This window comes from Balaenoptera musculus, chromosome 8 (assembly GCF_009873245.2).
Source record: "Balaenoptera musculus isolate JJ_BM4_2016_0621 chromosome 8, mBalMus1.pri.v3, whole genome shotgun sequence".
NCBI classification, from domain to species: Eukaryota; Metazoa; Chordata; class Mammalia; order Artiodactyla; family Balaenopteridae; genus Balaenoptera; species Balaenoptera musculus.
In genome coordinates, this window is record NC_045792.1 from 43,748,023 (window position 1) to 43,892,201 (window position 144,179).

The following is a 144,179-nucleotide window of genomic DNA, read 5'->3' on the forward strand; positions in this document are numbered from 1 at the left end:
CTTCAATTTCCTAAACGATTGCTTAGTCGTTTATCTGATTTGATTTTTACAGCCAGGGAGGGTGATAATATTCATCAGATTTTACTGCTAAAGTATCTGAGGCTCAGAGAGATCCAATGATAGCTCAAGGTCACACTCCAAGTGAGTTATAGAGCTGAGACTAGACCCAGTAATTTGTCTTTTTCAGTGGAATTTGAAGAAACATGAATGCAAAGTTGAGAGTTACCACTGGCCTCCCAACTTAGTATGCCCCAGGGATCTGTTATATATGTTTCCTTCTCTCAGCCGAAATGACCATTACTTTCCTTGCTGGGACCCATAAATATAACCTTTTTAATAATGCTTGTCAGCCCAGTGTTCCAAATCTTGTTTTTCCTGGTTCTGATAACTTCTCTGTATAATAAATGCCAGGCAGCACTAGCTAATTAGCAAACAGCAGACAATGCACATTGATACATAACTCTTATTCTTCCAAGGCCCCTATTTACTGCTAGTGACTTGTGACCTCACTGTGAACCCAGATGCCATAAAGCTACCACTGTGATTGGGGTTAGAATACATGTAATCTTCTTAGCCTTAGTTGAAACTGTGAAAATCCCTTTCATCTTCAATTATTTATTTGGCCCATTACTCTAGAGGGCAAGGGGCTGTCTAATCCCCCAGGCTGAGCCTCAGGAGTCGGTTTTAGTAGGAAAGAATGCCAGCCTTGCATACCAGGAGCTTGGAAGACTGGGCCATGGAGCAGAGAGGCCATGACCCCGATGGGCCTGGAGATGGGGAAGCTTCAGGACCTTTATTGTCTGATGGATACTTTCCAAGGGAGCTCCTTTAAAAATGACTCAAGAAAAGTTCCTGGCAATGTAAAATTTTCCTAAATGGAAGAGAATTAACAAACTGTAAAACCTTTTGTTAAAATAACAATGATACATAAACTGAGGTGCTAAGAGTGACCAAGGAGTCGCTGGTTCAGGGGATTCAGCTGATTGGAAATACTTCCTTCCCAAAGGATCTCAAGTTGGCAAAGCCAAGGTGTGCTCATTGAAGATGCACAGACTCTATCCCGGAACAGCTGAGAATGTTGGAAGATGTGTTTAGCAAGACCATATGCCCAGATTGAATTACCTGGGAGGAACTCAGCTTTAATGAGTCAGTGGTAAAGGCTTGGCTGAAGTACTGTTTCATCAAATGGAGGAAGCAGCAGCAAAAAACCCAACGCTTGTCCTATGGGGCCTGGAGTTTTAGAGGTGTGTGGCCCTGATCTTCCTGAGACTTCTGGAGGTCCTCGTGCCATTTTATTTTTGGAATTTATCATGGAATTATCAGCTTCAAGAAATCTAACAGGCAAGTCTGGGGGACCTCTCATCCTCCTTGTGTCTCTGTTCTCTATAGCATAAGCCCATTTGTGCAACAGTATGCCTTACCTGGCGAAGATGATCCCACCTGTCTAGATAAGCATCTCTTCTCCAAGGCTCACTGGCTGAAGGAGGCTGGCACCAGTCAGTATGACTTCTGACTCAGGAACCCTGCTGCTGACAAAGATCTGGAATCCAAACGCTGATCAACAGAAAGATATTTCCAAACAACTTCACTGGTTAGACTTAGTCTAAACAGACCAAAGCTAAGAGTTTTTTGTTGTTGTTGTTTTTTTTTTGGTAAGAACAACAACAAAAACAAACTCCCACCTTTCGTCATTGTCACATTTTCTGTATTTTCTTTGAGTTCTTCCTAACCCAACTTTCTGAAATAAAGATGGTCATTTGATGCTTGGGGGGGGGGGGGGCGTTGGTGGGCAAGGGGTTTTTGGGGAACAGCAGAAACAAGTCACTTTTTCCTGCCTCCCAGCTTGCCCCAAGTTAAGTTTACCTCAATGAAAGGGTCTTCCAACAATAATACAATTTAAGAATTCCTGCTCCCCACAGGCCATCTATTACCTGTTTCACAAAACACCTAGGTTATTGCTGAGGCCTGGGCACGTTAGGGCTTGCATGCCTATACGCAACCTACAATTCCAGTGCTGTTTAAACACTTCCAATGTGGTGCACTGGTGGGTGGGAAGTGCTGGGTAGTAAATTTTCCAATAATTCTTAGGAAGCTGCCATGAGATTGCCATGGGAAATCAACTTAATTGATCAAACTGTATATTTATGTTTTAGGAAGCTGTCACATTTCTTAAAAAAAGTAGATAAATAGATCTAAACATCTCTTGGAAATCGACTAATAAAATACTCTCAATGGAAGACTTGGAAAAGCAAGCTGACGAAATCTTCCAGAAAGTAGAATAATGAGACAAAAAGAACAAAACAGTAATTGTAAAAAGTCTTAATAATGCTGGTCTAGAGTTAGATTAGTTTTAAAAAGGCAGAAAAAAATGTCTAAGAAATAATGTAACAATGCTTCTGGAAAATCACGTGCATGAGTATCTAGGTGTCAGAAATTACTTAGTGACTTAAACAAAGGTATATTATGTAAAATTTCAAAATGCCAAAAGTAAATAACAATAAATAGTAAATCCTAAAAGATTTCCAAAATAATTATACATTAATTTTCACCAATTTTTAAGTCAGTATATGTATATTGTAGAGAATTTAGAAAAGCATAAAGAACAAAAATCACCAATAAGTCTATCATTCATATTTTGTTAAGTTTCCTTCCAGCTATATGTATAATCATGCACATATGTTTGCAAAATAGGGATGAATATATATATGTATATATGTATATGTACATATTTGTTTCATATGTAATTTTATACTTTGCTTTTTCCAAAATAATGTTATATTCTAAACATTACATGGCTCTAAATATTCTTCATAAACATGACGTTTAATGGCTGTAAATATTAAATTTTATGGATATGACATTGTCTTTTAACCAATTTTCTATTCACTGGTACTCAGATTGCGCTAAAAATAGTGCTGCTTTAAATAGCTAGTGCATAGATCTTTGAAAGACTGATTATTTCTTTAGGATGGATTCTTACAAGCAGAGTAATTGTTTAAATGGCATTAACTATTCATTGGATAATTATGCCTATATTTAGGACTCAATGCATATGGCCAGGTTATCTTTGAGAAGGTCTGAACAATTTAGAGAAGATATTCAAAGGGGGTTGCAGGGGCGTGAGGTGAAGTGACCAGGTTGACTTGGGAGTTAGTAGCAGACTCACAAATGGAACACAGTCCTTAAAACTTCCAGTCCAGCAGACTTTGGACCCCCCGCCCCCTTCCCATTGCTTTCTGTAGAAGCTGGCAGCAATGCTCAAGTTCCTTGTAGAAAAAGACAGGCAGCATATAGCACCCAGGACTCAGAGTGTTTGGCAGTAATATAAGACATGGTTTCACATCGTTCGTATTTTCCATTGTCATTAAAACATTTACTGAGAGTCTGTGCCAGTCAGGTTGTAACCGAAAGTGGGGTCCGGCTGCTCGCTGCTCAAAAGCCAATAAAGAGGCCAGGTTGGTTGACTCCTGAGGAGGACCTTCAAGATGATGGAGGAGTAAGACATGGAGATCACCTTCCTCGCCACAAATACATCAGAAATACATCTACATGTGGAACAACTCCTACAGAACACCTACTGAACGCTGGCAGAAGACCTCAGACCTCCCAAAAGACAAGAAACTCCCCCACGTACCTGGGTAGGCAAGAGAAAAAAGAAAAAACAGAGACAAAAGAATAATGATGGGACCTGCACCTCTGGGAGGGAGCTGTGAAGGAGGAAAAGTTTCCACACACTCAGAAGCCCCTTCACTGGCGGAGACAGGGGGTTGGGGGGGGGTGGTAAGCTTCGAGCCACGGAGGAGAGTGCAGCAACAGGGCTGCGGAGGGCAAAGCGGAGAGATTCCTGCACAGAGGATCGGTGCCAACCAGCACTCACCAGCCCGAGAGGCTTGTCTGCTCACCTGCCGGGGCAGGTGAGGCTGGGAGCTGAGGCTGGGGCTTTGGAGGTCAGATCCCAGGGAGAGGACTGGGGTTGGCTGTGTGAACACAGCCTGAAGGGGGCTGGTGCGCCACAGCTAGCCGGGAGGGAGTCCGGGAAAAACTCTGGAACTGCCTAAGGGGCAAGAAACCATTATTTCGGGGTGCGTGAGGAGAGGAGATTCAGAACACGACCTAAATGAGCTTCAGAGATGAGGTGTGAGCCCCGGCTATCAGCGCGGACACCAGAAACGGGCATGAAACGCTAAGGATGCTCCTGCAGCCACCAAGAATCCTGTGTGCAAGCACAGGTCACTATCCACACCTGCTGTCCCGGGAGCCTATGCAGCCCGCCACTGCCAGGGTCCCGTGATCCAGGGACGACTTCCCCAGGAGAACACATGGTGCGCCTCAGGCTGTTGCAATGTCACGCCGGCCTCTGCTGCCACAGGCTCGCCCCGCATTCCGTAGCCCTCGCTCCCCGCAGCCTGAGTGAGCCAGAGCCCCCTAATCAGCTGCTCTTTTAACCCCCTCCTGTCTGGGCTAAGAACAGACACCAGAGGGCAACCTACATGCAGAGGTGGGGCCAAATCCAAAGCTGAACCCCGGGAGCTGTGTGAACAAAGAAGACAGAAAGGGACATTTCTCTGTGCAGCCTAAGGAGCAGCTGATTATATCTCCACAATCAACTTGAGGTACCCTGCATCAGTGGAATATGTGAATACACAGCGGATCATCCCAGAATTGAGGCTGTGGACTTTGGGAGCAATTGTAGACTTGGGGTTTGCTGAATGAGACAGACTAGTTTCTGATTTGTACGTTTATCTTTTTTTTCTTTAATGTTTTTTTTATTTATATTTTTATTTATGGCTGTGTTGGGTCTTCGTTTCTGTGCGAGGGCTTTCTCTAGTTGTGGCAAGCGGGGGCCACTCTTCATCGCAGTGCGCGTGCCTCTCACCGTCGTGGCCTCTTCCGTTGTGGAGCACAGGCTCCAGACGCGCAGGCTCAGTAATTGTGGCTCACGGGCCCAGCTGCTCCGCGGCATGTGGGATCCTCCCAGACCAGGGCCCGAACCCGTGTCCCCTGCATTGGCAGGCAGACTCTCAACCACTACGCCACCAGGGAAGCCCCCTATGTTTATCTTAGTATAGTTTTTAGTGCTTGTTATCATTGGTGGATTTGTTTATTGGTTTGGTTGCTCTCTTCTTTTTTTTAAAATTACTCTATTTTTTATTTGAATAATTTTGTTTTATTTTAATAACTATTTTATTTTATTCCTTTTTTTTCCTCCCTTTTCTTCTGAGCCATGTGGCTGACAGGCTCTTGGTGCTCTGGCTGGGTGTCAGGCCTGAGCTTCTGAGGTGGGAGGGCTGAGTTAAGGACATTGGACCACCAGAGACCTCCCAGCTCCACATAATATCAATCGGTGAGAGCTCTCCCAGAGATCTCCATCTCAATGGTAAGACCGAGCTCCACTTAATGACCAGCAAGCTCCAGTGCTGGACACCCTATGCAAAACAACTAGCAAGACAGGAACACAACCCCACCCATTAGCAGAGAGGCTGCCTAAAATCATAATAAGTTCACAGGCACCCCAAACACACCACCAGACGCAGTCCTACCCACCAAAAAGACAAGACCAGCCTCATCCAGCAGAACACAGGCACCACTCCCCTCCACCAGGAGGCCTACACAACCCACTGAACCAACCTTACCCACTTGGGGCAGACACCAGAAACAACGGAAACTACGAACCTGCAGCCCAAGAAAAGGAGACCCCAAACACAGAAAGTTAAGCAAAATGAGAAGACAGAGAAATACACAGCAGATGAAGGAGCAAAGTAAAAAACCCACCAGACCAAACAAATGAAGTGGAAATAAGCAGTCTACCTGAAAAAGAATTCAGAGTAATGATAGTAAAGATGATCCAAAATCTTGGAAATAGAATGGGGAAAATACAAGAAATGTTTAACAACAAGAAGAACTAAAGAGCAAACAAACAATGATGAACAACACAATAAATGAAACTTAAAATTCTCTAGAAGGAATCAATAGCAGAATAACTGAGGCAGAAGAAAAGATAAGTGACCTCAAAGATAAAATAGTGGAAATAACTACCGCAGAGCAGGATAAAGAAAAAAGAATGAAAACAATTGAGAACAGTCTCAGAGACCACTGAGACAACATTAAATGCACCAACATTTGAATTATAGGGGTCCCAGAAGAAGAAGAGAGAAAGAAAGGGACTGAGAAAATATTTGAAGAGATTACAGTTGAAAACTTTCCTTATATGGGAAAGGAAATAGTCAAGTCCAGGAAGCGCAGAGAGTCCCATACAGGATAATCCCAAGGAGAAACTCACCAAGACACATATTAATCAAACAATCAAAAATTAAATACAAAGAAAAAATATTAAAAGCAGCAAGGGAAAAGCAACAAATAGCATACAAGGGAATCCCCATAAGGTTAACAGCTGATCTTTCAGCAGAAACTCTGCAAGCCAGAAGGGAGTGGCAGGACATATTTAAAGTGATGAAAGGGAAAAACCTACAACCAAGATTACTCTACCCATCAAGGATCTCATTCAGATTCGATGGAGAAATTAAAATCTTTACAGATTAGCAAAAGCTAAGAGAATTCAGCAGAACCAAACCAGCTGTACAACAAATGCTAAAGGAACTTACTTAGGCAGGAAACACAAGAGAAGGAAAAGACCTACAATAACAAACCCAAAACAATTAAGAAAATGGTAATAGGAACATACATATTGATAATTACCTTAAATGTAAATGGACTAAATCCTCCAACCAAAAGACATAGACTGGCTGAATGGATACAAAAATAGCACCCGTACATATGCTGTCTACAAGAGACCCACTTCAGACCTAGGGACACATGCAGAGTGAAAGTGAGGGGATGGAAAAAGATATTCCATGCAAATGGAAATCAAAAGAAAGCTGGAGTAGCAATTCTCATATCAGACAAAATGGACTTTAAAAGAAAGACTATTACAAGAGACAAAGAGGGACACTACATAATGATCAAGGGATCAATCCAAGAAAAAGGTATAACAATTGTAAATATTTATGCACCCAACATAGGAGCACCCCAATACATAAGGCAAATGCTAACAGCCATAAAAGGGGAAATTGACAGTAACACAATCATAGTAGGGGACTTTAACACCCCATTTTCACCAATGGACAGGTCATCCAAAATGAAAATAAATAAGGAAACACAAGCTTTAAATGACACATTAGACCAGATGGATCTAATTGACATTTATAGGACTCTCCATCCAAAAACAACAGAATACACTTTCTTCTCAAGTGGTCATGGAACATTCTCCAGGATAGATCATATCTTGGGTCACAAATCAAGCCTTGGTGAATTTAAGAAAATTGAAATCATATCCAGTAACTTTTCCGACCACAATGCTATGAGACTAGATATCAATTACAGGAAAAATCTGTAAAAAATAAAAACACATGGAGGCTAAACAATACACTACTAAATAACCAAGAGATCACTGAGGAAATCAAAGAGGAAATCAAAAAATACCTAGAAACAAATGACAATGAAAACACGATGACCCAAAACCTATGGGATGCAGCAAAAGCAGTTCTAAGAGGGAAGATTATAGCAATACAATCCTACCTCAAGAAACAAGAAACATCTCAAATAAACAACCTAACCTTACACCTAAAGCAATTAGAGAAAGAAGAACAAAAACCCCCAAAGTTAGCAGAAGGAAAGAAATCATAAAAATCAGTTCAGAAATAAATGAAAAAGAAATGAAGTACCCAGTATCAAAGATCAATAAAACTAAAAGCTGGTTCTTTGAGAAGATAAACAAAATTGATAAACCATTTGTGAGACTAATCATGAGAAAAAGGGAAAAGATTCAAATCAACAGAATTAGAAATGAAAAAGAAGTAACAACTGACACTGCAGAGGTACAAAGGATCATGAGAGATTACTACAAGCAACTCTATGCCAATAAAATGGACAACCTGGAAGAAATGGACACATTTCTCAGAAAAGCACAACCTTCCGAGACTGAACCAGGAAGAAATAGAAAGTATAAACAGACCAGTCACAAGCACTGAAATTGAGATTGTGATTAAAAATCTTCCAACAAACAAAAGCCCAGGACCAGATGGCTTCACAGGCGAATTCTATTAAACATTTAGAGAAGAGCTAACACCTATCCTTCTCAAACTCTTCCAAAATATAGCAGAGGGAGGAACACTCCCCAACTCATTCTATGAGGCCACCATCACCCTGATACCAAAACCAGACAAAGATGTCACAAGAAAGAAAACTACAGGCCAATATCACTGATGAACATAGATGCAAAAATCCTCAACAAAACACTAGCAAACAGAATCCAACAGCACATTAAAAGGATCATACACCATGATCAAGTGGGGTTTATCCCAGGAATGCAAGGATTCTTCAATAGACGCAAATCAATCAATGTGATACACCATAATAACAAATTGAAGGATAAAAACCATATGATCATCTCAATAGATGCAGAAAAAGCTTTTGACAAAATTCAACACCCATTTATGATAAAAAACCCTCCAGAAAGTAGGCATAGAGGGAACTTACCTCAACATAATAAAGGCCATATATGACAAACCCACAGCCAACATCGTTCTCAATGGCGAAAAATTTGACAGTTTGTATGGAAACACAAACTACCCCGAATAGCCAAAGCAATCTTGAGAAAGAAAAATGGAGCTGGAGGAATCAGGCTCCCTGACTTCACACTATACTACAAAGCTACAGTAATCAAGACAGTATGGTACTGGCACAAAAAGAGAAATATAGATCAATGGAACAGGATAGAAAGCCCAGCAATAAACCCATGCACATATGGTCACCTTATCTTTGATAAAGGAGGCAAGAATATACAATGGAGAAAAGACAGCCTCTTCAATAATTGGTACTGGGAAAACTGGACAGCTACATGTAAAAGAATGAAATTAGAAAACTCCCTAACACCATACACAAAAATAAACTCAAAATGGATTAGAGACCTAAATGTAAGGCCATACACTATAAAACTCTTAGAGAAAAACATAGGCAGAACACTCTATGACATAAATCACAGCAAGATCCTTTTTGACCCACCTCCTAGAGAAATGGATATAAAAAAAAAAAATAAAGAAATGGGACCTAATGAAACTTAAAGCTTTTTCCTTTGCACAGCAAAGGAAACCATAAATGGGATGAAAAGGCAACACTCAGAATGGGAGAAAATATTTGCAAATGAAGCAACTGACACAGGATTAATCTCCAAAATTTATAAGCAGCTCATGCAGCCCAATGTCAAAAAATATCAAAAATGGTCTGAAGACTAAATAAAGATTTCTCCAAAGAAGATATATACAGATTGCCAACAAACACATGAATGGATTCTCAATATCACTAACCATTTGAGCAATGCAAATTAAAACTACAATGAGGTATCACCTCACACTGGTCAGAAAGGCCATCATCAAAAAATCTACAAACAATAAATGCTGGAGAGGGTATGGAGAAAAGGGAACCGTCTTGCACTGTTGGTGGGGATGTAAATTGATACAGCCACTATGGAGAACACTGTGGAGTTTCCTTAAAAAACTAAAAGTAGAATTACCATATGACCCAGCAATCCCACTACTGGGCATATACCCTGAGAAAACCATAATTCAAAAAGAGTCATGTACCACAATATTCATTGCTGCACTATTTACCATAGCCAGGACATGGAAGCAACCTAAGTGTCCATTGACAGATGAATGGATAAGGAAGATGTGGCACATATATACAATGGATTATTACTCAGCCATTAAAAGAAATGAAACTGAGTTTTTTGTAGTGAGCTCTATGGACCTAGAGTCTGTCATATGGAGTGAAGTAAGTCGGAAAGAGAAAAACAAATACCATATGCTAACACATATATATGGAATCTAACAAAAAAAAAAAGGTTCTGATGAACCTAGGGTCAGGACAGGAATAAAGACGCAGATGTAGAGACTGGACTTGAGGACATGGGGAGGGGGAAGGGTAAGCTGGGACGAAGTGAGAGAGTGGCATTGACATATATACACTACCAAATGTAAAATAGATAGCTAGTGGGAAGCAGCCGCATAGCACAGGGAGATCAGCTCGGTGCTTTGTGACCACCTAGTTTGCTTTATTTTGGATGCCAGCAACCGGCGGGGATGGTGGATGCCTGTCCAAAGGCCAACTCCCCCCAAACCCTTGACAATCAGGGGGCAAGAGCTTTTATAGACAGAGGGAGGGAGCTACATGCAGAAACAATACAGTCAGCTCTGACAGTCATCTTGAAACTGGTCGTCAGTGGTTTGACCAACGTCATCTTGATTGCTTAAGGTACAGTTAATATTCAGTTCCAGGGTCGGTTTGTTTCCATTTCCCTGAGGGCAGTTCTCGGAATTGTGGCAGCTTATGTCATGGCTACAGCCTGGTTATCATGTAGTTAACTTCTTCCACCTGGTGGGGGTTTCCGTGTCTGTGAGACAGGTCACAGGATACGGCTCAGAATATTACCTATAGCACTTAAGGAGGAGCTAAATGTCCTTGACTTTGCTTAATTACTAAACTATTTTTATTTGGTCTCCTTTGACTGTTTTCCTTCGTTTCTGCATTTTCTCACTTCTCTGATTAAACTTATTCTTTGGCTAAAGTTTTTCCACAAAAGCAGGCTGAGGACTTGGGGTGGGGGGGAAGGACCATAGGGTCCTGCTCTGTTTCAAGGACATTTAATGCAGCCTAGCCTGAATGACAGAATGTGTCTTGAGCCCACAGGTGGGGCATGGCACGGGCTGTGCCAGGTGCTGGTAAGGAATCCAATTAGCAGGATGTAGACTGGGAAGAAATCTACAAAAAGAGTGCGTATAGGACATAGACAGTGAGAGGGCATATATATAAACTGCTATTACATAGGTGTACTTGGGAGGGAGATGACCTCTTCCTGTCTGACTCAAGGAGATTTATCATTTAGGATTTGCTTTGGCTGCATAGAACAGAGAACGCAACTCACCAAAGGGTTATACCTCATTGTAGTTTTGATTTGCATTTCTCTAATAATTAGTGATGTTGAGCATTTTTTCATTTGCTTTTTGGCCATCTGTCTGTCTTCTTTGGAGAAATGTCTATTTAGGTCTTCTGCCCATTTTTTGATTGGGTGGTTTGTTTTTTGGATATTGAGCTGCATGGGCTGTTTGTATATTTTGGAGATTAATCCCTTGTCGGTCACTTTGTTTGTAAATATTTTCTCCCATTCTGTTGGTTGTCTTTTCATTTGTTTGTGGTTTCCTTTTCTGTGCAAAAGCTTTTGAGTTTAATTAGGTCCCATTTGTTTATTTTTGTTTTTATTTTCATTACTCTAGGAGGTGGGTCAAAAAAGATATTGCTGCGATTTATGTCAGAGAGTGTTCTGCTTATGTTTTCCTCTAAGAGTTTTATATCCAGCCTTACATTTAGGTCTTTAATCCACTTTGAGTTTATTTTTGTGTATGGTGTTAGGGAGTTTTCTAATTTCATTCTTTTACATGTAGCTGTCCAGTTTTCCCAGTACCACTTATTGAAGAGACTGTCTTTTCTCCATTGCATATTCTTGCCTCCTTTGTCATAGATTAGTTGACCATAGGTGTGTGGGTTTGTCTCTGGGCTTTCTATCCTGTTCCATTGATCTATTTCTGCTTTTGTGCCAGTACCATATTCAGAATGGCCATCATCAAAAAATCTACAAACAATAAATGCTGAAGAGGGTATGGAGAAAAGGGAACCCTCCTACACTGTTGGTGGGAATGTAAATTGATACAGCAACTATGGAGAACAGTATGGAGGTTCCTTAAAAAACTAAAAATAGAATTACCATGGGATCCAGGAATCCCACTCCTGGGCATATACCCTGAGCAAACCATAATTTGAAAAGATACATGGACCCCAATGTTCATTGCAGCACTATTTACAATAGCCAGGACAAGGAAGCAACTTAAATGTCCATCGACAGAGGAATGGATAAAGAAGATGTGGTACATATATATGATGTAATATTACTCAGCCATAAAAAAGAATGAAATAATGCCATTTGCAGCAACATGGATGGACCTAGAGATTATCATACTAAGTGAAGTAAGTCTGACAGAAAAGGACAAATATCATATGATATCGCTTATATGTGGAATCTAAAAAAATGGTACAAATGAACTTATTTACAAAAAGAAATAGTTACAGATGTAGAAAACAATCTTATGGTTACCAGGGGGGAAAAGGGGGAGTGGGATGAATTGGGAGATTAAGATTGACATATACACACTACTATATATAAAATAGATAACTAATAAGGACCTACTGTATAGCACAGGGAATTCTACTCAATACTCTGTAATGGCCTATATAGGAAAAGAATCTAAAAAAGAGTGGATATGTGTATATGTGTAACTGATTCACTTTGCTGTACGGCAGAAAGTAACATAATAGTGTAAATCAACTATACTCCAATAAAACTTTTAAAAAAAGAAACAAAGGGTTAAATAAGATAGAATGTATTCCTCTCACACATAAAATAAGTTCAGAGGTTGTGAGTGGAGGAGTGCCCCACTGAAGTACTTTATTTTTAATGACGATTGAGCTGGGAATGGTGACAGGCCCAAATAGGGAAAATAGAGTGAGGGAGATATACTTAGGAAACAGCTACTTGATGAGATGTCAGGAAGGACTGAAAAGAACAGGACAGGATGAATGCGAGAGATTCTGGAGGGAAGAATCAGAGAATTGGTGTCAGAGTGGAAAAGTAGGGCACAAGCAGGAAGGGGAAAAAATGACATCAAGGTTTGGGAGGGCCGCATCTTTGGGGGAAGATAAGTTTCCTTTCAGGCATAAGGACCTTGTGGGGAAGGCTTCGATCAGTTTCTTGAGAGCTAAGCCTGGGCTGCTGTGGCAGTCACTCCAGGACAGTGTAGGGACCTCGTGTGAGGTTCTGGAGTGTCAGCCTGATTATGCCGCCCGTGAAATGGTGCTTTGGTTCTCTCGGGAAGGCACACCTCTCAGCACTGATAAGGTAAGTGGAATCAGGATGAGAAAAGGTTGGCTGGAAAATTACTGAAACCTAAAACACTGACACTCTGTATCTACTGGAGAGACCTAGAAAAAAATCATTATGAGGATTGCTGGGAATCCTCCTCTAAGACCAATTCAGTGCACATTCTATTTTTTTTTTTTTTTTTTTTAGTTTTGTTTTCTTCTTTTGAAAACAATAATGTTACCTGTAAAAATAAAATGAGAAATATAGAAAGGTAGAAAAATATATAATAAATCAAAGCAGTAATTTTATCATCCAGAGATCATCTCTGATAACATATTGGTGTATGATTTTCTATATCTTTGTGTGTGTGTGTGTGTATGTTTGTATAATGGAAATTACGTATTTTATGCCACACTGGGTATGTATTTTGTAATTTTTTTTCCAATTTTAAAGTGCTGTGAAAAAACATTGTGAATATCTTTCCAGGTAACTCAATATTTTTCTTAAACATCATTTATAAAGGTTGTATAATATGCCATCACATATTTAAAACATTGTAATATTTAACCTGATACATATTTAGAAAGTGCCTGTTTTTTTCCAATGATAAGCAACATTGTAATATGCATTCATGAAGTTAAATTTTTATAAATCTCTCTCTCTCTAATGATTGATTATCATAAATTCCTACAGATAGAATTTTTAGGTCAAGGGGCACATACATTTTAAAGGTTTTTTGATACATATAACCAAATTTCTCTCTAACAGCTTTTTCTTAAATTATAATCCCACCAGGATCATGATAGTGTCCATTTCTTTGCATCCTCATCGATATTGGATATTTTTAGTATTAAAACGTATTTGTCAATTTGAAAAGTGAAAAATATCTCATTATCATTTAACTCTTCTACTTCTGTTACTGTGAAAAATATTTTTTACATTATTATTGGCTATTTGTGTGGCCATTTGTTTATTTGTATCCCTGTTCCTTTATCTATTTGGATATTTTAAAATATTTTACAAGAGCTTTTTTTTTTATATATAGTGTATTCCCTTTTTGCCTGTCTTAAATGTCAGACATTTAAGCAGACAAAAATCTTCCCCATTTTGCATTTGCTATTTGTCTTGCTTCTGGTGATTTTATATATATGTGTGTGTGTGTGTGTGTGTGTGTGTGTGTATATATATATATATATCTAAAATGCTTTTCCTTTTTATGATTTCTTCCTTTTGCATAATGCTTAAAAATCCTTTGCCCACAATAATATTGAATGGATATTCACCTCTATCTTCTAATAGTACTTTTAGGGAGTAGAAGAAATGCACTAAGGGATCTGAGATAGAATCAGAAGACTCAGGCTGCTGGGATGTGTGGCAATAAGGAGGCAGGAGTCAAGTATGACTGAGTTTCCAGGCTTGGTAGACTTTTGGAGAGGGTGGGACCGATGACTAAAACCAGGAATACAGGAAAAGGAACACGTCTGTTAGGGTAGATAATGACTTCAGCTTTGCACATGTTACATTTGAGATGTCCTCCAGAAAGCCTGGTAGAAATGCCCAAAAGGCAGCTGGAACAAGGGTGTGAAAAGCATGAGTGAGGCTGGGGTCTTAAGTACAAATATAGAAATCATCAGCAGACACTTGATAGTTGAACAGCATTTTCTTTTCAGTGCATATCCTGGGCCAAACACTATGCCGAGCACTTCACTGCATTACTTCCTTTAGGCTTCTGACAACTTGAGGAGGTAGAAATTATTATCCTCATTTTATACACGAGGGGACAGGCTTACAGAAGTCAGATTACTTTACTAAGGTATTACACCTGGTTAGTGGTGGGCCTCAAACGTGAAATCAAATAAGATGGTCTGACTGCTGAGTTTAATCTCTAGCCCGGTTTTCTCTCCTGTCACAGGAGTGGATGAACTCAAGCAGGCAAAGTCGGAGTCCCAAGGGTGGAGAATTGCCCTCTGCAGTGGTGGGCAGCAAGGAAGGGGAGAAGCCAGTGAAGGGATCTGAGAAGGAGATGGAGAGATGGAGGGCCAGGTGTGCACATGGTGACTGACACTCTAATCAGAATGCCCACAGTTTGATGACAAGGGCTTATATTTTATGTATTCCTGTAGCTAAATGAGACCCCGCTCCTGACCCTGACCCTCATAAAATCTGTCACAGTGCTTTATGCCGAAAATATTTCTTGATTGGACCCTGATGGTGTGTCAGTAACTTTCCTGAGTTATCCTCTGAGCGAGAGACCGTACCAGTCGCTGTGTCCCCACTTGTTATGAATGAGGGGCTCATTCGCAGGAGAATCTCAGTATTATTAAGCTATTGACTTCTCTGAGAGTAACAGGGGTAGACTCCTAGGTTTATACCCTCTACACATGCTGGGTAAGATCACTCCCAAGAACGAATAGCATGCCGCTTTTTACTTGTGCTGCCCTTTTGCCTGAGTTGTTGAATGAGTGTGAGATATATCCTTGTAACTTTGAATCATACATTTTTCTTTTCCTCCTTTATTAGATATTTCCTTACATACTTAGGACTTTGTAAAATATACAGTCAATCCTATTTCCTTACAGCCTGAATATTTTTAGCAGTTTAGCAGAAACAAAGCTGGAGTAGAAGTCTGGGCCTGGATTTTATCACATGCAAAAGGAATGTGTTAGAGTAGGAAAAGCATAGATTTAGGAATTAGGAGTTATAATTTTCATGCTGTCACTTTTGGGCAAATTATTTAAACTCTTTGAGCCCTATTTCCTTTATTATAAAGTGGGGATTTATACTAACAGAGTGATTGTGAGGTTTAAATAAATTAGCCAAGATAGGTGGCTTGGCACCCAATACAAGGAAATTGAAACTCTGAGTTCATATAGAATCATTTTGCTCCATGTTCTTCTCAAATGCTTGCCTTTTGCCCATTCCATAGCTCATTTCCACTCATTCATGTTAGGTGGGTTAGGAGGAAAATGAGTCCTAACTCACCGCGTCTGTCCAATGCAAATCTAATGTGTGCAGCTACGGTACATAATTTTAGTTGTTGATAAATCTATTGCTGGAAATGATTTAGGGCATAATCTGGTTTTCTTGGTTCAGACTAATGGAGGGTTCAGAAACTCACTTGCAACCATTTTCTGATGATAATCAATAAATATCCTATTACAGCTTTTCTTTCTGGTGAAAAAGTCCAACATCAAAATTCCTGTAGACTGAAATGTACTCATTTCAAGCACTTCCCATACAGAATCCATCTTGGCCTCTTTCCAAATAATCTAAAAAGTGGTGTGTACTTCCAGACAACAGCTGCACCTCTGAATCAATACTGGATGTAACTCCCATGGCAAGTTAGCACGGGTTTTAGACAAGCCTACTAGATAAAAGGGGAACTCTTTGAAGATAACAGAGAAATGAGCTTCAGCCTTAACTTGGCAGAACTATCTATTAAAATAGTGATTTAGGAGATTTTTCAAATGCCACTCTCAGTTGTAGATCTCATTTGAGAACTCTAACCCTCTGCTTCAGGTATGAACATTCTTTAGGACAGCCCTGGCTTGTTCCTGTGGTTTGGTGTAATTATTAATAGGGCCCCCTTTCACTTTCAAGAATCTTCGTTTGGATGATAAAAATTTATGGTCTCCTCTCACAGGCCTTTTCAGAGTAAAGTCCATCTTTTTGAAGACTGCATTAATCTAAGAAAAATTACCTTACCTGTCCTACCACAGAGTATTTGGCACTCTGTCTTACAGTCATTTAAGTATTTCTTCAGAACAATAATTAAGAACTACATAAGCTAATGAATAACTCCTTATGGCTCTCATTGCTGAAAGCAAATAAGGTAACTTCATAGGGGCTCACCTTACACAGCTGGTCTGGGAGGGAAACATGAGGATTTCAAGTTTATGTTTGCAAAGCCATTTCCAATGATTTAAATTAGTTTTTCCACTTAATATGTGTGAGTATATGTCCCCACACTGGACAAAAAGGAAACGGAGTCTTAGAGAAATCCGACTCTGTGCTGTCTGGAATACCATTCATCCTTGAATTCTGAGCCTTTGTCGTCTCATTCCCCCTTTAGAGACTTGGGTCACCTGCCTTCCTGTTCTTCAGGAGAGGGTGTGCTGTGGTTTAGCAATTTGAGGGTAGTAAGATTGTCAAAACATCCCCGGAGATGCTTTTTAGAGTTACTGCGGAAAACAGGTTTCCATGGTGCAGGGCGGCTGCTGGGAGGAGGAGCCACATGGCACAACCCCAGGTCCTTTCTCTCTGGAGAGAAGGAGAGCCCGCTTGTCAGGATAAAGCTGGGCATCCTTGCGGACAGTCTGAGGCAGATGGAGTCGCAGGCTGAGACAAATGGGTTCTTGTGAAGCCTCATAATCTGGGAGTAGAGGGAGGATAGGAAGACAAGGATGGTCTACCTGTTAGCTAATGCCCTTTTCATCTAAAGAAGCTCTAGCCTGAATCTAGTTTATATTCTATTCCCACCTCCCTGCCTTCCTGTTTGCAACCTAGTTCTGAGTAAAGGAAATAAGTTCAAAGCAAAGCAAGGGAGCACAGAAAGGTTTGCCCTCCAAAAAAAATGTGCTTGGAGAGCCCTTATCTTGGGGGAAAATATACAGCAGCTGAGGAGAGAAGAGAGCCATGAAACCAGAAGGGAACTATGGCATAATGTTTGCTTTGAAATGGCCCTTCCACAGCCTTTCTCCCAAATCTCCTTAAGTGGGGCTGGTGGGGGGATGGAGTGCAGTATAGAAAACTCCACCTCTCGGGTAATGGTGCCTTGGTGGAGGTGGTTAGAAGGCTGGGGTATCACTCTTGCCGGAAGATGTCTAGAAGACTCAGAATTCTGATATTTTAGAGTCAGAAGTACTCCCCAGAGATCTTGCAACCCAACTCCCTCATTTTACTCAGGGTCTTTCAGGATTTTACTGAACTGCTAGCCTGGGGTGCTCACCAAGCTGCTTTAGTCTACAATATTTAAGAATTATAAACCGAGAGTCATTTCTTCCCACTGTGAAGCACTGTCATGAGACCTAAATGAGTGACTCTGGAAACAAACTGCAGTACTTCCTGCCTAGTCAGGGAGCTCACTCACCATACTTGGAGACTGTCCCCAGAGAGGCGGTGAAGGAAAGCTGAAACTTCAGGACCCAGTCCTTAATTTTGCATTCTTTTGCTTAAAGAGTCCCCTCCCCTCAAGTGTATAAGCTTCAGGTCCCAGAAAACCTGAATTTTGGGCTGCCTGCCCCACACAGTAAATCTAAGCATCTGATGCTCCAACAGGCTCCTCATCAGAAGACGAGACCAGGTGAGTGAGGATGACTCAGCTGGACCGGCTGGGAAAACATGCTGGGGCCTGTGAAGAAGTTGGATCAGGCATAGCGTTGGGAGCTGGCTCACATGATGTCTCAAACTTCCACCCCCTCCTTGCTTCGACCATTAGCTTCTTTGCTTTCTTTCCTTCTTTCTTTCTTTCTTTCTTTTTTTTGTTAACTTGTGAAAGCTTTACTGTTTTAAATTAATTTTTAAATACAGACCCAATCTCTAATCAACGTACAATGAATGATCTAGTTTTTCCATTCTGGGGGGTCAATTTTGTTAGTTGTGTTTTTCAAGGAATTTGCCCATGTTGCTTAAATTTCCAAATTTATTCACAGAAAGCTGTTCATAATATATTTTCCTTATTGTTTTATGTCTATAAAACTGATACTGACAATTTGTGTTTTCTCAAATTAGTTCTTGATCAGTAGTACTAGGTGTTTGTCAGTTTGTTATTTTTTACAAGGAACCACCTTTTGGTTTTGATGATTTTCTTTTTTATATTTGCTTTTAATGCCATTGTTTTGTACTCTCATCTTTATTTTTTATTTTATTCTACTGTTAAAAATATTAGCTTCTTGCCCAGACCAAACTTGTCTTTCAGATCTACAGAACCAGGATTTTAGATCTGGTGGGGTCTTATTTTGCCATTACCCCAAATTTTTTGCAGGCTCTCAAAATGGCTTAGGCACCTCAGGTTCCTGATCCGCCCACCCGCCCCCATCGTGAAGCCTCAGTGTTGGCCAATGCTGTAAGTAGATAGACTACGTGGTCCACTTATTAGATATAACCTGCCTGGTGTGTCCCTGTGTGGGTAGAAATCAACTAATATATTACAAATTGTGTTTATTTTTCATTTGTCTTGTCTGTCTCTACTCACAAGAAGGTTAAGCTTTTGAGACTAGGAATCTCTGTCTGTGTTATTCCTTATCATCCCAAGCACAAATATATATCTGTTAAAAGAATAAATGGGAAAAAAAACCACAAAACTCTTTCATACTGAAAGATTTAAGTCTGAATCTGGCTTTCTCCTCAGTAGCTGTTTGACCCTAGGTACGTTACTTAAAATGTCTAGGCCTTGGTTTCCTCATTTGTAAAATGGGAAGAATAATGGTATCTATTTTTAAGACTGCTGGGTCGATTAGGTGACATATGTATAAAACCTGGCACATAGCAAGTGCTGGATAGATGCTTGCTAGTATTATTATCACGTAAAATAATCTGACTAGTTGTTTAAATTGTCTTTCAATGCTGCTCAGAGCTTTTAGGGTAGGAGAGGCGGAGGCTAAAAGCATGGATGCCCTCAGCATTTACAGCCCAATTATCCTCCTGGTTAGACGATTACTAGTTGAATAGGTGTGAAGGTTCTCAGTGTTCACACTCCCAGGCTGCTGATAGGTCAGGATTACCATTACCAGATCGCCAAGGAAGAAAGGAGGCTGGGGCAGCTCAAATGACTTGCACAAGGTCACTCACCTCGAAAACCAGGGCGTGCTGGACCCAAATCCAGCTCTTATGCCTCTTGAAATTGTATTACCTGCTGCCTTGCCTCCACGCTCTCTCTGCCATATGGGATGGTGGCGGGGCCCATGGCCTCAAGAGCCCTGCGTTCAGCTAGGCTATTTACTACCGTCTCAGCAATTCACTTAATTTTTTGACGCTCTCGCTTGCAAAACTTGGAAAATAAAAACCACACCTCTAAGCTTTGTCGCCAAGATCACAGGCGAGAAAAGCACTTCGGAAAGATCACAGGCGAGAAAAGCACTTCGGAAACTGTAAAGTGCTGTACGAATAACCTCTGCAAAAGGCATTTGCCTTGAGGCCCCCTAACTTATCGGGCCCGGGAGTCGCTCGGGTCTCCACCCCTCTCCAAGGCCGCGCGGCGCGGGGTAGGAAGGAGGATTAACCACCGGGCTTCTGTCTGGGCGTTTCTCCAGGCGGCCGCGGAGGAGTTCCGCCCCTCGCTCCGTCCAGTCCCGCCCCGCCGCCTCCGCTCTCTCTCGCCCGCACTCGCGCTCCGCTAGTCTCTCCCGCCCAAGGCCCGGCTGCGCTTCCCCGGCCCGCACTGCATAGCCAGGCGCGGCTGGCGGGCCGCCAGGATGCAGGTCCCGCACAAGGAGCACCTGTACAAGCTGCTGGTGATCGGCGACCTGGGCGTGGGCAAGACCAGCATCATCAAGCGCTACGTGCACCAGAACTTCTCCTCGCACTACCGGGCCACCATCGGCGTGGACTTCGCGCTCAAGGTGCTCCACTGGGACCCGGAGACAGTGGTTCGCCTGCAGCTCTGGGACATCGCAGGTGAGCAGCGGGGGAGGGGATCGGGGGCGGGAGCGCTTCGCAGCGGGTCTCCAGTCCCGGGGCGGCGGCTTGCGGCCAAGTGGGAGACCCAGATCTCCTGGGCGCTGCGCCGCAAGTGACTTTTCCCGGTGGGCTGGAAACTTGGTGTCAAAGAAAACAGTTTCTCTCTCGCGCGCAGAAATTTCAAGTGCATTCACTGGAGCTTTGGGGCTGTTGCTTTATCTCCCTCTCACAGCCTCCCCCGGGATCTCTCGCCCCAGCGCGGGCCTCCCGGGGGACCCAGAGAGAGACTACCGGGAGTTGCATTCAATTCTTGGGCATGGGCAGCTCATTTTCCGGGCACGGGCAGTCCCGCCGGTGACGCGGCCCTGAGTGTCCTGCCCGCCCTTCTGTGCTCGGACCATCGAGGGGAAGCCCCTAGACCGGTTCACAGCGGGAACCAGGAGAGTTCCAGGCTAGAGGAGTTTCCCAATTCCTGTTAACAATCGCTCACTGCATTCCAACTTTTGCTACCCCCCTTCTCTACCCTTCAATCAAGCAAGTTGGAGGTTCTCTGCTTTGAGAAAGCCGAGGAACTTTCTGTGTATGTATTGGGGGTAAAGTATTATTTCTCTCTCTCTTTCTTTCTGTCTCTCTCTGTCTCTCTGTCTGTCCCTCTCTCTCTCTGGCTCTCTGTCGTCTATGAAAAGGAGACTGGTATATATTTTAGGGCCATTTTTGTCTAAGGGTCTATGACATTAGCCACAGATTTCTTGATTTGTCTCTAAAGTTTTCACTGAGAGGTCTGGAAAATGAGAAGCATCTTCACAATGTTTGAAATCAGAATTTGATTCCTAGGGTTTGTACCAGAAGTTAGGCCTTCAGTCTAAGCTTGGGGTATAAAGAGTGAGTCCTTGGACGGAGGCTGTTGGCAACCTGGGCATGTCCAACCCCTCATTACGGTTACTGGCCCTGCCACTCACTCACCTGCTCAGTGGCTCCAGAGAAGTCCCTTCAGCTCAGCTGCATCCCTGTTAAGTTGGAGACTGGTTGGACAATGACAGCTCAGGAATCTTCTTCCTGCTCAGAAGTTTTAAGGTCCTCTGGGATTCCCTGTGAACCCCTTAAAATGGTCCACTTCACTTCTGCCTATTTCATAGCCTGTGGCACTAGGAACCTTTATAAGTGCTGGACCCAAACTGGCCACTTCTCTTGCAGAAAATAGGTTCATGTTAGCTGGTGCGTTTGACTGGAAACTCTTTATCATGGCCTGAAGCGAGAACAAATGTGGAAAATTTTCGAAAGGGCGTTTCTGGTTCTGGGGACTCCAGTACCTCTTTAATCATGAGCTGCCAGGTCTTATGATAAAACTCTTGGCATCTGAACAGATTCATGCCTTTGGTGTCATTTTTAGCAGCTCTAGTAGCACAGGGGTTATCAGAGACCAGAAGATGTCATTGGCCACTGTCTGATTGGGCTTTATACCTAGAAAATCCTCTATGAATCTGTGCACTTTGTTGCTGCTTGTTTTAGTGTCTGACCACTCTTCTGGCTGGCATCAAAAGTCTCTAGGACCCCAGGTTTAGAATTAGCTTACTGTTTGAAAGGAGATGGAGCTGTAATTTAGATTTTATGTGAAAAGCAAATAATGACGTGACCTCAGACCTGTTACATTATGTCTGTGGGTCTCAGTGTCCTCACCTAACAGGGACAATAGTAGGGTATAGAGATGAGAGCCTAAATCCAGAGTCAAACTGCTTCTGTCTGAATCACTGTTTTACCCATATGTCCTGGGCGATTTTAGGCAAGTTCCCTAACTTCCTGGTCTCAGTTTCCTCCTTGTCTGTAAATAGATAGATGCTTTCTCTCAACAAAGGAGCAAACAAGAGATGAACAACCAGCAAATGCTAGCTAAAACCCATTAGTACTTACTACTAGGAGAGCTGCATGCATTGTTGTTACACTAGCTAACCAATTTCTTTGCATGTGTATAATGGCTAGGCAAGAAGGACATGATATAAATGTGCTAATTAAACCCTATTAAATGATAATTCCTAGTAAATGATGAGCACATATAATCTATTCTAAACATCCAGCACTATTTTTCAGCTTATATCCATATTACAACATGCCGTCTTGAGCAATTTCACTCCCAAAGCTTAGAAATACCTCCTGAGCCATGAGTCAGTTCTGAAGTTGCCATGGAGGCTATAGTCGCAGAAGTCTGTGTAAATAAGAAATCTGAGGAGCCTTGGAAGGTCGGTCCTATAGATACAGTGGCGTGCACTGTCTCTGTAGGGAAGCTTCTTTTTCCCGGAACTCTGATGTTCAGTGCTAACCTGTCTTTGGCAGCCTCCAGCTCAAAGGCCCTGTGGGCTGAGTTAGAAGTTGGGCAGCAGGCAAAGCTGGTGGGGGGAAGTTGGGCCATTGTGGGAAAGGGGTGACTGGAGGCGTCAGTAGTGACATGTTTCAAGCTGCGTAGCTGGCCCTGTGAGGAGTGAGTTCATATGGAATCCAGCCTCAACTCACCAGCCAGACTTCAGTCAGCTAAGTGTGTCTTATAGCATCTTCAGATCAGCCTGTCTGTCTAACCTTGGGGAATGCTTTCTCTGTCTCCTTTGTGCTCACTTCTGGTGTGTGTCTGAAAAGAACAGGTCGTGAAAGCTGGGGGACTCGCTTTGAGATTGCCGGGCGTGTGGATGAGGTAGGGGGGGGACATGCCCTGTCTTGATAGGGTATCACATCCATCTGCTAGAGAGGGAATTTTTGCTCAATTAGACTTTTAATATCCATTTGGTTAAATGCCGAGTAGGGTCCTATTTGTTCAGGCTAATTCCCATGATGTGTGTCTTGTGGCCACTTAGACAGCCAGTCTGCTCCTAAAAAAAAACTCCAAAAAGTACCTTTCAGGGCTTGTGAAGTAGACCTTTTTTTTTTTTTTAACATCTTTATTGGAGTATAATTGCTTTACAATGGTGTGTTAGTTTCTGCTTTATAACAAACTGAATCAGCTGTACATATCCATATATCCCCATTTCTCCTCCCTATCCCACCCCTCTAGGTGGTCACAAAGCACCAAGCTGATCTCCCTGTGCTATTCGACTGCTCCCCACTAGCTATCTATTTTACATTTGGTAGTATATATAAGCCCATGCCAGTCTCTCACTTCGTCTCAGCTTACCCTTCCCTCTCCCTGAGGGCTTGTGAAGTAGACCTTTAAACCAGGGTGATGAATCCCACAAACCCCATAGGGGACAGCAGTTGCCCTGTATCCCAGTGATTCTACCGTAGAGGAGCAGCTGAGTTAGCTCTGGGTTCAGAAACTCTTGATAGAGTCAGAGAAGTTAAGTCACTTTGCCCAAGGCCACCCAGCTAATAAGTGGAAGAGCTGGCTTTGAAGCAGGTCTGTCTGATTTGGAATCAAGCCATGCTCTTTATAACCAAAGGCCTGTGAGCGCCTGGTGCAGAGGTGGCCCACTGGGGTGATGCTTTCTTCCTTTTTAATGGCACTGCTTCTTTAGTAGATAGATTATCCTTGCCTTCTCGCTCCTATTTCTAACATGTTTTTGGATGTTAATCAGTACCACTGTGCAGAGAGTGGAAGGAACTGGAATGAAAATCTATTTCTGAAAATTTGATTCTTGGTTATAGGGTTTTTTCACTTTATAGAATTATCAAAAAAAAAAAAAAGAAAGAAAGAAAAGTTCACACTTGAGACTCTCCTTTCCTACTTCTCTCCAAATCCTGATGCTATGATTACTCCATCAGCACTTTCAAAGAGAACTACACAATTTTGTCTAGAACTCTTGATGTGCTTTGGGAACTGGCAACTGGAATTAGGACAGTGATAGTAATAGTAGCTAACATCTTTTAGGCATTTATTCTTACAATTGTCTGTGCATCTTTAATTTTTAATTTTCCAGTAAAATAGTTGGTTAAATGGTAGTGCTGGAGTTTAAAACTTGGTCATTGAATCCAGCACCCAGGTTCCCAACAGCTTTGCTCTACTTCCCACAATTTAAAAATAGAATATTTTAAAATACTAATTAGAATACTAATAAATATATTAGTTATTTATTCTATCCATAAATATGGATATTCTAAAACTGTAATACTTGACATTGGGCAAATCATGAAACCTTGCTGGATCTGAGTTGCTCCATCTTTAAAATGGCAATTGTTTCATTTTCCTGTGATATCACATATTCATGCTGTGTTATCTCTTGCAGTCTCTGTCAGCTTTTAATATAGTCTTACTGTGCCCAGTTAGTATGTGGCAGCTTATTCCAACTTCCTTTACTTACTAGCTTTGTGACTTGTGCAAGTTACTTAACTTCTATTCCTTGGTTTCCTGTCAAAAAACTGGGGACAATAACAAACCTGTATCTTAGCGTTACAAGAATGAATGAGTTAATTCATATAAAGCTGTGCCCGACACATTTGGAACGTTAGCTATTACTCTCGTTGGTTTTAAATCGTTATTACAAACTACTATTCACATACATTTTCTCCTGCTTGATCTTCCCAACGTTGCTGAGGATATTGACAGAGCAGGTAGTGTCTAGCCTATTTTATATGAGATCAAGAATCAGAGACCCAGGGTCACAAGAGCCCGCACGTGGCGGAGGAGTATAGGAACAGCAGGTCTGTTTAACTTCATCTTTTATGCATATATATGAGAGAAATGACCAGGTCTGTTGGTCATCAGAAAACCCAATCCTAGACTTAACAAATACAGTAGAAAATAAATTAAGTTGGCAGGTAATTTAGAGAATGCTTCTTCCCCATGTGAAAGTTTCACTGCAAGACTCTCCTAAATAATAAATTCCCCTATATAGCTAAAACAAGATCCAGAAAAAATATTTCCCTGCAGGGCACATCTATACTAACTTTCCCCACCTAAGCTGTGTGACAAAGAAGCATTGGAGGACATTAATTATCCAACAGGCAGAGTGACAGCGGGGTGTAGCCCAGGTCTAGAGTCAGGAGCCTGGAGACGCTGACTGCCCACGCCAGTGGCCGTGAGACTCATCTGGGTCACACTGGTGTGTTGTTTTAGTGTTTGTAAAGTGCTTCCACATTGTGAAATTCAACTGAGGGAAGGGTTTGGACTTGAGCATCTCTTCAATATCTATTTCTAAAAGACTAATTCTCCAGGAAGTTTTAGAAGAAGGGTTTTAAATATCCACGTAATTAGATCTAAAAATGTAGAAAGAGCTAAATCTGGCAACCACTGTGTCAGGCCAAAAAGTAAAAACGCATGGCAAGTCTGGGCCACTTTCTGGTGGGCACTTTATTGCCTCGTTTCTAGCCTGGCTAATTATAGATTTTCTAAATACCGTGTGGGTTAACATGCTATGTGCTTACAAGTAAATAGTATGTACACTGAACAAAACAGTGAACTTTCAAAGTGAGGTGAGTGATGGGTGGGCAACACACCTCAGGGCTTCTTGCAGGGAGGTCATTAGAATCTCCATGTGTCACAGACACATGGGCATTAGGCCTGTGGGACAAGTCCCCTCATCTAGGCTTTAGAGGACTAGTTCCTCTAGACAAGAGGGCGCATAGCAGCCTGACCAAGGAAAGCTAAGTCATTTGAGAGAAGGAGGGAATGCAGGGAACAGCTCCTATGTGTTAGGCACTGTGCTAGGTGAGGGGAAAACAAAGAAGGCTAAAGAACTGAACAGGACTTGATTCCTGACCTCAAAAAGTTTACGGTTTAGTGGGCATGACAGCACAAAAGCAAATCGTTGTAACGGTGAGTAAAGTGTATTGATATAGGTAACTCCAAAATACTCTGGTGATGCAGACGGGGTCCTGTCCACACCACATCCATCCATTCATTGAGATTAAACCTGAGCAGGCTGAACAAAGCCTCTAGCTAGTGTGATCTTTCCTGTGTTCTTACCTAGCACCAGTGACTCCCTGTGAGGGACTTCAGGGCCACATGACCTGAGACAGAAGTTCATCCTCTGGCCCTCTTTAATTTTGTCTCCTTCTCCTGGGGAGCTCATGCATTCCCGAGGCTTTAAACTCTATGCTTATAACTCCAAATTTGTGCTTATAACCTTGCCTTCTCACAAGCTTCAGACCTACAATTTCGTCTTCCTGCCGGACATCGCCTTTATGATATCTCATATATATTGCAAGATCAATATGTCATAGCCAAGTTGCATAAAAAAAAACAAGATTGTTGGTTTTTTCTGTTAATAAAGTAATATATGCTCAATGTAGCAAAAATAGAAAGTGCAAAAGAAAACAACAGTACAACAACAAAGGAATACAAGCAGAGACTATCTACCATCACACCATCACCCCTTTTAATGAAAGTAGTAAATGATGCTATTTGTAAACCTCAACTAGACATATCTCTCCACATACTGGTCTTCCTAGTTTATGTGAACTATACTACTTTTTACCCAGTCACTAAGACTTGAAACCTCTGCCATCTTTTCTCCTTCTCCTTTGAGCCACACATGCTATCAATCTCCATGTCAGTTAGTGATTATACCTCTCCTGTCACGGCCTTAGACCAGGGACAGCACTATTATTATGTACCTGTCTTGCTGTCATAGCCACCTGGCTAGTTCTAGTCTCTTCCTCCTCCAGTTCTTATGTGTACTAAGGTCAAGTTTATCTTCCCACTTTGGTGGTTCCCCATTGCCAATAGATTATAAACATCGTGGTGAAAAGAATTAAAGTGGTTGGGATGAGGTGATTGGAGGGGTGATGACTAGAAGGAGGACAGATTCTAGGTTATAGCTATAGAGGGAGGAGTTCACGGGCTCCTAGAAAGAAGAAGTAAGTGGAGTCCTTGAGGCCTGCCCAGGTCAAAAGGAAACCCAGGATCTGTCTCATTCTGGCTTTGTCAGAACACAGGTACTCTCACTGAGGGTCAAAATGGTACTTAAATATTTTGTTCTATTTTACTGCATTTCATTTAAAAGTCATTTTACTTTTTATTTTAATTTTTTTTTAACATCTTTATTGGAGTATAATTGCTTTACAATTGTGTGTTAGTTTCTGCTTTATAACAAAGTGAATCAGCTATACGCATACATATATATCGATATCCCCTCCCTCTTGCGTCTCCCTCCCACCCTCCCTATCCCACGCCTCTAGGTGGCCACAAAGCACCGAGCTGATCTCCCTGTGCTATGCGGCTGCTTCCCACTAGCTAGCTATTTTACATTTGGTAGTGTATATATGTCCATGCTACTCTCTCACTTCGTCCCAGCTTACCCTTCCCCCTCCCCATGTCCTCAAGTCCATTCTCTACGTCTGCGTCTTTATTCCTGTTCTGCCCCTAGGTTCTTCAGAACTTTTTTTTTTTTTTAGATTCCATATATATGTGTTAGCATACGGTATTTGTTTTTCTCTTTCTGACTTACTTCACTCTGTATAACAGACTCTAGGTCCATCCACCTCACTATAAATAACTCAGTTTCGTTTATTTTATGGCTGAGTAATATTCCATTGTATATATGTGCCACATGTTCTTTATCCATTCATCTGTTGATGGACACTTAGGTTGCTTCCATGTCCTTGCTATTGTAAATAGTGCTGCAAGTGAACACTGTGGTACATGTCTCTTTTGAATTATGGTTTTCTCAGGGTGTATGCCCAGTAGTGGGATTGCTGGGTCATATGGTAATTCCTATTTTTAGTTTTTTAAGGAATCTCCATACTGTTTTCCAAAGTGGCTGTATCAATTTACATTCCCACCAACAGTGCAAGAGGGTTTCCTTTTCTCCCACCACCCCTCTCCAGCATTTATTCTTTGTAGATTTTTTGATGATGGCCATTCTGACTGGTGTGAGGTGATACCTCATTGTAGTTTTGACTTGCCTTTCTCTAATGATTAGTGATGTTGAGCATCCTTTCATGTGTTTGTTGGCAATCTGTATATCTTCTTTGGAGAAATGTTTATTTAGGTCTTCTGCCAATTTTTGGATTGGGTTGTTTGGTTTTTTGATATTGAGCTGCATGAGCTGCTTGTATAGTTTGGAGATTAATCCTTTTTGTCAGTTGGTTTGTTTTGCAAATATTTTCTCCCATTCTTAGGGTTGTCTAAAAGTCATTTTAAAACCTCAGGATTTGAGAGTTGTAAGATCTTGCCTGGGAAAATTTATTCATTCACTTGATAAGCATAGGGTTTTTAGAGGGGAATGAATGGACATTGTATGGAATCTGATATTCTGGTGGAGCATAAAGATTTTAAAGATAATCATGGAGATAAGTAATTGGCTGTTTTGATAAGTGCCCTGAAGGAGAAATGTCAGGTGCTAAAGAAGGTCAAAACATGGCATCTGCCATAGCCATGGTGTGGAGGTGAGGAGACGTGGTAAGGGCTGTGGGTAGTTCCGGCATTTGCTGGAGATTACAATGTTAAGGAGGGAGGTGGTGAGAGGGAACAGCAGTCAAATTAAGAGAGGATATATTTGCTTAGCCAATGGTTAAGAGTGATAGTTCCTTACATTTATCAATTTATCAAAGTAAACTTTGCAGCTTAAACAGCACAGTGATTCTGCCAAATGGGTCATATTATTTGCAGTTTTATAGGTGAGGAAACTGGGCCAAGGGTAAGTAGAACATGGTGCCTGGTACATTATAGTTGCTCAGTAAAAGTGGTTTGGCGTTAAATAGCCAGTGGGGTTGGACATTAGAGTCATTGCTCACCTGAAAACATTTTGAAGAGAGTTGTCTTGTGGTAGGTTTCGAGCCCGATTTCTCCCTCTTCTGAGAATTCACTTTGGGAAGCCCTGCTTTCAAACCATTGAGAACCCTTTTTATTTTTTTACTCTCTTTGATTCTGGGATGGATATTCCCAGATGGATATGGTGGCTCCTGGGGTGGAATTCGGGTTTATTCTATCAAGGGAAGATCCTCATCTTCCAGGTGGGTGTACTAGAGTAGTCTCCATCAACTTGGCAAAGTCAAGTCTGAGACTCTAGCCTGGGGTTCCAAATTATTAAGTTCCACTATTTTTTTTCAGCTGTTCAAGAGCTTCGTTGAGAAGTTATGTTATCTTAAAACTGTTTCATTGAAAATAACTCAGGTTTTAAATTTCACCATTCCCCACTCCCTTTAGTTTTCTATTCTCACATATTAATCAAATCCTGTCTTTTCTACCTTGACAAATAACTTCTCTCTTATCCCTCCTTTCAGTAGCCATGGTCTTCTTCACACTTATCTGAACTACTGTAGCATCATCCTAATGCTCATCCCTTCCTCAAGCTTTCCCACCCATCAGCTTGTAGTCTACAGAGGTGAGGCTTCTTAGCACGGCATCATTCTCCAGTTAGGTGTTCTCCAGTTTGGCATCCTCATCACTTTTCGGAATGAAAGACTAAACATTTTAGCATGAAATTCACGGCCTTCATGATCTGGCCTCTGTCACCCATTCCAGTCTCATCTCTCATATGTATGATTCTTGACCATTCTGGATACCGTATAGTGCCTTCAGTTCAACTACCTTTCCCTTTATACTGTGGCTCATACAATTGCCTCTGGCTAACTACACTTTCCCTCTTCTTTACTTAGATAGCTTCTATGGGTCCTCTGTCCCTTATCCATCTCACCTCCTTCAGGAAGTCTCTTTTGAGTCCCTGTGACTGAGGAAGATACTGTTTATCTGCTCTCATAATATACCATGCTTACTTCAGATTAGAAGTCCTCTACTACTGCATTGGAATGCTTTTTCCTTCCAGCTGTAGCCCTAGTACTTGATACTAGTGGGTGCTTAATGAGTATTTGTTCAATAAAAATTTTCAGTCAACTATTTCATCATTGCTCTAAAAATTTCTTTAATAAACAAAAGAAACTTTTTGTTTATGAACAAAATAAAAGTTTTTTCATGCTTGAAAGACTAATTTTATGAACATTTACATATGAACAATGCATACATTTTAGAATCGATAAATATGGTGATCACTTTTCTTAAGTTGGCATTCATTTTATTTTTCACCATAAAAACTGGAGAGTGTCCTTAAAGACCATTCTTAAAAACTGTGCTTCTTCATTAAATAAAATCTTCATAATTCAGAGTAAAATGTCATTCATTTGGAGGTCAAATGACCAAACTGTTTTTCTTTATGATTGTTGGATAGATTAGATGAAGTAATAAAGGTAATTTTCACAGAGTTAAAACCTTGAGGGTTCATCAAACCAAATCCTTCATTTTACAGATGAGGAAGCTATGCTCTGACAGGGGGTTCGTATTAGTTTCTCAGGCTCAGAGAGCTAGTTAGTGGTAGAACTAGAACCAGAATACAGGCTTCTCTGGTTTATTAATGATGGGATTTGAAGAATTAAAAACTTCTTTTTTAACACCAGATGTCTTGCTGTTGTCTCAAGTACTGGGGCAACAAAAAAAATGAACTAGCATTCATCCAGCTATGAGAATTCATGCCATAAAGAAGAGAGGATGGTGGTTGGAATTGGGTGAACCAAAGTCACCCACAGTTGGCTTCAAAGGACATGCCTAATATAATTTCCCCAGTGCTCCCTTATGAGGCTTCCAATGTGGCCATTTGGGACTCCTTGCTCTTATTTCAACAACCCTGTGTTTGTTTCCTCTGTGCCTTTGCTCCTGCCCTTCTTGCTAGTTCACATGCCCTTCCCTTTATTTCAACATATCCAAAACCTACTTGATGTTTAAGACCCACCTGAAAGGACAACTCCGCTACAAAGATTTCCTGAATTCTCTCCTTCCAGTGGTAGCCTCTTCCTCCCTTGAATCCGACACAACTTTACTCCCTTCTGGCACATCTCCCTTCAGCAATTCATTAGAGTTATGTTGTACTTCTCCAGATATCCTTTCTGATTTTTAGCAGAGCTTGACACAATTATTTGTTACGCAATTTAATGAAAAGACTGTGGAGTTAGCAAAGAAGTAGAAAAGGAGAAAGTACTATGGAGGAGGAGAAAAAAGCAAAAGCAGGTTTTGGATGCAAAGGGAAGAGAGTTCAGGAAGAGGATAGTCAATCATTTCAAATGTCTGGGAGAAATCAGAATTATTACTTTTTGCCCCAAGTCGCTATTTTTTGTAGTCTGTGTTATCCTGATACATGATTTAACCTTTCTTCCTCATCAGCCTTACATACATCTGCTCTCTCAGGAAGAACAATGGAAAACTTAGCTTCTTGTGTACTCCTCAGCCTATTGGAGACCAAGAAATTATCTACAGTGTGAGGGATTCAAACACATTTCAATCTAATTTGTAGGGTGAAGTTGAAAACAAATTGATTTAAATTACTTGTTGGGAGGACTGTTTTCCCCCTGCAATATAACGCGTTATTAATAGCCACCATTTATTGGGTGTTAGGCATGGTGCTGTGCATTTTTATGTATCATTTTATTTACTGCTCACAAGGAACTGATCTGTAGGTACTGTTACTAACCCTATCATAAAGAGGAGAGAGCTGTGCTTATACAGGCTAGAAAACAGATAAACGCTCAAAACTTTTCAAAAGTCACACAGAAGGTAAGAGATGGTGCTGGGATATGAACTGAGATTTGTCTAGTTACAAATTCTATTTTGTAACCACTCCACTCTACTATTTCCTATTGTGTAATATAACATTGCAATAGTTTTCACGTATCATGGATTAAGTTGCATTTTGAAGATGCACGTTATTTATTTTAAAGGAATATTTATTATTATTTTTAACCTTTCTACTTTGGACAGGGCTAAGAATTGGATGAGCTGAGTTCTTTGCACACATCATTGCTTAGACTATGTCATTGGTTTGGCTTAATAAGAACCATACTAATATACTACTTTAGACAGGAAAACCACAGTGCCTAAGGGACACAGTCTGTAGTTTGAGAATTAAAGATAAGAATGGCTATGATGCTTGATGTTATTGGAATAAAAAAAGTCTTGTACGGTGGTAGAGGGGTGTGTGTATGTGTGTGTGTGTATGTTTTAAACTTAAAGAAAACAATCCTCCAGATTAGACTTGGGTGAGGGTCTCAAACTTCCACAGTTCACAGAACCTTTGGCGTCAAAGTAATTTTTTCAAGGTGCCTCTAAGACAATAGAAATACCTAAAAGCTCTGTTTATTAAATAGTTAGCACCAAACAATTTAATAAGTATTATAGTTTAATAACTTAATAGCCCTTTGGAAAAAATGGAAAACAGAAATTAAAAGAAAATGATTTTTATTTCACTTTTAATAACTATATTTATTATTGGCATATGCATTGCTTTGGGCCATGGAATAGTATCTCAAAACTTTGAGTCATAGTGGACACCCCCACCCTCATTTCCTGTTTCTCATTGATTTTCACATGACTCTTGCTTTTTATCCCACAAACTGCAAAAACCCCAGCTTCAAAAAGATATGATCACATCAAAGGGAATGTAGTACAATCTAATGTTAAAATTTTGAACTGCCTCTAGCTAGTCGTTCCTGAGGTGTCTGATTTATCTTGAGCACCACTGTGCTTGCCTTAAAATTTAAAATTATCTTGTTGTAACCCTGTGAGTTCACTGAGGCACCCCCAAAGCACGTTGGCACACATTTGGGGAATTTTACCTCTGAAGGAATCTGGAAATTCTTTAAGAGTGAAGCCCTTAGAGTCCAGGGTCCCTTGTGAGTTATTTATAAAAGTATCTTTAAAGGTTACTTAGAGGTGATGGCTCAAATGGTAAGTAATTCAAAGATAGCTTTTTATTTAATGCATTAGAGCTTGTAATTCAGTGGACGTAGTTTTAGGTTGTTTGCTAGGTATTTGTTTAGGTTGTAATTGGTTTAATTAAAAACATGAGATGCTGATCCTTCTATCTTGATTCTTGCCAACCTCTCTTCTGTGGTGTGGTTTCATTCCCTCCCTCCATCCAATATTGGACACCGCATATACTATATGATCTTGTTTTCTTCTCTATCCAAGTGAGTTATTTCATTTAAACTGAGTAGTGTCAGACCCTAGTCAAAAATAATTCTGAAAAAAAAATCTCCTGAGGTACTGGGATACTCATTTTCACACACACACACACACACACACACAGCTTTAAATTTAAATATAAATTTAGAATTTAATGAGAATATTTCCAAAGTTTAATTTAAACATAGATCACTATAACCCAGCCACCCTTGCTATCTATAATGCTATTGCTTATGGACCCTAAGAAACCAATTGTTACTTTTTATGCCATCCTAGTCTCTTGCACACTCTAGCTAAATTCAATACTACACTGCATCTGGCTTTACCTTCTTGTTAAATAGAGACAAGACTTGCGTATAAGACGTGACAACCAGTAGTAAGATGAAATGAGAGCCACTGTTTCTAGGGGAACTAAAGAAATTGTGGAGAGGCAGTTCTGATCTGGGGACAGATTTTTTTCAGAGTGGATTTTAAGAATGAGCAGCGGGCTTCCTTGGTGGCGCAGTGGTTGAGAATCTGCCTGCCAATGCAGGGGACACGGGTTCGAGCCCTGGTCTGGGAAGATCCCACATGCCGCGGAGCAACTAGGCCCGTGAGCCACAATTACTGAGCCTGCGCGTCTGGAGCCTGTGCTCCGCAACAAGAGAGGCCGCGATAGTGAGAGGCCCGCACACCGCGTTGAAGAGTGGCCCCCGCTTGCCGCAACTGGAGAAAGCCCTCGCACAGAAACGAAGACCCAACAAAGCCAAAAATAAAATAAATAAAATAAATAAAGAATTACTCTGCCTAAAAAAAAAAAAACAAAACCCATTCACTGAGTTATAATTATAAAAAAAAAAAAAAAAGAATGAGCAGGAGTTTAGTAGGCATGGAAAGTAAATGAGTTGCATTAGAGATCTTGCTTTATTCAGTCCGCTCCTCTCCCTGCTGGGGCTCCCTCTCACAAATAAGAAATCAATATTAATTGCTACTTTATTATGTAAAGAGTACTTGTATTACCAGTTCCATTTTATTTCTCAAGACCATTGTGAGCACTGACAAAGAGGCTCTCAGAGTGCATGTGCTATGGAGAGATAGGGGACAGTTTTGGAGGAATTCAACAGTGGGCTCAAGGAGTCTACGGTGTAACCGGGGACAGGGTCTACGGAGGTTTGCAGCATGTAAAAAGCAGTACGAGGCAGGGCCTGATTGAATGGGCGAGCAAGTGATACATTCAGTCAGCACTGTGTGAGTATAGGGGAGGAAAGAATTGAGCTCGGAGCCAAGTAGTCAGAAAAAGCTACAAGAAGGTAGGGTTTGGTACAACCTTGAAGAATACGTAGGATTTAGTTAGGCAGAGAATCAGAGGTAGGGTATGTTCCAGTGAGGATGGGAGTGCCATGGAATGAGTGTGAATGAAAGCAAGAGGCAGAACTTAGCAGAGCCTAGCGAGGCATAGTTTGGGGCAGGACCCTGACCTCAGTCAGAGGATTAGCCTTTAACTTCTAGATCGAGGTGTCCAACCTTAAAAATCCCATAGGAGCCCAGAGGGTAAAATAAATGAACTCTTCTCTCTACCTGGCCAACATTTGTTTATCTTTCGAGGTCCTCTCTGAAAAATCTGTTCTCACTTCTGGACCACGCAAGCTACTGCTCCTTGTTTCCCTAGGAAATGGGCACAAAACTTCCCCTTAATCCTGACTCCCATTTTGTTTCTCCACAAAACGTCACATACAGCTAGATGGATGTATTAGGAATGAGGCCAAGTGTGTTAAAGAGTATTTTGATGCAAAGAAACAATCATGGGATCCTACATAACCATCTATAAGAGACTTAGCATAAGAAAAATGGATCAATAGCAATGATTTATTTTAAAATAAAACTATATAAATTTCATTGAATTCTAAATATTTTGTTAGAATTATTTTAATACAATGGATATAGATACATAAATTTAAATTTAGAGCAGTTTTTTGTGGTATCTAACAATGTCAAAGGAATAGTATCTCAGCCAGCTTTTTCTCTTTAACATTGAGTGTTTGGTACTGATCAGCGCAAGTGAACTTGACAACATTATTCATATAATGCAGACCCTGGATTTCTGAATATTCTGAGTTTTTAAGACATTCCAATATTTGTATTTATCTTCCAATTTATAACTGTTGGGAAATAGCTCAAATTGCTTTAAATCTTGTGTGGGTCACATAACATGTTAGCCGCCTAACCTCCAAATTTTGGCATCTGTTTTAGGCAGTAGTGGGTTTAAGTAGGCAAATGATAGGGTGAAAAGAGTGCTTTGGTTGGTGAATCTGGCAGAGGTGTACAGAAATTAAAATACAAGGTAAATCTCCGGTCCTGACCCCCCGCCCTGGAACTTCAGACTCCTATATCCAGCCGCCTATTCGACGTATCTGTGTAACGGACATCTCAAACCTAACATGTCAAAGTCCCAATCTACTTCCACAAAACCTGTGCCTCCAAAAGGCTACTCCATCTCAGCTAATGGCAACTCCATACTTTCAAAAATTCAGGTCAAAAGCTTGGGGGTCATGCTTGAATCATCTCATAATTTATAGCCCACCTGTCTTCTCTATCTCCAAATATATCCAGTAAACAACCAATCTGGACCATCTTCACCACTACCACTTTGGTCCACATCATTATCTCTTGCCTGGATTATGGTTTCCCTGCTTCCGACCTTGACTAAGTCATTCCTCAATGCAGCAGCCACAGTTATCCACTTGCTTCTGTCAGTTTACGTTTCTCACCTGCTCACAACCCTTCAGCGCTTTCTTCTTTCATCCAGAATAAAAGGCAGCGTCAGTATAATAGCCTGAAGCCGTCTACAGTCTGGATCCTGTGACCTGCCTGCCTCATCACAGGCTACTCTTCCCCTTGCTCAGCCCTCTCCAGCCAACAGTCTCCTTGCTGTTCTCCACACGCTGGCCAGACACATCTGTGCCTCTGCATCTTTGTACTTGCCGTTCCCTCTGTCTAAAGCCCTCTTCTCCTGAACATCCATATGACTTGTTCCTTTACCTCTTTTTAGTCTTTATTCAAATGATACCTTCTTAGTGAGCCATCCTTATCCATCCTGCTTAACTTTACCCTCGCCTCCAGCATACCCGTTTCTCCTTTGCCGCTTTATTTTTCTCCGTAGTACTTTTTACCAGATAATGTAGTATTATATGTATCTTACTTTTTTGTTTACTGTTGATCTCTTTTTACTAGAATGTAAGCTTCATGAGGGCAACGATTTTTAATTGTTTTTTCTTAGCTGCTGATTTTTTCTAGTTGCGTGTTTCTAGCGTCTGGAAATTAACTGGAGTTCAAAATTTTTTGTTAGATGGATGAAAGAAATGAGGTGAGATGAGACAAACTTAAAGTGATTTCACTGGGAGTGGAAAGAAAGTGATGATTGCTAGTGACATGGCAGAGGATGACTCTTAAAGACTTGTTAAGCCTGCCAGTAATCATTAGGAGGGAGTAAAGTATTAGGGGTTATAATACTTCACTCAGCAAAGAGGTCTTACTGAACACTTACTGGGCACACAGGGCAGTGTTTGTCATGGGGCTGCAGAAACTTGGTCTGGCTAGGGAGAGAGGTTGGCAGTTTTGTAGGGGGAGATTACACAAGGTTAATTCTAGAATAGAAGCCTAGATGACTTGGAAAAATGGTGATCGATTGACACTTTTCTGTCGCTGGTTTGGCGGAGCAAAGAAGTGAGGAGAGAAGATGAAAAAGTTTCAGAACCACTGCCAGAGGGTCAGATGGGCTCTTAAAAAATGGAGAAAACCTTTCTTACCAGGTGGTCGACCTGACTCTGATCCTAGTCTGTGGGTTTCCCTGAGCCTTCAAAACCAGCTTATGCCACTATAAGTTCAGTGGCCGTTTGATCATCATAGCAATTGGATAGTTTTTTTTTCCTTCAGATCTTTGTTCAAAACTCATATTTACTTTTGGTTTTATTTTCCTGCTTTTCAGACCATTACTGTCTAGAAATAAAGAGCATGCCTTGGTGGTACTTTTAGCTCTACTGATTGTGCCATGACCCCAAAAATATATGTTTAGAATAGAGTAAACTGATTCCAAGAGCTTATTTCTTAAGAGGATGAGAATGATTACAAAAACATAACATTCCAGTCTGAAACTCGTTGCAACAGATATGCACATATAACCCTGTTAGAATAATGTTAATTTTCTCCATCAGTGAACATCTATTGATTATTTGCTGAAAACAAGAGCAGAATATAAAGTGCATCAATATGTGGCATTGGCTCATGAATACAAGACAACGCTGTAATTTAGAGGAAGGAGGAATCTTAATTTCAGTTTATTTCTACTATAGTGTCGTGAGCTACACCATATCCAAAAAGTGGAGAAATAGGCCGCGGATTTACAACCTTAAAATGTGACCAGCCTGTTTTCCAGGTTTTTCCAATGCCACTTTGGAGAGAGAAGCATGAAGACACAGCATGATAAGAGTGAATGGAATAGGATAAAGAAAATGCTATGGGGTCGTGAAAAAGGGAGCCATGGTTCCAGCTGGCAGGATGTGTGAGATTTCAGGGCACAATGATAGGCTGCATAGGATTTGATTGAAGGTGAGAGGGGAGATGGGGAGGCAATTCAGGCTTTGGGAACAGAGCTGCAAAAAGGCAAGAAAAGCCAGGGAGTAATGCAGGATGTGTTTCAGGAAGGACAGGTAGTCTGGTGTGGCTTGCCTGTGGAGCACTCTGAAGGAAGGGACAGGAGAGGAGTTTGGAAGGGTGGTTGGAGCCAAAGGCTCCAAATGTGTAGTCTTCATAAAAGTGTAACGTAAGAGTCATTGGAGGGCTAAAAGGGCAGAGCATCATGGTAATATTTATATTTTGAAAGTGGATTCTGATAGAAATAGAAGTTTTAAGACTTCACCTAGGGAGGGCTTTAAAAAACAGTTTCCTGGGTCCCACACAAAACCAGTACAATAAGAATCTCTGAGGAGGATGCCCTGGGAATGGGTGGTCTGTAAATAGCTCAGATGATTTCTTTTTTTTTTTTTTTTTTAATTCAAACAGAAAGTCACAAAAATTATAATCATCCTCATCAGTTCACTCAGTCCCATGTAATTAATTTTTTTTTTCAGCTCAGATGATTTCTTTTCCCCCCCAGCTCTATTGAGATATAATTGACATATAACTTTGTGTAAGTTTAAGGTGTACAACATGATGACTTGATATATGTCTATATTGTGAAATCATTACCACAGTGAGGTTAGTTAACATCTTTATCACCTCACCTAATTAGCTTTTTGTATATGTGTCTGGTGAGAACATATAAGACTTAGTCTTTCAGCAACTTTCTATTATGTAATACAGTATTGTTGACTATAGTCACCATACTGTACATCAGATCCCCAGAATGTATTCATCTTACAGCTAGAAGTTTATACCCTTTGACCAACATCTCCCCATTTCTCCCATCCCCTAGCCTCTGGCAACCACTGTTCTACTCTGTTTTAACGAATTTTGACTGTTTATGGCTTTTTTAGATTCCTCACATGAGTGAGATTGTACAGTATTTTTCTTCCTCTGACTTATTTCCTTAACATAATGCTCTCATAGCATTTGCGCATGTTGTTGCAAAAGGCAGGATTTCCTTCTTTTTTTATGACTGAATAACATTCTGTTGTACATGTATATAGTTGGTCTTCCGTATCTGCAGATTCCACATCTGCAGATACAGAGGGTGGGTGTACTAGGTCATTTTATCAGGGACTTGAGCACCCTAGGATTTTCGTATCTTTAGTGGGTCCTGGAACCAATCCCCTGTGGATACTGAGAGACGACCGCAGCACATTTTCTTTACCCATTCATCTGTCGATGGACATTTAGGTTGTTTCTATGTCTTGGCTATTGTCACTAATGCTGCAAAGAACATAGGTGTGCAGATATCTCTTCAAGGCAGTGATTTCATTTCCTTTATAGATACCCAGCAGGTGATTTCTTATGCTGCCTGAATGGCAACTGTCTAAAAACCTGTGTTATATTTACATTTATTTTAAGGGAGAGAGGGAGTGACAAAAATTGAGATGCTGAGAGCCCCAATTAGGAGCTTTCAGCGGTCCAGATGAGGAGCAATGAGGGCCTGAAGTGCATCAGTGGCAGTGCTGATGGAGAGGAGGGGGCAAAGTCAAGAGCCCCTTTTGAAATGGAAGTGTCGATAGGATGTTGGAGACCCTTTGGATATGGGGATGAGGAAGGCGTTGGAAGATGACTTGAAGGTACCACTCTGGGTGGCAGTGTAGATGGTGATGCTGTGAACCAGCATGGGGAACACAGGAGGGGTGGGAGGTAGACAGCTGGATGCCTGCATATTGGGGAGGTTGATCAAGCGGGGTTGTCAGAGGTAGTAGTGAATTTAGTTTACGTATCCATTCCAGTTCTTTATTTTGACCAATGAGGAAATGGAGGCTCAGAATGGTGAAGTGGCTAATCTGAGGTCACAGAGCTAGTTGGTTAATAGAAAACCCTCTTGTTGTTTTTATGCCGTCTAGAAGGTACACTGCTAGGTTGTGCCCGCTGAGAGCATCTGGATAGTACTAATTACCAAGTGAAAAATATTAAATACACACTATGGCTATGTTGCTGGTGTATGTTTTTAGCTGAGTTCATGACACCAAATGGGCCACTTCATGCAGTTGGAACAGAGGACCCGATGTTGATTTAATGGTGGTATCATAGGGGTAGAAGGCATGAAAACAGAAAGGGGCTGTAGGGATCGGCCAGAATAACTTCATTTTACAGATGAGAAAACTGAGTCTCAGGGAGAGAAATATAGTTGTCTAAGACTGCACTGGTAACGAGGGATTAAAATGAAGATGCCCTGTCTTCTGACCCATCAATTTAGTGCCTTCTGTGGGAGGTTATCCAAATTATTACCACAAGCTTTGTACTAACGTTTGTGAGGCAGTTGATTGCTCTGTCGTTTAATATCCCTTGAGGCTGAGAACTGAATCACGAGCTGCATCTACATGTCTATGGAGTGTGTGCTTGGAGACTACAAGAAATGGGGACTTACATGGTGACCTGGATCATTTTTGGTCCATGCATCCAGTATAACACTTCTTAGTTTAGAAGTTCCTCAAGGACAAAAATTCTGTATCTGCAGCACAAAACACAGAACCTGGATCGTATTATTCAGTAAATGTGTGTCGAATCAGTGATTTAACTCCAATGGCATTTTTTTGAACTACAGTCTTTTTTTTTTTTAAAGTAGATCACCTATGATAGTTTCATCAGGTCTGTACTTTGTCCATATGTAGGCACTCACAAAGAGTCACATGGTTCTCATTCTTTTCTTAAGAAACAGCAGACAGGGCTGTCAGCTGACAAAGGCAGGATAAAATGAGTGCTGGAAAGGCCCTGGGCTGAATGTGACCTCTTGCTGGAATGCCAAAAATACAAACTTTCCAAGTCTTCTGGCCCAGTGACCTCAATATACAAAGGTCTTTTCTTTCTAGAAACAAACTTTTTTCTTCCTGTTTCTGATCTGACACACATACCCTCACAAACTCAAACACACACACACACAATCCCTGTGAAGGTTTAAGCCTATAGTGTGCTTTTTTGCATAGTATTAAAAATGACCTTTTGCCGTATATTTGAAATGTAAAATCTTTCTTCTTGAGGGCTGCCTTACTCTACTATGAAAACCCCTGGACAAGCAGATTATTGAATAACCCATGACTTTGCCCTTCATCTGATTAGTTCCCTGAAAGGGATCATAAGACATCCTTAAAAAGCCTAGAGGCCTTCAGAGTTCTGGATGATAACAGAGGGCCTTTTTCCCCTATCTTCCTGAAATGTCATGGCCGCCCTGATCAGTATCAAAGGAAATCACTGTATGCATAAGGAACTAAAAAAAAAACAAAAAAAGGAAAAGAATGAAATTAAGAACTCATTGGAAAAAATGAAAGTTCATCTGTGGGTTTTGTGTCATGTGAGGAGTATTATACCACTTTCTTTCATTGACTAGATGACTGTGGGAAATTTTTTTAAATGCTGGTATAACCCATGTAAGAAATATTTTCTGATGGACATGAGCTGGCCCAGACAAAGTGTTCTTCTTTCCAGTGATACATGCTTGAGCACACAGGCTCACACACTAGGATAGGAAGCCTTGACCTTCATGCATTTTCAATAAGTGCTTATGGATCAGTTCCTCTTACAATCCGCAATGCTAATGCCAGTGTGAACATGACCTACAAAAGAATTCGATAACTTGAATTAAAACTCACCGTCACAAAACCTTGAACACAAACTTAAGTGTAAAGTGTTCTTAAAGGTTTGTTGACCTATATGTTCTTAGATACATGCCAGTTTCAGCATTTTATTTTTTTAAGATAAGTTGGCTTATTCAATACACACTTAACTTTGTTTTAATTTTTAAAACTTCATAAGACTCTGAACACAAAGAAATTCCCAAATCAGAATTAAAAAACTTTGGTCATACACTTCGAGAGTTTTGGGTTCAGAAAATATAAACCCAGTCTTCAACAGCTCCTGTCTTCAGCAACTACTAGTGGATAGACTTACAAGCAATAGGATTTTGTTCATTTTGGTTGATCAGCTCAAATTCCTGTAATTTTCTTTCATAAACTCTGGTCTAGAACTCTGATTTCACTACCTTTGTCATATTGCCTTTCATAATTTTTAACATGCTGAAGAAAGGGAGGGAAAACTCAAGTACCAACGAGTTGTAAGGGACTGTGCTGGATGTTTCACATGTGTTAATTCAGTTCATCCACATAACAACCCTGTGAGGTGCATATTATTACTGCCATTTTGCAGATGAGGAAAGCTAAACTTAGTGTGTTTAAGAAATTTGCCAATATTCATTTAGAAAATTAAGAATCAGAGCAAAACTGATTCTAGCTGATTGGTCTAAGACTAATCCATTTATTTATTTCTTTGTTTGTTTATTTCTATGTCAGAGTGCTTTCCTTATCCCATAGACTGTAGACTAGTTAAGGTTATGGGCCCTCAAGTTCACTGTCGTAATCCTAGCATGTAGCTCAGAGACTGGCATTGATGCGTAAGTATGTGTTATCTGTTCAGTTGAGTTGAATGGGACACTCCTGGTATATAAACCTGGGGGAGAGATAGTATAAGACTATGGCTCAGTGGTTGAGAGTATTCAATGTTGGTAAATGACTATGGGCTCTGGATTCAAAAAGCTCAGATTTGAATTGTAACTTCTTAAGCTTACCATCTGTATAATTTGAACAAGTTACTTAGCCATACTGGTCTCAATTTTGTCACTTTAAAATGGGGCTAATAATTGTACCTTAATGATTATTTATGGGAATCATATCACTGATGGTTAGTGAACATACAATAAATGCTAGCTATTACTGTTATCCTTGATTGACGTTGACTGTGGATGCCTTTGTAACATACTAATCTATCGTCCCACTAAAATGTAAGCTCCATCATGGTAGGGATTTTCATGCTTTAATCATTGTATCCCAAGTATTTAGAACAATGTTGTCCAATAGAACATTCTATGATAATGGAAATGTTCTATCTTGGAGTGTCTAATACTGTAGCCACTAACCACATGTGGTTATTGAACACTTGAAATGTAGCTAGCTAGTGTGACTGAGGAACTGAATTTTAAATTTTATTTAGTTTTAATTAATTTAAACTGAAGTAGCCATATGTGGCTAGTGGGATACTGTATTAGCACAGTTCTGGAATGTTACATGGTACACAGACATTTCAGTAAATACTTATTAAATGAATGAATCCCCTCGGGACTCAAAGATCAAAATCAGAGCTGCCTGACTGCATATTTAGTGCATTCTTTAAAGATAAGCAATGAAGCACTTTACTGAGTGGTCTGCTCATATGAGGTCTTACCATATATGATTCAGTTTACAACTGTAATGTGTTTTTGATTTCTATTTCTTTTTGGTGATAGGTCAAGAAAGATTTGGAAACATGACGAGGGTCTATTACCGAGAAGCTATGGGTGCATTTATTGTCTTCGATGTCACCAGGCCAGCTACATTTGAAGCAGTGACAAAGTGGAAAAATGATTTGGACTCAAAGTTAAGTCTCCCTAATGGCAAACCAGTGTCAGTGGTTTTGTTGGCCAACAAATGTGACCAGGGGAAAGATGTGCTCATGAACAATGGCCTCAAGATGGACCAGTTCTGCAAGGAGCATGGTTTCGTAGGATGGTTTGAAACATCAGCAAAGGTAATGTGACCTTAAAGGATAAACTTATTGTAGGCAAGATTCACAAAGAAAATGGCATATAATCATCGTCATTATCATCATGTTAACAGTATGTGTTTAGTGATTTATAGTTCCCAAACTGCTTTAAGCTCTTTCTTATTTCAAGGGGATGAGTGGAACTATTATCCACAATTTAAGATGACTGTGGCTAAGGCAGCAAAGCAACTTATGCATGATCACATTGAAAATGTTTAATAACCATGTTCATTTATTGAGGGCTTATTTTGTGTCAGGCATGCTTTTTGTGCATTTTCTCATTTAGTCCTCACAGCAACCCTGTTAGGTGAGTGTGGTTTTAGAGTCAGTGAAAGAAATGGGCCTCACATTCAGTGTCACTGCTTCATTCAAGTGCGAATTAGTTTACCCCAGCAACACTTATTATGTTCTTCTGTATGCTGGGGATTGTGCTTGGCCCTAGAAATGAAAAGATGGCAAGAACACAGAACTAGCACACTGGGAATACCGGAAGAGTGGGGTGAGAGAGTAAATGGCAAATACCAATGTGAAGAACATGGTGTGGCTTGGTACTGCTCACTCTCCTGGGTGGTAGAGGAGTAGCAGGCAGTGGGGGCAGAGTCAGGGCTGGAAGATGCAGAATCCAGTGCGGCATGGCGAGGGGTTTTACTCTTCCCATTAGGCCCCATGCTGTTATCTGACGTGTCGGGGGCACAATTTTTGCTCTACTCCCTTTTGTCTCTGTTTATATTTTTGTATCTCAGTATCAGAGAGAAAAATAGTATCATCATAAATTTTGAAAAATTTTTTAAAAAGCATGAATTAAAAGTAAATGGTTTACTGCATCTTTCTGAGATTTTCTGTGCGCATATAAATATATATGCACATTTTACATTATTAAGATTGCATTTTGCATAGCTTTATATCACGATTTTTCCATTTTTATTTATTTGTGGAACACACATATTAGATACATGTGGGAGCGCAGGCACTGCGCTAGTTGTTTGGGATTCAGCTGTGAATAAGATAGGCATTGTCTCTGCACTTACGGAAATTCACACTTAGGCCTTGTTGTGAACCTTTGTGCGCATCACTAGAGAATGGTTGGAAAATATAGCTTGAATGGACATCATTCAAATAGGCTGTGGAGGAGCCTCTGACTGGTTTTACAGAGGGTAGAATGCTCTGATTTGCCCTGGGGACTATGGAAAGGTAGATTGGAGACAAGTAAACCTGGAGACAGAGCCACATGGTAGTTAATTGTATTCTTACGGGAAAATGACAAAGCCTTGAATTAAGGTAATGGCTTTAGAGATTACAAAGAAAAACCTGACATGAGAATATCACTAAAGTGTAAACACCAGCAGGAGTAAGCAGCCACTTGGGGTGGGAGGTGATGGAGAAGGAGGAAAAGGTGGTGGTGCCTCTTTATTTTGTCATAGTTGGGATGTTCCTTTGTTTCAGCTGTTTCATGGAGAGTCTCAGTGCCTGCCTTCCCTCAGGGCTATCTCTAAATTGGCCTTATGTTTAGAAATGTTTACTTCTCAGTTCCTTGTTTTCCTTCTTGAGGCCCCAGTGTGCTTGTATGTTTTTCCCCTTGTTTCCTTTTAAAATCCTTTGTTTCCCCTGTTCTTTTAGGATTTTTTTTCCTTTGATTCAGGACACAGTATCTGTCATTTTCTACTTCTTGGCTCTCGTTGAACCTTTTTGGTTTGTTTGAAGAATTTATTGTTGTAAAGAGAGATTGGTCAAGCAACATTCGCAGATATGATTAAATTATAGAACTTTAAGAAATATTACATTTTTTTTTTAATTTTTATGTATTTATTTATTTATTTTTGGCTGTGTTGGGTCTTCGTTTCTGTGCGAGGGCTTTCTCTAGTTGCGGCAAGTGGGGGTCACTCTTCATCGCGGTGCACGGGCCTCTCACTATCGCTGCCTCTCTTGTTGCGGAGCACAGGCTCCAGACGCGCAGGCTCAGTAATTGTGGCTCACGGGCCTAGTTGCTCCGCGGCATGTGGGATCTTCCCAGACCAGGGCTCAAACCCGTGTCCCCTGCATTGGCAGGCAGATTCTCAACCACTGCACCACCAGGGAAGCCCAAGAAATATTACATTTTTAATAGACTGATTCTTGGATGTTAGTCCAGCTTTTTAAAAAATTCCAAAATCTGGGTGAATTCATCCATTCACCTATTGCTTAGCCCCATACTTTGAAGCCTCCAGGCACAGGGGTAAAAGAGTAGAATTTTGGAGAACTCCTTTTCTTAATTGGTTATCTTACATCTGGAGGGCAGTCTATATTGAATGACTCATTTATTTTTTATTTTTTAATTTTTCTTGGAGTATAGTTGATTTACAATGTTGTATTAGTTTCTGCTGCACCGCAAAGTGAATCAGTTATACATATACATATATCCATTCTTTGTTAGATTCTATTCCCATATAGGTCATTACTGAGTACTGAGTAGAATTCTCTGTGCTATATAGTAGGTTCTTATTAGTTATCTATTTTATATATAGTATATAAATAGTATATATAGTGTGTATATGTCAATCCCAATCTCCCAATTTATCCCCTTCCTTCCCCCTTGGTAGCCATAAGTTTGTTTTCTACATCTGTGATTCTATTTCTGCTTTGTAAATAGGTTCATTTGTACCATTTTTTTTTAGATTCCGCATATAACCAGTATTGTATGACATTTGTCTTTCTCTGTCTGACTTACTTCACTCAGTATGACAATCTCTAGGTCCATCCATTGAATGACTCATATTTATATGAGGAGGGGAGTCTTCCATCATTCATTCATTCAACAAATGTTATGGAACACCTGTGATGTACCAGGCACTGGGAATAGAGAAACTTACAAAACAGACAGAATCCTGACTTTATGTATAGCAGTAACAACAAAACATAAGTAAAATCTGGGGCGGGGTGGGGGTGGCGGATGGATAGCCAGTAAGTGCTAACAGGAAAATAAAAGGAAGACACCTATACATTTGTGGGGAGGGTTGAAATTACTTGTGGGACAAAGGACGTTCTGGACATTTTCTTTCACCTCACTCTGACATTCCTTGCACCACGATTACAGTGTCAAACTCTGCTTAAGGGCATGATGTTCATTAACTTAAGGCCTGGCTGACCCGCCACGTACTTAGATACCGGATTTCTAATCCTCTAAATCCCTGCAAGTGTAAACTTTGAAGAGAAGCTTTGTATGGAGAGAGGGTGGAGGGAATTTCACAAGGCTAAAGTGCACTGAACTGCTAATATGACCAAGAGGGTACAAGGCCTCATTGTGAAAGGTAGAACCCACATTTCTCTTTCCTCCAAACATACTGCTATTGAAATTGTCCCTCTGAATGTCTTAATAATGAAAATGGCTTCCCGGTGCCAAGTTAGTATTCAAAGTTGACACCTAGACACGCAGAAACAATACTGCAGCGTTGACAAGCTGGAGTGTCAAATGGTTCAAAAAGTCTTTTTTGAAAAAAGATCTCTGATAAAGCTCTACTTACTTTCTGAGGATAGTATTTCAGCATGTACAAAACAGAGTCCCAGATCAAACCGTCTGCCTGAAGCTAAGATGGCAGCATTTGGAGACAGCTACCAATTCATTTGTTGATTACCTTTGGGATCAGGGAACATTTCCCATAAAGATCTTTCTCTTAGAAAGTGAATCTCCTAACAACGAAAGTCCTCTTGAGTGACATCATAGTCAGGCTGGTGATAAACATCTGATTTCCTTTTTTTTACGTTTCCAAAACTTCTAATGAGCCAAAGTCCAAAACGTCTGGCTTTGCCCTCATGGCCACATCCTGGAGAAATCCTGTGGGTATATCAGCTCGGCCATACCTGAAGCTGAAACTAGCAGGGTGTTGAAGGAGTTTGTCACTGAGACCAGCCTCCTTCTTGGTGCTGACCCCACTGCCAAGGGAAATTTACCCTCTTGTGCTTCAATCTTCTAAAGAAACTTTCCCCAAGAATTTTCATGCCTTGTGCTGTTGCTGGAATAATCATGGTAGCCTCTGGCTGTGAACTAAGAAAGAAAAAATAAAAAATAAATGTATGCTAGCATCTCTGGTTTTTCACATCATCTCTTCAAATATTAAAACCCAAAGGAAAGAAAGAAAAAGAGTCTCTCTAAAGTCAGATTTTCTTTAGTTTTCAACCTTTGCATTCTTTCCTTTTCTTAGCCGTGTTTAGTTGAATTCTGCCTGGGGATTCACTAGGGCCAGGAAATATATATCTGGGGTGATCCTATGTCCCATTTTATCGAACATTCCTTGTTTATGCCTGTGGTCCTAGCATAATTATTAATAACCCCCCCCATTTCTAGTCTGTAATTTAATTTACATGGTCAGCCTATAGAGCTCTGATACGTCTATCTCACTGTTCACGTCATATTTAACTCTAATGATGGCTCTTTTATGCATTCCTGTGCCCAAGCTCAGTCTTTATAATATGTTTTGGCAGATTTGTCTATTTAGAATGAGGGCCCTGGTCTGCTCTTGTTGGTGCATTCCCAAGATCGAGAATCCTGTCTTTTGGGTCCATCTCAATGGCTGATGGGGCCCCGAGACCTTTTGGCCCATTTACCTGGTGCTCTCTTGGTGCCCGTTGCCTGAATCTCCACCAGCTACTTCCTTTGGATTCACTCCATGGCCACATCCAACTACCTTTTAGAGTTGTTGTGAGATTAAGTGACAGAATGTACGTGGGGTCCCTGATGTGTTACGTCTGATCCCACCATACACACATACCACATTATTGCTGTCACATGTCCCCACAGCCCATCTACCGGTCTGGGTGTCCCCATCTGTACCTGGCTCTGGTGCACACAATACATGCACTCAGAGGAAGGGTCTGTTCCTATATCTCAGCCCTTCCCAGGCTGCTCCATCCTGTTCTTATGCTGTGGTGGTTCCCATGTGGTTGTGTTCAGAAACAGGACACCAGGAAAATGCCAGTGTAGATGGGAAGTAATGGGGCAAGTAGGATCTACCCAAGCGGTGATGAGAACAACAATCACAGAGAGAACTGCAGTGCCCTCTAGTCATGTAGCCTCCACCTCATGCCCTACTCCAGGCAGATTTCCTTGTCTGTTTCTACCCTATTTATAGTGACTTTTAGGCCCACCCTCTATCTCAGAATGTTCTAAGATCAGTGGGTGCCCTAGAAGACACTTTCTAACATTAAACTCTATTGAAGTTTCGTCTCTTCCCTGGAGCTAAAAAGAAAGATGTTGATGTGTATCCTGCTAAGGGAAGGAATATACCCACTAGTGTGCTCTGTAAGAAGTTATAGTTTTTAGAGGGAGGAGTAGGTGTTTCACAGTGTAGTGGACATTTTTCATGTGTTTTGGGTTTCCAGTAACTGTTAAACACATTTGCTATCTTTGGGGAACTTCTAGCCATGGGAGGCTCACCTCCCCAGGAAGAGTCCATAAAACTTTCTTCCTCTGCTTTATTTGCAGCTAGGGCACAGGCATATGACCTAGATTCCACAGATCATACTGATTCAGAAGTGAGCAACTAGAGGAAGAGGCTGCAATGCAGAACCCATTTTTTTTTAAATTTTTATTTATTTATTTATTTATGGCTGTGTTGGGTCTTCGTTTCTGTGCGAGGGCTTTCTCTAGTTGTGGCAAGCGGGGGCCACTCTTCATCGCGGTGCGCGGGCCTCTCACTATCGCGGCCTCTCTTGTTGCAGAGCACAGGCTCCAGACGCGCAGGCTCAGTAGTTGTGGCTCACGGGCCTAGCTGCTCTGCGGCATGTGGGATCCTCCCAGACCAGGGCTCAAACCCGTGTCCCCTGCATTAGCAGGCAGATTCTCAATCACTGCGCCACCAGGGAAGCCCCAGAACCCATTTTTTTTCTGGGAAGGGTGGTGGCAGAAAAGACCTCCATCCTTGGGAGATAGCGGAGATTGCTGAGTCCTCTGCTTGACACAGAAACAGGATCACTGCTGGCCCCAGGAACAGTTGCATTCAGGTTGAGTTCCTCGGAGATTTGCAGATTACAGGACCTAGTGCTCAGTGGTAGCTGGCAGCAGGGGCCTCGTCACGCCTGTTCTATGTAGGATCTGAGTTTCTGGAAGCTTAGGCTCGATCCGGTTTCTCTAGACTACTGTTTCTGTAGCCTACTGAGTAATTCTGCAAGCTACCCAACATCCCTTGAATCAATGATTTCATGTTTAGCCAGCATCGGCTTCTGAGTCTTGTGACTGAGAATCTGGATTAATATACACGGTGAAATGCATTTAAGAAAACCAGCTTCACTGTCCCCCTTGCTGTAGGACTTCTCAGGCCTTTGATATCCTATGTGCATTCTGAATCTCCAGTAATAAAAGTGGCTATGTTTCTTGCTGTTTGCTGTACGTTAACTTTGTGTAGAGATTTTTACGTGTATGAACTCATTCAGTCCTTAGCATGATCCTATAGAAAAGGTTATTATTATTGTTACCATTTAAAAAAAAGTTGAGACTTAGGTGATTTCCCTAAAACCATAGAGTTATTACCTTATTTCTTTGATTCTAACTTATGCTTTTTGTTCCTTCCTATGTTAACATTTCAGAATCAAGGTATGTCCTCTAGTCAGTGTGTATCTCTAAAATGATGGTGTGTCATTCATATAATAGTTTTTTTCACTACCTCCTCCAAAAGGGGACCATACCATGCAGCAGTTTGTAAATGTTTTTGGCCACGTAGAACACTTAACAAACTAATAGAACACGCTTAGGAAATACTGGCCTAGAATTATCTTTTAAAGGGAAAGTTTTCTGTCTTCCATTGTTTAGTGAGCTTTTTCCATTATTATTATTATTTTTAAATTGCTGTGAAAGCTAAAATATGCAGCAGTTAAGTAACTAGTTTTCTAGAAGCTGCTTGAAGGGTAGGATCACACATCATTTCTTCTTATAGGCTTTTAGAAAATATATATAAGCATTTATACAAACTGGAAATGCATAGATAATTGCACTTGAGTATGGGTAGACAGTTATTCTAAGTCCTTTTCTAATCATTTTTTTTAATCATTTTATTTTTAAGTTGGGTAGTAGGCCATTTCTGGTTATTCCCAATTTTTAAATGTCAATCCATGAAAAAATTCTTGATAGTCACTGGTGCATTCATTGATTCAACACAATTTGTATTGAAGGACTATTCAGGTCTGTGCTGTGAACAATGTGTATTAAGCCTTTTCTGGATTCAGAGCATACTATTAGGTGCCTGTTCCTCTTAAAATGCCAGAATTCCCTAAGGGAAGTAGATAGGCCACGTTTTAGGCATCCATCTCCAAAGACTTTAGATGGGGTTGTAGGATGTGCCTCCCCTGACTTAACTGGGACACAGCACGTTTAACCTTATTTTTTTAGCCTATCTGCTTAGAGCTAGTTGTACTTAGGAACGTAAAAGGAAGGGCCCAATCTAAAAATGCAAAATCAGAGCAAAGTTAGAAGGTATCATTAAAGGAAATGATGGCAATGGTTAATAGTCATGATCATTTCATATAATGACCACTAGTCTGTAGTACAACTGTTTGAATCATCGTTTTTGACAGATTCTTAATGCCCTGCATGAAAAATGGAATCATTTCTTGAAATTGAGCGTAGCTTAAGTACAAGAGTCTCAAATTCAAGCAACTCACCTGCTTAGGAATCAGTATAAATTAAGAATAACATTTTAATTTTTATCTTTAGCTAATTGGCTCTCCAGAGGTTTTCTAGGTCTATGCTAATAATTTGCTAGATAATATGAGATCCAATTATGACTAAGACATTGTAGGAAAATAGAAACAGACCCTCAGAGGCTAGAACCACAGCTTGGTGTGCAGGAGGCAGGAGTTGCATTTGTCATCCTCTCCTGCATGGTTCACATTTTCATTACCTACAGCGCAGGTCCTTCCTGTTTCGTGCTTAGACAACTTTAAATAGTCTCCAGACCTTGCTCGTGGTAGTCTGTACAGCATGGTGCTAAAATCTCAACCTACCCAAGGAATCACTTGATTTCATCACAGTCTAGTTCAAGAATCTTCTGTAAGCTCTACTTCTTGATTCAGATTTAGACACCTAAGAATGTAAATTGATACAGCCACTATGGAGAACAGTATGGAGGTTCCTTAAAAACTAAAAATAGAACTACCACATGACCCAGCAATCCCACTACTGGGCATATACCCTGAGAAAACCATAATTCAAAAGGAGACATGTACCACAATGTTCATCGCAGCACTATTTACAATAGCCAGGACATGGAAGCAACCTAAGTGTCCATCGACAGACGAATGGATAAAGAAGATGTGGCACATATATACAATGGAATATTACTCAGCCATAGAAAGGAACGAAATTGAATTATCTGTAGTTAGGTGGATGGACCTAGAATCTGTCATACAGAATGAAGTAAGTCAGAAAGAGAAAAACAAATACCGTATGGTGACACATATGGAATCTAAAAAAAAAAAAATGGTACTGATGAACCTAGGGGTAGGCCAGGAATAAAGACACAGATGTAGAGAATGGACTTGAGGACACGGGGAGGGGGAAGGGTAAGCTGGGACAAAGTGAGAGAGTAGCATTGACATATATACATTACGAAATGTAAAATAGGTACCTAGTGGGAAGCAGCCGCATAGCACAGGGAGATCAGCTCGGTGCTTTGTGGCCACCTAGAGGCGTGGGATAGGGAGGGTGGGAGGGAGACGCAAGAGGGAGGGGATATGGGGATATATGTATACGTATAGCTGATTCACTTTGTTATACAGCAGAAACTAACACAACGATGTAAAGCAATTATACTCCAATAAAGATGTTAAAAAAAAAAATTTAGACACCTGAAAACAGGAGTCAGCAAGCTCTTACCTGTGGGCCAAATGTGGCCTGCCCTTATTTCATAAATAAAGTGTTATCAGAACGCAACCATGCTCATTGGTGCACACGTTATCTGTGGGTGCTTTTCCATTACATCTGCAGAGTTCAGTAGTTGCAACAGAGGCCCGATGGCTTTCAAAGCCTGAACTCTTTACCATCCGATCTGGCCATCTACTCATTGAAGTTTGCCACTGATGTCTTACAATAGCATTAGCTTCTCTTTTGTGCTTGTGGCTTTACATGCAATAGCTCATCCTTGAAACAGTCTTGTAAGTACTTTTATTAGTCCTGTTTTACGGATGAGGAGATTAAAGTTTAAATTGGAGAACATAAATGACTAGCTAAAGATCTCATAGTTGGTAGGTAGTAAAGTTGGGATTTCAAGCCAGATGTGCTCAGAGTACACCCAACCACCATACTGCACTATGTATAGCCTTTTCCAATCTGGCCTAATTATACAATAACTATTTATGGAGGAACTGATACACGGTTGACCAGGGATTGGGATAGATAGATAGATAGATAAGATAAAATGTAGCCCGGTCTCTGAAAGTTTAAAGTCTAATGACAGATACAGAGACATGTAAATAGGTCTTCCAGGAAATGTAACAAAGTAGAGCAATTCACCTGGAATCATTGAAGGGACTGAATAATGAAGGGGCCTTTTCTCATATGTACATTGCCAGCCACTTGCCTTTCCCTCTGTGCTTTCTCTCTGTGCTTTTGTCCTGATATTCTCTTTGTATGGACTGTACAAGGCAGAGGCAGTTGCCATTCTTTGTTCATATTGTTTTGTCCAAACACATCCAGCTCTGGGTGTGAGACAGGAAAGGGAGAAACCCCCCCGGATTTAGCAGTAGGGAGTCTTTAGTAATTAATCATCGGTGGGCTCAAAGATAAGACACCTTACTTTCCAGATATCTTCTACCTCACAGAGATTCATGAGAACAAGCCTACTACAAGGAATCTTTGTTTTCAGACAGGATCAAGACAGAGCTCATCCCTCCTCCAGAAAAGACCAGGCCCAATAAGGCACAGGCATATTTTTGTTAAATGATTGTTTTTAGTATCATTTAATTGTGGTTCTTAACAGGGGTGATCTTGTCAATGTCTAGAACTATTTTTGGTGGTCATAACTGACCGGGGAGAGGAGGTGCTACTCACATCAAGTGGGTAGAGGCCAGGGATGCTGCTAAACATCCTACGGTGCCCAGCACACACCTCCCAACTCCCACTCCTCCAAAGAATGATTTGGCCCGAGATGTCAATAGTACTGAGGCTGCGAAACCCCAGATGTCATGCTTCATGTTAGAATTTTCTAAATCCTCTAAGCAAAAGGCACTAACTGAATAAAAGTTCCTGTTAGTTAGTTGGCAGTTTTAAGAAAAATCAAGTAGGGTGGTCTTTTGAGTTTTGTATGTTTACCAAGTATGCAGTTGTATGAAGAAAGTTAGGAGTTAATTCTTGCCAAATGATGACTGTTGTTAGATTGTGGGATTGTGGGTGATAATTTTTTTTAAGTTACTTTTTTGTTGTTGTTGTTTTTTGTGTGTTTGTTTATTTATTTATTTATTTATTTATTTATGGCTGCGTTGGGCCTTCGTTTCTGTGCGAGGGCTTTCTCTAGTTGTGGCGAGCGGGGGCCACTCTTCATCGCAGTGTGCGGGCCTCTCACTGTCGCGGCCTCTCCCGTTGTGGAGCACAGGCTCCAGATGCGCAGGCTCAGTAGATGTGGCTCACGGACTTAGTTGCTCCGTGGCATGTGGGATCTTCCCAGACCAGAGCTCGAACCCGTGTCCCCTGCATTGGCAGGCAGATTCTCAACCACTACGCCACCAGGGAAGACCTGTGGGTGATTTTATCTTCATGTTTCTGATTTCCATTTTTTTTAAATGTGATTATATTGCTTTTACAATGACAGAGATAAAATTATAAATAAAGATATAAACAAATAATAAAAAAGAAACTGTGGAGTCTTTGGGTTCAGGCTTCTCTAGTCTATTAAGGATTCTCTGCCCGAGGGTTTGATGCTAAGGGACATGGTCTGACACAAGGCAGAGTTTTGCCTTCTCTGTTCCCCACCCACCTAATACTTTAATCTCTGAATTTTAGCATTTCCAGTACTCATCTCCATGCCTTTTCACACGCATGAAAGGATCACCTCGATCCTTCTCTGGTCTTCGCCTTAGGAAATTCCAGATTTTCCACATCTTTGTTCTCTTCCTACCCACACCATATAGCCTCTACAGATTTCCTTAAGGGACTTCCTCTCTCCCACCTACATGTCTGGGGCACCAGCTAGGAGATAGCTAACTGTTGGGCCGGCTTACATGATGTGGCTCAGCCCTCTCTTCTGATGGATGGGCATTGCTTAGAGAGATGAGGCAGGGTGTGAGTTGCTCTGAGTGACTGTGTCTTTCTGGTCCCAGAAAAACAGCCCTGTCCTCAGCTGGACCCAGGCTCTAGGATCACCATGGATTTCTGAACCTGAGAAAAGGCCCTGAGAAGCACGGAGGGGCACTTTGGCAGAGTATGGCGAGTGTGGGCTTGGATGCCATGTAGATAGGGGTCAGGCTCTTGCCTCAGACCCAAAGCTATGTGGCTTTGGGCCAAACCCTTAATCATGCTGAGCTTCCATTTCTCATATGAAAAATGGAGATAATACTTTATGGGGTTGTTATAAGAATCAGTGCTAATAAGCGTGAAATGCCTGGAAGATTAGTATGCAATAAATGACTGGTCTTTCTAAAGAAAATACACATGCATGCAAAAATTGCTCACAGTTTCAGGGGCTTCCCAGACAATCCTGCCCACTGAAGCATGGACCCTGTTCTAGAGCCAGCCCATGTGCCTTCAATCACTTAATTCCTCTCTAATGGTATCTTTAGAAAAATGTGTTAGAATTAGGGGATTCCTGGAGAAAAAGTTCTCTTCAGCTAGAGCAGGAATTCTTTGTTGGCGTAGAATGTCAGAACCAGGATGAGGGGACCAAGGGAGCCTTTCCTCCTCAGATTTTTGCAGAATGCCTCTGTCGATGGTACACTGCTATCCCTCCATCCCCTTTGAGGATCACTGTGTGTGATGGGAGATGTTGCCCCTGGGAGTGTGTTGCTCTTCTGCATGGTCTGGAAACAGGAACCAAAAGCAGGAAAAATGATGAGCTTAGTTAGAGGAAATTGGAGACTGAAGGGAGGGAGGTATAAGCTCTATTCTAAAGGACAGAAGAAGAGTTCAGAAGGACTTGATGAGTTTCCTGGTGCTAAGAAAGGGAGCCAAAATTAGAGGCAGGGAGAGTCTGACGTCTTTGTAAGATTTACATGTTTGCACTTTTTAAAATTCCTGTTCTAGCTCCCCATCATAATTATTTCTGTAAAAATCTTTTAAGGATAAAAGGCCTATCTTTCAGAATTTCAAAGACGGGAGGATACTCCTGAGGTTCTATCCTATCTTGAGCTTAATCTGCAGCAGAGTTGAGCTGTATGGAAAAGTGTAGGTGAAGGAGGGTGGAAAAAGCAAGTAGAATCCTGGTGCCTTCGGGAATGAAAATATTGCCTGGGTGCAGTGGAGTGCAGATCATGACGGAATATGGTCTCTGGTCTTCACTAGTAGACCACGGTTCCCATTCCCAGACTCAGGGAATGATTAAATACAATCAGACTCTGCTTCTGGAGTCAGATTTCTTCCTGGATCTCTACCTGCAGCCGTGACTTCCTTCCCAAACTTCAGAGTTCCATGTCCCTCTGGATCTCTCCCTGGATCTCACCTAGACAACTCTTCAAATCCAATATGTTGGAAACTGAATTTATTAGCTCTTCTGCAAATCAGATCATCTGGTTAGGAGACCTTACATCCAGCCAGACATCCAAGCCATATACCCATAGAAACAGGTTACTCATCCTTCAGAAACCCCAAGTTCCTGAGCAGAGAAACCCCCATAGTGAGGCTCTTCTCTGCCTCTCCAGGTCTGTTCCTGGCTACTTCATCCCTCCGTTCATCCCCTAGTGATACCAAACTGCATCAAGTTCACATCTCAGAATTCCCCCTCCCTGGAACATGCTTCTTGCACTTATTCACCTGCCTTTCACTCTTCCCCTGTCTTTCACTCTTCCTTCAGAACTAGGCTCAAGCATCATCTGTTACTGGCTCTCAGGTAGTCTCTCCTATCTCTTGCCACATATGTTAAACTTCTTTCTTTATGGACCTGGTCCCTTTTTTTTTTTTTTAAGGAGAGAGGGACAAGGGTTCGTTTTTGTTTGTTTTGTTTTTAATTAATTAATTTATTTATTTATTTTAGGCTGTGTTGGGTCTTCGTTTCTGTGAGAGGGCTTTCTCTAGTTGCGGCAAGTGGGGGCCACTCTTCATCGCGGTGCGCGGGCCTCTCACTATCGCGGCCTCTCTTGTTGAGGAGCACAGGCTCCAGACGCGCAGGCTCAGTAATTGTGGCTCACGGGCCCAGTTGCTCCGCGGCATGTGGGATCTTCCCAGGCCAGGGCTCGAACCCGTGTCCCCTGCATTATCAGGCAGATTCTCAACCACTGCGCCACCAGGGAAGCCCTGGTCCCTGCGCTGCACTGTGAAATCCTCCTGGTTACCCACCAGCACGTTGGCTTGTACATGGTGGGTGATCACATGGTCAGTGTTTATTGGATGGAACAGAATGGTTTGCAGCACTGCTTTTCAAGCACTTATTCAGAAGATTCCTTTACCATATTATACTTCTCCCTGCCCCTTGTGGGGTATTTCTGTCCTTAGAGAACTGTGCAGAAGCAGAAAAATTAATTTACTGCTGTATTTCCCAGGAGGACTCCCCATTATGTAACTCCTTTTATCCAGAAAGCTCTCTAGACACTTTGCACAGCAGGGAGATTACAGTGCCCCACAGTGTGAAGCGGGAAGTAGAGAAGAAAAATGAAGATGAGGGAAGCAGTCCCCTTTAGTGCTTTGGGCCCAAACTGGGAACTGCAGGATTCTTTGCTTGGTGATTCCACATAGCATGCTGCAAGAATCTGCCATCAGCCTGTAGATTTTATTAGCCCCCATATTCCTCCTTCACACCAGAGAACCAGAATTTAGTGGTTTCCTCCTCATTGAAATTCTCATAATCTTGTTTTACATGTACCTCTTGTTTCAGCTACTGTCATTTGAGCTGCACACAATATCATATTTTTCCTTTGTTTAAACTAATAAACAGAGTTCCAGAGAGGCTCTTCAATGATATTCATTGCAGAAACGAGGCCTAGACTTCAGATCTAGTCTAGAACTCTATACAATGATGTGATTCTTGAACAGAGCTGTACATCAGGAACACCTGAGGAGCTTGTTAAAATGCACTGCAGATGCCTCGGCCCTACTCTCGGAGACGTCTGCAGGGGCATAGATTGTTATGTTTTTGCAAAACAGTCCTTTGGTGATTTTGATGTGCACACTGGTTAAGATGCATTGTGTTAGACTTTGTTAACTCACTCACTCATTCATTCATTTATTCATTCCTGGTGTATTCCTTGAATACCTACTGTGTATTCAGGTAAGCACTTTGCTAAGCACTGAGGCACTGGTGATAAAGGGCACAGTTTCTTCTCATTAAGAAGTTCTCGGTCTCCTGGAAGAAAACCCATAAAAATGAATAATTACAATACAGTAGGAGGTTCCATTAAAACTGGTTGATTCGCCACATGACCCAGCAATCCCACTACTGGGCATATACCCTGAGAAGAGCATAATTCAAAAAGAGTCATGTACCACAATGTTCATTGCAGCTCTATTTACAATAGCCAGGACATGGAAGCAACCTAAGTGTCCGTCGACAGATGAATGGATATAGAAGATGTGGCACATATATCCAATGGAATATTACTCAGCCATAAAAAGAAGCAAAATTGAGTTATTTGTAGTGAGGTGGATGGACTTAGAGTCTGTCATACAGAGTGAAGTAAGTCAGAAAGAGAAAAACAAATACCATATGCTAACACATATATATGGAATCTAAAAAAAAAAAAATGGTACTGAAGAACCTAGGGACAGGACAGAAATAAAGTCGCAGATGTAGAGAATGGACTTGAGAACACGGGGAGGGGAAGTGTAAGCTGAGACGAAAGTGAGAGAGTGGCATGGACATATACACACTACCAAATGTAAAATAGCTAGCTAGTGGGAAGCACCCGCATAGCACAGGGAGATCAGCTTGGTGCTTTGTGACCACCTAGAGGGGTGGGATAGGGAGGGTGGGAGGGAAACGCAAGAGGGAGGGGATATGGGGATATATGTATATGTACATCTGATTCACTTTGTTATACAACAGCAACTAACACAACAATGTAAAGCAATTATACTCCAATAAAGATGTTTTAAAAAAAACCAAAACTGGTGGATTCTATAAGAGCTGTGAGAGCACTTGAAGGAGAAGGTGTTACCTCTACCTGAGAATGAGGCAACTTCCTTGATATTTGATCTGAGTCACCCAGGCTAAGAGAGTCCCCAAAGGAAGATCCAAGGGGACCACTGGGAGGAGCTCCTTTTTAACAGGTTTGTGCAGAGGTGCATGTGGAAGCCACCTTCAGGAATCTGTGGGTGTCTTAAAAAGCAAGGGCAAGGCTTTTCATCTTTTTAAAACTTTTTTATTGAAATATAGTTGATTTACAGTGTTGTACTATTTACAATAGCCAAGGCATGGAAGCAACCTAAGTGTCCATCAGCGGATGAATGGATAAAGAAGATGTGGTATATATATACAATGGAATATCACTCAGCCATAAAAAGAATGAAATAATGCCATTTGCAGCAACATGGATGGACCTAAAGATGATCATACTAAGTGAAGTGAGCCAGACAGAGAAAGACAAATATCATCTTTATCCTAAGATATCTAAGTAAGAACATGTCACTATTGCAATTACCTAGCTTTATTAGTCATCAGAAAATTGTCAATACAAGACCACAGAGACCTACTATTAAGAATAATAGTAAAAATGTATATTTATGAAATACATTCTTAACTCTTCTTACCAGGCCTTGTTTTAAGTGCTTTATTGAATCATTTCACTTACTTCTCACAAACCATTGTGAACTAGGTGCTGTTATTATGTCCATTTTACGAATTAAGGAACTGAGGCTTAGAGAAGTTAAATGATTTATGCAAGACCATATGGTTAGCAAGTGGCAGAGCCAGAATTAGAACCCAGATCCCTCTGTTTGAAGTTCCTGTTATTTTTTCACTTCCATATGTTTACATAATAGTCTAATATTGCTATTCCTTGATGTGATACATTTAGACATACCCACTGATAACCCACTATACTAAATGAGGATTTACCTTTCTTACTTGACTGCTAACTCCCATCCCATTTTACCAGTAGATTTCTATCACTGCTTGTAGTTGAATTATAACAAAAATCATTGTAAGTATCATGAGATAGGAAAACATTATTCACTCACATAATTTGCCATCTTTCTTCCTTAGGGATTTTGGAAAAATGTCCACCATTTTATTTATTCTATCGAGACTACTTTTGTCCTGGTGGCCTCCATTCCAGAGTCCTCTATTTTCTTCATCCAATTTGACTGCCCTGGAGCCCCAACTCAACTGTAATCCTGGGACTTTTCTTTGTCATTCTCTTGAGTAGGATAGCTTGCTGCCTGGGTCCCAGTTTTATATTCTTGTTTTACTGGAACATAACTTCCTGCAGCTGCTTAGGAAGAGCTGAATGGGCATTTCTGAGTCCTTGATATCTTCAAGAATGTGTATTTAACCCTCACAGAATTTTAACTGTTTACATGGGTATAGAATTCTAGGTTGAAAATGATTTTCCCTATGCCTTGAAGGCATTGCTCCATTGTAGTATAGCATTTAGCATTGTGCTTTAGACGTTTCAGACCATTCTGGTTCTTAAAGCTTTGTATGTATGCTGTTTTATTTTTTATGGCAGTTTTGGGGATTATCTCTTTACCCCTGGTTATTTCTTTGGTAGTTTTCCCCCCTTCCTATTTTTTTTTTGTTGTTGTTGTTGTTGTTGTTCTTTCTTTATAGAACTCCTAGTTTGGTGTAACTTTTTGAATTGAGTCTGTGAACCTACTACACTTTTTTTCTCATATTTTCAGCAGTTTGTAATTTTTATTTTATTCTTTATATATTTTGACTTAATTCCTATTCTTTTATTATAATCTTTTATTTCAGCAATCATAGTTTTAATTTGGAAGAGATTTCCTATTTGCTGATTGTTCTTTTTTGTAGCATCCTATTCTTAGTTAAGAATGTAATAGCTTCCTGTATTTGTGAAGATACCAATTAGTTTCTTAACGGTTTTTTTCGTTTGTTTCTCACATTACCTATTTCATTAGTTATTTTTCAGCCCATTTCATTCTTCTCTTTTATGTTGATTGTTCCCCTTAAACATCTGATGATTCTTGGAAGAACATTCATGTTTAGAAACAAGACCATCAAAAGCAGATACCAAGCTCTGTGTGTATACATAGGCTTGTTGATTAGAGGCTACGTTGATTACTGACTAGTGGGTTTCACTTTAGGTTAGTAGTCACTGGGGACTCCTAGATATCAGCTCTCAGAGGTCTTTTCTCAACAGAACTCTTTTCTCTGCTAGGGGTGGAGATGCAAGAGTTCTGTGAGGGGAAAAGTCATAGCCCAGCTGCCATATTGACAGACTTCTAATTAACTCCTTTTTCAATCCCATACCACCCACATGGGGAAATTACTTGGTATATCTTTAGTCTCAAGTCTTTTCTCTTTGGTTTATTCAGAAGTTAAACCAGTATTTGAATTGGGATGTCGATGCCTAGCTGCTGATATTCTACGTGGAAGTATGGGGAAGGCATGTGGTTGACATTTCCCATTCTGACCTTCAACTAGTCCTCCTGATTTCAACCACTCCCAATATTTGAGTCTTGGGACTCTTTTGGATTCTGTGGGAATTACTGAGCTCTCTGATTGTTCATATCTCCCTCTACATACCCTATAGACCATGCTACGTACATCCTAGTAAATCCACTACTCTCCATTACTTTCAGATTTCTAAAAATGTGTTGAAATCTCTTGAATGCTGGTGCACATTTCCTCATTCTTTTAATTCTTGAGATTCTATTTGAAATATTTTGCTTCTTTGAAATCATTTTTTCAGAATTTTGGTAAAGAAAGTAAATAAATATATTCCCTCAGTCTGCCGTCGTTAACTGGAAGGTGCCCATGGTCTTTGACCTTTTGCTAATTGTTTATTTCTGACTCAATCTTAGTCATTATATAATTTAATTCATGACAGTTTCTTTTAAAATTAAGGTTATTTTATCTTCATTTTAAATGTGGAAACTGAAGTACAGCAGGATTTAAGTCACTTACCCAAAGGAGTACCAGAGCTAGGATTTAAACTCAAGTCTGATTGATTCTGGATCTAGCTGGTGCTTTCTATCCCAGCTTTCTCCTTCTAAAAGAAAAACCACGGGCAAAGGCTCTGTCTCCTCTCTCAAAACCATTGTCAGAACCTTCTGGAAGGGGTTGCTTCCTTGTCTCAGGAGGGGTTTTGTTAATGAGACATGTTTGCTTTCTCCCTTCTTGTGCTTCTTCATTTTCTTCAGTGTTGATTTTGTTTGTCCCTGTTTTGTGGTCCTTCACCTTCTTTGATGTCCCTTGTGTGCCATCTCTGAAGCACCCTTAGATTTGTGGGCAGCAGCCCTGCCTTTCCAAGGCCTTGTTTCACCTCTGTTTGCTTCACTGACTAGTGAGGTATTGATTTCTTGGGAGAACTTGCTGGGATTGGCGGGTGGGAATCAATAGCCCATTAGACATAAGTGGAAAGCAGCAGCAGCCGTTCCTCAGCACTCTGCTCACTGACCTAACACACTGGGGTGCTGGTCAAAGATGAGGTTAGCCTGACATGTCCAGGGGTATTCTGAAGTGATTAGATTATTCTAGGAACAATGTAGCAAAGCCACTGACAGAAAAATCAAGAGCTTTAAATCCATGTCCTTGAACTAAATGAAGTGGAATCATTTTTGAGAATAAATTCGCCTGTCACAGGTTGCTTCAGGGGAAGGAAGTTCTGTTGAGAACTTTTCTAATTCTTGGGTCACTTTGAATTTTCTAGCGTAGGCACAATCTTTGTGAACCATAAGGCAAGTCATTTAGCTTTCATGTTCTTCAGGGTTTCCAAAATGAAAGAGAGGGTGGGTGTCAGCAGTGGACGACTAGCATTACCTATGCAGTGTGTTTCTGAAACATTGTGTGTAAATCCCATTTTTAAATGCAACCTCAAGGGGCTCATTATGGCAGCTCTCCCTGGGTGAGTACCTTTGAAGAGGAAGAGTTCCTTTGGAAAGAGAATTATCACTGTCTGTTTTATCTGGTTATAAGTGTTGTTCTTATGTTTCAGATTTTTGTAAAGAAGGACATACACAAGCAGTAAATTCAAATTAGCAAAATCTGAAGAGGTCTTGTGTTACCACTGTCATAGAAACCCATACTCAGTTCCTCAATTATCATGTCATTATGTCTTCTACATTGCATGCAAACACAGGAAAATTAGATTTGGAGAGTACTTCCAAATCATCTTGTCTAACTCCGTATTTTATTGTTTCATTTATTCATTCTTTAAAGAATCATTGAGTAACTCTCCTCCATGTGACAGATGCTGTGTTAGGCAGAAGGGCTCTACCTGGACAAAAAAGATAAAATCCCTGCCTTCTTGGAGCCTGCATTGTAGTGGTGGAGACAAGTAATAGAAAGATAAGTAAGTGTGTTGTATAGTTTGTCTGGTGGAGCTAAGTGCTAGGGAGATCATTAATGCAGGGAAGGAGTCTACAGCTTAAGTGGCATACATGCATGGGATTGTAGGGAAGAATTCACAGAGAGGAGAGCAATTTTAGACAGGTGACCAGGGAAGGTTTCACTCAGGTATTTTTAAAATTAAAGATTAGAAAGAGGGACAGTATTGAGTCGTATAGATTCCTGGGAGAGGAATGGTCCAGGAAGAGAGTATAGCACAGGTAGAGGCACTGTGGCTGTGCTTTACTAGGATGACAGAGATGAGGCAAGAGGTGATGGGGTCCTGTTCAGTCTTTAGAACATTGTAACAACTTTGGGTTTTGGTCTGAATGAGAAGGGAAGATGTTGGGTGTGATCAGAGATATGATTTGATTTAAACAGTCATTCTGGTGGCTGTATTGAGCTTGGATTATAGTGGGAAAGGTTGGAAGCAGGAGATTAGCTAGGACTCTATTGCATATCTAGAGAAGAAAAATCTTGGGAAGTAGTCAAACTCTACATGTATTTTTGAACATACAGCAGACAGGATTAACTGACGATTTGGATAAAGGTTATGAGAGAAAGAGAAGATTTGGGGATGGCTCCACAGTTTTTGTCCTGAGCAGCTGAAAAAGTTGAGTTGCCACTTTCTGAGCTAGGGGTCCTGAGATGTGGATGGGTCCATGGGGAGAGAGATCAAGACTCAGTTTTGTGTATGTTAAAATCTGGAAGACATCTAAAAGCAGATGTCAAGTAGGTAGTTGTATATGATTCTGGAATTTAATAGAAAAGTCCAGGCTGCAGGTAAGAGGACCAAGGACTGATCTCTGGGCACTCCCAACATTTAGACAAGAAAATAAGGCCACAGAGAGAGGAAGGTGTAGAGGGAACACATACTTCGAAAAAGAGAGTGGACTCTTCTCAGTGTAGTACAATCCTAATAAGATTACATTTAATTAGCCTGAGTTTTCATCTTCTTTTCCTGTGCTACTCTTCTGAGTTAGTACAGTGGGAAGATGTTGGACAAGGAAAAAAAACAAAAAAAACAAAAAAACAGATTGCACAGCATTGGTGCTCTCTCTATACATATATCATCAAAAATTAGATTTATTCACTGTGTTTCTGCTAGTTAGTGGGTCTGAAAATCGAAGTAGGCAAGTAAGATGACTAAGTGATTGTCTCCCTCTATGCTGTGAACAGTGCACTTCCTTTTAGGTATCTAAGATATGATTGGAGCATGGCTTTCACTAGGTTTTAGACTGGTTGGAGTTATTCAAATCTAACTAAATCTAAACTTAAGTTTCAGGTCTATGAAAGGGCCAGAATATTTAGAAACCTTGTAAATTAAATTCATCATGTAGATTGAAAGTCTGCTGTTGTTATTTGCCAAGAATGTTCAAAATGATAATATTTAACATTTGTAGAGTACTTCCAAATTTAGAATGTTTCCAGCATCTACTTATTTGGCTTTTGCAAATGCCCAGCACAGAATGATTTTTCACTCTTTTGTAAGCCTTCTCTTTGTTAAGAGCTCCTGCCTGTTGTTCATGTGAAATGGCTTTAAGAACACTTACCATCTGGTTCTCCTACCTGGATATTCTGTAATCTGTCCATATGCATTTTTTTAATGTAGTGTCCAGATCTGTTGACAACATACCAGACGTAGAAGCATGGTATAATAAGGCTTTAACTTACCTTGCCTAAGTCACATTTCTATTTTAGATAGTATTGTACTGTACTAATTTCTTTGAACAGCTGGATCAAACTGTTGACACATGATGCACTCATGGACATCTAAAAGTCCCCCCTTTTTTTGCAAATAATAGACTGTCAGATAAGGTCTTAAGCATTTAAGCTATTGGTAATTTGAACCCAAGTGTAGGATTTTATATGAATGTCTATTAAATTTTATTCTGAGGCTTCAATCTGTGATTCCAGTTTCACTTTTAATCTATTATTTTGCTTATCAAAGTAAAGGAAGGGTTATGTCCATCTAAATTTGAAAGAGACTCTAAGAACAATGACAGCTGGCTGTTGGCTGGGGGTTGCTTTTAGGTTCTAGAGGCTGACCTCAGTTCCTAGCCACGTGGCCTTTTCACAACGTGGCCTTTACAGTTGGCTACAGTGGAGTCTTATATAAGGTAAAGTAATCAAGGGCGTGGCAATTCCATCATGTTTACAGGTCCCATCTACACTCAGTGGTCATGTACCCCAGGAGGTAGAAATCTCGGGGACAGCTTAGACTTCTGCCTGCCGTAATGGTTTCTAGGCAGTAATAAGTTTTCTGGAAAGACTGAGAGCAAAAGGCATGTAACAACTGTGTCTGCCCTCCCCCTCTTTTTTGAAGTTCAGAAAATAAGTTTTACTAGAAGCCCCACCCAGTTGACTTCCGCTTATATTTCATTAGCCACAACTACCCTTAGCACAAGGAAGCAAGGAAAATAAAATTTTGGTTACCTACAGACAATCAGGATTCCGTTAGAAAGGAAGAGGAAATGTTGCACATTATGTAAATAGAATAGCCAGGGCAGGAATGGAAATGCCAAATGGAGAAAACAAATCTTGTCTAGTTTAGGAGAAATGGAAGTTAATGAAAAAAATCACATAAAAGCTCCCACACAGGATTAATCACTGTTAACATTATCATATTTCTTGACTACATCATATTATATGCAGCTTTTAAATTTATCATGAGAACTTTTTCATGGTAAACTCTTTGTAAATATAATATAATAACGGAATAATGTTCCATCTTAAGGATACACCATAATAACTCTTATAATTAATCCCCAGTAATTAACCCTACCTTTGGGTAGCTTTAAACTTCCACTATTATAAATAATGTCATGATGCATACTTTTTACATAAAATAGTTTTTACATTTAAGATTATTTTATTAGGCTTTATTCTTAGTAGAATTACTGGGTCAAAGGGAATGGACATTTTTATGGCTCTTATTACATAACTTCATATCTTCTTTCCAAAAAGATGAGCTGACTTATACTTGCCAACAATGAATAGAAGTGTTTGCATGAAAACACTCTAAAATCCCAATTTCATCATCGTGTCAGTCTGTTTCTTAACTTTATATCAAAGAAAAATTTGCTAAGTATGCCTTTTTTGACTTCCTCCAAACTTCTGATAAAAAAATGGGGTTAACTCCTCATGAGGTCAGAGGTTTGAGCTATGTGCCGCTACCTTAGAAACTATTCTTGTTTAATGTAATTAAATAATTAGTAGTCCTCAGGCACCATTTGAGACAATTAAATTTACCCATTTTCCTTTGGAGCCAACCTTGTCCACAGGACATTATGGGGGCATTATACTAAACCTAAGATGCAAAAGGCAGTGTTCTGATCATTCAATCTGAAATCTTTCTTAGAGGAGAAAACGCAGTTAGTTTGCTGTGTTAGCTCTGCCTTCTCTGGGTCATCTGTTTGTCTCACACCACATCCTTCAAGCATTAGTCTTTCCCTTTGTGATGATACTTTGCTCTGAATAAACCCCAACACCGTCTTCTTCTGCCTTTAGCACCTTCTGCAGACATGTCCTTAGACTTGGTTTGAGCTTCCTGACCCAAATTGGGTGAGTTCAGACCACCCTTGAATCTGTTCTGAGTTCACTTCCCTTCTCCTTCTAGCTTTTAGACGTGTTATTTTTAAACCTGATCTTACCTGAGATATTCCTGTAGTCAAACTGTTTTCTTAAGATCTCTTTCCTGTTTCTTTTTCGTTGGGTTACTCATGATTGTATAGTTAGAATTTCTGTTTCTGAGCTTCCTGTCCTTGTTTTTTTCTAGGTTCAATCTTATGGATAGTTTTTCATCTGTGAGGAAAACCTACATAATTTTCCATTCATTCTTACGTATTTCTATTTTACAGTTCATGAAATATTTATAGGTGTTCTCTTTCCTTCCTGTTGTATGGGTAAAATAAACATATTAGGACTTCCTACACTATTCATGGTTCAAAATTAATCACTCTCATTTTCTTTGTTCTGCACCTTTGAATGTGAATATTAAAAAATACATACTCCTTATGAAGAACTTAGAAAATAACCAGAATTATAAAACAGAAGATTAAAATGATCTGTAATCAAACCACCAACTGATTTCACTTTTTAGCATTTTGTCTGTTTCCTTTCTAATCAGAAATGTGTATATATTAAAAAGAATTCCATCCTATCCCTTTTAAGCCATATTTATCCTTAAAGTGTCAACCCATAGAATTAGCTTATTAGCTACAGACCTATAGCTACATATACATAATGCCAGAGGGAGGAGGAAGAAAAAAAAGTAAAAGGTACCCAGGTCAGCAAAAAGAGCTAAATTGTCTTCAGAATAATATTTTATGATGCAAGAAAGCATGTAATACATCTTAAGTAGTTCTCAGGAGCAAAGTCAATATTTTTAAATTTTACATTTGAACCAGAAACATCCTTTATCTGGAAAAGTTATTGTCCTTTTGAATCTATTTAATTCAGTAGAATTCTATGAAAAAAATAGAAAATCAGGACTGAGGTTAAGTTTTAAGCTCCGAGAAGCCTCTTTTGTTCCCTTTTTTTTTCCAGAAAAAATTATTAAGCAACTACTTTATGCCTTTCTGAAGAGGTACTTCTTGTCAGGTCATTTATGGTTCAACTTTGCATTTCTCTTTTTGTATGTCCAATATAAGAGCCTCAGTTGTCCACTTATTCTGCATATGTTGAAGTTATCAGATGCCACTAGATATATATCTGTTTGATAATGCACAACTATGTGGAAAAATATTTTTCTATTCCTTTTATAAATCATTGCTTGTATCTGTCTAAAACGTTAATGCATATATCTGCATTGTTGTAGATGATTGCAAATGTCCATAAAACGATAATAGTAAATACCACTGAGGGTTTCCTGATTTTTGCAATGATTCCTCCCTGGCCAGTTGTCTGCTCTTACTCCCACCATTCCCCTTCAGCTCTCCCTAAAGGTTGTCCGAATGTAAGTTTCCATATCCTGCATATTCTGTCTCTGAAATCACAGAAATTGGCCAATAGTGTCTACATGACCTAAATGGGGTCCCTTCTAGTACCGCTTCTCTCCTGGACTCAGAGTTGCTTTAGTCTCTAGCATGAACGCGTGACTGAAGCCAAACTCATTAGCGTTCTCCCCCAGGATTCCTCCAACTGAGTTTGAGGGTAAGAGGCCTTTTCTCTTGGGTGGCAAAGCTGTGAGGATGTAAGCCCAGAGGCTGCTATCTCCCTTTTTATATCTCCCTTTTTATATGCAAAAAGCTGCTGGGCAGATAGAGAAAATGAAGCTGACCTGATGGTGTTTCAGAGCCTAATTTCATTTCCTAAGGTTCTTGGTGTGGCCTTAATTTTTTAGCAATTCTGTTACTCCTGGGAGCTACCCTTCAGAGGACCTAGGCAATTCAATGAGTTTCTGATTTTTGCAACCAAAACCTTACGGCTAATCACGTAGATGGAGCATACTCGTTCTAGTAAATGACTGGTTAAATAAATGCCTCATGCTTAAACTTTCAATGTGAGAAATCTTTCTCATTAAAAGAGCATTATTCTTAGGACTCTCACGAGTTTAACTACATTAGTCAAGAGCTGGAGATAGTCTCAAGAGTCACCTTCAGTCCTGTTTGGAAAAAGGCAGAGTATAAATTCTCTCCTTGTGCTCCTGATGAAACTGAGTCAGACAGAAGACTTGATCTGTTTATAATGACTGAGCTAATTTGTAGCAACATCAAGGCTAGGACTCAGGTCCCTTAATTCTCTGTCTAAAGCTGTCCTGAGTTTAAGAGAACTTCCCTACAATAGATTTCCCTATAATAGAGCAGCTTACAATGTGTTTTTTGTGATTTTTAATCGGTATTAGTCCATTTTTCTTTCCCTTTTACCAGCCAGTTCATTCATAGGTTACTTGTTGAGCACGTACATGCCAACAGGCCCTGTATCAACTGCTGGTAATATTCCAAGTGCATAAAAGTGCCACTTCTGATTTCAAGAATTTTACTGTCTGGTGAGAAGGTAAATTTCTAGAAATCATTGCAATCATTCATGATTAAAGTTGCTATAGGAAACCACTATGGAAGCACCTAAGAGAGCTACCCAACCCTACCCAGCTCAGGTTGGGGTAGAGCATTGGTCAGAGAAGACTCACCAGAGGGGATAATCTCAGGACCTTGTCATTACCAACCAGGCTCTTTGGTTACAACTTGGTTATGAGCATGATCTCACTCTGCTCTGTTAAAGTCATGTTAAAAAACAAAACAAAACAAAACAAAAAAACACATGTACTTCATTTCAGGTGAGGCTCAGAAAAATGGAAAAAGGCAAAAATGGAGGTAGCAGTACCTAGGTAAGGAGTAAAGAAATCCACAAGTATGATACTAAATCAGTTAATAAGTGTCTCTCTCCACCCACCCCCACAACTGCCATCCACACCACTCCCATTTATCCTACCGCCACTCCTGACCAAAAGTTGCCGAACTGTGCGAAGAGGAGCACCAGCCCTGTGAGACAGAGCGTGAGATCAGTGTTCTGTGATCAGATAAGTTGATGAAACACTGCCTACTCATTCTCTGCTTAGAGATGGGAGGGGGAAAGGGGAACAGCTCGCTTCTTGCCAAGCCTCCCCGCCCAAGCTGAACTTGCCTTTTCTTGACTCACGTGTTACTGTTGCAGGTCTTTCTCTTCTGCTCCCAGTTCTGCCCTGTTGCTTTGGTTTCGCTCATGTCCAACCCCCATGATGCTAAAGTTCCTCTCCATTTAATGCAAGAAGTTCCATCACGTACCGCATTCTGTGACTGTCTGGGATTCTGAGTTAAAGAAACATTTTGATAAAGAAACATCTTGAATTATTTTTAATTCAAGAAACATTCTGAATTATTTTTAATTGTGATAAAGAAACATTTTGAATTATTTTTAACTTAACATTCCTAAAATTATTTAACCATAGATGCTTTTCTTTTTTTCCTGTACTATCTTATGAAACTTCGGAACCTGCTTTGAGATATCTTACTTTAACAAAGAAGGATGTTTGTCCCTCCAAACACTCCCATATAAAACTTTAATAATATGCAATGTTGTTTTATTTCCTAAGTGTTGTATTTTCTTTTCAGGGCCTATTGTATGCCTACACTATTGCTGAGTTCTTTTAAATATCTCATCTCATTTTATAAACATTCACAACAACCTTGTGAAGTTGGCATTATTTTTATCACAGATTATAGGTAAAGAAACTGAGGCTCAGAGAGAGGTTATGGTGACTTCCCTGAGGTTACCCAGCTAGCACTGGCAGAGCTAGGATAGTTCTGAGTCTTTCTATTGCACCTTTCCTCTTCAATAAAGAAATATACAAACAGTAAAATTTCAAATTGACTAAAAGATTCTAAAACTGGGGAATGTACCTGAATTTCATCCAAAAATTCAAAGCAGGATTCAAACGAAATCCCTGTGAATCAGGTAGATGTCAGCAGCTGAATACCTCCAAGTGAGATGTGTTTGCTCTGGATGGGCAGAAGACCTGAGATAGAGAGGGAGTAAGAATAACCCAAGCAACGCACATTGAGGGGATGGCCTGAGGCTTAGTTTGGCTGGAACCTAGCCAAGTAAGGACAGTCAGTGGAAATGAGAGAGGAGAGTTAAGTTGCGGCCGTGCTGGTTGGCCCTCAGTGTAGTGGTCTGCATTGATTCTGAGTAGGCAAGGTGAGGCAGCAAAGTTTTTTGAGCTGGGAGTCGGGATGAGGTATGGCCATCACTACACTTTAATGAGAGTAGTCAGGAGACAGTTTGGCAGGAATATGGAGGACAATTGCCATGGGAAGAAAATGGAGGCATGTGATCAGAGAAGAGATTACACAGGGCCTGACTCAGGGTGAAATGTCAGAGTGATTGTGAGAAAGGAGGATATCACCATCATCATCATGAAGCAGAGGTGGAAAAGGCCTGGGCTAATAAGATAATCACAGCATGGCTGACTCCACAGTGTATGAAAACGCAGAGTGTAAAGACTTTGATGAATAGTGCCTGGTCCAGGGAAAGTGCTCAATGATTATTTGCTGAATAATGAATTATTTCATTTAGTTACATGATATTTCGATATGACACGATAGGAACTTCAGATTGATGTATCTCCTCTTTTTTTTCCTATTACAAGTTTGTAGAATGAAGAAAAGGATAGTGTTATTCCACATCAGGAAGAAGAAAATTATTTAGCACATGCTAACTACTGCTTCAGGGAGGTTGCCCGGGCTAAGAATGACTTGATATCTGACTGAGGAATTTAAGACTTAGACAACAGGGGTTAGTAGGGAGGAGTAGACATAGATTCTAGGGTTGGGGCCAGAGTTCTGGTAGCTAGCTAGCATCATGACATTCTAAATACAAAAAGGTGACTAAAAGATGAATTTGTTTAGTTTTATCAACACATTCACTTTTACTCATAGTTCTTTTTCTATATGTTTTCACCCAAGATAACATTATTCTAACAACGGTGGCAGAATGTTACCTACCATATCAGTAAACAAAGGATGTTGCAGCCATCAAACCATCACATTACAGCTGCCCGGACAGTGAGCCCTGAGGGACTTCAGGATAGAAAAAGGACACCCCCCATCTAGCAGTCAGACACTGCAGCCGCCCCTGAGTGTCCACCCTGAGGAGACTCAGGATGAGAAAGCACAGGATACTGGCCCCAGATAGCTGAGATGCATATCAAAGGAATGATTTCAGTGAGCCCAGACCCTTGCATCTTCCCATACATAGAAAAACACTAAATTCCTTAACTTGAGATACCTGGTTTTCTTTAACTAACAGTAATCTTTTGATGTTCTGACTACTTGATCTTTGTTGCAAAAATTCCTCTGTATCCAAGCTCCTCCTTTACCACTTCAGAACGGTCCCTCGGAGCTATCCAAGAGGCTGTGTCCAGGCTTAAGTTTTGTCCACAAATACAACATAATTCTCAACTTTTCGGTCAACAGTACTATCTGGAAAAGCAATGATTTCAAACTCTCTACTAAAAAGTTAGTTGAGGGCTGGGCAAAAGGATCATATATAAAGAAAAAAACTAACGAAGTCGTTAAGCTAGAATTGACCTTTCATTCAGTTTCATAAAGTTCTTAAGAGGAAAAGATGATATTAAAATAATTGTGTATAATATAGAGTCATAAAAATACATAATGTTACTCAGCTTCTACTTATGCCCCAAATAAGATACTTCTAATCGTGGTAATTCTGTCAAGTGGGTGTTATTCTCTCTGAATTGTAGGTGAGGCCCAGAAAAATTAAGCATTTGTCTAAGTTCATCTAGTTATTAAAAAGCGCAGGTCACCTGAAATCATTTTTGAAGCAACAAGATATGAAGAATTATTTTTAAAAGAGTGAAATCAGTACTCCAACGTAGGTCCACTCAATTGCAAAGCCTTTAGCAGTTCAGCTCAATTTTTATAAACTGGTTCAGTCAGTCTTCCTTCGTTTTACCTAAAAAGAATGGTGTCAAATCATAGCTGGAAAACAAGATAAGAACAAGCAGTTTGACTTGTGAAGTAAATTCTGTTGTGAATATGTTTTCCTTTTCACTCCCTACAGAAATCACCAACATCTGAAATTATTTTTAGGTTGAAACCTGAACCTGTTACTCTTCTGAGGGCCTCATTGATTGGTTCATCCATCCATCCATCCATTCATTCATTCGTTTGTTCATTTGTTCATTCATTTACCCAGTATATTCCAGGTGCCTACTGCCTGCAGGCACTGCGCTAGACACTAGACCACAGCAGTAGGGCCCCCCGGAGCCCCCTGTGCTGTGAAGATACAGACAAACAAGCCGTTACATATTGACCAGTGATAGATTCCCGACTAGAGTGGTGCTTGTCACAGTCTGGGGGAGTTAGAGGCAACTTCTTATGAGAGGTGATCACTGAAGAATGACTTAAAGGGAGAAGGTGAAGAGAAGCAGACACAAGAAGGGAGCATGTATTCATCTGAGGATGTATATGTAATGTCTAAGTGCTTCATCTGTGTGTAACATTTAATTCTAACACGTACCCTGTGAAGTGTAGTTGTCATTAACCTCATTTTACAGATTAAGCAGGGAAGTCTCAGGATTTGGACTTGCCCTTGGTCCTGCAGTAAGTGGCAACCAAGTTTCAAAGCTTGACTCCAAAGCCCGTTCTCTTTCCATTACTTCCTGGGACAGCAATGTTCTAGTCTCAGTTCTTGGATTTGGCACATAGAGGTGTCAGAATGAAAGCATTTAATCACAATAGAAATGAATTGTAAAGCGTACTTTCTTCTCATAGTTAGCATTCCATAAATATGACTTTGGATTGAGTAAGTCCAGCCAATACTGTGGCTAAGTAGGTTATCCTATATGTGTTTCAGTTTCCTAATCTGTAAAATAGGTTAATAGTATACCCACCTCCCATGGTGTACTAAAGTTAATGAGATTATTTATATATGAAGCGTACATGCATAGGACCTGAGTGAGGGTTCCATAGTAAGTGTACAATAAATGCCAGCAATTATTACTATTAATATTTTGTGTCTAGTGGGCCATTTATCTTCTCAAACTGATGAATGAGAAAGTATTTTGACTGAAGGCTTTTGTTTTTATTAATAAGGTTCATTAAATCAGGCTAAATGATAGTTTTTACACTTATGTTTATTCTTTACTCTCTTTTTGAGATGAGACTTCAGTCTTCATTCCTTCAGCAAACATTTATAGAGAGGATTATGACACAGTAGGATAAGACCAGGGGCTCTGGGCTTGAGTCTTGCTTTGTCATTTAATAGCTCTGGAACTTTCTGGGGTCACAGTAGTGGCTGAGCATGGGCTAGAGAATCAGGTCCCAAAAGTTTGACTTGCTGGCTGTGTAGCCCTGGGAAAAAATTTTAATCTCTCTATACCTCAGTTTCTTCACCTGAGTTTTCATGAGGACTGACTTAGTTAATACAGTTAAAGTACTTAAAAGTTACCTGGCCTATAAAAAGTTATCAACAGGTATCAGCTAATTTTGGTAACATTGTTTAGAGTTCTTGTATTACACTAGGCTCTGTACTGGGAACCAGGAACACAAACATAACGACAACAGGCAGTTATGAGTCAATGGTAAGTGCCAGGTGGGTAGAAAGTGCCAGGGAGCACTGAAGATACATTTCAGAGTGCTGAAAGATGGCTACTCAGAAGCGATAATGTTTCTAGAAACAAAGGGTTGTGCAAGCAGCAAGAACTAAGAGGTAGCCTATGTGATGCTAGGCAAGTCACTTTCCTTCTCTGTTGCCTTAATTTCCTGATGCATCAAAGATAGCAGGTTGAATTAGTGATGTCTAATTTCCCTCCCTCTTTAATACTGGGTGGTTCTCTCTAAGTTTGGAGATTCTCTACGGCTGAAGTGGGGTTCCAGATGCTGCTGGAGTGGTGAGAAGGAGATAAGGGAAGAGAGTTTTAAGGAAGGTGGCCCTGGGACTGTACAGAAGAGGGGAAAAAGAGGGTATGAGATGAACTTTGACATCTAGTGTGTAAAGGACAGGGGCTGAGCTAGAGCGATGGTGGGGATGGGGGAGGCATTGTCAGAGGGACACAGTCTTTGGAGTTGATTCTGTGAACTTTCCTCTTCCTTCTCCATATCTCCATGCTGACAATGGGACTCTATCCTGCGTTGAAATCAGAGACAATATGGCTCCATCTGTCCTTCCCGGTGCCCATTAGATAGACTGAAGTCTGCTAGCTTTCAGATAATAGGACATGATTAGGACGTGGTTTGTCTGAATCACACTCTCCATGTCTGTCTTCCTTTCATGGAGAAGTGTGACAAAGTGCAAAACCATGGGCTCTGGATTTAGGTAGACCTTCGCTTGGGCACTTACCAACTGTTGGCCAGAGACTCTAAGACATCAGCAAGGAGAAGAGGAAGAGAAAATATAGAACCTTTGAGGATTGGATTGGGAGCCCGATTTTGCCCCTTACTGTCACTGAGACCTTGAGTCTGTCATTAGCTTCTCTGAACCTTACTTTCCTGTTCTGTCAAATAAGGGCAGTACCTCCCACCTTGACTTTATTTTGAAGATTAAATGAAGTGCCAACTTCTGCGAACAATGTCTGAGATATAGGACTCAATTTGGAGGCGCCCCAGTAGAAGCTCATGATTGCCAATGGGAGGAAGCAGTTACCCAAAGGAAAGGAGGAGTGATATGGGGGATAAAGGAGGAAAAAAGTGCTATACAGACAAAAATAAAGGTGTCCACTGTGCTTTCCCCACATTAGATTTGAACAACAGTAAATGAGAGCTAGCAAAAGGTTTGGCAGTTATGTGCTCCATAAACAAGTGCTGAATCTTCTTAGAGAAAGTATTTTCAAAACACCTGTTCTGTGTGAGACTTCTTACACTGGTGTTATTATCTAGTGGGCCACCTTCTCTAATTAAAATTTCACAGGGCTGAGGAATTTAGTGCCCTAACTTCAGAGCTTCTGATACACTTGGTGTTATGTTGGAGGCTGACGTATTTGGAAAGATTACGGGAGGATGAATGCTCTACCAGCTTCTAACTAGGCAGATGTGAAGGTTTTCTGCTAGAAGGTTTTTGCTGTCTGGCACCAGGGGTCAGAGATTAAATAATTTGCCACCGGACAGATGTTCTGAAGAGCTAATTTAAAAACTGACACGTACCCAAGACCTCAGATAGATTTATATGCCTTCTTCTCTGGGAAGATCAGAATCATCACAGCTTAAAATCACTGTATTAAATGTTATTTCCGGAGAGTTCACAATTGAAATAAAAAGGAGCATCTTTCAAGACATTCTTAATTATATAAGTGCGTCTCAAATCTGGATGCACATTTAAAAAAATTTTTATTGGAGTATAGTTGATTTAAAATGTTGTGTTAGTTTCTGCTGTACAGCACGGTGAATCAGTTATCCATATATATATACTCACTCTTTTTTAGACATTTTCCATATAGGTCATAGTATTGAGTAGAGTTCCCTGTGCTATACAGTACATCCTTAATAGTTATCTATGTTATATATAGTAGTGTGTATATGTCAATCCCAATCTCCCAGTTTATCCCTCCCCACCCCTTTCCCCCCTGGTAACCATAAGATTGTTTTCTACATCTGTGACTATATTCCTGTTTTGTAAATAAGTTCATTTGTACCATTTTTTTAGATTCCACATATAGGTGATATCATATGATATTTGTCTTTCTCTGTCTGACTTGCTTCACTCAGCATGACAATCTCTAGGTCCATCCATGTTGCTACAAATGGCATTATTTCGTTCTTTTTATTGGATGCACATTTTAAAGAAGTGGAAGATCTTTAAAAAATACTTATGCTGGGACTCATCCCAGATCAATGTCTGGGAGGAGGGTCCTGGTAATAGATTTTTTTGAACTCTCCAAGTGACTTGAATACGCAGCCAGGACTGAGAACTACTGATTTAGAAATAAAACTATTTTAATATCTGTTTTAATCCTTGGAGGTACGGTCATGTAATGTATGGAAGCAGAATAGAAAGTGCAGTCAGGGCGCTCTTGGTTGGAATGACAGATTGACCAAGATCTTGTTCCGCTCTGGTTAAGTTTCTCAACCTTGTTAAAGGTTAAAGTTTCCTTACCTTTAAAATGTGGTTATTAGTTCTTTAATAGATTTTTGTGAGGATTGGATGTGAACAATATCTCATAAGTAAAGCACCTGCTATATGCCCAGCTGGGAGTAGACACAGTAATACTCTGGTAGTTACTACCATTTGTTTTTACTAAAATGCTTTGTTAGGCATTTTAAACTTATTTCTCAGGCATGCTCATTGATATAAATTAAATGATTCTGAGCAGAGACATAAAGATGAGCACACATCAACCTAAAGTAGTCAGCACAATAGACCATCTTGTCATATTGCAAATATGTAAATAAATCACAGTCAGATTCAGTCTAAGTGTACGTGTCTTGAAAGCCATAGGATGTATAATTTACCTTTACAGCAAAAGATGTTCTTGGAGGTGTTGTTACAGCTCTCTAGAATAAACATCAGTAAAAATTCCCAGGTAGTATTTTGCACTTATACCAGCAGCTCTGTTTCTTAACAGTCACCTAGAAAATGTGGGCTTGGCTGTGTCTGCTTGGCTGCCAAGTAGCACAATCAATTATATTGGAATCTAATTGCCCAAAAGGTCCAAACCTATAGTTTTATCAGGCAGGGTTTGACTATTCATGCTCACTTTGCACAGAAGGGGAGAGGGAAGTTAGTTCTGTATTGCTGTTCTTTCTCGTAGTCTAAATCTTGACTATGACTTCTGTACAGAAAGACAGAAGGACCAGCAACGCAAAGTAGCCTTGCCTGAGGCCCTGACTGCAACTTCTTACCCTTTTAATGCTGGAAACACACACCCTGCCCATGCTGTGTTCCTTTATTTATTTGGGGGAAATATTTAGGGGGACTTGAGATAAGGGGCTCCAAGCATGTGCCCTAAACACTATACATCTTGCCTTTTTGTAGTGAGTATATAGTAAAGATCACGGCAAATATTAGTGTTTACTGTTCTCCCTGGACCCACACCTGGCCCTACCACTTACCAGTGTGTGTCTTGGGGCCAGCCACTTACGCCTACTCAATCTCAAGTTTCTTCAGCTGCAAAGTGAAGGAATAGAATACACACATTATCATGTTCTCCTGATAATTAAATGAGGAGAATATGTAGATAACATTTATTGAATGTATGCCCTATCCCCTTCACTGTTCTAAGTGTCTCACATGTTCTAAGTATTAACATGTATTAACTTAAAATTGCCTATAAAGTAGATCTCTTGATTCCCTTTTTACAGAGGAGGAAACTAAGGTGTGGAGTGGAGTGGTTGAAACAGTTTGCCCAAGGTCACACACGCAGAAAGTGGGAGCTGAGATTAGTTTGGCTTCAGACCTGTCCTCTAGACACTATACACTGTACCCTTTTGTAGAAAGCATGTGATCAGTATAAGTACTTGCTCCTCTTCCTGGCTTCCTCTTGAAGGTTCCAATCTGAAATAGGTATGCCATGGCAACCAGCACCACGGTACACATGACAGGTATTTCCTAAGTGCTCACTGAAAGATTAAGTAATTAAAAAGAGTGCTAAGGGTCCATATAGTTTTGTCTAGTATGGGATTGTGTTTATTGACACTTCAGTTGCAAAAAAGGCTCAGTGACTCTATCTGGCCAACTTAGCATTCAAGGCTCTACAGCAACCTGGCTCCAGATGCCCTTTCCAACCTTATACCTCTGCTGTTTACCTTGCTAGTACAAGCTCAGTCAAGGACAGAGCTTATTTTAACCTCTTTATCTTTGTATGCCTCATACTTAGTGGGACTCTAAATAATATTAATTGAATGACTGTGACTCAGTCATCAGGGACTGCTACCCTGTTCCTGTATAAAATCTAAAAGCAGGTACAGCCATTCCTTGGTTCTGACAGTTTCCTTGGTCCAGAACCCCATCCTACATAATCTCCTGCCTTAGTCCTAACACCAGCTAGCCTTTACTCAGTGGGTTAAAGGTCACAGTTTCACCAGCATCATCTTATCTTGTACTAAAATGATCCTGCTAGCCTGCCACTAATTGGGCTTAGGTTTTAGTTGTTTTTCCCATAATAATGATGGATTTTCATTCATTTGTCCACACTGCACCCTCTTCGTTAGTAGATTTTGCCAATTTGTACATTAATGAAAGAAAACCCTATTTAACTACGATGTTAATATTTGAGTGGAGGTATTAAATATACTACTGTCAAATCTAACTTGTATGTGAAGGAAGGCCCTTTTTGATGCTTAAAACTTGCTTTATGAAAGAGAAGGGGACTAAGATTTATTTTGCACCCATTGGGCCTAACCCTGTAGTAAGAACTTTTATTTGTTATTGCACTTGATTTTCAAAACAGTCTTGAAAACGAATATAGCTTGGTAAGAGCCAGGCTTTGATGTCAGAAACACCTGGGTGTGAGTTCTGGCCCTCAGACCCATCTGCTGCATGCTTTTGTGGGGGAAGTCTCTTATTCTCTCTAAACTTAAGTTTCCTTACCTGTAAACAGATACGATGATGTCCTGTGTTTGGTATTTGGGGTGAGATGTTGTTGCTCGTTCCCCAACACACAAGCAATAGCCAAAAGAGAATCAAAGTATATGTTTATTAATGGCTAGGAAAGCACCTTCAAACCACCCAAACGTAGAGCTTCTTTAGTGAGATGTGCTGGCCCTAGAGGCCAAGGCCTGGGAGGCTAAGTGAAGCTACACTTCCCCACTTTCCTTGAATAAGAGGCAGTGGAGGACCATGGGCCAGGCTTCTAACTGATCACGTAAACAAGCGGCTGGACCCGAGAGCAAAGCATTGACCTGGGTCTGTCCCAAAGATTCAGACTCTGCCTATGTCAGATTACTTCCTGGGAGCAGGTAGTTTAAATGTGATCCCTGGGCCTGATACTCGGAAGAAGAAGAGTGACAGAAGGCATGGTGAGCATGGGCAGTGGGAAGAGGGCAGAAGTATGGCTACTCTCTATGGACGGGTTTCCATGGCATAAGGCAGATACTTCAGCTGAAGGGAGAAAGGTCACTCTCACCTCTCTCCCAACAATAACGACAAAATAAATAATAACAAAAAACTAATCCTTGTCTTACAGGGCTTTAAATGGGTTTAAATAAGATTAGGTATATGAAGTGCCCAGCACTGCGAAAGCACCAATAACCCCTACATCCCATAAAGAAAAGCAATTTTTTATTAGATAAGTATTCTCATCGAGAACGTCATATAGATGAGGAAAGGGAAGCTCAGAGACGTGAATTCTGGTCTGGTATAAAAACGAGTAACAACAACATCACAAACAAACAAAAAAGCAACCAGAACTTCACCTTGTTTCAGATTTAGAAACCCTCAGAGGAATTTTTATTAAGGCTCTGTAAATGGGAGAGGTTTGTTGTTTCTGGAACTTGAAAAGTTACCTTAAGCTTTCATAGCAAGTGAACTCAGGGTTGGGCTTGAGTGATCGGAAATGTGCTAATGAATATTTACAGCTAATTGCATTAGCCATAGATACCATTTGGAAAACATCACTACCTCTTACATTTTCCATGTAATATGATTTCATGCAATACATTTTCCATGTAATATGATTTCATGCAATGATCTCAAAATATATCAACAACGCTGACATACATACAAAAATTAGGGATAAGTAGTTATACTTCAGATTGGACAACAAGGCCTTGGGGCAAAACAATTTGACAAAAATGTCCTTCTCTCTTTCCATTGAATATAAGGAGACACATCAGAGAAGTTCTACAAATTGTGATAAAGACAGTCAAATCTGACTTTACAAGAGATCAAGGTTTTTTGTTTAGTATATTAGTAGTAAATATTCTGTATTTCTCAGTTTTCTGACTAGCAGAGAAAAGGCAACTTAATCTATAGTTACTGAATAAACTATATATATTTTTTTGACCCGGTAATCTCATTCTTTTCCTATAACTCTACTGAGATATAATTCACATGCCGTACAATTCACCCCCTTAAGGTGTACAATCCAATGGTTTTTAGTATACCCAGAGTTGTGCAAGCATCACCACAACCAATTTTAGAACATTTTCATCACTCCAAAAAGAAACACCACCCACCCTGCATCCACTAGCAATCACTCCAATTCCCGACAATCACTTTCCCCACCCGGCCCTAGCCAACCACCAACAATCTGTTTTCTGTCTCCTTGGATTCGCCTATTTTGGACATTTCATGTAAATGAATCGTACAATATGTGGTCCTTCGTGACTGCCTTCTTTCACTTAGCATGATGTTTTCAAGGTTCATCCATGTTCTGCTATTGCAAAATATTCCATGTTGTGTGTATTCCATTCCTGTTCATGAGCGTCCTCAGCTTTTCCAGTTTTTCTTTTTTCTTTCTCTTCTTTTTTCTTTTTTTATTGGTTATGAAAAGTTCTACAATAAACATTCTTGTACATCTTTCCTGAGGCACAAATGCTTTTATTGCCATGGAATGGATTCCCAAGAATGAAACAATATATTTTAGATTCAAAGGTTTGCTCCATATTTTCTCCAAGTTGAAGCTTAGTTCATTCTTGAAACTAGATTCGTATTTCTGATTTCATATTTTTCTTTGAAGAGTTATGTCCACCTGGATTGTCTAAGTAATGTCACCGTAATAAACAACCCCAAATCTCAGTGGCTTAAAGTCATAATTCTCATTCATCCTACTTGAATCATCATAGGATACTTGGCTCTTTTTGAACCTCATTCATAGACTTAGGCCAAGAGAATTTCCATCTCTGTGCTTTCCATGTTTGCAGAAGCAGGGAGAAAAGAACATGGTGAATTGAGCATTGTCTCTTATTGCTTCTACATGAAAGTGAAAGTGAGACACATCAGTTATCCTCCCATTTCATTGTCCCATGAAAGTCACGTGTCCATGCCTAACTTCAAAGAGGTCAGAGCAGGGCACTCCTACCATTTGACTGGAAGGCAGAGAGCCAGAGTACTTGTGAAACCACTAATGACTGCTGCAAGAGGTGTCTTATTATTCCTATTTCACATCAAGGTCACAAAGGTAGTATATGGCAGAGTGCAATTATGAACCTAATTTAGATTGAAGACCTACTGTGTCTTCTACAATATTATGCTATAATGTAAGAGTATGTAAAAATAAGCAGATTGCCCTCTAATTTAAGTTCAATCTACTAAGGGAGCCCACCAAACACTATTCCTCCTAAGTGACAAAACAAATACATATTTTACTTTTGTGAAGGACTGAAGAGTAAAGTTCTTAGAGGTAATAAATGAGAGTGAAGGGAATAGAAAGAGGATGCATGGATAGGGTTTAGGAAGAGATATTTAAATACTGCCTTTTTGTCTCATATAAATCTCTGCCATAGCATCCTTGTAGAATATTGAATAATAAGAGCTGTTCTTTCCCCTTAGGAAAATATCAACATTGATGAAGCTTCCAGATGCCTGGTGAAACATATACTTGCGAACGAGTGTGACCTGATGGAATCCATTCAGCCTGACATCGTGAGGCCCCATCTCACATCTCCCAGGGTTGTCAGCTGCTCCAGCTGTGCTAAATCCTAGTAGGCTCCTGTGCTGCCATATGATGGAAGTGATCCAATCATCTCATGAATTGTGTCTCAGTTCCTACCATTTTGGGCAAATATCAGGATAGGGATACACCTGGGGCAAGCCAAAGATCTATGCCTGTATCTTTCCTCTAAGAGAAATAGCAAATGTTCTTTTTATGTTTTTCTCAGCATCAGCACAGTGTTTACAAGCTTTTAAAATATTTAGTCTGTTACAAAATTCTGTCTTGTAGCTGACCATAATTGTGCAGGGCCAGAGTCGGCCTGGTTATTTGCTTCTTTGAGTCAGCCAAGGCCTCAGGTCTGAAAGAGAAGGGGGAGAAGAACAGACTAGCTGTCAAGTTAAGCATTGGCTTTCACTTTGCCCCTGGTGTCTTTGTTCATATTTCAGTACATCCTCTGCTGGTCTGACAGGCCTACTAAGTAGAAACAGTATTTTCTCCAGAGATGACCTCCATTCTCAACAGACCTAAAGTTGTCTCTGATTTAGCTCTTCAGAGTCATGTACACAGGCTTCCTGTGCTTTTGTTGCTTTTATTGTCCCTTGCCATGCCCTGAATGTTGGTTTAACTGAAAACTTTATGAAAAGACTGCCCCTGGTATGTGCCTTTCTTTTAGCTTTCTGTGACTCAAGCTGTGGGACTCTTCTGTGCGTGTAATACATATTATATATATTTTCACAAGTGAAAATAAAACATTAAAAGATGCTGTTTCCTTATTTCTGCAAGTGCTTTAAGTTTCTTAGTATTCTAAACTTTTTTTTTTGACTGTGTGTCCATAGTTCTCAAGACCCATTTCTAAAATTTAATTTCAAAAAAGAGATGCGAAATATGCACTTAAAGGAATGGTACTATTAAAACGGAGATGAATCCAAAGCATCTATATCTACAGTTCACATTGGCGTTTAGGTCAGGAAAGCAAGCAGTACATATACACATTTTTGGTTAAGCAGAGGAATATATCCTCATATATTCTGGTCAGGAAAGGTGCCAAGCTAATCAACATACAGAGAAACAACTAAAATATGCATGGTGATATCTTGCTTTACACAATGGCTGTGGTGCAGGTATGCTGCAGGTAGCTACTACTGTTTAAAGGCACTATTTTTCATTAATATTCATAATGCACTCACAGGAGCTTTGTAACCAATGTTTTTGGGTGTCCTCTCCATATTATCTTGGCAGTCATTGTTTCCGTAAGTACCAACCAACCACACAGGTTCCTATTATTTGTCTCTGTGACCCTTTCCCTAAGGGCATTCTCTGGCCTCTGGAGCCCTTGACGCAAGAGGCAGGCAGGCCAGTGAGTTAATGTCTCCAGAGCAGCCCAAAACCAATGATAGCAGGGACTGGGGGATGAATACCTTAGGTTCTTTGTCTCTTGGGAAGACCAGTTCTGAGGCATGCTCTATGCAGCCTCTTAGACAACCCCAGTGGCACTAATAGTCCTTGGTTCCCACAGGGGAAACCTTCCCACCTGCTGCATCCTTTATTGGCTTCATTTCCTTCTTTCCTCACTTCCCCACTCTTCTACTGGTGCTTCCTAGGTCACTTTGCAAATAAACTACTTTCACTCAAATCCTGTTTCAGGGTCTTATATGGGAACCCAAACCTCGCCTAAGCTAGTTGGGACAGAGGTGGTTTAGGAAACAGATCCTCAATACCAGCGTTTGAACTGAGTGATTCACTACCAGATGGTAGCAGGGACCCCCTTGCTGGTGGATAATGTAGGGGAGCTAATCCCTGGCAGGCTACAGCGCCATAATTACTAAGACTCTCATGAGGTGGATTGGGATAGAATACAGACAGAAGTAAAATCCTATTGCTCTTGTATTTGAAAGACGTGAGATTGCAGAGTTAACGTCCATAAAACTCCATAGGGAAAACAATTACAGACTTGGGTCAGCCAACACTCAACTCAAGATTTGGTGTAAAAGTTTAAAGACCTCCAAGCAACAATCAAAATGACCTTCGTTTCCTTCAGCTACAGGATAGACCATGCTGAAAATCGGGACTAAGATTTAATTTTAGGAAAAGTAGAGTTATAAAGGAGGCCGAATTCACAGAGCTAGCAAGTCTTCTCCACTATAATCAGGATCTGTATAGGGAAAGAGTCAGACACTGAAACATTGGAGGAGATATTTGGGTAGATGCTCTTAAGAGTCTTGAACCCAGAGAATCTTCTGAAACTCTGCTCCAGAAAAAGAGGCCCTTACCCTTTCCAGTGGGAGAACAGTCAATTACCATGTTAAAGCCTCACCTCAGTAGGATGTTTTATATAGTGATACTTCCCTTCTCAAGCTCTGCTCCCATCTCCCCTCATTGCTTCTGGACAAATAATTAGGATCAAGTCTCAGTATGACTTGAGTGGAAAAGTATGATCTATGTTGTAGGATGAAATGGATGATTAATCAAGTGAACTACAGAACCTGGCTAATAAATGCTAGTAGGAATCTGGAAAACATTCAGAGGAATTGGTCTTGAGATGCTAGATCAGGGAGGACAGAATGTAAGACCAGATCATTATTTCTGTGAGAGCACTCTTTCATGAGTTAATTTTTAACATTCTGGCAAGTATACCTGGAGCTGATCCCAATGTGCTACTGGAATAGCTCCTTGAAGCTTGGAAAGGATGTTGGTCTAAAATAAATGATGTGAAGTTGCCAGAACTACCTTGGCAAAGCACTGGAGAAGAGTACCAAGGTCTCAGAGAGGTGGGCATGTTATAATGTATTTATTCCGTAATGTCAGAGAAACTACAGGTTGATTATGTTTCCCAGGAGAGTCCAGAAGACACTCCCTTCACTAAAGCAATAAGGAATGTCCCCAGAGAGGTATGGCAGCTTCAGTGAGATGCTTAGTGGTGACTGGTCTCTGTAGACCAGGTTTGAGATTGTAAATATGTTGTTGTGTTTTGCTGGGAATGACACCCTACATGGTTAAGGTTCAAGATGTGGTTGTGCTGTTAAATGATGTTAGTATATGTAGTGCTGAGTCCTGAATAGCGAGCATCGAAAGGTGGAAGTAGGAGTGAAGCCTCCCACTAGCTCTTTAAATAATCCACTTAAGAAAATGGGCTTCCCATCCTACTGTATAGCCCAGGGAACTATATTCAATATCCTATGATAAACCATAATGGAAAAGAATGTGTATGTATTATATATGTATAACGGAATCACTTTGCTCTACAGCAGAAATCAACACAACATTATAAATCAACTATACTTCAATAAAATAAATTAAAAAGAAAAGGAAAGTGGCCTTCCCCTTTTTACAACTTCCAGTTCTGCAGAGTTAGAAGTCTTGCTATGTCTACCAGGGCACACAGTAAATCTACAGCTTCAGCTGCTGCCTGATTCTTCTTGGCTCTTATGCCCACAGGCCAGCAGTCAGAGAAGGCAGTTACTACACAGACAGGGGTAATTCATCCTGATTATGAGGAGGACATAGGGTTGCTGTTAAATAATGGAGCAGGGAGGGATATGTCTGGAAATCATGCAACTCACTGGCCTGCCTGTTGATGCGTCCCTGGTGAGAAACAAAAGGGCAATGGCAACAACAATATCTTAATGAGGACAAGTAACCAGGGACTCATTCTCTCAGGGGTAAAAGGCTGAGTTATTGCACCACACGATGAACCTAGATGAGAAGCAGTTTGGTTGAGGGCATGGAGGTAATAAAGGAGGGAAACGACAAATATCGATTATGGTTTCAAGATTAACTACAACAGTTGAGACTATAGGCCTCCTCTTGTAAGTTCTCTCTGTCTTTCTTTCTCTCTCTTGTGGAACTGTGACAAGTGACCTCCTAAAATAATCAGTGAAAGGACAGAATGAACTTAACCTGCAGCATGAGTGAATCTGGGTAGTGCGAGGTATGGGCTATGGCAGGCCATAGCAAAGGAAGTGTCCATGTGCCCTCAGCGTATGGCCTCCATTGCAATCCCCTGAAATCCCCTGCAGCTCTGCCTTAAAATGTTCTTTGGGTGCATGAAGCATATTTGTCTTGCATGCTGGACAGGCGGGAGTGCTACAGAGTTAACACCTCCAGGAGCAGCCTCATCTGAGACTGACATAAGCTGGTAGATAAATACTCCAGGTTCCTCACCCCTCAGCTAGGGTGAATCTGAGCCTTGCTCTATTCACTCAGAGATTCCCCAGCAGGCGGGGTTGAGGCGAAGTTCCACACAGTGGTAACCTGCTCATTATCACACCCTTTTTGGTTTCCTTTCCTTCCCTGTCTCACTTCTCTACTCCTCTAGCAGTGCTTCCAGAGATCACCTCCCAATTCAGAGATTTTCATTTTTGATTGAGTTACAATTACTGGTCGCTTTTAAAACATCTGAGCATCCGGACAATAGCTCTCATTACCATGGAATCTCTAGTCAGTGAGATTGGCTTTTCTTTCTAAACATATACTGAAATGTGATGTCTAAGATATGTATGGTAAGATCAGAACTAAGTATCTTCTAACCGTCACCTATCACAGAAAGTTGTTATGTATACAGTCTTCAAAATGAATACTCATTGATTCAGTGATTCCTTAACTCCCTCAACAAACATTTATTGAACAATGACTATATTCCCAGCACTTGACTAGGCACTGTTGTGGAGATATAAATGACTAAGTCATGGTCTCAGAGCTTAAGGTGTTATGATCAGGTAGGAGACTCAAACATGTAAACAATTTACCATGTGTCAAGAGAGAAGTCAAATGTTCAAACCAAGATTTCTCTTCTGAAAACATGATTTGTTTCTAAATGTGGTGACTGCAGCTCCAATTGTATTTAAGGAAATAGAATATATGTTCCTACCATCTTCTTCCTGGAACACTGGGATCTAGCCATTTTGGACTACTTTGTTCAGCTACCTCTTCCTACTACTTGTGATATTCTTTTCGTTTCTTTGCCTGGAAATCCACCCATTCTTTAAGGATCAGCACCATGGCACAGCCTTACAGCCTTGTTGATCTTTGTAGGTAATACCAAGTTTTTCCAATTTGCACAGCTCTTGATTGATTCAATCATCAAACACTCACATGCTGCATTATAGTGATACATCAACTGTTATTTATAGAACACATACTATGGGACAATCACTGATGTATAACTTTACCTTTATTATGTCTTTCAATTCCCTCAACAACCCTCCACGAAAATATTCATCTCCTCAATTTATGTATGAAGAAACTGAAGTACAGAGATATTGAGCAACTTGGCAAACAAAGCTCATGCAGAAACCAACCGGCAAAGCAAGGATTCCAACCCAGCAGCCTAATTCTTTAAATGGGTGACATGTCTAGTGTGCAAATAAATAGGAATAAAGCTATGCCAAGGAAAAAGTAGGGCCACAGGAGAAAGCAGTATGAGGTTCTTGTTTCCCCCATTGCAATATGTTAACCCCACTATGGAGTATAGTCCTGGTTTTATTCCAGAGGAGGAATCCTAGGAGGTCCCTTTATAGCACTATTTTCATCTGCCTATTTAGTCATCACTTCTCCATTCATGTCTTGCACTCAGATGTTGGAACTAGCATTATACATGTGTTTAAATTCAGCTGCATCTCAGCTTTTTCTGTCTGAAAATATTCTTGTCTTTCTGGGATCTCCAAGCACCATAAACTCCCCAATATTATAAGAGAAAAGAGCATGAGAAATCCCAATTAACAGGTCAGAAGTGCTGATGGACTAAGCCAAAGCAACTCTCAAAGATGAGGGCAAATAACTCTGAGAAGCATATGTACATTATTTCACTGCATTGATGAGTCTGAAATTTCCTATTTCAACAAATCAACTTATCTTGTTCGATTTGATTGCTTTTTCAGAATATTAATCCCCAGGCACAAGCCTTAGTATAGTCCTAAGTGCAGTGTTCTCACTGAAACTGTAATGGTAGACATAAGACTCTGGAATTCAAAATTCCAGCTGGCCCAGATTATGCTTTCTATTAGGACAAAATTTGCTTTCAAAAGAATTTAGAGAAACCTGATGAAAGTTCTTTTTTTAATGTGAAATATCAAAGAGTTGCTATTACTTGTAATACAATACAATGTGTTCTGCTTCGTCTTGAACTTTTAAGAAGTTACCTTATGCCAGATGTATAACATCAATCAATTTGCATTTATTGAACAAATAGCTATCAAATGACTGCTCTGAGCAAGTTGCTGTGTTTGGTGCATTTAAGTAGATCACATGTCAAGGTCTCTACTAAAGTGCATAGTGCTTAATATATGTTAGTTTCTTTCCTTTCTCTGTGTTAGTTGTCATGGAAACATGAGGAATAAAAGTCATGGGTCTCTGCTCTTTAAATTTGCTCTTTCCTTGGGGAGAGGGAGGTGGGTTAACAAGACAAGCAAAAGATACCTGTCTAGATCAAGAAAAGAAGGTTGTTTCTGTTTCTACTACATAGCAGTCTTCATTTTTATTTTACTATTATAATAAATGTTAATAGTTATCATTTATTGCTCAGTTCTATATTATATCTTTTCCAAACATAGTGTCATTTCATCATCACTACCACCCTATTGAGGGGAGAGTGATTTCACATTTTATGGATAAGAAAACAGAGTGATAAAAAACAATATCGACACGTATTATGTGATTCTGGCAGGATTCCTGGTCAATGTATCTGCCTTTTTGGTCTCCTAATCAAAGGACCTCATTCCTCCCGGCTAAAGTGACAGATCTAGAGATAAGCTTGTGATCCAACTGAACCATGCAGAGTCCTCTCCTGTGCCTTCCCCCATTCCCCACCAACACTTTAGGAAAGGGAGCCATAGGAAATGGCCATTATTTTCTTACCCCATGTGACATGCGACAGTTAGATGGGCACACACCAATACACAGAGAGATGAAGAGGCAAGCTTGAGAGAGAGAAGGGCAGGGAGAAGTGAAAAAAAAAAACAACCCATGTGACTCAGATGGGACTTGGTCCAGCTCTATGTGATTCCTGATTTAACTTTAACTTGCTAGTTTACATGAAGCAATAAATTCCTCTTTGGTTTCTTTGTTCGTCTGTTTAAGGCATATTGAGTTGCTCTTCTGCCACTTGAAATTCAGACTCTACTGACTAATACAGCCACACAATTAAAAGTGGAGTTAGATTTGTACCCATGTATCTCTGTACATGGTCCTCAAAGTCCATGTTTTTTTTAACCATTTTTTTATTGGGCTATAACAGATAAGTTTTATGTATACAGTATTTTTATTTCTGTATACACTACAATGTGCTTATCACCAAAAGTTTAGTTTCCATTTATTATCATACAGTTGACCCTCATTACCCATGCCCTCCCCCCACCCCCTTCTTCTCTGATAACTACTATTCTGTTCTCTGTATATATGTGTTTGTTTTTTTTGTTTTGTCCATTTATTTTAAATTATTTTTAGATTTCACATATGAGTGAAATCGTACTGTATTTGTACTTCCCCATCTCCTGATTTATTTCACTTAGCATAATGCCCTCAAGGTCCATCCATGCTGTTGCAAATGGCAAGATTTCATCTTTTTTAAATGGCTGATTAGTATTACATTGTATGCAGAGTATTATATTGTGTCTGACACATCTTTATTGATTCATCCATTGATGGGCACTTAGGTTGTTTCTATATCTTGGCTGTAGTAAATACTGCTATGATGAACATAGGGGTACAGATATCTTTTCATATTAGTGTTCTCATATTCTTTGGATAAATACCCAGAAGTGGAATAGCTGAATCATATGGTAGTCTTATTCTTAATTTAAAAAAAAATTTTTATTTATTTATTTGGCTGCATCAGGTCTTAGTTGCGGCATGCGGGATCTTTCATTGCAGCACGCAGGCTCTTCGTTGTGGCGTGCGGGCTTCTCTAGTTGTGGCACATGGGCTCTAGAGCGTGCAGGCTCAGTAGTTGCAGTGTCCGGGCTTAGTTGACCTGCGACATGTGGGATCTTAATTCCCCGACCAGTGATCGAACCTGCGTTCCCTGCATTGGAAGGTGGATTCTTAACCACTGGACCACCAGGGAAGTCCCTATTCTTAATTTTTTGAGGCAAATCCATAGTGTTTTCATAGTAACTGCACCAATTTACATTCCCACCAAGAGTATATGAAAGTTCCTCCAGGTCTGTAAAGTGTATTTACAATAATAACTCCCACTTAAATAGGAGATTTTTATAAGCATTGGAGGCTTTACTTCAAATATTCTCAAATATTCTATTCGTAGGGAAATATGTAAAGACATGACTGATAGAAGAACGATGTTTTATGCTAACAGTAACTAAACAGTCAGTAACTCCAAAATAAATAGGTAAATAGTGACAAGAGGTTTAGAGAATAAAAATAAAGCTTACAAATGCTTTTTGGTAATCGATGACATTGTGAAGTTACTGTAGAGGAAGTTCTAACAGGCATATCATACGACACGTAGTATTTAAATTAATGTTTAAAAATTAATACTAAAATGCTCTTTTTAAAAAGTTTCTAATTTAAATTAGGAATTTGGGATTAACAGATACACACTACTATATATAAAATAGATAAACAACAAGGACCTACTGTATAGCACAGGGAACTCTATTTAATATCTTACAATAACCTATAATGGAAAAGAATCTAAAAAAGAATATATATACATATATATATACACATGCATATATATAACTGAATCACTTTGCTGTACACCTGAAACATTGTAAATCAACTATACTTCAATAAAAAATTAAATTTTAAAAAGTGCTTTAACCAGATGGTGTTTTCAATCAAGAATCAGGAGATAGGTATTCCTAAAATTCCATAAAGTTGTGGGAATCTCTACTTTAGCGCGAGAGAGAGAGAGAGAATACTGAGAGGGATCCAAAAAAGATGGAAAATAAAAATTTTGTGAAAGTGCAAAACAGTGTGGGATCATGGAATCTCCCAAAAGAAGCATCAGAAGGAATTTGATAAATGACTTAAATCCCGGTTAATTTTAAGAAAAGTGGTATTCAGCTATCCACTTTGTCAAAGGAAACAAAATGAGAGGACCAAGGTTAAGCTACATTCAGAAATGCTTTGTTTGAACATAGTGCACAACGAACCACAGAGAGTATATAGGGGAACACAATCACTTGAATAAGACAAGTAAATGAAATAATGCTAAATCATAGGTACTGAAAAAATATCATAGTGAAGTATTTAAAATACTATTTATTTACTACTTACTTTGTACCAACTGCTGTACATATGCTACTTAATCTTCATAGCAACACCACAAGACCATCATCATTAACCCAATTTTATTTTTAAAATTTTTATTGGAGTATAGTTGATTTACAATGTTGTGTTAGTTTCAGGTATGCAGCAAAGTGAATCAGTTATACATATGCATATATCCACTCTTTTTTTTTTTTTTTAATATTCTTTTCCTATATAGGCCATTACAGAGTATTGAGTAGAGTTCCCTGTGCTATACAGCAGGTTCTTATTATCTATTTTATATATAGTAGTGTGTATACGACAATCCCAATCTCCCAATTTATCCCTCCCCCCCTTATCCCCTGGTAGCTATAAATTTGTTTTCTACATCTGTGACTCTACCTCTGTTTTGTAAATAAGTTCATTTGTACTCTTTTTTTTGATTCCACATATAAGTGATATCATAAGATATTTGTCTTTCTTGGTCTGACTTACTTCACTCAGTATGACAATCTCTAGGTCCATCCATGTTGTTGTAAATGGCATTATTTTGTTCTTTTTTATGGCTGAGTAATATTCCATTGTATACATGTACCACATCTCCTCTATCCACTCATTTGTTGATGGACATTTAGGTTGTTTCCCTGTCTTGGCTACTGTAAACAGTGCTGCAATGAACACTGAGGTGCATGTATCTTTTCGAATTATGGTTTTTGCCAGTTATATGCCCTGCAGTGGGATCACTGGGTCATACGGTAGTTCTATTTTTAGTTTTTTAAGGAACCTCCATACTGTTCTCCATAGTGGCTGTACCAATGTACATTCCCACCAACACTGCAGAAGGGTTCCCTTTTCTCCACACCCTCCCCAGCATTTATTGTTTGTAGATTTTTTGATGATGGCCATTCTGATTGGTGTGAGGTGATACCTCATTGTAGTTTTGATTTGCATCTCTGTAATACTGATGTTGAGCATCTTTTTATGTGCTTTCTGGCCATCTGTGTATCTTCTTTGGAGAAATGTCTATTTAGATCTTCCATCCATTTTTTTGATTGGTTTTTTTAATTTTATTTATTTATTTTTTATTGAGCTGCATGAGTGGTTTGTATATTTTGGAGATTAATCCCTTGTTTGTCACTTCGTTTGCAAATATTTTCTCACATTCCGTGGGTTGTCTTTTTGTTTTATTTATGGTTTCCTTTGCTGTGCAAATGCTTTTAAGTTTAATTAGATCCCATTTGTTTATTTTTGTTTTACTTTCATTACTCTAGGAGGTGGGTCACAAAAGATCTTGCTGTGGTTTATGTCAAAGAGTGTTCTGCCCATGTTTTCCTCTAGGAGTTTTAGAGTGTCTGGTTTTACATTTAGGTCTTTAATCCATTTTGAGTTTATTTTTGTGTATGGTGTTAAGGAGTGTTCTAATTTGATTCTTTTACAAGTAGCTCTCCAGTTTGCCCAGAACCACTTATTGAAGAGACTGTCTTTTCTCCATTGTATATTCTTGCCTCCTTTGTCATTGATTAGGTGATCATAGTTGCGTGGGTTTATCTCTGGGCTTTCTATCCTGTTCAACTGATCTATATTTCTGTTTTTGTGCCAGTTCCATACTGTTTTGATTACTGTAGCTTTGTAGTATCTGAAGTTAGGGAGCCTGATTCCTCCAGCTCCGTTTTTCTTTCTTAAGGTTATTTTGGCTATTCAGGGTCTTTCATATTTCCATACAAATTGTAAAATTTTTTGTTCTAATTCTGTGAAAAAATGCCCTTGGTAATTTGATAGGGATTGCATTGAATCTGTAGATTGCTTTGGGTAGTATAGTCATTGTCACAATATTAATTCTTCTAATCCAAGAACATGGTACATCTCTCCATCTGTTTCTTTCATCTTTGATTTCTTTCATCAATGTCTTATAGTTTTCTGAGTACAGGTCTTTTGCCACCTTAGGTAGGTTTATTCCTAAGTGTTTTATTCTTTTTGTTGTGATGGTAAATGGGATTGTTTCCTTAATTTCTCTTTCTGATCTTTCATTGTTAGTGTATAGGAATGGAAGAGATTTCTGTGCATTAATTGTGTATCCTGCAACTTTGCCAAATTCATTGATGAGCTCTAGGAGTTTTCTGGTAGCATCCTTAGGATTTTCTAGGTATAGTATCATGTCATCTGCAAACAGTGACAGTTTTACCTCTTGTTTTCCAATTTGGATTCTTTTATTTCTTTTTCTTCTCTGACTGTCGTGGCTAGGACTTCCAAAACTATGTTGAATAATAGTGGTAAGAGTGGACATCCTTGTCTTGTTCCTGCTCTTAGAGGAAATGCTTTCAGTTTTTCACCATTGAGATTGATGTTTGCTGTGGGTTTGTCATATATGACCTTTATTATGTTGAGGTAGGTTCCCTCTATTCCTGCTTTCTGGAGAGTTTTTATCATAAATGGGTTTTGAATTTTGTCAGAAGCTTTTTCTGCCGCTATTGAGATGATCATATTTTTTTTTTAAACATCTTTATTGGAGTATAATTGCTTTACAATGGTGTGTTAGTTTCTGCTTTATAACAAAGTGAATCAGTTATACATATACATATGTTCCCATATCTCTTCCCTCTTGCATCTCCCTCGCTCCCACCCTCCCTATCCCACCCCTCTAGGTGGTCACAAAACACCAAGCTGATCTCTCTGTGCTATGCGGCTGCTTCCCACTAGCTATCTATTTTACATTTGGTAGTGTATATATGTCCATGACACTCTCTCACCCTGTCACATCTCACCCCTCCCCCTCCCCATATCCTCAAGTCCATTCTCTAGTAGGTCTGTGTCTTTATTCCCGTCTTGCCACTAGGTTCTTCATGACCTTTTGTTTTTTTTTTTTTCCTTAGAGTCTATATATATGTGTTAGCATACTGTATTTGTTTTTCTCTTTCTGACTTACTTCACTCTGTATGACAGACTCTAACTCTATCCACCTCATTACAAATACCTCCATTTCATTTCTTTTTATGGCTGAGTAATATTCCATTGTATATATGTGCCACATCTTCTTTATCCATTCATCCGATGATGGACACTTAGGTTGCTTCCATGCCCTGGCTATTGTAAATAGAGCTGCAATGAACATTTTGGTACATGACTCTTTTTGAATTATGGTTTTCTCAGGGTATATGCCCAGTAGTGGGATTGCTGGGTCATATGGTAGTTCTATTTTTAGTTTTTTAAGGAACCTCCATACTGTTCTCCATAGTGGCTGTGTCAATTTACATTCCCACTAACAGTGCAAGAGTGTTCCCTTTTCTCCACACCCTCTCCAGCATTTATTGTTTCTAGATTTTTTGATGATGGCCATTCTGACCGATGTGAGATGATACCTCATTGTACTTTTGATTTGCATTTCTCTAATGATTAATGATGTTGAGCATTCTTTCATGTGCCTGTTGGCAATCTGTATATGTTCTTTGGAGAAATGTCTATTTAGGTCTTCTGCCCATTTTTGGATTGGGTTGTTTGTTTTTTTGTTATTGAGCTGCATGAGCTGCTTGTAAATCTTGGAGATTAATCCTTTGTCAGTTGCTTCATTTGCAAATATTTTCTCCCATTCTGAGGGTTGTCTTTTGGTCTTGTTTATGGTTTCCTTTGCTGTGCAAAGGCTTTTAAGTTTCATTAGGTCGCATTTGTTTATTTGTGTTTTTATTTCCATTTCTCTAGGGGCTGGGTCAAAAAGGATCTTGCTGTGATTTATGTCATAGAGTGTTCTGCCTATGATTTCCTCTAAGATTTTGATAGTGTCTGGCCTTACACTTAGGTCTTTAATCCATTTTGAGTTTATTTTTGTGTATGGTGTTAGGGAGTGTTCTAATTTCATACTTTTACACGTACCTGTCCAATTTTCCCAGCACCACTTATTGAAGAGGCTGTCTTTTCTCCACTGTATATTCTTGCCTCCTTTATCTAAGATAAGGTGACCATATGTGCGTGGGTTTATCTCTGGGCTTTCTATCCTGTTCCATTGATCTATATTTCTGTTTTTGTGCCAGTACCAAACTGTCTTGATTACTGTAGCTTTGTAATATAGTCTGAAGTCAGGGAGCCTGATTCCTCCAGCTCCATTTTTCGTTCTCAAGATTGCTTTGGCTATTCGGGGTCTTTTGTGTCTCCATACAAATTGTGACATTTTTTGTTCTAGTTCTGTGAAAAATGCCAGTGGTAATTTGATAGGGATTGCATTGAATCTGTAGATTGCTTTGGGTAGTAGAGTCATTTTCACAATGTTGATTCTTCCAATCCAAGAACATGGTATATCTCTCCATCTATTTGTATCATCTTTAATTTCTTTCATCAGTGTCCTATAATTTTCTGCATACAGGTCTTTTGTCTCCTTAGGTAGGTTTATTCCTAGATATTTTATTCTTTTTGTTGCAATGGTAAACGGGAGTGTTTTCTTAATTTCACTTTCAGATTTTTCATCATTAGTGGATAGGAATGCAAGAGATTTCTGTGCATTAATTTTGTATCCTGCTACTTTACCAAATTCATTGATTAGCTCTAGTAGTTTTCTGGTAGCATCTTTAGGATTCTCTATGTATAGTATCATGTCATCTGCAAACAGTGATAGCTTTACTACTTCCTTTCCGATTTGGATTCCTTTTATTTCTTTTTCTTCTCTGATTGCTGTGGCTAACACTTCCAAAACTATGTTGAATAATAGTAGTGAGAGTGGGCAACCTTGTCTTGTTCCTGATCTTAGTGGAAATGGTTTCAGTTTTTCACCATTGAGGACAATGTTGGCTGTGGGTTTGTCATATATGGCCTTTATTATGTTGAGGAAAGTTCCCTCTATGCCTACTTTCTGCAGGGCTTTTATCATAAATGGGTGCTGAATTTTGTCGAAAGCTTTCTCTGCATCTATTTAGATGATCATATGGTTTTTCCCCTTCAATTTGTTAATATGATGTATCACGTTGATTGATTTGCGTATATTGAAGAATCCTTGCATTCCTGGAATAAACCCCACTTGATCATGGTGTATAATCCTTTTAATGTGCTGTTGGATTCTGTTTGCTAGTATTTTGTTGAGGATTTTTGCATCTATGTTCATCAGTGATATTGGCCTGTAGTTTTCTTTCTTTGTGACATCTTTGTCTGGTTTTGGTATCAGGGTGATGGTGGCCTCGTAGAATGAGTTGGGGAGTGTTCCTCCCTCTGCAATACTTTGGAAGAGTTTGAGAAGGATAGGTGTTAGCTCTTCTCTAAATGTTTGATAGAATTCGCCTGTGAAGCCATCTGGTCCTGGGCTTTTGTTTGTTGGAAGATTTTTAATCACAGTTTCAGTTTCAGTGCTTGTGATTGGTCTGTTCATATTTTCTATTTCTTCCTGGTTCAGTCTCGGCAGGTTGTGCATTTCTAAGACTTTGTCCATTTCCTCCAGGTTGTCCATTTTATTGGCATAGAGTTGCTTGTAGTAATCTCTCATGATCGTTTGTATTTCTGCAGTGTCAGTGGTTACTTCTCCTTTTTCATTTCTAATTCTATTGATTTGAGTCTTCTCCCTTTTTCTCTTGATGAGTCTGACTAATGGTTTATCAATTTTGTTTATCTTCCCGAAGAACCAGCTTTTAGTTTCATTGATTTTTGCTATTGTTTCCTTCATTTCTTTTTCATTTATTTCTGATCTGATCTTTATGATTTCTTTCCTTCTGCTAGCTTTGGGGTTTTTTTTGCTCTTCTTTCTCTAATTGCTTTAGGTGCAAGGTTAGGTTGTTTATTCGAGATGTTTCCTGTTTCTTGATGTAGGTTTGTATTGCTATAAAATTCCGTCTTAGAACTGCTTTTGCTGCATCCCATAGGTTTTGGGTCGTCGTGTCTCCATTGTCATTTGTTTCTAGGTATTTTTTGATTTCCCCTTTGATTTCTTCAGTGATCACTTCGTTATTAAGTAGTGTATTGTGTAGCCTCCATGTGTTTGTATTTTTTACAGATCTTTTCCTGTAATTGATATCTAGTCTCATAGCGTTGTGGTCGGAAAAGATACTTGATACAATTTCAATTTTCTTAAATTTACCAAGGCTTGATTTGTGACCCAAGATATGATCTATCCTGGAGAATGTTCCATGAGCACTTGAGAAAAATGTGTATTCTGTTGTTTTTGGGTGGAATGTCCTATAAATATCAATTAAGTCCATCTTGTTTAATGTATCATTTAAAGCTTGTGTTTCCTTATTTATTTTCATTTTGGATGATCTGTCCATTGGTGAAAGTGGGGTGTTCAAGTCCCCTACTATGATTGTGTTGCTGTCGATTTCCCCTTTTATGGCTGTCCGTATTTGCCTTATGTATTGAGGTGCTCCTATGTTGGGTGCATAAATATTTACAATTGTTATACCTTCCTCTTGGATCGATCCCTTGATCATTATATAGTGTCCTTCTTTGTCCCTTGTAGTAGTCTTTATTTTAAAGTATATTTTGTCTGATATGAGAATTGCTACTCCAGCTTTCTTTTGATTTCCATTTGCCTGGAATATCTTTTTCCATCCCCTCACTTTCAGTCTTTATGTTTCTGTAGGTCTGAAGTGGGTCTCTTGTAGACAGCATATATATGGGTCTTGTTTTTGTATCCATTCAGCCAGTCTGTGTCTTTTGGTGGGAGCATTTAATCCATTTACATTTAGGGTAATTATCGATATGTATGTTCCTGTTCCCATTTTCTTAAATATTTTGGGTTTGTTATTGTAGGTGTTTTCCTTCTCTTGTGTTTCTTACCTAGAGAAGTTCCTTTAGCATTTGTTGTAAAGCTGGTTTCGTGGTGCTGAACTCTCTCAGCTTTTGCTTGTCTGTAAAGGTTTTAATTTCTCCATCAAATCTGAATGAGATCCTTGCTGGGTAGAGTAACCTTGGTTGTAGGTCTTTCTCCTTCATCACTTTAAGTATATCCTGCCACTCCCTTCTGGCTTGCAGAGTTTCTGCTAAAAGATCAGTGTTAACCTTATGGGGATTCCCTTGTGTGTTATTTGTTGTTTTTCCCTTGCTGCTTTTAATATGTTTTCTTCATATTTAATTTTTGATAGTTTGATTAATATGTGTCTTGGCGTGTTTCTCCTTGGATTTATCCTGGATGGGACTCTCTGTGGTTCCAGGACTTGATTAACTATTTCCTTTCCCATATTAGGGAAGTTTTCAACTATAATCTCTTCAAATATTTTCTCAGTCCCTTTCTTTTTCTCTTCTTCTTCTGGGACCCCTATAATTCGAATGTTGGTGCGTTTAATGTTGTCCCAGAGGTCTCTGAGACTGTCCTCAGTTCTTTTCATTCTTTTTTCTTTATTCTGCTCTGCAGTAGTTATTTGCACAATTTTATCTTCCAGGTCACTTATGCGTTCTTCTGCCTCAGTTATTCTGCTATTGATCCCGTCTAGAGTACTTTTAATTTCATTTATTGTGTTTTTCATCGTTGCTTGGTTCCTCTTTAGTTCTTCTACGTCCTTGTTAAATGTTTCTTCCATTTTGTCTATTCTATTTCCAAGATTTTGGATCATCTTTACTATCATTATTCTGAATTCTTTTTCAGGTAGACTGCCTATTTCCTCTTCATTTGTTAGGTCTGGTGTGTTTTGACCCTGCTCCTTCACCTGCTCTGTGTTTTTTTGTCTTCTCATTTTGCTTATCTTACTGTGTTTGGGGTCTCCTTTTCACAGGCTGCAGGTTCGTAGTTCCCGTTGTTTTTGGTATCTGTCCCCAGTGGCTAAGGTTGGTTCAGTGGGTTGTGTAGGCTTCCTGGTGGAGGGGACTAGTGCCTGTGTTCTGGTGGATGAGGTTGGATCTTGTCTTTCTGGTGGGCACGTCCACGTCTGGTGGTGTGTTTTGGGGTGTCTGTGGCCTTATTATGATTTTAGGCAGCCTCTGTGCTAATGGATGGAGTTGTGTTCCTGTCTTGCTAGTTGTTTGGCATAGGGTGTCCAGCACTGTAGCTTGCTGGTCGTTGAATGAAGCTGGGTCTTGATGTTGAGATGGAGATCTCTGAGAGATTTTCGCCGTTTGGTATTACGTGGAGCTGGAAGGTCTCTTGTGGACCAGTGTTCTGAAGTTAGCTCTCCCACCTCAGAGGCACAGCCCTGATGCCTGGCTGGAGCACCAAGAGCCCTTCATCCACACGGCTCAGAATAAAAGGGAGAAAAAAATAGAAAGAAAGAAAAAAAGAGGATAAAATAAAATAAAATAAAACTATTATAATAAAAAATAAGAAAAAAAATTAAGAACAATTTTATTAAGGAAAAAAATTTTTTTTAATTTTTAAAAATAGATGTATTAATTTTTTATAATAAAAAATAAGAAAAAAATGAAGAAAAAATTTATTAAGAAAAAAATTTTTTGATTTTTAAAAATAAAAAATATGAAAAAACTTATTAAAAATTTTTTTTAATTTGTAAAAATAGGAAATAAGGAAAAAATTATTAAGAAAACATTTATTAGGAAAAAAAAAAAAAAAAACAACGGACGGACCTAACCCTAGGACTAATGGTGAAAGCAAAGCTATACAGACAAAATCTCACCCAGAAGCATACACATATACACTCACAAAAAAAGGAAAAGGGGAAAAATTAATATATCCTGCTCCCAAAGTCCACCTCCTGAATTTGGGATGATTCGTTGTCTATTCAGGTATTCAACAGATGCAGGCACATCAAGTTGTTTGTGGAGCTTTAATCCGCTGCTTCTGAGGTTGCTGGGAGAGATTTCCCTTTCTCTTCTTTGTTCATACAGCTCCCAGGGTTCAGCTTTGGATTTGGACCCGCCTCTGCGTGTAGGTCGCCTGAGGGCGTCTGTTCCCCGCCCAGACAGAACGGGGTTAAAGGAGCAGCTGCTTCCGGGGCTCTGGCTCACTCAGGCCGCGGGGAGGGAGCAGTACGGAGGAGGCGGGGCGAGCCTGCGGCGTCAGAGGCCGGTGTGACGTTGCAGCAGTCTGAGGCGTGCCGTGCGTTCTCCCGGGGAAGTTGTCCCCGGATCACGGGAGCCTGGCAGTGGCAGGCTGCACCGGCTCTCAGGAGGGGCGGTGTGGAGAGTGACCTGTGCTCGCACACAGGCTTCTTGGTGGCGGCAGCAGCAGCCTTAGCGTCTCCTGCCCGTCTCTGGGGTCTGCGCTGATAGCCGCGGCTCGCGCCTGTGTCTGGAGTTCGTTTAGGCGGCACTCTTAATCCCCTCTCCTCGCGCACCGCCAAACAAAGAGGCAAGAAAAAGTCTCTTGCCTCTTCGGCAGCTGCAGACTTTTTCCCGGACTCCCTCGCGGCTAGCACCGAAGCCGGAGCCTCAGCTCCCAGCCCCCGCCCGCCCCAGCGGCTGAGCAGACAAGCCTCTCAGGCCGGTGAGTGCTACTCAGCACCGATCCTCCGTGCGGGAATCTCTCCGCTTTGCCCTCCGCACCCCTGTGGCTGCGCTCTCCTCCGTGGCTCAGAAGCTTCCCCCTTCTGCCACCCGCAGTCTCTGCCCGCGAAGGGGCTTCCTAGTGTGTGGAAACCTTTCCTCCTTCGCAGCTCCCTCCCACTAGTGCAGGTCCCGTCCCTATTCTTTTGTCTCTGTTATTTCTTTTTTCTTTTGCCCTACCCAAGTACGTGGGGATTTTCTTGCCTTTTGGGAGGTCTGAGGTCTTCTGCCAACGTTCAGTGGGTGTTCTGTAGGAGCAGTTCCACGTGTAGATGTATTTCTACTGTATCTGTGGGAAGGAAGGTGATCTCCGCGTCTTACTCTTCCGCCATCTTGCCTCGTCCCTGATCATATGGTTTTTATTCTTCATTTTGTTAATATCGTGTAGAGAGTCAACCTAATTTTAGAGGTCAGAGATATTTAGAGACTCTTCCCAGGTCACATAGCTGGCAAGTGACAGAGCCAGCACTCAGACAAGACTGGCTGACTTAAAAGACTTTGTTTCACCATGATTCTATGTGACCATAGTTTAGATGGCACCAATTTTTAAGATTGTATATTTATTTGGTGTATGTATCAGTTAAGGTTCAGTAGAGAGATAGTCATCATACAGTAAACAAGTAATATTTAATACAAAGAATTATTAGCTAGCAAAAAGAGATTAATTAAAGTTAAAAATAACCTTAAAGAATACAGGACTAGCAGGTGCAGGGTAAAGCCACCACTTCTGTGGCTGAGGAAGAGCATCCGAAGAAAGAGAACATTTGTCAGACCTCCCCACTTCCCACCCTTGCCCTTTCTGCCTTGTGAGGTTGCAGTGAGAAGTGGACCATCAGTGAGGAAGTGGGCTCTCACCAGATGCCGTTTTGGATGACACCATGATCTTGGACTTCCTAATCTCCAAAACTGTGAGAAATAAATGTTTATTGTTTACAAGCCACCCATTTTACGATAATTTTGTTATAGCAGTGCAAATGGACTAAGACACTACCTAATAACTTTCTCTCCTTCTTCCATGAGAATATATATTTTTGCTGGGCATTTGGACACTCAGATAAATACATTTTCCAGCCATCCTTGTAGGTGGGCATGGCCATGTGATAAAAATTTGGCCCATATAAAATCAACAGAAATTATGTAGGTAATTTCTGAGTGTTGTCTTTCAAAGAAAAGAATGTGTTTTTCCCTTCATCTCTGGAATGTAGACATGAAGTGGGGAGCTGGAGCAGTCACCTTGAACTCCAAAATGGAAGCCTCATATGGAGAAGAGAAGAGTAAAAAGATAGAAGGATTCTGGATCCCAGGTAATGTTGACTTGCCCTAAGAATCGTGAACCACCTACCTGAGTATTGTTAGAACAAAGGGAAAAATTCTATTCTGTTGAGACTATTCAAGGTGTCTGGTAAACTCTAATATGTGTTCTTATAATCCTCTGCTTTTTCTAATCTTTAAAATTGAGATGATGATAATAGTACCATACTTGACTGTTCTTTCTTGTAAAGATTCAACTACAGCAACAATAGCTGTGTCAGATGTTTACATGACATTTCCTCTGTACCAGGTACAGTTCTGAGTGCTCTACTTGTAGAAAAACGTCTGGCACATAGTAAGTGCAGATGTTTGCTATTGTTATTTTCTCACTTTCTCCATGATCCCCAGGTTAACCACTGCAATTTATATTTCATTCTATTTTCTCTGAATCTCATGGGGAATTATAATTGTCAGTGTCCAATTATTTCTATATGGGAAGAAATAGAAATAGTTATATAAATAAATAATGTATTAAAAATATGACTATAAATCATATAATTTAAAGAACAGAATTATATATATTCTTAAATTTCTTTATTGGTCACCTGATAACCAGCTGTTGAAAACATTAGCGAGCTTGTGTCCATGGGAGTCAAAACATTTTTTGCTGTATGAAAGACAGCAATCTCTTTATAACATATTGTCTCTCATAATGAATATTAAACATATGTATTATAGAAAATAAGTAAAACTAATATAAAAGTCATGAATGATTCCACTACCCACAGTAACTAGACTTTTTCTCTGCCTACATGGATTTGTTTTGAATATGATGTTTTGTGTCCTAAATTTCTTCTCTTAATAATTGGTAGTAAATACTTTTAAGTTCATTAAATATTCTATACAGCATAAATTTTGAGGATGAATAAATATTCTGTTGTATTACTATATATCATGTGTTTTTTTAACCAAACCATTAATGATGGACATTTAAGTTATTTCAGTAGCTTTGCCTTTAAATAGTGCTACAAAGATAAATTTTTATGCACACCCATGATCAGTTCCTTAGAATAAATTCCTAGGAGTGAAATTGCTGAATCAAAAGTTAAGCAAAATTTTAAAGCAATCTTAAAATTACTTTTGGAAAGTGTACACCAATTTCTACTCTCATCAGTGATGTTTTGAAATACCCAAAGGGCACAGTAAGATATGATCATATCTCCTATTTAAACTCACAAGCATAGCAGATCCCCTGCAGAAGGTCTTCCAACATATTTGGGGGAAGGGTGGTAAATATATGAAAAGAAGAGAAAGCTTTGCAGACACGAAACACATGATGTCAGATTACAGCAATGTCACTTTCAGTTGGAGGAGATCAGATTAAATTCAAATGTGAGCCTCTTCTCTCCCCCTCTTCTGCAATACCCTTGAGAAAGATAAGTTTGCTCCATAATAGTCGAAGAAAAGTGTTATGGCAGTAAATAAAAATAAATTTAAGAGAAAACAGGATTTCCTAAGAACTATTTTGTCTACTTGAAAGATAAAACCTGGGGGCTCTTGCAAAACCTGCTTGCCCATAATATCAGTATTACTAAAATGAATAAGTCGTCTTTGTGTTTTATAGTTAGTGTTATAGTACATCTATGCTACCAAAAGTGCCATTACAATTTTGACTACTGAATTATCTTAGTTTGTTTTAAATCCATGGCCATAAAAAGTACTTCCCAAAACTACTGAGGTTGTTCATACCTTAACTTTGCAAAAACTAGAATTCTAATAATAGAATAAATACAGACATGACAATTTCCTCCCCCGAAATGCTCAGTCTTCTATTTTAATTAAAAAGGGAACCAGGTTCTTTGATATATTGCATTCGTAGAACATAAAATATGAAATATCAAGGACTATTGTGCTATGGATTATAATTTTTTTTTTTTTTATAAATTTATTTATTTATTTATTTATGGCTGTGTTGGGTCTTTGTTTCTGCGCGAGGGCTTTCTCCAGTTGCGGCGAGCGGGGGCCACTCTTCATCGCGGTGCGCGGGCCTCTCACTGTCGCGGCCTCTCCCGTTGCGGAGCACAGGCTCCAGACGCGCAGGCTCAGTAATTGTGGCTCACGGGCCCAGTTGCTCCGCGGCATGTGGGATCCTCCCAGACCAGGGCTCGAACCCGTTTTCCCTGCATTGGCAGGCAGATTCTTAACCGCTGTGCCACCAGGGAAGCCCCTGGATTATAATTTTAACATGCCATTTTAAAGTACTTTCTTATGCTATTTTCTTATTTTTTTAAGGTTACATGCCATCTCATTCCCCTCTTTCATTTCTTTTGTTCCCTCTGAAGAACGCTAGACTCCCATAAAAGAGGCATTGCATAACTGCTTTTTAATTTACTTTGACCTTAAATCAGAGTTGAGGACATTTGTCAGTACTGTGTTATCCTCATTCTTGGGGGTTTGGGTTAGAGGATGGGGTGAGTTTTTTACCTTAAAATACTTTCTAATAAAACAGTAAGAATAAAATTCCTAATCATGGAGTTGCTGAATGGATTGAATGAAAGAATCTATTTGAAGTAGAGTCCCTGAAATCTTGAACTAAGGGAATGTTAACTATTATTATTCTGATATGAATTAAAATTCAAATTATCACAAGGCAAAAGTCATACCTTGACCCTATGTGTCAAGGGTCTGTTCTGTGGCAACCATATATTTAGATTTAGAGAGATCAGACCCCATCACTCTTTTTTTTTTTTTAACATCTTTATTGGAGTATAATTGCTTTACAATGGTGTGTTAGTTTCTGCTTTATAACAAAGTGAATCAGTTATACATATACATATGTTCCCATATCTCTTCCCTCTTGCATCTCCCCGTCACTCTTGTTCTAAGAGAATGTCAAGCACTACAAGTGTTGGAGGAGTCTCATCTGGCATATCTTAATGTATGCCTCCATTCATTAAGCTCCCTAGATGGGAGCTCTGTGTTTGTGAGGTGTATGTGTGTGTACGGGTATGTGTGCCACTGTATTGTGTTTTAATTCAGCTATGCCTACACTTTGGATTAGTTTACTCACCTTAGGAGATTCTAATTGATAGCAATGGAATGTTAATGTGATTTAAACAGAATTTCCACCTGTGTCCATTTGAAGGTCTCTTTCTCCCTCCCTTCATGTGATTTCTGGGATGTCACACACACACAAAACTTGAGAGACTCAAGAGGAGGTAATGAATTCTGTGAAAATTGAAAAACAAAATAATATAACAAGGAAAAGGATTTCCTTGAACTCTAGAGCATAAAAGTCACTGAATATTTAATAATAAACCAGCCTTCATTTTCATCCCAGAGTTTATTTTTCATCATGTTATTGCACTTTTATATATTACACATTATCAGTTTGCATAAGAGAAAATTGCATAGACAAATTTCTTATTCTATTGAGATTGCATTTGATTTTTTTAGATCTATTTGGTTTTTAATAATCATTAAAACAAATAGAAATTATTAAAGAGCTTTATTTGAAACAAAACAAACACTTAGGGAAGCATTTTCATTTCTATTGTTGCGCTCTGCTCAATTAAAAACAACCACCACAAAAAGATGTAGGAGAGAGTTAGCTTCTCTACAAAGAATCTATTTTCTTACAAAAAAAATTTTTTTAAGTATCATGCCTGTTAAGAAGACACAAATTGAAGATGGACTATTTTTAAACAATGTAGGGGTCTGTTCTGTTCTCTAGGACATGATGGAGATGCTAGGAATAAATACAATTCATAGGATGCCCTGAGTCATTAACTGCTAAGTCAGAATTCTAATAGGAACAACCTACTGAGGTCAGCTAAAAAGTACACTAATGGCCCTGGCCTTGGGGTTGATTCTCTTGTTGCATCCCAGAGGTGCTTTTGTAAGACATTAGTAAAAATAGAAAATCCAACCTTCTTTACACATCATCCCCCAAAACGAGGCTGCTTTAAAAACTCTGAGTGAAAATGTCTTTAGGTTTTTATCCAAGCCATTCATTTTACAGATGAAATTGAAGTTCAAGGAGGTTCAGTGACATATATGAGGTCACGCAACTAGCTAAGATATAGAATGATGGCTAAAAGCTACATCTCCACTGTTCCACTAATAATATCTCCTGCCATTGAGAGTATGTTGGGTACCAGCCATTCTACTAACATTAGTTTACTTAAATGGCATTGCAAACTTGCAATGTAGATTTAAATTCATGTTTGACAAATATAGGAACATAGGCTTAGAGAGGTTAATCACTTGTGTGAGGTCACACAAAAGTAAAAATGGGTTCAAATCCAGTTCTGACCCTTAGCATAGAGTCTTTCTGGTACTCTGCCCTATCTCCTTCATAACAGCCCCTTGATTCCATCCTGCTCTCTCTAGTATTGAAATAATCTTTCATTGTGCTCCTGGCTGGTTTGCTGTGTACCAAATTTCTGATAAGAAGTCAGGCAGACACTATCAAATATGAATGTATATATGATACCTATATATAAAAAACATACGTACATATAAAACATATGTATTATACAGTAATATGTATTATATATAATATCCATATCTGCATCTCTAACATAGCTGGTCTATACTGGCTCAGAAGGGGCTCCAGGCAAATTCCAAATGTGCTTAGCCATTCTCGTTGGTAAATCAAATTGAAAGGAAAGTTGATGGTTGCGTAGAGGGGCTGACTTCGCAAAAGAGGGTCCTGAGCAATAAGGTACTGATAAAGTGACAATATTTTGTTAAATGCTTTTTGTATCTTTACTCCATTCAATCTTCACAAGCAATTATTTCTTTTTCTTACATAAATAACTAGTATTCATCTCTAATAACAATAGAATCAATTTCAGCATAACAGTATTCCAAATATCTACATCTTGGCATCTTAAAGTTAACAGTCCTATGTATCATCATTTAGAAGGCTTAATATGCTCTAACATATTTAAAATATTTTTTGCTTGTTTCTTTTTTTTTTCAGGTTTATTGAGAAACAATTGACGTACATCACTGTATGTGTTAAGGGGTACAGCAAAATTGTTTGATTCACATATGTTGTGAAATGATTACCACAACTGTTTTAGTTAGCATTCGTCATCTCATATAGATACAGTAACAGGGAAAAAGTTTTTCCTTGTGATGAGAACTGATAGGATCTATTCTCTTAACAACTTTCCTATATATCACACAGCAGTGTTAAGTACAGTCATCTACGTTGTACATTACATTTCTAGTACTTATTTATCTTATAACTGGAAGTTTGTACTTTTGACCACCTTCCTCCAATTTCCCCTCCCCTCCCACCTCTGGTAGCCATAAATTTGATCTCTTTTTCTATGAGTGGGGATTTTTGGTGGGGATTTTTTTGGTTTTTTTTTGTTTTTTTAGATTCCACCTATAAGTGAGATCATACAGTATTTGTCTTTGTCTGATGTATTTCACCTAGCAAAATGCCTTCAAGGTCTTGTTGTAAATGGTAGGATTTCCTCATTTTTTTAATGGCTGAATAATATTCTGTTGTATATGTATATCAAAACTTCTTTATCCATTCATCCATTGACGGACACTTACGTTGTTTCCATGCCTTGGCTATTGTGAATAATGCCACTATGAAATGGATGTGCAGATATCGTTTCAAGTTAGTGTTTTCATTTTCTCAGGTTATATTCTGGGAAGTGAAATTGCTGGATCACATGACAACCACTTATTTCACTGATAAGAAAATTGAGGCTCTGAGATTCAAATGTAGTTAAGATATCGGTTATTCAGAAGCATAATCAGAACTTCTCCTCCTCCTTCAGAAGCCCATCACTCCTTTTCTAATTATTCAGGCCTTCTATTAGTGTACGAATTTCTTTAAATTTGGACGTGGTATAGGTTGGCTATGAAAATGTAGAGCCAACAGAGGGAATGAAAGGATGAAGGAACTCAAATCCTTGGTGTAGCATTTCATGGATTTGGTCCTAGTGTGCTCATCACATCCCCACTATACCTTTATGAGTGACAACTGAGACCACCGTGCCACCCTCAGTACTGTGAGTGGTCACAGTAGCCCTGAAGCATCCTGGCTGTGCCCTGCGGAGGGTTCCGTCCTCCATTCTTGGTTACTCATTTCTCTGTGTCCCTGCAGATATGTTGTTCACTATCAAAGATGGTTTTACTTTCCAAATACAGACTCAGTGTTTTTATCCCAACAGTTTATAAGCTGTTTGGGGGCACAGATGGAGTGCTGTGTTTCTTCTGTTCTTAGCTCACAATCAGGTAGGTGCTGAAAGTATGTTAATTTTCTGATTGAGTTTGCCCAAGCTGTGCATCTGGAATTAGACCTGAAGCACTCTGATCCCTATAGAGTGACAGCCACTTCATGGGGGTATTGAGGGATAGCCTGGAAAGCCATGGGAATGGGAATAGAAAGAAAAGTGTTCTTTATGTGTAAAACCATGTCTGTTTTAATTTAGACAGTCCAGTATTTGAGGTTTTTGTGTAGAAAATGAATTTTTTAAACATCTTTATTGAGGTATAATTGCTTTACATTGTTCTGTTAGTTGCTGCTGTATAACAAAGTGAATCAGCTATACGTATACATATATCCCCATAACCCCTCCCTCTTGCATCTCCCTCCCACCTTCCTTATCCCATCCCTCTAGGTGGTCACAAAGCACCGAGCTGATATCCTTGTGTGATGCAGCTGCTTCCCACTAGCTATCTATTTTACATTTGGTAGTGTATATATGTCAATGCCACTCTCTCACTTCGTCTCAGCTTACCCTTCCCCCTGCCCGTGTCCTCAAGTCCATTCTCTACGTCTGCATCTTTATTCCTGTCCTGCCCCTAGGTTCTTCAGAACGCTTTTTTTTTTTTCTTAGATTCCATATATGTTCATTGCAGCACTATTTACAATAGCCAGGACATGGAAGCAACCTAAGTGTCCGTCAACAGGTGAATGGATAAAGAAGATGTGGCACATATATACAGTGGAATATTACTCAGCCATAAAAGGAAATGAAATTGAGTTATTTGTAGTGAGGTGGAGGGACCTAGAGTCTGTCATACAGAGTGAAGTAAGTCAGAGAAAAACAAATACCGTATGCTAACACATATATATGGAATCTAAAAAAAAAGAAGAAGAAAAAAACAAAAGAAAATGAATTTTTAAAATATGGGGATCCAGGTCTTATTCTTTTAAAAAAATTTTTCTGTTTAAAATTTTCACAGGTAAAATTCTGTTTTTTATTTTAAAAATACAAAATAACAGACAAAAAGAACAGACTGCCCCCACCAAAAAAACCCACCTTCCTCATATTCACGCTACTGACAGATATACTCTGTTGATATTTTGATACATATATATATATATATATTTCTAGACTATTTTCTATGTATACACATTTTTCTTTTCTTTTAAAAAAATTTAAAAACTTAGTATAAAATTATATATACACTGTCACCCTAAATAATAGGATAATTTCTTCTATGTACAGAGCCTTTCTTTAAAAAACAGTGCTCAACCCCTTTCTTCCTTCCTTCTTTCTTCACTTTCTTCCTTTCTTTACTTTATTATTTTTGTTGTAATAGAATTCTTTCTTCAAAAGCAATTTGTTTATTCAGCAAGTTGTCAGCAGTATAGAGTTGCTGTGGATAAAGCAGTGAGTAAAGCAAAGTCCCTGTTCTCATGGAGGTTGCATTCTAACAGTTAATCATGAACAATATGCAAATAAATATATATGTTAGATGTTAATGAGTTTCAAGGAAAAAAATAAAGACACATAAGAGGGAGACAGAATGTTTATTGCGGTCCCATTTGTATAAATTAGTCAAAGAAGTCTTCTATGATGGGGCAACAATTGAGCAGAGATCTAAGCAGAGTTTCTAAGAGAAACTAAGCCATGAAAATGCCTGAGAGAAGAAAATTCCAGAAGGAAAGAATGGGAAATGCAAAGGCACTGAAGATTTGCACATACTTGGAGTGTCTAAAAAAACCTCAAAGAGGCCAGTGTGACTTGAAGACACTGAGCAAAGGGAGAACAGTAGCATATGAGGTAAGAAAAGAACTGCGGAGAGAGAAGAAGATGTAGTACTTTTTACCTTGACTTTTAATTGGAATAAAATAGGGAGTGATTAGATGGTATTGAGAAGAAGAGTGACATGATCTAATTACATCTTAAGAAGACCCCTCTGGGTGCTGAATGGAGAAGAGTTTATAGGGTCAGAGATAAGCAGAGACCAGGTAGGAGATCACTGTGATGATCCAAGGGAGTGATGATGTTGCCTTCAGAGTGGCAGTGGAGGAAGATTTGAGAAGAAATAAAAAGATGTGAAATAATCAAAGAAGAAAGGAAGATGACTTGATGAAAAGAATATATAATTGCCTGCCAGCACAAAGAACTCATCTGAAGTTGGCAGTTATGAATTTAAAATGAGATCAGCAAGTATAGTTGCTTCTTTTTCTCAGTCACATTCTGCTATGCAGGTTCAGGTTCAAGTAGGAAGAGATTTAGATTCAACCTGAATTGGTGATTTAATGAGAAAGTACAACCAAGGAAAAGAGGCAAAATGGAAATGAGAGTGCATGTAAGAGAGTTAATATAGTAACTGACAATGGAGTTTAAGTGGGTAAGGTGGAAAGTGAAGACGTGAGGAGTTGAGGGACAGTAAGGAGGTGGTACTATAGGTATAGATGGGGTCAAAGGATTGTTGATGGAAAGTGAAACACATTACTAGTAATGGCAGGGCTAGGGAAGACCTCAGAGGTGAGTGGCTGAGGTAGGTAGAAGGACAAGATCATTAAAGAAGATGAGGTCCATGATATTAGAAAATTTATCCATGTGCCTACTGAAATCACACACAAAAAAGATGATAGCACAGGTGTAATTAGAAAATGGTGGCGAGCCACAGGATAAAATCTTTAAATAAAGAGGAAGAGCGTTGTTTTGGAAGTTTTGTGTCTCTCCAGGAAGGGGAGAGAATAGTGATATGTTGGAAAAACACTTAAGCTGGCTTCTTTCATTGACTCATTCACTTGGTCTTTATTGAGTCCTCCAATGTGTCAGGCAGTGGAGATGTCAAAAAGTATAAAAGAAAGATTCTGCTTCCCCAGGCTTCTGACTAGTGAAAGAGACAGAGAACAGATCATTAAAGCTGTGTTCTATGTGATCATGAACATGCAATCACTAGTCATGAAAACAATAACGAGAGAGTTGGGGGAGTTGGAGTTGGAAAAACCTTCTCAGGTGAGGTAGCAAGGAGCCCTTTGAAGGATAAGTGTATCTTTCAAGACAGATAAAGAGGTTAGGACATCTGGCAGAGACAGAAAGTGTATGAAAATGAAGTGAAATGTGAGGGGAGAGTTAATTGGCAGGTCACTTACTGTGTAAGTAGTATAGAAGCTGTCAAGCTGGGTCTGAAACACGAGTCCAAACCATGGTAAGGATGTCTTATGTTGTAAGCAGTTGGAGTCACCATCGGTTTTAAACAAAGGAGTGACCACCAGGTCTAGATTTTAGAAAGCTCTGCCTGTCGTATGGAAGATGGATTGAAAGCAGCACTGGAGGTGGAAGACAAATTAGGATGTTATTATAATAATCCAGGTAAGAATTGGTAAGGGCCTCAGTCAGCAAGAATAATGGCTGTGAGTGTATAAAGTTGCAGCAGATATTTTTTTTAAGTGTATCATTAAATGTTTTTCAGTAGATCCACAAAGTTGTCTGACGATGACTACAGTCAGCTTTAGAACTCTGTCAATACCCCTGAGAGAAACCCCATAACCATTAGCGGTCACCCCCAATTGCTACCCCCCTCCCCATTCCCTAGCAATCACTAATCTACTTTCTATCTCTGTGGATTTGTCTATTCTGCACATTTTTTATAAATTGAAACATACAATATGTGGTCTTTTGTGACTGCCTTCTTCACTTAGCATTCATGTGCAAGTCTTTTTGTGGACATATGTTTTCAATTCTCTTGGATATATAGGAGTGGAATTTTTGGCTCGTACAGTAACTTTATGTTTAACTTTTTGAGGTACTGCCAAATTCTTTTCCAACATGGCTGTACCATTTCACATCCCCACCGGCAATGTATGAGGCTTCCAATTTCTCAACATCCTCATCAACAATTCTTAGTCTCTCTTTTTGACTATAGCTTCCCTAGTGGATGTGAAGTGGTAACTCATTGTGGTTTTGGCTTGCATTCAACTGATTTCTAAGGATTTTAAGTATCTTTTCATGTGTTTATTGGCCATTTGTATATCTTCCTTGAAGAAATATCTATTCAGATCATTTCACCATTTTAAATTGGGCCCCTTGTCTCTTTATTATTTAATTGTAAAAGAGTTCTTTATATAATTCTATATAAAAATTCCTTATTGGATATACGATTTGTGAACATTTTCTCCTATTCTATGGGTTCTCCATTTACTTTCTTGATGGCATCCTCTGAAGCTTAAAAGTTTTTTATTTTGATGACATCTGATTTGTTTATTGTTTCTTTTCTCTCTTGTGTGGTTGATCTCATATCTAAGAAGGTCTTGCCTAACTCAGGGTCCTGAAGATTTATTCCTATTCTTGTTTTCCTAAGAGTGTTTATACTTTTAGCTCTTATGTCTAGATCTATCATATATTTTTAGTTAATTTTTGAGTAAGATGGGAGGAAGGCCTCCAGCTTCATTCTTTTGCATGCAGATGTCCAGTTGTCCAAGCATCTATTGTTGAAAAGACTATGCCAGCACTTGATTTTGCCTGAGAGACTAAGCCCCCACTGAGGGTGACCCTTAGAGCTGGGACTCATTGCATAACCAGCCTCCATGCCCTCTGGTGGCTTAAGGGGATGCTGTTGCAAGGAAATGTTGGAAGAAAGAAGAAAGGGGTTAATGCAGGGGTCCCTGACCCCTGGGCCATGGACCGGTACCAGTCTGTGGCCTGTTAGGAACTGGGCCGCACAGCAGGAGGTGAGTGGTGGGCGAGTGAGCGAAACTTCATCTGTATTTACAGCTGCTCCCCATCGCTCACGTTACCGCCTGAGCTCCGCCTCCTGTCAGCATTATGGTAAGTTGTATAATTATTTCATTACATATTACAAGGTAATAATAATAGAAATAAAGTGCACAATAAATGTAATGTGCTTGAATCGTCCCAAAACCATCCCCCCTGCCAGTCCGTGGCAGTTTCTATGAAACTGGTCCCTGGTGCCAAAAAGGTTGGAGACCACTGGGTTAATGGAACAGAAAAGGAAGCACTTCGGAAGTAACCCTCTCCATATTTCCCTCCTCCCTCTGGGTTAGGGGGTTGCAGAGAGCACTAGCCCAGGAAATAAATGAATATGGCAGAAAATGGACACCAAGGTGACCATATAACACTTGGACACATCAGTGGAGCTAGTGGAGCAAACTCAAGCTCCAATGATCTCCTATCCCTTCCGAGATGGAGAAGTTTTCTCTAAGTAGGAGAGGATAGTCTTGGGCCAATGGGATAAAAGAGACCTCCTGGACTGGGTCCTTGTTGTTACTGTTTCTTTTTCTTGTTCCTTTTGCCCGCCCTTATTTGGCCCAATTTTTAATTGTTTGTATTCTGACTTCGGAGTTGTAAGACTGCTTGAAATACTCTGAACACAAGTCCTTTATCAACTTTATGAATTGCAAATATTTTCTCCTAATATGTGGCTTGCCTTTTCACATTATTTTTAGTGTTTTTGGAAGAGTAAAAGTTTCCAATTTACTTGAAGATCAATTTATATTTTTTTCTTTTATGTTTCATATGTTTTATAACCAAAGAAATGTTTGCATAGCCCAATTTCATAAAAATTTGTTTTTCTATGTTTACTAAGAGTTTTAGCTTATATTTTTAGACCATGATCTATTTCAAGATAATTTTTGCCCAGAATGTGAGGCAAGAGTGGAGAGGAAGCAAAGCAAGTTTGTGACAAAAAAGTCTTTGCTCCAATAGACAATCAAAAGAAAACATTCTATAAGATGTAGTGCTGTACATAGATGATAGAAACCCTGCTGTTTTTGCCTGAGGAGGTGGAAGGTGTTTCATCAGGCCAGGTCAGCTGGTGTCTCTTGGTGGGAAAGTAATGCAGTGGAGTTCCTCTACCAGTGCCCCTAATATACACGAATGTTCATAGCAGCCTTATATGCAATAGCCAAAATCTGGAATCAACCCGGATGTCCTTTAGGTGAGTGTTTAACCAATCTGTGGTTTAGCCATACCATGGAATATTATTCAGCAATAAAAAGGAAACAACTACTGAAACATAGAACAACTTGGATGAATCTTCAGGGAACATGCTGAGTGAAAAAGTCAATCACAAAAGGTTACATAGTGTATGATTCCAATTATATAACTTTTATATCTTTTATTTTATTTTTGGCTTGTGGGATCTTTGTTCCCTGACCAGAAATTGAACCCGGGCTCTTGGCAGTTAAAGTGCAGAGTCCTAACCACTGGACTGCCAGGGAATTCCCCAATTATATAACTTTTAGAAAGTTATTTTAGAAATGAAGGACAGATTAGTGGTTGCCAAGGGTTAGGGTCAGGCATGGGAGAGGTGGAGGTGGGAGAGGCAGGAGTGATTATAAAAGGGCAATAGGAGTGATGGATACACGAACCTACACCAGTGATATAACTGTACAGAATTTCACACACACACAAACAGGGGAAATCTGAATAAGATTGGTGGATATATCAATGTCAATATGCTGGTTGTGATATTAACTATAGCTTTGCAAGCTGCTACGGTTATCAGAAACTGAGCAAATTTTACAAGAGATCACTATATATTATTTCTTACAACTGTATGTGAATCTATAATTATCTCAGTACAAATTTCAATTAAAAATGAGAAAATTGAGCTAGGGATTTTAACAACCATTATCTCACCAAAGATATACATATGACATATAAGTACATGAAAAGATAGTTAACATCACTAGTTATTAAGAACATGCTAATTAAAACCACATGAATGTGTTGGAGAGGATATGGAGCAACAGGAATTCTCATGTATGGCTGTTTGAGACGCAAAATGGTACAGCCACTTTGGAAGACAGTTTGGTAGGTTTTTCATAAAGTTAAACATACAGCTGTTATATGAACCAGATATCTCATATCAGGGTATTTACCCCAACTGAATAAAACATGTCTAGGCAAAAAATTGTATGCTAATGTTCATAGCAGATTTATGCATGATAGCCCCATTGGGAATTAGGAAGCCAATTATCCATCTACTGATGAATCGATAGACAAAGCATAGCTTATCTATAGGCTGAAATACTACTCAGCAATATACAAAATGAATGAACTGTTGATAAATGCATCAACATGAATAGATTTGAAAATCATTATGTTAAATGAAGAGAGCCAGATACAAAAGACCTCATACTGTAATGATTCTATTTATACAGCATTTTAGAAAATGCAAAACCATATTGACATGAATCAGATCAGTGGTTACTAGAGGCTGAGATTGATGACAAAGAGACATGGGGACTTCTGGGGCTGTTGTAAATGTTCTATATGTTGATTGCAGTAGCAGTTACATAGCTATATGTATATTTGTCAAGACGTATGAAACTGTACACTTAAGATGGATGAAATGTGTTTTATGTAAGTTATCCCTCAAGAAACCTGATTTTATAACATCTTTCGGAAAACCATGAGTAGATTCTCCTACAATTAACTTGGAGATTTCTGAATGTTGTCTTATTGGCTTAGTTTGCTTTAAATCTCAGAATTGGAAGGGATCTTAGACATAGATATTTGGGTCACTCTCTTGTTTTACACAAAATGAAATTGAAATCTAGAGGAAAAAGTCTTTCTTAAGGTCTCACAGCTAGTTAATAAGAAGCTTGGACTAGAAACCACTCTCCTGAATTTCTAATGTGTATTCTGAGGTTCTTCATTATACAGCAGTCTCCTCTGAGGGTAAAAACCATGCCTTATCAATCTTGTCTCTTGAACTCTCAGCTGCTCTTTCCACCTGCAGTCACCCAGCCTGGGCCTTTTGTATATGGCACAGAGTGTTGTATTTACTTTTGAATTAATATCAGAGCCTGAGACACAGAGGCTGAGAGGAAGGACACTAAAAGGGGGAAAGGTTAGTGCATCATCATTCATTATACATCCAGTACCACAACTTCACTGCATACAAATGACAAGGAAGGTGTCTTATCAGTTCTATTTTTTAAATTTTGATTTAATCCAATCAATTTAATTTCAGATATTATATGGGTCAATTCTAGAATTTTCATTTGATTGCCTTTTATAAGATCAATTTTTAGCTAATTTTTAAAATCTTTGTGTCATTCCTTTTCTCTTCCTTTGTCATGTTAATCAGGGTGAAGTTCCCATTACCTCACTCCAGCAGCTGAATGACTTGTGGGTCTGGTTCTGCTCTCTGATTTAATTATTCTATTGTTTTTAGTCATGCAGACTGTACTTTGTTGGTCTTATTAATTTTTAAAGAATTCTGATTGCCTATTAAAAAATACAGAGACTCCAGATGGTGTTATCTTTCACTTTTTTCTTTCTAGGCAGTTGGGGGGGGGTCTTAATCCAATCACGGGCAGTTCTAAGGAAAGGCTAGGTTGCAGCGCTATTAGGGGTTAATAATTTACCCCGGTTCTCCCTATTCCCTTAGGATCTTCAACTGGGCACCAGATTTTTTTTTTTAATTTTATTTATTATTTTATGGCTGTGTTGGGTCTTCGTTTCTGTGCGAGGGCTTTCTCTAGTTGCGGCAAGCGGGGGCCACTCTTCATCGTGGTGCGCGGGCCTCTCACTCTCGCGGCCTCTCTTGTTGCGGAGCACAGGCTCCAGACGCGCAGGCTCAGTAATCTTGGCTCACGGGCCTAATTGCTCCGCGGCATGTGGGATCTTCCCAGACCAGGGCTCGAGCCCGTTTCCCCTGCATTGGCAGGCAGATTCTCAACCACTGCGCCACCAGGGAAGCCCCCCAGATATATGTTTTACTCCTTGTGAGTACAGAAATCTCATTTCTGTTTCTGAGACTACCGAAATCCCCTGCTCAGCTCCTCAGACACTTTCCACGTGGGTCTTAGCCCCTGCCCCATGTAGCCTGGTATTCAGCACAAGTCTCAGGGGGAAAGCTGGAAGTGGGTTTGAAGCCCTTCAAGTCTCCTCCAAATACTTTCCCAGTTTTTCTGTGCCCTCCACAGTTTCAAAGCCTGAATTGTGAGCCTCCTGTCTGTGCCCAGAATCAACAAATGTCCCCCAGGGTAAAGGAAGTAAAAGAGGGTGAGTCCATGTGAATGAGGCTTTTTCATTCCAGAATTTCAGTCCCTTTAGTTCTAGTTGCTTCAGAAGCTTTCTAACAGACATTTGCTATATTTTATTGTGTTTTTTTTTTTTTAGTTTCTCTTGTCAAGAGCCCTGCCCCACCATTAGCTAGTTCACTGCACCTCAAAATGCAAGTCTAACTCATTGAAGTAAAATTCAACAGGTAAAATGTCTATAATTAAAGCACTTTAAAGAAATTTGCAGAAAACTGACGCTGGGATTCAGGATTTAGAAGCTTAATACAGTGACTTCATTTTTTTACAAATCAACATTTTGTTTACATCTGTATTAGCAATAATATTTACCTTTTTTGTTGACATTTATTGCACACCTGGAAGCATTCCAAGAACTTTATATACATAATCTCTTTAATCCTCTGTCAATACCATGATGTGGGACGAGTCTATTCCCATTTTACAAATACTGTTATTGAGACATGGAAAGGTCACGCAGCTATTGAGAGAAAAAGCAGAGATTCGAGACTGAATCTTCTCCCAACCACTAAGTCAAACTACCTCACATGTGAACCATTTTGACAATGAACTGCCTGTTGTGTGATTCACAATTACTTTCCTAATGACATCGTAAACTTCCTAAGACTCATTAATTTGTGGTTTGTCTTAGGTGCGGAGGGTTTCCTGCTGTTCCTGCAGGGGTAGCAGAAATCTGCTTTGTATTGGTGCAGGATACTAAACCCTAGAGAATCCCCTGCCCCTTTCCCAAGGTCAGATGGTTTTTTCTTCTGCCACTGTTCCAGAAGCAGCAAGTCTTGCCAGGCCTTGTGCACCTGAGGGTTTTCCATCCCTCCACCACGGGCAGATGGATTTTGCTTCTATCCCTCTCTAAGGAGTAGTATATCTCTGCCTGAGCCCAGGTGGGTGTGTGTATATGTATGTGCATATGTAGGAAAAGTTTTTTTCTACCCCTCTCTCAATGATTTAAAGCTTTTGCCTTCTATGGGGGACGTGTCCTGGAAGACAGGAAAGATTTTGTGCTTATCCTTCAGGGGCAGCGATCGTGACTTGCATTCCTGCACCACCTAGCAGGGCTCTTTCCACTCTCCTGCCCTAGTTCCTTCTTTCTTTTGAGCATCTAGTCAAGGCCCATGAGAAAGAGCTTTTAAGTGTGTACTTGTGAACTCTTCTCGAGTCTTTTGGGCTCCGAGGTATTTTAAACTTTCATGCTAGCCCACATTTGGCCTTGAAAACTTCATTTAAAATTTAGCTGAAGTTTTCTTACCCGTTTTATGACAGCCACTTCTTCCTCCCGTATTCTATAAACAGTGACATAGTTCGTGTGCCCTGTCTCTCGAAGGAGCTTCTCACTCTTCGAAATTCAACCCAGGTCTTACGGTCTTGGAACCTCAGCTATCTGATGGGCTTGAGAGAAGTTATAATTTTGTATATTGCTTGTTTTTTTCTGGTTGTTTGGGTGGGGGGAACATTCTTTTTCAGCTTTCTCCACCCAGAGTGAAAGAGGAATTTTTGTCCATTGTACTCATCTTGATATCCTGATGTCTGGTAACCAGAGATGACTACTATGTCGTTTTTTATCTTAATCTTCAGTGTTTTTTTAAAATTCTCTCCCTCTTTCTATCTCTTTTCCTCAGGTGATATTAAAACTTAGGAAAACATTGCCTGTCATATAGAGGACATTCATACTTTTAATTTCTGGAGAAGTTTTTTAAATGGGTCAGGTCCATGTTGCCTCCTAGTGCCCTACTCAAGAGATCCTTATATGAACTGAACTGAATTGCCTCAATATATTTATTTTCATCAAATTTAGAATGAATTTGTGCCAGAGTTAAAGGTGTTTGACTTCAATTGGTCCCCCCAATTTACTGATTTTATAATTCCTTGATATAGACAGCCATATTTTGTTTAGCCAGCCTGATTAAAAAGGTTGACTTGCCATTTTAGGGGAAGCTTATAGTAATATAAAGTGCTGATTTGGGTCAATGTACTTCTGTAATAGCTTTACAAAATTTTTTGACTTTGAATATAAGAAGTGTCACTCTATTTGGTTTTGTTCATATATTAGTTGAATGAAAAGGAAGAAACTTAAAGCTTAAATATAATGACATCTCATAGGGTCTGGAAATCCCTAATTTTCTGTTTCAATCCTAGTTTGCATCCTAGCCTTAAAATTTACTGTTTTAAGATGAGGTTCCTTAAGGTTATATAAATTGTTAAGTTATTGATTGCTTTATTTCTAGGTCACAACATCAGACAATGCCTTTATATATTAAAGAAATAACAGAATTTTTAAAACAGTTACAAAACACTCAGAGTATAGATGATATATTATCCAAAGTAAATATGACTCAGTTAGCAACAACTAGATATTTTATGCACACCCACGCATGGATTAAAATGTGTATACAATAAGTAACGGTATATCTATCTAGATCTGGCATCATACCATAGTTGACATCATACCATATTTTTCAACTTTAGTCTTGGATCACATTCTTTAACCTCCAATCTAAATACTGAGATTTCAGTTGGCCCTTTTGTTGAGTGTTTTGGGAGATTTGGGACCTGTTTTAGCCCAAGTCTTCTTTCTTTTGATAAACAGTGGGAAGATGCTGCCATTTGAAGTTAGACTAAAATTTTAACTCTGATTCCTCAAAAGTAAAGTTGGGAAGAGGGTGGAAATAACCTCTGTGAGGATTAGATGAGATGACGTGTGAAAAGCATGCAGGTTAATATGTGGCCATTTTAAGACTCGATGTTATTTTCCTTTCCATTTACCTGTCTTTAGTATAGGGATCACAGTGGTCTATGAGAACAAGTATAGCTCTAGAGTTGGACAGAGGCTCGAATTCCAGCCCTATTACTTAGTAGTGCTTTGTGATATTAGGAAGCTACCTAACTTCCCAGAGCCTCTAGTTCCCCATTTATTAAGGGGGCGTAAGGAGGAATACTGTCTATCTTAGAGTACTGTGAAGATTAAATGATAAAGTCTTGACACAGTATATAGAAGGCATTCAATGAATGTTAAAGAATACCCTGCTTTTAGATATTTATTCCAACTTTTCTCCTTCCCTTTTCTTAATTTTTAGATACAATTCATCCCCTGTCAATTTGGACCTTTCTCTTCTAGCATCTTCTGTGATGTCAGCCCAACCATAACTTTGTGTAGAAATATTAATAATAATAATTGGTTCAACTTTTTGAACACTTATTAGATACCCAAAAATATTTTAAGCACTTTATATACATTATTTTATTTCAAATTTAGCCCTCCTAAAGCAAAACGTAACTTATAATAAAAGAAATCAGTATGGTGTTTGCCTCTGGGGTGAGGGAGGCAGGAATTAACTGAAAAGGAACCCAAAGGAACTTTCTTCTTTTTTTTTTAATGAACTTTCTGAGGTAATAAAAATGTGCTATATCTTGATGGAAGGTTATATGCATTTGAAAAACTCATCAGCTGTACACATTAAATATGGCTATTTCATAGAAGACAAATTACACTGCAATGAAAAATTGAGAGGAAAACTTAATCTTCTTAAAAACATCCTAAGGAATAGAAAATTTTATATCTACTTTTTCAGATGAAAAAACTGAGGACCTGAATGTTCAGGTAATTTCTTTAAGTTCACATTTACCAGTGGCTGTACTGAGGTCAAATCCAGGTATGTTTAAGTGCACAGCCCAGAAACCTAACCAACAGGCTCCACTTCCTCCAGGGAGACTGGCGCATCCTGCCATGTTTTGCAATTCACACTGTATTGTTTTATCCTTAGTAACCATATCACACAGACTAAGACAGAGCAACGTTCTTAAAAATATCCTGACTTCTTATTGGGATATGAGTTACACAAAACTCTAGAAAGAAAACATACCTGTTCCAAAATGTTTAGGTAGGATGATGAGACCCAGGATACATCCAGTGGAATCAGTTTCTCTCCCTCATCAGCATGCATTTCCAAGCATTTTGAGAGTACTAGTTTGGCTGCGATAACCTCAGGCAGCATAATCTGCCCAGGCCTGCTGTGCAGTGAGCCGGCAAGGAGTCAGGAGTATCTCAAAGATGGGGTTTTAGCAATCAAGTAAACCTGTTATCTCACCGTCTGTTAGAAAACATATGTTTAAATTTCCAAATCAGAAATGTCAGCAAAAGTCCCTGGCTGCTTTGGTGATTACAAAACAAAGCAGTCTCCATGTCTGTGCAGGGCTTAGGTCACTTCAGGGTTATTTTCTTCCTTAAATGAGGCAACAGCTTCTAAATTTACAATCACCTTGCTTGATACTTCTCCTACCGACTTCCCATTAAAACGCCTATAAAAAGATACAGAAAACTGAACCTGAAATGTAAATTTTCAAAAGGACAATTGATCAAATCAAAGGGACATGTGATTCAGTTATACATACATATATATTATTTTTCAGATTCTTTTCCTTTATTAAAAGATATTAAATATCATTCCCTGTGCTATACAGTAGGACCATGTTGTTTATCTACTTTATATATAGTAGTTTGTATCTGCTAATCCCAAACTCCTAATTTATCCTCCCCCCCCCCAATTCAGGCCTTTTTAGCTACCCATTTTCTCCCACTACCAAATATTCTATCCTGTCCTCACTTAAATTAGAAAAACTTGTTTATCTACTCTATTGTCTATACCTGTTTCTGAGGCTGCATTGACTCAGGTCAACTAGTTTGCAAACTATCCAATAAGACTGAGAAAATAAATGTGTTCAGATTCTCTAGGGGCATAAAGTATGTGATATTCAAGATTAACTAGATAAAAATACTAGACTGAAATATTCTTAGCCGCAAGTGTATATATTATAGTATAAAATTTTTCAAAAACATTTGAGAACATCATTTAATATAACTATTTAATTTTCTTCAATTTTATGCGATCTTTCTAAAGCTACAATTCACAAAACATGTGCACAAGTCACTTGTTCTACTAAAGATGATTTATGAAAACATGATTCTGTAGTTAAGTAAGATTAGAACTCAGTGCACCCTATAGTTTTCCTATGAAAACTAACATTGTATGTCAGTAAATAAAAGCTCTGGTAAGTACTGCAGTAAAAGGATCTGTTTAATGCTTAACCACAGTTTCCCTAACTTGCTTGAATACAAAATTTTCTTTTTCAGGCAACACCTGTCAAAATTCCATAGACATCTGTTCTAAATGTTTAAGATACATAGTATTTTGAACATATTGGATTATCACCAAATGGACTTATCATTTCAGTGGGTCCTCCTTGAGGCTCTATATTTCAGACCTTTTTTCTCTTCATGGCAAAACAATTATAATTCCATTATTTATTTTTGTTCTCTATCTCCTCAATATTTGTAACATAGGTCAGAAACCACATCTCTCTGTTTTCATCATCATGTCTTAGTGCCTAGAACAGTGGTAAATATATAGTAGGTGTTTCATAAATGGATACTTAATTATTTTCTTGCTGGACCCAAATATCTGAAAGCAAAAATGTATTTGGAGTTCTCTTCATAAGAAAGTTATCTGATACAAAGGTGCTGCTGGAGTGCCAGTATTGGCACTTTTCCACACATTTGTCAGGAATAATATACATGGAAATGGTAATTCCTCCTTACTTTTGCACTGAAATCATCTTTCCTCATATGGTCCCATAATTAGGGAGGAGGGAAAATGTTAAAAAGTGATAGAGGTCAAGGTTGCCACTTATATTAAAATCTTTTTAATAGCACTATCACTATTACTGATGCTACTAGCTGACATTTATTGAGCATGTTGTATGTGACAGTCTTTAAGTCACATGACAACCCTATGAGTTAGGTACTATTATTCTCGGCATGTAACTGCTGAGGGAATTGGAGTTAAACAAGTTTAAATAAAGTCTAAAACAGCTAGGATTTGACCAACTTCTGTGACTCCATAGTCCTTCTGTTACTGTTGACTTAGGGGAAATCGATTATGTGTGGAATTGTAGAATTTTAGCTTTAATTTGTCTAACACTCATTTAACAGGTGAGGCAAATGCAATCCAGAGGAGCTCAGTGACTTGCTGAAGATCACCAACCTCTTTAGTGTGAAACTTGGCCCTAGAAGCCAAAGTTTCTGAATTCTTAGTCCAGTTCTTTTTCTGCACAGCACTTTTATCTTGCTTGGGTTAATTAAGAGCAATTAAATTAAACAGCTACTTTTTAGGGAAAACATGTGCTACCTACCTGCCATAAGGAGCTTAGAGATGCTTCTGGAGAGATGAGATTTACAGAACAGAAATAATTACAAAATAGATTCAATTGAAGCACTGCAAAGTTAGTATTTAATTGCAAAATCTATTTCTTTAAATATTTTTACTATACTTTTCTTTGTTTATTGAACTTTTTCCCCCTTTAAAATTATATTTATTAATGGAACTATATGAGGATATATTTATCTGACAATTCCAAGGAGGTGGGAATTTGAAATGAAAAAAAATTCTAGAACAGCAAGATTGAAGAGGGCATTTAAACAGAACAAAGACCCTGTTTTGTCTCATATATATATATATGCACGTATATGCATGTATATATGCATGTAAGTATGTAAATATATATAATTATAGCAAGATAATAAGTAGAAAATGTATCTCATTTTAATTTTTAAAATTTGTGATGGTGAACATGTTTTTCTTATATTTATTGGCCAATTGCATTTCTTTACGTGAAATGCCTTCTTGTATATTTTGTCTAGTTTCTATTGAGTTAATCATTTTTGTCTTCTTGACCTATGAAAGCTCTTTATATTTTAAAAACCTTAGGTCCTTTTCTGTCATAAGTATTAGAAATATTTCTCAAATATTTTATATACTTTCATGTCATTTTCCCCAGTACATTAAACACTTTTTATGACATCTATTTAAATGGTATAAAAAGATCTTCCCCTCACTGCAACTATAAGAATTTTCCAAAAAAAAAAAAAGACTGTTGCAGAGTGGACTGAATCAAGTCATCCTGCAGTCACTAAAATGAAGACTTGCAGCCGTATGAAGATGACAACAGAGTGAGCGTGATCGTTTGCTCTCACGGTGACAGCTCTGCATGACGCCAGATGGGCTCCCAGTGGAGTGACTTGGCAGGTCTTCCTCATGTGCTGCTGGACATCACAGGAGAGGAAATCAGGCCTCACACCTGTGCTGAACCATTCGGAGGAGTTCTCTAGAGCCTGCAGAAATGTCTCATAGACACAAAGGGCAGAAAAATCTCCAGAGTGGGTTCAGTCTATGAGTAAGCTAGGATAAAATATTATATCATTTGAGTTTCTTTTCCTGTGGGCAATTAGGGTTATGTTTAAAAAAAAAAAAAAATGAGTGTCTTTCCATTGTCCCAATGTTCCTAATTTGCCTTAGTTAAATATGTTACCAGTTAGAAGCAGCTCTCTTTTTAAGGCAAACACATATTGCAATTTGATTCTTAAATTATTATTAAACAAAGCAATGACTTCATTTATGATACACAAACAGGCTAATGTCTCTAGACATCTGGGGTGTCTTTTCCAAATGTGTATGATTAATATTCTCATTTTACTCAGCACTGCAACTCATGCTTAATTTGCTATTTTCACTTTACTTCTGAAGCTTCTGCCAACTGCTTGCACTTGGGTCTTTCGCAGCATCTGTGACTGTCCGCCCTTGGTGATCCTGTGAATGCCGGTCTGAACCAGACAGAAATGAATGCCCATCCTGGCATTTCCTCTTCACAGCTGCCTGATCTGAGGCAGGCTACTTTATTTCTCTGTTTCAGTTTCCTTGTTTGCAATATCAATATCACTAGTTTGTTGTTATAACTGTGATTATTGCTATCCATGTTTTCATCACCTCATTATAGGCTATTGATAATGTTGGACAGATCAGTGAATAAACAACAATTCTTTAATAGCTCCCTCCCCTGATAAAGCAAATTATTGTCCCCACAAGCAATCCCAACTTCTTTTCCTTGATTCTACAGGCTTTTTATTAAGCTCCTTAAAGGTAAATGCTTCATGCTTCTTTGCAGTGCTATAGTCCCTAACGTAGTGCCTTATGTAATCTGATCTTTCAATAATTTGTCAGGAGGAAGGACCACTTAGGTTGGATAAATGGTTTCCCTTAGTCTATTGCAAGGCGGTGCCTTTTAATGCAGGCACATCTGGCAATGTCTAGAGAAAGTTTTGGCTGCCACAAATGGGGAGTGCTACCAGCAACTGGTTGGTATAGGTCCAGGATGCTGCTAAACATCCTAAAATATGTAAGACATGCAAACGACAAAGAACTATCTGGCCCCCAAGTGTTAATAGTGCCAAGGTTGAAAAACCCTGATATAACAGAAAATATGGCTTTGGAGTCAGAGTTAAGTTCCGGTCCCAACTCAGTTGTTCTCTTGCTTTGCGGACTTGGACAAGTTGCTTGACTTCTCTGCACTCCCAAAGTTCTGTCTGATGTAAAATGTTATAAGAATCTAGATCCAGAAAGTTAGATGGGAGCAGAAATTCTTATTTTAATAAGACCCAGAGATCTTTGTGTTTTTTAAAAATTTTTATTAGAGTATATTTGATTTACAATGTTGTGTTAGTTTCAGGTGTACACAAAGTGAATCAGTTGTACATATACATATATCCACTCTTTTTTAGATTCTTTTCCCATATAGGCCATTACAGTGTATGAGTAGAGTTCCCTGTGCGATACAGTAGGTCCTTATGAGTTATCTATTTTATATATAGTAGTGTGTATGTGTCAATCCCAATCTCCCAATTTATCCCTCCCTCTTTACCCCCTGTTAACCATAAGTGTGTTTTCTACATCTGTAACTCTATTTCTGTTTTGTAAGTAAGTTCATTTGTACCCTTTTTTTAGATTCCACATATAAGTGATATCATACGATATTTGTCTTTCTCTGTCAGACCCAGAGATCTTTGGATCTTAATAAGACTCAGGGATCTGGCTATTCTTTGGAGACAGAAAGTAGGGCGGTCCTGATCAAAGTGTGTTTACAGAAAGAGAAGGAAAATGAATATTGTGCTTTCTCCCTTTTGTGGCCCCTCTGAATAACCTTTGCTTTTGCCTTTCAAAGGCAGACCACTTTAATAGAAGCTGAAGCATGCCAAAGCACTAACAGAGAGGATGTCAATTCTGTTCATTTGCTGAGCTCAGTGAGTAACCACACAATTCAAAGTTTGCCTAATTGACTGCATAGAATCACAAAGGCTTACTTTTACCAAGATTATTATAGTGAGGCTAGAGCCTCCAAGGAGACTGTGAGCATCCAGAGAGTCAGGGCACAGCCTTGGGGGGAGGGGTGGGTAGCACATGTGCACCCACTGCAATTCACTGGCCAGTCTTCAAGCTCAGGCCCAATGCTGGCTGGCAGTGAGCCAGGCCAGGCTCTTGGAGATACATCAACCATGTGTCTGGTCTGTGTGTCCAGTCTGTGTCCAGTTGTGTCCAGACTTGCTGACAAAAACAACATGACTTCAGGGATGCATTGACACCCGTGGCACCTGGACAAGCCGTGGGGTAGTTCTGTGGGTGGGACACATTTTCTACACAGAAGGGCCCTGATGAGGAGTCTGCAGTGGAATGAGACCAACCCAGGCAGATGAGATGTTGGAGGGACCGCCGGACCACTTACCATTCGTTTGAGGGTTCAAACAGGAAGGAGGAGTTCCATTTTTAAGGTAAGATCAAAAAGCTCTTTTAAAATAGATTGTATTTTAGAAAACTTTGAAGTATGTGGGGAATAGGAGCCAAGGAGCCTGTCCAGGGGCTGTGTGAGCAAGGATGCCATCTGTTCACTATAATAAACTCAGGAGCAAACATGGCACATAGTAGGTGCTTAATAAATGACTACCAAATGCCCCCACAGAAGCCCTGAAACAGAACACTCTTGAGTGAGTCTAGTAACATTTGACTCTGAACCCTGAGGGGAACACTCTGGGCAGAGATGAAGGCAGCCTCCTCCCTCGAGGGTATGTGGCCTGTGTGGAGGCCTTTGAGCTGCGTGATTCATAACCATTTTAGGAACATTCCTGAAAGATAATACCTCTTTCAAAGAAGTGAGGCTTAAGTTCTCACATAAAAGAGGTAACTGCAAAATCAAGTGGATTCCTTTCCTCACGTTAGCAGAGGCACTGCAAGGAAACCTCTATTAGAAATGAATAGAAATTATAAGCCAGAGTGAAATGTAACCAGACTCAACTGAAGGAAGTGACGAGTTTGGAGAGTTAATGATTTTTCCCTTCATAGCATGTGTTAATAACTAACGTTTATTAAATGCTTACCATGTCCCACACATTGAGCTAAGAGTTTCTCCCGCATTTTATTTTGTGCTCACAACAACCCTATGATATAGATTCTATTGTTATCCCCATTCTATAGATGAGAAAATCGAGGCTCAGGGAAGGTAAGTGATTTGCCCAAGGTCCTAGAATTAATAGTAAGCAATTGGGTAAGTATGAGTCTAGAACCTGGATTCTTAACCGCCATGCAATGGCAGTGCTGCAGCTGTACTGTTCAGTGAGCTCGTTCTCAAAGTCACAGATGCTCTGTGCTTATCAAATTGGCTCTGAGAAAACAATGTTTATGCAGGACTATCTAAAGATTATACTGTCCATTTGTTCCTCTAGGTATTGTAAAATCTATTTCTAGATTGCAAATGACCAACTGGAATGTCCCTAGATTTCATGGTTACGGCCTTTTTGTAGTGTGCTGTATTTACAGCAAGGATGCTCTTGTGGGCATTGTTAATTACACAGTGTCCTCTGAGGCCCCAGAGAAATGATTCTCTGGTTTTAATATCAGAGTGATTGTGCTTTTCCTAATGCCTTCAGTTTGCCTTCCTCATGCCTTCAGTTTGCCTTCCTCTTTTGCACATTGAATCATGTAAATATTCACATTTCCTTCTTTGTTTTGGCTGCAAAAATGTATAGCCACTCACCTGGAAATTCATAGGAACTTGCACTGCAGGTAAAAACATCTGGCTGAGGCAGAGATTTGCCAAGTAATATTTTCCATTTGAGAGGATGCTCCGAGGTATTCCCTGACCTATTGTTTCCATCTCCTGTTAATGGGAAGAGTCATGGTAAACGTCATGCAGCGGGTGAAGGCGGAGAGCAGTTAAAGGGTTCCAAGCACTGAACTAGGATAGGGGGCTATGAAGAAGACATATTCCCTACCCTCAAGCAGTTCGTAGCTTAAGGGGAAAACATGCAAATTTAATTTTTATAAAATTGCATTCAAGTTATAGAAATTCTATAGAGAATTTCTATATAGAAATTCTACATATATTCTATATACTAAGATATTTCTCATCCTTGTCACTAATCATTTTGAAAGTGATTCAGAAATGTCTTTTCATACCTATCTCAATTCCTAGAACATTTTAGTGGTAATCATATTCTATATATTAATATTATTTGGGGCACTGTGTATTTGTTGCTTTATAAATATAGCTATTTAAAATTATTATAATATGGGTGATTTATAAATGATCACATCTAAAGTAATATCCATAGTAATAAACATCTATAGAGATTTATAGTTTAAAGAATGCTTTCATATTAGCAAATCACCACAGTCATATGAAGTAGCAGTGATCTTTAACCCATTTCATAGATGAAGAAACCAGTGCCAGAGTCGTTTGTCCAAGATCAAATGGCCAGCCTAGGTCTTTTGCTACATATTATTCCTTGCATTATATCACTTGGGTGAAATTTAGAATCAGACAATCCTGATTCAGGGAAAAAGTTTCTCATTCCAACTATTTTGTTCCAAGAGCATGATAAACCTGATAACTCCCTGAAATCACTTGGTTCTGTGCCTTTGTATAAGCTGTTCCTCCTGCCTGGAAAGTCTGTTCCCAGATCCAACCTGAAAATCCTACAGACTGGGAGAAAATATTTGCAAACAATGCTACTGACCAGGGATTAATTAAACAACTCATATAACTTAATATAAAAAAACAAACAAACAAGCAACCCAATCAAAAAGTGGGCAGAAGACCTAAATAGACATTTCTCCAAAGAAGACATAAAGATAGCCAACAGGCACATGAAAAGATGCTCAATATTGCTAATTTTTAGAGAAATGCAAATCAAAACTACAGTGAGGTATCACATCACACCAGTCAGAAGGGCCATTATTAAAAAGTCTACAAATAATAAATGCTGCAGAGGGTGTGGAGAAAAGGGAATCCTCTTGCACTGTTGGTGGGAATGTAAATTGGTGCAGCCACTATGGAGAACAGTATGGCGGTTCCTTAAAAAACTAAAAATAAAGTTGCCATATGATCCTGCAATCCCACTCCTGGGCATATATCTGGAGAAAACTCTAATTTGAAGAGATACCTGTACCCCAGTGTTCATAGCAGCACTGTTTACAATAGCCAGGACATGGAAGCAACCTAAATGTTCATCGACAGATGAATGAATAAAGAAGATGTGGTACATGTATACAGTGGAATATTACCCAGCCATAAAAAAGAGTGAAATAATGCCTTTTGCAGTAACGTGGATGGACCTAGAGATTATCATACTAAGTGAAGTAAGTCAGACAAAGACAAATATCATATGATATCACTTATATGTGGAATCTAAAAAAATGATACAAATGAACTTATTTGCAAAACAGAAATAGACTCACAGACATAGAAAACAAACTTATGGTTACCAAAGGGGATAGTGACGGGGGCGGGTCAGGGAGATAAATTAGGAGTTTGGGGTTAATATATACACAGTACTATATATAAAATAGGCATACGAAAAAGACCTACTGTATAGCACAGGGAACTATACTCAATTATACTCAGTATCTTGCAATAATCTATAATGGAAACAATCTGAAAAAGAATATATATATACGTACATATATGTATATATGTATGTATGCGTAACTGAATCACTTTGCTGTACACTTGAAACTAGCACAACATTGTAAATTCACTATACTTCAATTTAAAAAAGCCCTATCTATCTTTGCGTTCAGGTACCACATTCTCTGTGAAGCATACCTGTCTTCCTGAACAAAGTTAGCGGCCTCCTTCATGTTCATTCTGTTCCTTGTATATCTTTCCATTACCAGATTTATCACACGAGGATGTCCAGTGAGATTTCTGTCCACCCAGGTATGCTTTAGCAGCTAGAGGGCAGAGAACATGTCATATCCGATAGGTGCTCAGTGAATCCTATTTGAGCTGAACTATCAATAGGGTTTTTAGCCTTCAAACTGTGTTTGAGGCATTCTCAGATGATATTTATTACCCTTTTGCTTTTTTCTAAAATTCATACTGATATTCCAGGTGACCTACTTGCTTCACCGAGGTGTTTCAAAGCCAGAAAGTTGAAGTATTATGTATTTTATTTCTCCATCTAATATATAAAGCTTGGAGGCTGTTGGAATGCAGAAAATTACCCAGTGATATAATTAACTCAGAGAGATCTGGTTTTATCCTGGCCTGGTTCTTCAAGCCTTACAGAACATGATGAAGTTGGAAGGCCTTTCAAATGAATGTTACTGCCACTCCAAATGCAAGGAAAGTGCCTCCTTCCAAATACCCAAGCTTTCAGAGATGCGGCCTGGTATGTGCAAGACACTTTACATGCAGTAATTCTTCCAACAGTCATGTGAGGCCCTATTATATCTTCATTCTCCACAGTTTATGAAAGCAAGGTCAAGACAGAGGTATAACGACCTGCACACATACAATGGGAGATGTGAGATTTATGAAGAGTTCTGATTTCAAAATGGGTGCACTTTATACTATACCACATGGTATAGGATACTTGCTCTATGAGAAGCAATGACATAAATAAGAATGCTTTTCTCATTTAGTCGTTCATTCAGATTTGTTTTTCCTAACCAGTGGCTTTGTTAAGCATTCTCTTACAGTGCACCTGGTTGAAAACTAAATTGGCTATTTGTCCTTGGCAAACCTCTGTGTAATTAAAGCTTTTGATAAAACTCATTTAAATTCTCAGGCTTGGTTTCATGGCCCCAACCTCTTGAACTCATTTGGTTTTAACTTTTCTTTTCTTTACCATTGTGAGTGAAACTCCACTTTTCTCACTGGACACCACTGTCTGGTGACTTTCATGTTTGTTTGTGTGATGGATTTTTCAGAGGTAGTGGTGAGAAGCATATAATATTCACATTAACCTCCCCCTCCCTTTTTCTTTTGTCAGCTAAAGGCCCAGCAAGTAAAGAGACCCCACACACTGAAGGCATGCCATGCTGATTTTCAGAGAGGTGGCCTCAATTTCTTTTAGGCCACTGCATATTTTCAACTATCAAAAAAGCTGGCTTTGAGGGAAATTGCCTGAGCATAGTTGTTAATGCAGTATTGATAGATCAGTGTCAGGAACTTCTGAGAATGGAGGAAATTGCGAGGGCCAAATACTAAAACCCTTCCCTGGATATTTTTAAAAAGAGCGTATCTGTTTGGAAAGTTCAAATGCAGACCTCACGAAGCACATGAATGGATCCAAATAAGCTTTTGAGTAAAGAAGACCTAGGTTTGAAATCCAGTTTGCAGCAGTCGTTATATGATTCATTAAAATCTATTAAAATTTGTGATTTTATATGATTTTAAATATATTTTAAATATATGATTTTATGATTTTTAAATCATATAAATTTATCAATTTATATGATTCATTAAAATCTATTAAAATTTATCAAACTGTGTAGCAAAAACTTGCAAGTTTTTAGCTATTATTTCATCAACTATTTTTTTCAGCACCAAACTTTTCTCATCACTTTCTGGGACTCTGATGACACAAATATTAGACTTTTTTATTGTCCTGCAGTTCCCTGAGACTGGCTTATTTTTTCTTTTTCTTTTTTTCCCCAATATTTGTTGTTCAAACTGGGTTATTTCTATTTATCCAGCTTCAAGTTTTCTGGCTCTTCTCTCTATTCTCCTCAATTCATTTCCATTTCACTGTTGAGTCCAACTAGTGAATTTTTTATTTCTTATATTTTCAAGCTTTATTGAAATATAATTGACACATAACATTGTGTAAATTTAAGGTATAGTGAATTCTTTATTTCTGTTATTGTATTTTTTAGCTTAAAGATGTCTATTTGGTTCATTGTTACATCTTTTAATTCTTTGCTGAGACTTTCTATATTGTCATTTGTTTCAAGAGTATTCATGATTGTTTGTTGGATTGTTTTACAATAGCTGCTTGAAAGAGCTTGGAAGAGTGTCAGATAACTCCAACATCTCTGTCATTTTGGCCTTGACATCTGTTGATTTTCTTTTCCAATGTAAGTTAAGCTTTTCCTTATTCTTCATATACTGCCTAATGAATAGTGTTGATATTTTGTTTCAGGTAGGTTCAGGCTGCAAGTCAATCCCGCCTTCTGTGGGATGGTCCATCTGTGGTTCTAATGTCAGTTAAGTTTTCAAAGCCTTTGCTTCTGTCTGTCCTGTGTACTACACCTAGTGGCCAGTCTGTGTCCTGGGCAGTGGTGTATCTTGGTTCAGTACTAAAGATTTTGGTTTGCTGGTGAGCATCAGAGCTATGCCTGCACAACTTGGGGTTTAGCCCAGGAGTTTATATACAATTTTCATAGGGTCACTTTCCTGAGCTCCTCTCTATTCATCTCCTTGGCAGATTCCAGTTTCCTGAGGCTCACTTTTCTGGTCCTCCAGCCAGAAAGCTGGGGTTTTAGTTACCCCACCTTACTACAGGGCCGGGACTAGGGTGAAACAAGTGAGGTACATGCCACAAGTGCAAAATTTAAGGGGGCACCAAAAATCAATAATAAAGAAAAATTTAATGTATCATTTTAAAAAATCAAAACTAATGCAAAAATCCATAATGGACAAAATATTACAATTTTAAATAAAGACAGGCTCTGGCTCTGCACTTTATAACCCTGCATCACTCATCTCACCTTAATTCCAGCCCTGCTCTGCTGTGTGTTTCCACACCTGGGCCTCCACCTGACACCAAGTGGCAGGAAGAGTTGTGGAAAAAAATGGTGAATACCACAGTTTGGTGGCACTGTGAATTCCGGTCTTCTTCCTCAGCCTGTCTGCCATCATTTATTTCTCAGGGCCCTAAAGCATCTGCTCTATGAATTTTGTCCAAGTTTCATAGCTCTACTTAGTGGGAGAGACAAGGTGGAGGGTGCTTACCCCATCTTACCTAGAACCAGAACCAGAGAAGATACTTCTTAAATTGCTATAATGAGCGAGGTAAGAGTCAAGAGATAGACAAAAGAAGCAAATTCTAGGGAAAAAAACAGTAAAGTTTAAAAAAACAATTCTGTCACATTATTCTTCCTAGTAAATCTTTGAGTGCTTGAAAATAAAATTAACTTTGCAGACTTTCCAGGAATTACCCAATGTGCTCCTTTCTTTTCTTTCATCACTCAGGGGAAAGTACATACATGTGTGTGTGCTTGTGTGCATGCACATAAGACAGACATGTATACATTCACGTTCCAGAGAGAGAGAGAAAGAGAGAGAGATGGAGGCGGAGGGAGACAGATAAGTATGCTATAGATTTAGATACATAGAGGTTCCCCATGTTTCCCTCAAAATTAATGAAAGAGAAAATATTAGGATTGAGAACTTCTGAATCCCTGTCTTGGCTTCCTCTTTCCTTATAGTTTTGGGGAAATTATCAGGGGGTAAACCTCTCTCATGGGTACGGTATTTGCTAGCACTGACCATGTTGCAATCTGTCCTATTTATAAGAAAAAAGGACACTTACGTAAAGGGTAGATCATTGGTTTTAAGCAGGTGGATCAAGTTCAGTGCTGTCATTCCTTTAGCTATTTGCACATCTACCTTGAAAAAAGCTGAAAAACATATTCATATGCCCTGTTTGAAGTCCTTTGTTCAGGATTTCTGCTTATTTGCTCCTGGGCTTAGGAGTTTTATTTATTGAATCTGGGCAGCTTCAGGCAAAAGAATGTAAAAAGCAGTGCAGAATGTATCCAAATATTGTTTGATCATGAATTTGATTGGAGAATAAGAGTACAAACACTGTTGAATGCTTTTTAACTTTATGGCCACTGGACATTTTGCGTCCATTGCAACGAAAAAAAAAGTTTTTAACCTATATTTTGGCCCAGACAGTGGATTTTTCTATAATTCTGGAAAACCCTGAGACATCCCTCATATACTTTCACCCTTATCTCCTTTCCTGCCTCCATCATGCCAGTGCTGCCTTCTCCCCCTCTTTCCTTCCTGTCCGGAAACACTGATTTAGCACTTTCTTTGTGCCTGTCACTTTACTAGACACCATAGGCTATACAAAAGTGGATGAGATAAACACCGATCTGGCTAGGAAGATCATCATCTATTTGAAGAAACAAGCAGGATCACATGAAAGAGTTGAAACAATCCTGGAACAATATACCTTCAGGAGTAGAAATATCTCAGAGAGATGGTCCTTCTAGATGATTTCTGATCTCTTTAGGGTCAGTCAGTGTCTCTCAGATTTGTCACTTTTGCACAGGCCTCCTCTCTTCCAAATAAAAAAAGAAATTCTCTTATTACTCATTGTGTGTATGTGTGTGTTTGTGCGCGCGTGTGTGTAGTGGGAGAGCTTTTATTTAAAAACGCATGTTACTTGTGTTTCAAGTGCTTGTTGCTACCCCAAATTTAGCTATTGCTTTATTAAGTTGAATTTTCTTATATTACCTTCTGGAGAAACATTTCTGTCCATAGCTTCTGAGCCGAGGCAGGTGATAATTACTCATCATGTAATTAGTCCTGAGTCCTTGGTCAGGCATTCTGAGGGCCACAAAAGAAGAGCACCTGAGTGTCCTATTTCCCTGAGCTCTTTCTTCCTTCCAGGAAAAGCTGCCCCATGAGGTCTCAGCTCTCTCCTCTGACTTGTTCTCTAGTGACGACACTATAGGCTGCCAGTATTCTCTCAGGTCTGCCAACCTAGATGGCTTCTGTCTGCTCCCACTAATTAGGGTGAGGAGCAGACAGGGACCTGCCTGGGAATTAGCAGTCTCCTGTGTATATTACCTGGCTTCCCCAGGCGTTGTGCCTGGGAATTAACCGCCAGCTATATCATTCAGGAGGGAGGGTTTCCCATGGTGACATCCCCTGGCAGGACCGACGTGGGGTGCTCCAAGGAAACCTGGAGGCTGCTGGTGTCAGCGAGGGATAATGAGTACAGGAAGGGAGCCCTCAGGAACCTCCTCGGGATACTGCCAGCCATCTCCTGCCCCAGCTTCTCAACACATCCCAAGGAAGCAATTAACACTGGTGGTGGAGCAAGGCTCTGTGCTGAAAGTGGCTGCTCTATTTAGCAAGGAGAGGGTCCAGGGCTGTCTCCCAGGCAGAGAGAGCTATAGCTGGGAGACTTTGTCACCTGGGAAGAAGCTGACTTTTGCCTTCTCCTGGGAAGCCTATGACCTAGGATTTGATAGAAAAAAAATTTTTTTTCTGGAGGAGAGACAGATATTGAACATGGATGTGATGAAAAGACTTTAAAATTTTAGAACCTGGACTAGCTTTTCAATTTGTTTGAAGGGTCTATTATATGTCTCCCTAAAACCCCACTCCTTTCCCTGAGTTATGGGTTTTAGTGGATTTTGTTTCCAGGATTGGGTTCTCCATCTTTATAAGAGGGGAATGACAAGTCCCTGCCACCTGCTGGCTTGTAACAGCGCCCAGCAGAATCAGGGAGGGACGGAGCTGTCAGGTGTCAAGTGAAGGCTGTACTCGGGGATCCTGGAGCCTGTCATCCACACACAGCACAGCCACAGAAGGAAGGCAGCAGTATCATGAAAGTCTCAGTAGGAGAAACAATTTTTGCAAAGTACATTTATCTTTTTTCCTTATCTAGGTGCTGCTTCTGTTGTTGGAATGGGGACTTGGAAACACATTATTTTCAGATTTATTAGTCTGTCATACAGAGCGAAGTCAGAAAGAGAAAAACAAATATCGTATATTAACACGTATATGTGGAATCTAGAAAAATGGTACAGATGAACCTATTTGCAGGGCAGGAATAGAGACGCAGATGTAGAGAACGGACGTGTGGACACGGGGGGGAGGGGAGGGTGGGATGAACTGGGAGATTAGGTTTAACATAAATACACTACCATGTGTAAAATAGCTAGTGGGAACCTGCTGTATAGCACAGGGAGCTCAGCTCTGTGCTCTGTGATGACCTAGTGGGTGGGATGGTGGGGGGAGGGAGGTCCAAGAGGGAAGGGATATATGTATACATATAGCTGATTCACTTCACTGTACAGCAGAAACTAACACAACATTGTAAAGCAAATATACTCCAATAAAAAAAAAAAACCTAAAATTTTTCTCAATTTCATGGTGCAAGCATGGGTCACCAAGGAGTATTACAATCAAAATCATCAACAACTAAATAATTCATTTAATTCATCATTCATTTAACAAATCTTAGCTGAGCTAATAGTATTCCTTGTGCCAAGCCCTAAACATTAAATTGTGAAAGGTTCACTCCTATATTCAAGGCACTCTGAATCCTTTGGGTAAAACATGCAAGAAAACTTACAATTTTAATCTGATATAATGTGTATTGATTGTGGGCAAAGGCATTATTCAATGATACAAGAGTATAAATGAGGGACACGAAACCAGATGGCAAGAGGTAAGGTCAACTTAGGCAAAGAGAAGAACATGTGCAAGGGAAGAAAATATATGAGTGCAAATGACTTGCTCAGCTCACCATTGAGTAGGGGAGCGGCTGTGAGTGGGAATGGAAAGGCAGGTAAGGACCAGTCTTTAAGGACTATGCCATGCTAGGGAGTATGGAATTTAGTCTGAAGTTGACATTTATATAAGAATATTAAGCAGATCTAATGGTATTTTCTACTTCACCAGCTTAGAGTACGGGTAAATTTACAACATAAGAATAAAAACATCCATAGAAATGTTTTGGGGATAAATTTTGATAACTTCTGTGGAGGGACAGATGTGAATGGGAATGAAGAAGGACTCACAGGGAGCCGCAATGGTGTCTTCTATATTTATCTTTTTAACAAAGAGTTCTGAAACAAGTTGGCATAGCATTAGATGTGATAAAAATTGATGGGTGATGGGTATTGATTTAACAATAACTTTTAAAAATAACTAAAAGTTGTATCATTTTAGCATTCACGTTCACTCAAGTCTCCATTTGTACTACTTGGCAAACGTTATAGACTGAACTGTGTCCCCACAAAATTTACATGTCGAAGTCCCAATCCCAGGTATTTCAGAATATGACTGTATTTGGAGATAGAGTCTTTAAACAGGTGATAAAGTTAAAATGAGGTCCTATGGGTGGTTCAGAATCCAATATGACAGGCATCCTTATAAGAAGAGGAGATTAGGACACAGACACACACAGAGGGAAGACCATAGGAAGACACAGGGAAAAGATGGCCATCCACAAGCCAAGGAGAGAGACCTCAGAAGAAACCAGCTCTGCTGACATCCCAATCTTGGACTTATAGCCTTTAGAACTGTGAGGAAATATTTAGTTGTTTAAGCCATCCAGTCTGTGTTACTTTGTTATGACAATCCAACAAACTAATACAACAAGGATTTTAGAGTATCTCTTTTAGGGCTGCCTCAATACCCAGTAATTGTCTAAGAACCCTCTGGGGAATTTTTCAGCCTAGAGTGGCCAGTCCCGCTTCTAGACTAAAAGGGAACTCAAGAATTAGACCTGGTTGCAGGCAGATGCTAGCTTTTTGAGTGCTTTCTTTTGCTGCCAAATGGTACAATTGATAACTAGTGCTGCGCTACCGAGTGTTTCCAGATCTACTGCAGCAAAGACATCTTTGCTGTTCCGGATCATGCTCTCCTGAGCATTCCCTTCATCCAGAGGTGCTCAAGGTTGGATTTAGAAGGTCAGAGTTCTTTAACTTATTTTGAAGTCCCAGCCATTGTCCCTAAAGTTTTCCTCTGGGATAACTTTCCTCTGGCATTGAAATAGGTTGGAATCTTAATATCTTCCTTTCTGGAGGTTCCTAAGTCCCTGTGCACATTTTCCCCATACCAGAGTTCTGCTTATTTAGGGTATTAGGTGCCTATTTGATTAATATTTGCCCAAGGGACCTGTTAAGTCAGTCTCTGCCAAATAAATAGATCTGATTTATGATGCTTTGCTCCTCCACCATGAAAAAGATGTTGAATTTTTTTAAATGGTGAGTTTTCTTGCTTAAGTCTCAGATAATCTCTACAGTCATACAAAAGAAAAAATGAAATGATCAAAGTGCTCTAGTTCCAATATGTCTCAAATTGTCACTAACACTATCTTCTAAATATACAAATAATAGATAAGGGTTATGGCCAAAATGGTGGAGTAGTAAGGCCCTGACCTCACCTTCTCCCACGAACACACCAAAATTACAACTATTTGCACAGCAACTGTCTATGAGAACAGCCTGAAGACACGCAAAAGAGATTTTCCACAACTAAAGATATAAAGAAAGAACCACAACAAAACGGATAGGAGGGGCAGAGATGCAGTATAGCTAAGACCCACATCCCTGGGTAGGCAACCCCTAAACAGGAGAATAATCACAATTGCAGAGATTCTTCCCAAGGAGTGAGGGGGTCTGAGTCCCACATCAGGCTGCCCAGCTTGGGGGTCCTGCACTAGGAAGATGAGCTCCCAGAACAAAATGCTGGCAAGCACCATTTTGGAGTCCTCCCTCTAGCTTATTAGGGCCAGGGGCTTACCCACCCACCAGCAGGCTGGCACCAGCTCTTGGACCCCACCCACCAAGCAGCCAGCCATACCTGGACACAGCTACACCCACCAGTGGGCCAGCAGCCTCTGCCCTAGGTAGCACCCGGCAGCCAACCAGGAGAGGGGCTGGGGAGTGGGCAGACCTACCTATCAATGAGTCCACAGTAGTGAGCCCAGCCACAACCGAAGGGCCCATGCACGTGCATATGGGGGCACTCATGGAGGATATAATTGGTTCCAACTAAAAAACAAAGGAATAACAAAGAATAAACAAATTTCTTCTCTTCCTTTAAGGTTCAGCTCAAAAATTCACTCTTATTTATGTGCTCCTAAATAAAGTGATTCATGGGTTTTTTTTTTTTATTCTTTATGATTTTTTTTGTTTGTCTACCCTACTTGTAAAAGTAAAGCCAGGGCCTCTTCCTTTTTCATCTTAACCACCAGAAAGCATAGCAGAGCGCCTGCATATAGTAAATAAATAAATGAATGAAATAGATTTGTGGAAAGGACTGCTGATTGCAATGTAGAGGATGTCTTGGATGTGACTTTAATGTTTCACCCACTAAAATCCAGAAAACAAAGTGAAAATGATGAATTATTTAAGCAAAAAATGGTGCATCTGGACTAAATAAATAATAGCGGGGATGGAGAATAACAGATCTTAGAGATAAACAATTGGCAGGGCTTGGTGTTTAATTGAATAAAATGTATAAGGGGAAGGAAATGATTCCCAAACTGCTGACAGGGAAAATTGAGTAAAAGTTGCTGACTTTTGCTGATAGAACACCAGAAAAAGAACAAGTTTAGGGCACTCAGAATTTTTTTTCAGTACTTACAAGGGTGGTAAAATGTATTGTGCTATTAATGAATTCACAATCTTGTTGAGAGTTGAGACATACATCTAAAGTAATAAAGAAAATTGAAATGGGTTAGAAAAATATATCATATTTATGGGGAAAGAACATTATGGGTGAAAATATACCATCTGCTTCTCAGAGAAGAATAAAAGTCAATGTTGCAATTGCTGTGTGATCTGGAACCAACTACCTCACTACTCTGAGTTGAGTTCCCAAATGGCAATACTAAATATTTTTATTGATTTGACAGTTTAACACAAGGAAAGCTGTTGATAGATTGCCTTGAGATCATTAGGCATTACTGAGGCTTCTTTCTGCTTGGCAGGAACCCAGCTTACCCTGGCTGTACGTAGAGGGAAATTTCTTGGGTTACATAACTGAAAAGAGCAGAGATAGTGGGATAGAGAGGTAGAGTTTCAGGCAAGACTCTTCAAAAAGTACCATTACTAAAACAAAAGAGCAAGTCACAGATTGGCAGAAAATACTTTAAATTTTCCTTTTGTATAAACACGCACACTATTCTATTTCATGGTTATAATACAATTTGTATATAATTTCACCATATATTTTATGTATCTTAGTGATCTTTTTAGTATCTTTGTGAATGAGTATTCTTACAATTCTTTAATAAGAAGGCAAACAACACAATATACAAGGGCAAAAGACTGGAACCCTCCAATAATATATTAAGAAAATACATCATCATGGCCAAATGATATTTATTCTGGGGATCAAAGGATGACCCAGTATTAAGAAATCTATTAATATAAATTATTATGTTGATAGTTCTGAGGCAAATAATAGTACATGTGTCTCCATTGACATATTTTCCAAATTCAATACAAAAGAGAAACAAGTGAGCTTATTTGTATATAATTTGATAACACATCCACATAGAAAAAAATTAATGCAAGTAACTGGATCACATTATTGTGAATGTACATCCTTAATAAAATATGTACTAAGAAAAAAAAAGAAATACAAAGATGTCTTGAACTTTACTAAGTTGTATTGGTAGTCATATACTTTAGACATTTTGAAACTATATGATTTGATATAAAACAAATGGGTAAATCTGGAATGGGAAAGGTAAGGAAGAACACTATGGTGTTAGATTTGAATTTTTATTAGCATGGATGATTAAATATATGTAATTAAACCACAGAAAGGGCCAGAAGCAATGTCACATTTCCTCCCAGATCATGATTTCTAAACAGCATTTATCGCCCAAAAGAAGCTGGGATCCTTGGTAATATAATCGAATTTAAACCTTTAGCAGAGTAAGTCCAAAATGAACTTGAAATGTCTTGTTATGGTAGAGAGTAAGAAAAAAAAAAGAAGTGTCATAAACTGAGGGTACGTATCAAGTGTTTCAAATACAGCTGACCAAAGTATAAAGTTGGTACAACCACCGTGAAACTATCTGTCAGTATTTACCAATGCTAACCATATGCATATCCACGACCCACAGTTCTCCTCCTAGGTATATAATCTTAGGTGAACTTAACACACACCAAAGGCATGAATAAGAATGTTTATAGCAGCACAAGGCAGAATTACCTCACATCAGAAACAACCTAGGTATCCAACAATAGCAAAATGAATAAATAATTTTTGGTGTCAAAAATAATGATTTACTGTTACATGTGGCAACATGGATGAATCTCACAGATATAATGTTGAATAGAAACATTCAGACACAAGAGTAGATCTTTATGATTTCATCTATATCAAGTTAAAAAATGAGCCAAACACATTTACCGTGATAGAATTCAGGATAGAGGTTACAGTTTTGGCTGGATGAAGATTGGGTAGGATCATGAGAAGACGGCTGGGGGGCTATTAATAATCTTTATGTCGATTTGGGTGATCTTAACTTGGCTGTGAATAATTTGTAAAAATTCATTGTTCTGTATACTTAAGATTTGTGTACTTTAGTGTATGAATGTAATACTTAACTAGAAAATGTTATAAATAAAACAGAAAAAATGTATAAGTGAAGAATAAAAGTAGTAATGGATTAAAATCCATTGATACCACTACTACAACTAAAAATGAGTCAGGACTTCCCTGGTGGTCCAGTGGTAAAGAATCCACCTTGCAATGCAGAGATCGTGGGTTCCATCCCTGGCTGGGGAACTAAGATCCCACATACCATGGGGCAACTAAGCCTGTGCGCCACAACTAGAGAGAGAAAACTCACATGCCACAACTAGAGAGAAGCCCGTGCGCTACAACGACAGATCCCACACACCTCAGTGAAGATCCCATGTGCCGCAACTAAGACCCGATGCAGCCAAAAAATTAAAAATAAATAAATAAAAATAAAAATCAGTAGTGGTACTCTTAATAAAAAGAAAATGGATAGAAAACTGTTCTTTACAGAATGTCAGTTAATAAGTGTGGAAGTTTGTAAAACACAATTTTGCAAGCACCAACTGTCATAACTGATTCAGAGAAATCATCAATGGGTACTAAAACCATCGGGTGAAAGTTAATAGGGAAATAGGATATTCACATGGTTCTCAAAAATATTAACTTGAATTAAATATTGAGGCAACAAATCAGGCAAATCTATATTGTGAGACATTTTACAAGACTATTGGTTTGAGCTTTCATTTTCCAATTGTTCAGTGCCTGTATATACAAATATAATTGATTTTTGGATATTGACCTAACTCTTTCTAAATGGACTTTGAATTTGCTAATTAATTCATTAATTCAAAAATATTTTTATTACCATTATATCCGTGTGTATGATAGTAGATGTAGGTTTTTGTAGGTGCTCTTTACCAATTTGAGGAAGCTTCCTGTCTATTTCTAGTTTGCTGAAATTTTTTTTAAATAGTGAATGCATATTGACTTTTGTAAAATAATTTTTGCATATATTGAGCATATATTGAGAAGATATTCTATTTGTGTGGTAAAATACATTGATTTATTTTCGGACATTAAACTAACCTTCATTTCTGATATAAAACTCACTTGTTCATGATTTATTACCCATTTTGTATATTATTGGATTCAATTTGAAGTTGTAAGAAGTAATACAGAGAGATCTGTGTACACTTTACACAGTTTCCCCAGTGGAAAATTAACAATAAATATAATTCACAGGATATTATTCAGCTGTCTCCAGTTTTACATGTACTCATGTATGTGTGTGTGCGTGCATGTCTTTAGTTCTATGCAGTTTTATTATGTCATGATTGTGTGTCCACTATTACAGTCAAGACACAGAACAGTTCTATCACCACAAGGATCTCTCGTGTTACCTTTTTATAACCACACCTACCTGCTCCATCCCCTAACTCCTGGCAATCACTAATCTGTCTGCCATGCTTATAATTTTGTCTTTTCAATAATGTTATATACGTGGAATCATACAGTATGTAACCTTTTTGAAGTGGCTCTTTTCATTTAGCATATTCCCCTTGAGATTCATCAATAATTTTTTTTTTCTAATTGCTGAGTAATAGTCCATAGTATCGAGGTACCACTGTTTTTTAGCCACTTGCCCATTGAAGATTATTGGGTTGTTTCCAGTGTTGGGCTATTACACATTGCTGTTATGAATACTTACATATAGGTTTTCATGTGAACAATAAGTTTTCATTCTATAGGATAAATGCCCAAGAACACAATTGCTGGGTTATATTAGTTGCATGTTTAATTTTATAAGCAACTGATAAATTGTTTTCAAGAGTATCTGTATCATTTTACATTCCCAATAGTAATGTTTGAGTGATCCAGTGTTTCTTCATCCTTGTGTTTGGTGCTGTCTTTAAAAAAATTTAGCCATTATGATAGATATGTAGTGATATCTTATTGTGGTTTTAATTCGCATTTCACTTATGGCTCATGATGTTGTACATATTTTCATGGGTTAACTTACTATCTGCATATCTTCTTTCATGGAATGTCTCTGTTCATGCCTTTTGCCCATTTTCTACTTGGATGATTTGTTTTTCACTGTTGAGTTTCGAGAAATCTTTACATATATTCTAGATATAAGTCCTTTGTTATATTGTGGTTTGCAAATATTTTCTCCCAGTCTGTAACTTATCTTTTCATTCTCTTTACAAGGTCTTTCACAAAGCAAAATACTTCTCTCTCTCCTTCTATCTATCTGTCTATTATCTATCATCTTTTATATGAATGAGCTTGCATACGTA

The 144,179-nt window shown here is 39.4% G+C and overlaps 1 protein-coding gene across 1 annotated transcript; it reads left to right on the forward strand.

Annotated features, from left to right (window-relative positions):
- The first annotated feature begins 20,012 nt into the window (after positions 1-20,012).
- On the forward strand, positions 20,013-83,096 carry RAB38 (RAB38, member RAS oncogene family). The gene is made up of 3 exons (XM_036862436.1): positions 20,013-20,581; positions 43,396-43,676; positions 82,229-83,096. The coding sequence occupies exons 1-3, from the start codon at positions 20,380-20,382 to the stop codon at positions 82,379-82,381; spliced, it is 636 nt and encodes a 211-aa protein (XP_036718331.1). The 5' UTR covers positions 20,013-20,379; the 3' UTR covers positions 82,382-83,096.
- The last annotated feature ends 61,083 nt before the right edge of the window (positions 83,097-144,179 follow it).

What these genes read in the sequence shown, in the direction of transcription:
- RAB38 (XM_036862436.1), top strand. Translation starts at nt 20,380, where the DNA reads ATGCAGGTCCCGCACAAGGAGCACCTGTACAAGCTGCTGGTGATCGGC. An exon ending in GCAGCTCTGGGACATCGCAG is followed by an intron (nt 20,582 to 43,395) that starts GTGAGCAGCGGG and finishes TTTTGGTGATAG; the next exon opens with GTCAAGAAAGATTTGGAAAC. An exon ending in GGTTTGAAACATCAGCAAAG is followed by an intron (nt 43,677 to 82,228) that starts GTAATGTGACCT and finishes CTTTCCCCTTAG; the next exon opens with GAAAATATCAACATTGATGA.